The sequence below is a fragment of the Dromiciops gliroides genome, chromosome X (genome assembly GCF_019393635.1).
Source record: "Dromiciops gliroides isolate mDroGli1 chromosome X, mDroGli1.pri, whole genome shotgun sequence".
In the NCBI taxonomy this organism is placed as follows: Eukaryota; Metazoa; Chordata; class Mammalia; order Microbiotheria; family Microbiotheriidae; genus Dromiciops; species Dromiciops gliroides.
The window spans coordinates 80,489,604-80,611,158 of NC_057867.1; the positions used below are offsets into that span (position 1 = coordinate 80,489,604).

The 121,555-nt window shown below is 44.5% G+C and overlaps 6 protein-coding genes, 1 non-coding gene and 1 pseudogene across 11 annotated transcripts; 3 read left to right on the forward strand and 5 right to left on the reverse strand.

The window, feature by feature from the left end:
- Positions 1-33,099: 33,099 nt before the first annotated feature.
- On the reverse strand, positions 33,100-42,863 carry TAFAZZIN (tafazzin, phospholipid-lysophospholipid transacylase). Of its 4 annotated transcripts, none has more exons than XM_043974444.1 (12): positions 42,732-42,863; positions 41,654-41,808; positions 41,115-41,243; positions 37,850-37,895; positions 37,524-37,609; positions 37,069-37,149; positions 36,799-36,840; positions 36,533-36,595; positions 36,266-36,318; positions 34,779-34,856; positions 34,285-34,382; positions 33,100-34,158 (listed from the first exon to the last, which is right to left on the reverse strand). In XM_043974444.1, exons 2-12 carry the CDS (start codon positions 41,760-41,762, stop codon positions 34,053-34,055), a joined length of 891 nt encoding a protein of 296 aa, XP_043830379.1. In that variant the 5' UTR covers positions 41,763-41,808; positions 42,732-42,863; the 3' UTR covers positions 33,100-34,052. The 4 variants fall into 4 exon arrangements, with proteins under 4 accessions (XP_043830379.1, XP_043830380.1, XP_043830381.1 ...); XM_043974445.1 differs by lacking the exon at positions 42,732-42,863 and adding an exon at positions 42,374-42,506; XM_043974446.1 differs by having other exon boundaries at positions 33,100-34,382; positions 42,732-42,862.
- A 12,118-nt stretch (positions 42,864-54,981) lies between these two features.
- Positions 54,982-61,207, forward strand: DNASE1L1 (deoxyribonuclease 1 like 1). Of its 2 annotated transcripts, XM_043974321.1 has the most exons (9): positions 54,982-55,084; positions 57,174-57,323; positions 57,639-57,727; positions 57,819-57,905; positions 59,191-59,291; positions 59,581-59,693; positions 59,779-59,936; positions 60,080-60,170; positions 60,393-61,205. In XM_043974321.1, exons 2-9 carry the CDS (start codon positions 57,183-57,185, stop codon positions 60,519-60,521), a joined length of 909 nt encoding a protein of 302 aa, XP_043830256.1. In that variant the 5' UTR covers positions 54,982-55,084; positions 57,174-57,182; the 3' UTR covers positions 60,522-61,205. The 2 variants fall into 2 exon arrangements, with proteins under 2 accessions (XP_043830256.1, XP_043830257.1); XM_043974322.1 differs by lacking the exon at positions 59,581-59,693 and having other exon boundaries at positions 59,810-59,936; positions 60,393-61,207.
- Positions 61,208-61,548: 341 nt separating this feature from the next.
- On the reverse strand, positions 61,549-64,129 carry LOC122734015 (60S ribosomal protein L34-like). Its single transcript, XM_043974696.1, has 2 exons — positions 63,770-64,129; positions 61,549-61,587 (listed from the first exon to the last, which is right to left on the reverse strand). The coding sequence occupies exons 1-2, from the start codon at positions 64,127-64,129 to the stop codon at positions 61,549-61,551; spliced, it is 399 nt and encodes a 132-aa protein (XP_043830631.1).
- Positions 64,130-85,411: 21,282 nt separating this feature from the next.
- On the reverse strand, positions 85,412-86,167 carry LOC122733787 (dynein light chain 1, cytoplasmic-like). The gene has a single exon (XM_043974488.1). The coding sequence runs from the start codon at positions 86,048-86,050 to the stop codon at positions 85,781-85,783; it is 270 nt and encodes an 89-aa protein (XP_043830423.1). The 5' UTR covers positions 86,051-86,167; the 3' UTR covers positions 85,412-85,780.
- Positions 86,049-103,198, forward strand: LOC122734016 (deoxyribonuclease-1-like). Its single transcript, XM_043974697.1, has 9 exons — positions 86,049-86,195; positions 93,162-93,401; positions 95,530-95,618; positions 96,011-96,097; positions 96,201-96,313; positions 100,275-100,387; positions 100,679-100,836; positions 102,922-103,018; positions 103,124-103,198. The coding sequence occupies exons 1-9, from the start codon at positions 86,049-86,051 to the stop codon at positions 103,196-103,198; spliced, it is 1,119 nt and encodes a 372-aa protein (XP_043830632.1).
- A 300-nt stretch (positions 103,199-103,498) lies between these two features.
- On the reverse strand, positions 103,499-106,040 carry RPL10 (ribosomal protein L10). The gene is made up of 7 exons (XM_043974866.1): positions 106,000-106,040; positions 105,841-105,889; positions 105,157-105,215; positions 104,854-104,961; positions 104,518-104,656; positions 103,921-104,083; positions 103,499-103,712 (listed from the first exon to the last, which is right to left on the reverse strand). The coding sequence occupies exons 2-7, from the start codon at positions 105,861-105,863 to the stop codon at positions 103,560-103,562; spliced, it is 645 nt and encodes a 214-aa protein (XP_043830801.1). The 5' UTR covers positions 105,864-105,889; positions 106,000-106,040; the 3' UTR covers positions 103,499-103,559.
- On the reverse strand, positions 104,173-104,306 carry LOC122734239. The gene has a single exon (XR_006354040.1). It is a non-coding gene; the product is annotated as a small nucleolar RNA SNORA70 (small nucleolar RNA).
- A 4,980-nt stretch (positions 106,041-111,020) lies between the features above and the next one.
- Positions 111,021-111,954, forward strand: LOC122733694 (annotated as a pseudogene).
- Positions 111,955-121,555: the final 9,601 nt, after the last annotated feature.

Below are 121,555 nucleotides of genomic sequence, written 5' to 3' on the forward strand. Positions count from 1 at the left end.
AGGTGTATCGTCGTGTCGTGCACTTTGGCCCATGTGGGTGATGTGTGTGCACGGGCGTCCGCCTGGCTAATAGACACATCTCTAGCATCTCCTCCCTCCCCCTCTCCTCCGAGGGGAACCTTCATTCTTGCTCGAAAGGGAAGTTGGAGGTTTGGGGGGGGGGGGGGAAGGGAGGGAGACACACACACACACACACACACACACACACGCTTCCTCTACCATTATCTTTATCTGCTCCCTTAAATATTGATACTCTAGAGGAAATCAATTTTAGGTTCATACGGCACCCCTGATCACTATTCCCTAATGGCGGAACGCCCCGATGCAGTTCCACGATAAATACACATACAGGTAGCAAATAACCTCATTTATCTAAGGAGATTGCAAAACAGAAATCCGAGAAATTATGCCTATGACTATATACATATGTGTCTGTGTATACGTATATATAAAATTTCTGTTTTGTGTACACACACACAGCAGACAATGCACAGTGAATGAACTTTCCCTTTGGCTGTGAGATAACTAAGCTCAACTGAGAAAGAGTCCCAAATCTCGCCCAAGGGGAAATTTCCCCAAAGCTTCTAGTGTACTTGATAGAGAGTCTTCTCAGAGTCTTTCTCCCTTGATGAACTTCAAAAGAACTTGGAATCGCTTCTTTCTTGAAGAGAGAAACCAGAAGACCCTAGATCTCTCTTCTCTCTAGCCCTCACCAACTCTGCTCTCTTCTCACACAGTCACGGGATATTGAATAATAAATCTCCACCAGTGAGGAGGGAATCCCATACCAATGGACTTTGGAGCTCAGGTAACATTCCTCTCCTGGGCCAACACTCTTTTGTAAAGATAATCAGGTGGGCAAGTCTTAAAACCTGTAAGTGTACAATATAAACACAAACGTGAGAGCTTCAAAACAGCAAAGGTGATTTTCCTGGCGTCCCAGATAACCAACATTTGGTACCATTAGACTTTAAATAAAACAAATGCACATTAACAGTACATGCAATAGATGTGGCACTATGCTGAACATCATCTGGGAGGATACAACAGTGACAACATGCTTAAGCTACATACAGGACATAACGTACTTTTTTCCCCTCAATAGCATTGTATTCCCCCCCCCCCATTACATGTAAATATAGTTTTCACCCTTCATTTTTGTAAGATGTTGAGTTCTGAATTTTTCTCCCTCCTTCCATCTCCTCCTCCCAAGACAGCAAGCAATCTGATACAGATTATACATATAAAATCTTATAACATGTACATTTTGAGAGTCACATGCATATCCATAGGACACAGCAAGAAATCAAAAGTAGCAAGCATGATTAACAAAGTAAAGCTAGCTAGCTGCAATAATAAGACTATCAATAGCTTATAGAGAAAAGCCAACTAAAAGAAGTAACATGTAGCCGAAACAATAAGTAGACATTGTTATAGAGTCAACATAACACAAAACAGTGAAATGAACATAACATCATAGTAAGAAACAAGCATACTCAAATGTGCAGTAATCCACATGGCTAACAATAACTATGCAATTATGTACAAAGCTTGTTTCACATTGTCAATCTCTTGCATTGCCCCCTGGATGTGTGTAACAATATCTTCAGGTTTACCTCTTATGATAGAATTACTCAGCCTAGTGAGTGAGCTAAGAGGCCTAGTTCTCTTCTTACTGAATGATCTGATCTCTCTGCTTCTGAAGCAGCAGTTGGTATGGGCATTATATATAATCAGGGACATTATAGATTGATGTGTCTACACCTGGGCAGGCAGTTAGGTTAGGTTGGCTGTCAGTATTTTGAGCTGGGTGGGTTAAATCTAGACCCTAGGAGTCTCAGGAATAGTAATAGGGAGGAAAAGAGTTGAAAGGGTTCAATTCTCCTACCATGGAATAATATACAGAGTCTCCTTCACTGAATGCATGGCTTTCAGGGCCTGGATCTGGCTCAGAAAATCTTTGTACAACTGGCAGACAGTCTCTTTCTCATCCTCTGTCTAACTGAATGTCTAGCAGTTCTTTCCCCCTGCTCATTAGTTAGTGAACTAGCTCTTCTTTGGGCAATAGGTGGTCAGAAATAATTACAGTACGACCCCCCACCATTCTCTGGGACTGTTTTGGAAACAGGAAAGTTAGCCAGTCTCTAAATAACTTTGTATGGGTTTCCACTGCTCACCTGACTTGTGAGTCCCTTGAATACCAAGGTTTATCAATAGAACTCTGTCCCCTTTTTTCTTCCCCCACCCCTTTTTTAATATGGAAGATGAATCGGTTCCAATCAGTGCCAACATTCTAGTGAATGTTGGAGAGTCTAAACATACCAGGTCCACAGTTTCCACTCACCATTTTATTGATGCCCACAACTTATTTGGGGAAATTTCAAGCTCACCTTCATGTATCTCAGGTATGAATAGTTTTTATTCCTCAAGTGATCACTCAGTCCAAGCCCTATCATAGATTTTTTTGACTTATTTAAAATTTGGGGGGTAAATAATATTTTATTTTTTCCAATTACATGTAAAGGTAGTTTTCAACATTCATTTTTTATAAGATTTTGAGGTATAAATTTGTCTCCCCTTTGCTATACAAAGATAGCAAGCAATCTGATATAGGTTATACATATGCAATCATGTTAAACATATTTCTACATTAGTCATGTTGTGAAAGAAGAATCAAAACAAAAAGGGAAAACCATGAGAAAGAAAATACAAAAAAAGTGAAAATAGTATGGTTCGATCTATATTCAGACTCCATAGTTCTTTCTCCATCATGAGTCTTTTGGAATTGTCTTGGATCATTGTATTGCTGAGAAGAGCTAAGTCATCCATAGTTGATCATCACACAATGTTGCTGTTAACTGTGTACAAATATTCTGGTTCTGCTCACTTCACTCAGCATCAGTTCATGTAAGTCTTTCCAGGTTTTTCTGAAATCTGTCTGCTCAGCATTTTATTGCACAATTGAAATGTATTCCCAAAACTTTTACTCTTTCTTTACTTTCTCTTGAACTTCAAGATTTAGAGGCAATTTCTCATTTTCTGGAGTAAAATGCTTCCAATTTGGTTTCTTATGTAAGAGCTTGCAAATGGATGGTCTATTTTAACTTCTTTAATTTCTATTTTAATTTCAAAGTGACCTCACTTCTAATTTACCTAGGCAATTAAATTCTACCAAAGTTAAAAAATAATTCTACCAAATTATTCACAGGAAACCACAACTGTCCACTTTCAAAATAGTTTATATTTTCAAAATTTGTCTTTGACTTAAAATAAACCTCTACATTAGAGATTTGTTAATGCAAGTGCTAGGCCATTCTCAAACACAAGATAAGGCTTTGAAACTTCAAATGCAAAGCTGCTTTTCCCTTTGGCTTTTGGAATTGCTAGAGGCAATTACTTGGGACTAAATTTAACCAGGAATTATTAGGACAGAACCTGAGGGATCCAAAAAATGATTTCTGAACCCAATTTACCAGCCAGACTCACTAGACTTGAAAAGCCCTCCAAAAAATTACTGTTGACCAGGAAATGTTTCTCAGTACCTAAACCAGACCAGAAAAAAATAATTTGTTGGTGGTCACAACATCTTTTGCCTCTTTTTGTATCCTCAGTGCTTAGCAAATTGTCTGGAATGTAGTAGATGCTTAATAAATGTTTTTTTAATTCAATTGAATTGAAAAGTACAAGCAGACAGACCTGAGAGATCTCCAAAGAAAAATGATATCTGGCCTCTCTCCAATACAGTATTAAGGCTTGTGCCAGATATGTATTCTTGTAATCAAACTAAGCCAGAATGAAATTTGGGATTCCCCGTAATTAGCCACGGACTGCTCAAATCAGAGTTTCATGGCATTCTTTTAACCATACCAGGACCACATGAAGCAGAACCAAAGCAAGGCCACACGAGGACCAAATAAATATTCATCAGAGCCAGACCAGGGCCACACAGTGATAATATAGTGAAAAATGGCCAACAGTTAAGCCTCTTACTTATTTGCCTTGGGGTGAGTGAGGTAAAAGGAAAAAATCCCTATTCCCAGCTGTTCTCAGTCAAACATAGCTTTAGACTCCTCAGGACATCTGGGTGGTTGCCAGACTGAGTACTCCGGAATTCAACAGTTAATGTCAAATTGGTCATTCCAGCTCAAGAGACACACAGACTGTAAAGAACAATACATAGAAGCACAGAGAACACATAGACCCACTTACTCTCAGTTTTTTTCCAGAAGCTTCCCTAGGTAAATTTTCCCTAGTATACACTGCAGGGCTTCTGCATGGAGGACCCAATTTTCCAACCCATCAATGTTTATTGCACATGAGGACAATGAAATGTCCTATTGGATCTGCTTGTGAAGCTTGTGAGCAGTCCACACTTTATTAGGGGATTATGAGACGGACAATAGTGGATTCAGGCAAACAGGTTAAGTGATTTGTCCAGGGTCACACAGCTAGTGAGTGTCTGAGACAGAATTATAACTCCTGCCTTCTTTCATTTCTTTACAAATGTTCTTTTCTCTAGCTTAAAACACTTTCCAGACTTTTCCTTTGGGAAAATGGGAAGAACAATAGCTAGGGCCTTCCTTTTTTTTCTAATTTAATTTTTTTTCAATCTTAATAGTATTTCTTTACAGTTTCCAGTTACATGTAAAGATAATTTTCAATTTTTTTTTTTGTGGGACAATGAGGGTTAAGTGACTTGCCCAGGGTCAAACAGCTGACATCAGTATCTGAGGCTGGATTTGAATTCAGGTCCTCCTGAATCCAGGGCCGGTGCTTTATCTACTGTACCACCTAGCTGCCCCCTCAACATTTGTTTTCATAAGATTTTGAGTTCCAAAATTTTCTCCCTCCCTCTTTTCCCTCCCCCCTCCCCAAGACAGTAAGCAATCTGATAGAGGTTATATATGTACAATCACAATAAACATATTTCTGCATCTAATTTAATTTTTAATTCCAAATTCTCTCTCTCTTTCCATACCCTTTTCCACCCATTGAAGGCCTTTCTTTGAAATGAAATAAAAGTGATAACTGGATAGCTAAGTGGTACAGTGGATAGAGTGCCTGACCTTGAGTCAGGAAGACTCAGCTTCCTGGGCAAGTCACTTCACCCTATTTGCTTCAGTTTCCTCAACTGCCAAATGAGCTGGAGAAGGAAATGGCAGACCACTCCAGTATCTTTGCCAAGAAAACCCCAAACGGGGTCACAGAGAGTTGGTTCTGATTGAACAACAACAAAGGGGTGATAACCAAACTTTGCTTTGGGCTAAATAGGATTATTGCCTTCCCACCTGCCTGAGAGTTATTGGCACCATGACCCATCTGGAGTCACAGGAAGATACTGAGCAGTGAGTGTTCTGGAATGTTAACCCCAAACCACATTTTAAACATATTCTGATTTTTTCCTTTTAAATCTTCTTGGGACAGAGAGTCATGTCAGAGGGTAGTGGGGATTATGTCAGTTTGAATGTCTCTCTCTCAGAACTTGGCTATAAATTAATGTTAAATTCAATAAAATTCGGGCAGCTAGATGGCGCAGTGGATAGAGCACCGGCCCTGGATTCAAAAGTACCTGAGTTCGAATCCGGCCTCAGACACTTAACACTTACTAGCTGTGTGACTCTGGACAAGTCACTTAACCCCAATTGCCTCACAAAAAAACAAAACAAACAAAAACAAAACTAAAGATCAGGAACAATTATACATATAGCTTTCCCAATAAAAAAGAAAATTATTTATAAATTCAATAAAATTCTTTCTGGCAGACAAGCCTAAATCACAGAGTATGATATTAATATTGATTTTTTTTCCTTTTGAAGTTTATTGGCACCATTTTACTTGGATACTAATACCTAATAGAAAGCCAGCATTGGGCATAGGACTGCTTCTCTTTGAAAAAATTCTATGACCAACTAAATATGGAGGGGAGGGACTTTTTAACCTCCCCCATGGGAAGTTTTTTTCAGGGCGAGAGTTGCTCCAGCCTTGCTGACTTGAGATTGGGCTCATGTAACCTGATCGTTTGAGAGGAAAACGAAATGTATTAGACAGTAAGGAGTATTTGTACCTGTCCACATTAATCATAGGGGATTGGAATGCTAAAGTGGGAAATCAAAAGATAATTGCAATAATGGGCAAGTTTGGCCTTGCAGTCTAAAAGGAAGCAGGGCAGACACTAATAGTCAAGATGACTCACTGGTCATAGCAGATTCTCTTTCAACAACCCAAAAGGCCACTCTATGTGTGGACATCACCAGATGGTCAATATTGAAAATGGATCGATTCTATACTTTGCAGTCAAAGGTGGAAAAGCTCTACATAGTCAATTAAAACAAGACCTGGAGCTGACTGGGGCTCAGATCATGAGCTTCTTATTGCAAAATTCAGACAAGTTGAAGAAAGTAGGAAAAACCATCAGACTATATAGGTATAACTTAAATAATATCTCTTATGAATATGAAGTGGAAGTGATGAATAGATTTAAGGGATTAGATCCAGTAGAGGAAGTGCCTGAAGATCTACAGACAGAGGTTCACAATATTGTGCAGGAGGCAGCAACAAAAACATTCCAAAGAAAAAGAAGGGCAAGAAAGCAAAATGGCTTCTGATGAGGCTTTACAAATAGCTGAGGAAAGAAGGAAGGGGGAAGAGGAAAGATAAACCTAAATGAATGCAGAATTCCAGAGAATAGCAAGGAGAGATAAGAAGGTTTTCTTAAATGAGCAATGCAAAGAAGTAGAAGAAAACAAAAGAATGGGAAAGATAAGAGATCTCTTCAAGAAAATCAAAGCTATGAAGGGAAAGTTTCATTCAAAAATGGTAGAGACTTAACAGAAGCCCAAGAGGTGGCAAGAATACACAAAAGAACTATACAAGAAAGATCTTAACATCAATAACCAGGATGGTGTAGTTACTGATCTAGAGCCAGACACCCTGGAAAATTATGTCAAGTGGGCCTAAGGAAGCATTGTTAACAATAAGGTTATTGGAGGTGATAGAATTCCAGCAGAGCTATTTAAAACCCTAAAAGATGATGTTGTTAAAGTGTTGCACTTGATATGCCAGCAAATTTGGAAAACCACAGTGGCCAATGGATTGGAAAAGATTTATGTCCCAATCCTAAAGAAGGGCAATGTCAAGAAATGTTCAGATTACCCATCAGTTGAGTTCATTTCACAAGCCAGCAAAGTTATGCTTAAGATTCTGTAAGAAAAGCTTCAGCAATACGTGAACTGAGAATTCCCAGAAGAGCAGGCTGGTTTTCAAAGAGGCACAGGAACTAGAGACCAAATTGTCAACATTTGCTGGATTATAGAGAAAGCAAGGGAGTTCCAGAAAAAAACATCTACTTCTTCATTGACTACACTAAAGTCTGACTGTGTGGATTACAACAAAATGTGGCAAGTCCTCAAAGAGATGGGAGAACCACATTATCTTGTTTCCTGAGGAAGCTGTAGGTGGGACAAGAAGCAACAGAACTGGATATGGAACTGTCAAACCCTGAAAATAAATGTCCAGAGAATCACAGAGGTTATACAACTGCTGTTAACTCTGAAAAATATCAAAGAGTTCACAGAGGTAATACACTAACTGTTAACTCTGAAAAAGAAAAGAAAAGAAAGCCAAAGAGCTAACAGTGGTTATAAACAAAAAGCTTTATTCCATTGGAGAAGGGAAACTAGACATGCTTGTCAGTGTCTCCTCTAATACCAACGAGACCCACCATTGGTACATGTAGCTGTGGCTAGACACAGTGAGCTGTAGCCATGGCAGTGAGGGGGTAACAGCAACAATGAGGCAAGTTTGATCCATACCAGCGTTTCGTGAGCCGAACATAGTTCCTGCAGGTGCTTGTCTGAACTCAGGGACCATCTGGGGATGGTGTAAAACAATTTAGCTGCAGCAGAGTTCATCCAGAGGGTGAGCCCAAAGGATTGTTGTTATGCCAAGCTTAGGGTGCAGCTCTGGAAAACAGGTGTCTCCTACTAATAAAAAGAGAAAAGTTAAAAGAGAGGGGGTGATCTTGGCATGGGCATCCTAACAGAACAACTGGTTTAAGATTTACAAAGAAGTATGACAAGGCTATATATTGTCACCTTATTTATTTAAGTTATATGCAGAAGTACGTCATGTGAAATGACAGGCTGGAGGAATCAAAAGCTGGAATTAAAGTTGCCAGGAGAAATACCAACAGTCTCAGACATGCAGATGATACCATTCTAATGGTATAAACTGAAGAAGAATTAAGAGGCCTTCTCATGAGGGTGAAAGAAGAGAGTGTAAAAACTGGCTTGAAGCTTAACATCAAAAAACAAAAAAACAAACAAAACCAAAGATCTTGGCAATTAGTCCCATCACTTCCTGACAAATCAAGGGAGAAGAAATGGAAACAGTGTCATTTTATATTCTTGAGCTTAAAGATCACTGCAGATGGCAACTGCAGCCAGGAAATTAGAAGACTCTTGCTCCCTGTCAGGAAAGTTATGGCAAATCTGCACGACATATGAAAAAGCAGAGATCACCTTGCCTGCTGGTTAAAGCTGTGGTTTTCCCAGTAGCAATGTATGGCTGTGAGAGCTGGACTAGAAGGAAAGCTGAGAACCACAGAATTGATGTTTCAGATACTTTAGCCAAATAATGAGAAGACAGGGCTTGTTGGAAAAGACTCTGATGTTGGGAAAGATTAAGGCAAAAGGAAAAGGGGATGGCAGAGGATGAGATGGATGGGTAGTGTCATGGAAACAAGGAACATGAGCTTGAACAGATTTTGAAAGACACTGAAGAATAGAAGGGCTTGGTGTGCTATGTTCCATGGGGTCATGAAGAGTCAGACCTGACTGAAGGACAATATGTTCATGTATGCATTGGTGGTCACCCTACCCGTGTCTTATACATTGTAAACCTTCCATTCTACCAACATAAAGCCTTCCTCAAACAGCTTTCAGTCCCCTACTGCTCTGGGACCAAGCCCTCTGGGTTAGGTATTAGATCTCCTTCACTATCAGATTCAGGGCCTCTAATACCTAACCCAGAGGGCCTGACAGTGACAGGTAAGCTCTCTTTGTCTCCTTCTTGGCAGTGAGCAGCAAAACTGGGCGGCAAATCCCTTGGGACCAGTGGCTCAATCTGTGGGCAGGACCTTCATTCCCCCCCCAGGGGTTCTGGGAAGTCTCTGTCCAGAGGCTCCCAATTGGTGAAAAGAATTAAGTTTGGTATTTTTTTTTACTGTTTTGTGGCTTGTTGTAGGGTCTCTCAGCGTGTTCCAGGTTTAGAAGTATAAAGGCCTCAGGGAGTAACCAATCTTAAAATCCACAGATTCTCTGCATGTCACCCTGAGATCACAAAGATCCCCTCCCCTAGAAGTGCTTGACCTCTTGCTCCAGAGATCCTTCTGGTCATTTTGTACGGCTTGCCCAAAGTTGATTAACAGCCCCAGAGTGGCTGACCTCCAGAGCAGTGGATTCTCAGCATTGGGAAATAGGTGAGATGTCTCTGTGCTCAGGAAAAAGCCTTGTTGTTGCTCAGTCGTTTCAGTCATGTCTGACTCTTTGGAGACCCCTGCCCCCCAAGAGGCTCCAAAGTGTTCTCCCGAGAATGACCTTTTTGTACTTTGATTCTGGACGGCTTCCTTGGAGTAGGCAAGATATTATTTGGGGGGTTTATTATTAGGGAGGAAAACAATTTGGTAGAAGACAATATTATTGGGGGGACACAGCAGTGCTATTCTTGTCAGTATTTTTCCATGACGAAGTTCTTAAGTTTACATAGTCCCTTAGGGGGAACTGTCAAGGTGGCCTGAAAACCGCCAGGTCCAATCTTATAACGATCCACCCCTTGGTCTTTGAGACCACCTATGACTGGTGCACTGACAAAATCTGGTGGAGTGGTCTCCTTCAGTTAGTAGGCCTTACAGAGGCAGTGGTGCATGGGCAGGGAAAGGGAAGGGTCTTAACCCAACTTAGACCAACAGAATGAGCTGTCTGGTGGCCTGGGAAGTCCCCGGTGCACATAGTAAGTACCCTGCTATCTTAACTGGTACCACATGAAATAAAGAGAATCAGAGTCACAAAAGCAGTCCTGGCCCGAGTTCCCCAGTTTCTGGGGTGGGGCCAGGAGAACAGGTCACTTAATGGGCCTGGGGAGATGGAACGAACCAGTTCTGGGGTCGCTCACCTTACCAGTCCTCATCTGGTCCATGACTTTGTGGACCTTATGGGAGGAATCTAGCCACATTCAACAGGAGTTGATGAGGGGTGCAACCTCATCCTTGGTCTGCAAACAGATTATCAGGTTAAAGTTTCCACTCTTCACACCCTTTCCCCTCCTCAATCAGCCTCCAAATGTAGTTTAATCTGTAACCTGACTTAGTTTACTGAACGTTTGTTGGATGAGGTTTGTTCCCTTAGTGCATGCATGAGATTATGACTCTACAAAACCATAACTAAGTTCCAAGTTGTATGACATTGAAGGAAGTATGGGGTTATAGTCCTGTTTTTAACTTTTATGACCTAAGAGGAATGTCTGAGCTTGCAATTTGCAAGTGAATTATTTTTGTTACTCTGACAGAACTTTGCCTTTAGCAAACCTTGTTAGTTCTCTTCCTGATGAGTGTTCAGGCCTGAAACTATTCTTTTTTTTTTGGCGGGGCAATGAGGGTTAAGTGACTTGCCCAGGGTCACACAGCTATTAAGTGTCAAGTGTCTGAGACTGGATTTGAACTCAGGTCCTCCTGAATCCAGGGCCAATGCTTTATCCACTGCGCCACCTAGCTGTCCCCCTGGGCCCATTCTTAAGCATAATAACATAACCTAGTGTTTTACCTCCATAATTTCTGTGTTGTGGTAAATATATACTTGACAGTAATTACCTACCACATAAACTCAGAGAAGAGATATTTCTCCTATAACACTACTATGTGCCAGGCACTATGCACTTTACAAATATTATTTCAGTTGATCCACACAACAACCCCACAAAGTAGGTGTTGTAGCACCTCATTTTACAGCTGAGGAAACTGAGGTAAATAGGTTAAGTGATTTACTCAGGGTTGCAAGCTAGGAAGTGATTGAGGCCAAATTTGAACTCAAGTCTTCCTGACTCCAGGGGCAGCTAGGTGGCACAGCTAGGCTTGGAATCAGGAAGACTCATCTTTAGGAGTTAAAATCTGGCCTCAGACACTTACTAGCTGTGTGACCCTGGGTAAGTCACCTCACCCTGTTTACCTCGGTTTCCTCATCTTTAAAATGGACTGGAGAAAATGGCAAACCACTCCAGTATCCTTGCCAAGAAAACCCCAAATGGGGTCCTGAAAAGTTAGACATGACTGAAAGGACTCCAGAATAACAATTTCCTGACTCCAGGCCCGGCTCTCTATTTGTGGCACCATCAGCTTCCTCAGAGAAATGAAGACAGAGAAATGACATGTTTATATTTTTAGATAATATGATTTGGCTGAAGTTTTTTTTTTAAGGATCCTTGTTTAACCTAAATTAAGAATATGCTTATGGGGGCAGCTAGGTGGCACAGTGGATAGAGAACTGGCCTTGGAGTCAGGAGGACCTGAGTTCAAATCCGACCTCAGACACTTGACACATACTAGCTGTGTGACCTTGGGCAAGTCACTTAACCCCAATTGCCTCACCAAAAAAAAAAAAGAATGTGTTTATGGATTTTTTTTAGTCATATGAACGAATGAATATTGCTAGTGATAGAAATGTTAGTTCTTGTCTTTTCTGTGAGTGTGTGTGTGTATATTTGTTAAATTAAATAGTTCCTTAGTCCATGAACTGAACTGGATGCTATTTAAAGAGTTTTCCTCCAATGACTCAGAAAAAAGTAGTTTCTAGTTTGAAGCTTTAAGGTGCTTAAGAAGTGCCTAGCAAAAAAAGAAAAAAAAAAAGAAAAAAAAAGTGCCTAGCAGGTCATGGTTTTAATTTGCTTCTTTTCAGCAAGGAGGAGTAGAGGGATTGGAGCAAAGGGCCGAATTTGAGATTGGACTGCTGGGAGCTAGCTTCAGGATGCTTTGCCCAATTTAATTGCCTGAGTGAATTAGATGCCAAGTCACCTAGGAGGAATTAGTATAGACCTTGGTCACTCGCAAATTCTTACATAATAAATTCAGTTGGCAATGTTTTACATGGCAAAAAGAGAAACTGGAAACCTGGATGTTTTAACCCTGATAGGCTAAAAACAAAGTTTTACAATGAATTTGAGATGTATAAGAATATTGTGCTAATTCGTAAAACAGAAAATGATTTGAAAACAGAAAGAAAATGAATCCAATATTATAAAGAGAAATGCATTCTCTATTAATCAGTTAAGAATAAAAAAGAATGTAAAAGAAAATTAGAGCTGGTTTACACTGCAATCATGAAGATTGGAAGTTCATTAAAAAGGCTATGAAAAGTGGGTAAGGTGCTTTTAAAGGGATAAATGAAAAAAATTGTGACTGTACTGCCGCTACTCTCAATTGAGAACTCCAGCTAGTGACTTCAACTGAAATGAATGGTTTTTCACTTAAATAGGGACTGATATAGGACTCTGGTTTTTGTCAGCTTTCTTTCTTTCTTTCTTTCTTTCTTTCTTTCTTTCTTTCTTTCTTTCTTTCTTTCTTTCTTTCTTTCTTTCTTTCTTTCCTTCTCTCTCTCTCTCTCTCTCTCTCTCTCTCTCTCTCTCTCTCTCTCTCTCTCTCTCTCTCTTTCTTTCTAGCAAGGGCTACCTTAGGAAAAAAATGGCAGGAAAAAAAAGCAAGGCTCAGTATTTCAGAAAGTGATAGTGCAAGTTTAAGAATTCAGTGAAAGAAGAAGAGTAAAATTCCCAGGTCTACTTTTAAAGCTTGGAAACTCCACTTGGAGAAATGTTTATTTCTTCCCTAGGGAGTTGGAATTATTTTTTTGCTATGATTTCCAAGCTCAATTCACAGAATATGTTTGTGGATATGGAAAAATTAGCTGGAATCACGTAGCAAGCTTTGAAATTGAGTAATTTAAAATTTATATTTCTAGTGGGTCATAAATTAAATTCACTGGGGACAATTCATATCCCCAACAAGTTGGTCTATGCCCAGAAGAGCATCTGCTGGTATTGCCCATACCTTTGTGGCTACCAAAGCAAAAAGGAGAACTTCTCCATCCAAGTTCCTAAAAGGAGCTAATAGAGGAGGCAAAAACTGGGAGAATGGAATGGTTTTTTCCATGCAGAAGATTGAGAAATGCATTCAACTAGATTACTGTTATTTGACTGGCAATGGGTTTGGGACTTATGTTTGAAGTCCGAGATTGTTCAATGGTGGTGCTAAATGTGTAGTGTTTTTATATTGTGATTTGGAAATTATTGTTGAAAAGCACTGTAAGGTTTTGGAATGATATAGTGTTGATTTTCTTTGTGACATTAGGAGATTAGATCATCCTTGATCACAATTTTGTGATTGATTTGTGAATTAGGACCATTACTTATTAGAGATATTTGTCTTTAAAGATTCATGTCCTCTGGTTAATGACTATCTTAAAGTGTTAAAAAAAAGTAGACTTTGATTCATCAAAGAATCAATTTACATTTGGTAAATATTGACACTACTTTCAGAAATCACAGGTGCTTATCAAAGAAATGTTGTTTGTGATTGGGCCTGAGTATAACTCCCATGGGTGGGTGGTTGTTGGTCGACCCTTTCTCAGGAATCTGAGACAACTTTCTTCTACTAAAAAGGAAAAGTGCTGAAGAGGCCCTTTCCTGAGTGAATGGCAACTGGAAAAAGAAAAATAAAGTTAAATGAAAAATTCGGGTCGAGAAGAAATCTAAACTATCGAGTCATGAAAAAAAAAGTTCTGAATCAGAGGGTGTCAAACAGGCTTCCCAAGGGCCACCCGTAATAGTCCTAACTGAGGGGCAGCTAGGTGGCTCAGTGGATAAAGCACCGGCCCTGGAGTCAGGAGGACCTGTGTTCAAATCCGGCCTCAAACACCTGACACTTACTAGCTGTGTGACCCTGGGCAAGACACTTAACCCCCATTGCCCTGCCACCCCCCCCCCATGTAATTAGGAAATATTTAACAAAATCAATAAAAATAGAGGAGAATAGAGATGTTAATATCTGGTTTTCTAAGTCAATATGCAGCTCCAGGGATCCCCTAAGTTTAGTGACCCCATTTCTATTTTACTTTGGCACCACAATTCTAAATCACCAATAATGAGAAAAATGCAAATTAAAACAATTCTGAGATAGGACCATTAAATGCCATAAGATCACAAAAAAGGAAAAAGACCAATACTCGAGGGGATATGGGAAAACAGACTTTGATGTACCATTTGTTGAACTGGTATTACCAGTAATGCAGTCCCATAGCAGATTTCAGAAAAACCTGGAAAGACTTAAGTGGACTCATGCTGAGTGAAGTGAGCAGAACCAGAACATTGTACACAGTAAAAGAAACAATTTTGCGATGATCAACTGTGTAAATTTAACTTTTCTCAGCAATACAATGATTCAAGACAACACTAAAGGACTCATGATAGATGTTTTCATGATGTTTGCTACATCTAGAAAAAAGAACTGTGGATTCTGAATGCAGATTGAACCATACTGTTTCTACTTTTTTTTTTTTGAGGTTTTTCCCTTTTGTTCTGATTCTTCTTTCTCAACATCACTAATGCAGAAATATGTTTAGTGTGATGGTACATATATAATCTATATCAGATTGCTTTCTGTCTTGGGGAGGGAAGAAGGAAGGGAAGGAAAGAGAAAAATTTGGAACTAAAAATCTTATGAAAACAAATGTGGAAAACTATCTTTACATGTAACTGGAAAATAATAAAATACTTTCATGTTAAAAACCTGGAGGGCAGCTAGGTGGTGCAGTGGATAAAATGCCAGCCCTGAATTCAGGAGGACCTGAGTTCAAATTCTACCTCAGACACTTGACACTTACTAGCTGTGTGACCCTGGGCAAGTCACTTAACCCTCATTGCCCTGAAAGAAAAGAAAATGAACCTGGGAAGATTTTGTATTAACTGAGGCAGAGTGAAGTGAGCAGATTCAGGAATAAAATTCATATTATGACAACAATATTGTAAAGATAAACAACTTGAATGACTCCCATCAACACAATAATCCACCACAGTTCCAAAGAATTCATGATGCAACATGCTGCCCACCTTCAGAAAGAAATGATAGGCTCAGGATACGGATTGAGGCATCTTTTTTGTTGTTTTCTTTCTTTCTTTCTTTCTTTCTTTCTTTCTTTCTTTCTTTCTTTCTTTCTTTCTTTCTTTCTTTCTTTCTTTCTTTCTTTCTTTCTTTCTTTCTTTCTTTCTTTCTTTCTTTCTTTCTTTCTTTCTTTCTTTCTTTCTTTCTTTCTTCCTTCCTTCCCAACTTGGCTAATGCAGAACTTTGTTTTGCATGACTCTACATATTTGTAATGAGTTTTGTTTTTCTTACCTTCTCAATTGGTGGGGGAGGAAGAAACAAAATAATTTGTAACTGAAAATAAAATAAAATTTTAAAAATGTCATCATTCCTCCCAGGCCCTATGTTTTGTATGCTGCTCCATGCACAATCCACAGCTGTCCGTGAAATTCCCAGGCAATTATAAAAAAAAAGATTCAGGCTGGTTTGTTGAAGGAGCTGAGTTTTCTCAAATCACATGAGTTTTCTTTTGTAATCTTCAAGCTATAAAACAAATAGAGGGCAGGGAGGTCCCCAAGATGATGTCTCAAAGAGGCCTCACTGCAGAAAAGGAAAGAAATGTAATAGCAGCACCTGTTAAGAATCAACATAACTGGGGCAGCTAGGTGGCACAGTGGATAGAAGACTGGCCCTGGAGTCAGGAGAACCTGAGTTTAAATCCGACCTCAGACACTTAACCTTACTAGCTGTGTGACTCTGGGCAAGTCACTTAACCCCAATTGCCTCACTAAAAAAAAATAAATAAATCAACATAACTGGGGGCAGCTAGATGGCACAGTGGATAAAGCACAGGCCCTGGATTCAGGAGGACCTGAGTTCAAATCTGGTCTTGGACATTTGACACTTACTAACTGTGTGACACTAGGCAAGTCACTTAACCCTCATTGCCCCGCAAAAAAAAAAAAATCAACATAACAAATTTCATTTTGTCCTGTATTTGTTCTTATTTTGTTTTGCTTTTGCTATGTGATGCTCCAGCATATACTGCAGGGACAGCTTAAAACATGCTATGTCATTCAGTACCTAGAACTCCTTTAATAGCTTTGTGACTTCAGAAGGGGACTCTGAGGACTTTGATAGTTCAAGAAGAGTTGGCTCCTCTTCATTTTGTGTGATGAAGGAGCTATTCCTCCCTTTTGATCTAGTGGGAATAGACATGGTAACAAGGACACATTCTTTTCTTTGAAACAAGTGATGAGTATGTTCTCTTGTGGTAATGAGTACCTTTCTTTTTATTTTTTTATTTTTGGCGGGGCAATGGGGCTTAAGTGACTTGCCCAAGGTCACACAGCTAGTAAGTGTCAAGTGTCTGAGGCCAAATTTGAACTCAGGAACTCCTGAATCCAGGGCCGGCGCTTTATCCACTGTGCCATCTAGCCGCCCTGAGTACCTTTCTTATCTAGGAGATCAACTTCTGCCCAGCGGGCTTTGGAAAAAGCACTTCTCTGTTATCTCACATGTTAGTGAACAATAGACTGGTATAAATATCATTAGAGAAATTCTCTCTCTCTCTCTCTCTCTCACACACACACGCACATACACAGTCACCATCTATTGGTGGAGTGTGTTGCATTCTGAATAAACTGTAGTTTTCCCTGGGTCTCTCTCTTGTCCTGGCATATTGGTGATGGCTTATCAGGACCCAAAGAGAATTCAGATGAGGCTCCCTGGCCAAGATCTGTAGCTCCCTTCATCCATTTGGCAGAACTAGTGTGAATTTATTTTCTCTCTCAGCTTCAGACCAGCTTACTTGCAACTAAGGTAATTCTTCTGACTTTGCCCAGTGCTCTGCATAATGCAATTGAGCTGTTGCAAGAATTTTCAGAATCCTTGCTAGCTATTACATGAATAAACTGGCATAGGATATGGACGGATAAACTGAAGGCTATTTGTCCATTAGAGAGTAACACACAGCATCAGCAGTAGATGATGGACATAGTGTCTCAAAATTCTGCAGGTGACATACACATATAAAATATATATATATATATATACACACAAATACATACATTCACACAATATAAACACATCATGAGACACGTGTGTCACAATTCCGCAGATGACATACATATAGAAATATACACATACATACATTTCCACACATATAAATACACATATATTCTCTCCTTCTGAGCTAAATGCCCCAGAGAGTAACAGAGTAACCCTGAAGCAGTTTGGGGTAAGATCAGGTAGGGCATGTCCGCAGGAAAAGATACTTATTAGGAGTTCTCATGGTTACAGTAAGGAAAAAACGTATTCTTTAGTAGAGCAATTTACACTGTAACAAATAAAATGGTTCCTTCTTAATGAGTTAGTTAATCCATATTTGGTAAGCCCCTACTGAACACCTTATTATTACATGGGATAAAGAGAAAGGGCTAAATTCCTGGATCTATTCCAAATCACGTGAGGTAGGGCAGCTAGGTGGTGCAGTGGATAAAGCATCGGCCCTGGATTCAGGAGGACCTGAGTTCAAAGCCAACCTCAGACACTTGACACTTACTAGCTGTGTGACCCTGGGCAAATCACTTAACTCTCATTGCCCCACAAAAACCAAAATCAAATCACATGAGGTTTCTTTTGTAATCTTCAAGCTACACAACAAATAGAGGGCAGGGAGGTCCCCAAGATGATGTCTCAAAGAGGCCTCACTGTAGAAAAGGAGAGAAGTATAATAGCAAATTCGGGACAAAATGGAGTCATTCACATTCTCCCCCAAATCCACTTGCAATAGAGAAAAGTAGGGAGTCAATGTTAATCGGGAATCGCTGGAGTACAACATTTTGTTTTCAAAAGACTGGCTGAAAATTTCTTTTACGGCTAATAATGTCATCAAACTTATACTATTATTTTACCTGATTCATCTGCCAGGCACATGATATTGCAAAACCCAGCTGAGACAAGGAGGCATCTAGGTGGTATGTAGATAGAACATTGGACTTGGAATAAGGATAGACTTGAATTCAAATTCTGCCACAGAATTTGTGTGATCCTGGTCAGGTTACTTAACTGCCATCAGCCTTAGTTTTCTCGTCTGTAAAATGGGGATAATAATAACATCTACTTCATAGGGTTCTTGAAAGAATCAAATGTTTTGGGGTCTGTAAGTGTCTTAGGAATGCTCTTTATTCAATCAGAGAAAGCAGCCTACAGGATGGCTCTTTTGTTAGACAAACATTCTATCCAAATGACTAAACGTAACAACGAACAAGTTAGTTCTTGTTCTAACATGCATGCATGTAGGATGAATTGAAGCTTACCCTCCTGCTGGAGTAGATGCTAAAGCAGTCACAAGGGAGGGTGCTTAAAGGCTTACAAGCAGATTTCCAGGGTGCCACCCAAACAGCAGCTGAAAGCCCGGATGTTTGATACCAAGTTCATCTAGTCACCCATAATGAAATTTTGCTTCAATGGAGCTGTCCTTTTGAGGACAGGGTGACTATGCTAGTCACGGCTCCTCTGGAGAAAAGTGCTTCGGAGCAAAAAGCCTGGATCTTGTGTGAATTTGATGAATTTGGGGAGAATGGAATTGCTTCCATTTTGTGCTGTATTTGCTGTTATCAAATGTTTTCATTTTTTCTGTGTGGTACTGAATGTCCCCTTCAGTACCCCCCTTCTCCCAGTCACTTTACACTTACACTAGAACATTCATAGGACTCCCTCCTCCCCCCCAACCCCAAGCCCTTCCTTTTTTTTTTTTTTGGTGAGGCAATTGGGGTTAAGTGACTTGCCTAGGGTCACACAGCTAGTAAGTGTTAAGTGTCTGAGGCCGGATTTGAACCCAGGTCCTCCTGACTCCAGGGCCAGTGCTCTATCCACTGTGCCACCTAGCTGCCCCAAGCCCTTCCTTTTTAAATTTAATATCTTCTTTTTCCCAATTACATGTCAAAACAATTTTTTTATTTCTTTATTTTTTTTGCACGGCAATGAGGATTAAGTGACTTGCCCAGGGTCATACAACTAGTAAGTGTCAAGTGTCTGAGGCCGGATTTGAACTCAGGTCCTCCTGAAGTCAGGGCCAGTGCTCTATCCACTGTGCCACCCAGCTGCCCCTATCACCTAGCTGCCCCTTCAAAACAATTTTTAACATTTATTTAAATTTTCTTAAAAGTTCTAAATCTTCTCCCTCCCTCCCTTCCCGCTCCTGTCCTTGAGAAGGCAAGTGTTTTGATATGTGTGATACATCTGTAGTATTGTGAAACATATTTCTATTAGTCATGTTGATGTGAGATAGAATTTAGGGTCAAATTGATCGTGAGTTGTCCCAAAAGAATTACAAGACTCAGGGACTCAGTTTCCCAAGTTTTATTGCAATACTGTGGGTGATCACAGGGAGAGAACCAGAAAAGTGGAAAGGTATTTCTTGAATTAGGAAAGAAAAGACAATTATATTTATAGTGTGGATAAATGGATTATCAGTCTCATTCTAATAACCTCCACCTTAGGGAGGTACAGGGTCGGGCTTATCCTAATTTGGAGTTCCTGGGGTCCTAAACCAATCCCCAAGGCTGGGACCTTTTTCCATGGAGGTGTATTTTTGGGGTTTACACTTCATAAGATGAATCTGGGGACAAATTTGGCCTTTTCTGCACATGTCACCTTTTCATTCCTCTGCTTGGTTTCAAAATATTTTCATTTATCAGTTTGAATTTCTATACCCTGTCTGTGTACCAGTGTTACAGTTAAGGTCTCTCTGACCTGCCTCTCTATGTTCTTGTTATGGGTGCTGATTAATGTGGGTAAGAGAACCTAGGCCCTGACATATTAATGAAGACTCAAGTCCTAAGTTATCCATTAACTGGGGTCTAAATCCCTTTTAGAGCTCATATCTGAATTAGAGCTTGGGTCTTAGGTTTTTCTGTTAACCCCTTTTTTTGCCTCCTATATCAATGAGAAAGAAATCCCAAACAACCAAAAGAAAACCCAAAGTAAAATAAAGTAAAAAAAAAAAGGCTGTTTTGATCTGCAGTCAGATTTCATTAGTTCTTTCTTTGGGGGTGGTTAGCATTTTTCATCATTGCCGCCACAAAAAAGAGCTACCAGAAAGATTTTTGTACACATAGGTCCTCCCCCTCCCCCTCCCCCATTTAAAAATCTTTTTGGGATACAGACCTAGTATTGAATTGCTGGGTCAACAGGTGAGCTTGGAAAAACTCAGAGGACTTTGAATAGTTCCAGGAACTCACCTTCTTCTCTTTATCCTATCTAATAAGGCAGGTAGACGGAGCTAATGAACAGACTGAAGAAGATACTGTTTCCTTGGGTCCAGGGTAAATAGTTATGGGGGGGGGCAGTTAGGTTGGTGCAGTGGATGGAGCACTGACCCTGAAGTTGGGAGATCCTCAGTTCAAATCTCACCTCAGATACTAATTAGCTGGGTGACCCTGGGCAAGTTACTTAACACCAATCGCCTTAAACATCCAGAGCCATCTCCAGTCATCCTGATATCTATCTTATCTTGCCACTGGACCCATCTGGCTCTGGAGGAGAGAGTGAGGCTGGTGACTCTGCACAGCTCTCCCTTACTTAAATGCAATTCACTGCAAGTCATGACATCACCTCCTGATGTCCTCTTCAAGAATGAAGTACTGGGGGCAGCTAGGTGGCACAGTGGATAAAGCACCGGCCCAGGATTCAGGAGTACCTGAGTTCAAATTTGGCCTCAGACACTTGACACTTACCAGCTGTGTGACCCTGGGCAAGTCACTTAACCCCCATTGCCCCACCAAAAAAAAAAAAAAAGAATGAAGTACAAACAACAACAAATAGTTATGAAGGACACATTCTTTCTTTTGAAGTAATTGAAGATTCCTCTTTTTTTTTAAATGTACCTTTCCCACACTTTTTCCTGCCTCCAAACCTTCCCCATACTGCTTTGGAAACCCGCCTACATGTCCTATCTGATTTTACCCAAACTCTTTGCATTAAATAGCTCAGGAGGAGAGAGAGACAGAGAGAAACAGAGAGGCAGAGGGACAGACAGAGACAGAGAAACAGAGAGACACAGAGACAGAGACACAAAGACAGAGAAACAGAGAGACACAGAGACAGAGCAGAGAGAGACAGAGACAGATACACACATTCTGTGTATGTGTGAGATTTGTGGAATTGTGAGACACACATATACCCCACCTATGGGTGGGCTATGTCACACTCTTGGTAAATAACCTGCAGTGTGTGTCATGCTGGTGTATTCATGTCATGGCTAGCAAAGACCCTGAAATGTTTTGAATTTCTGGAGACTGATGGGGCTGCGGCTAGCTCAGACTTGCAGATGCTCATCCTCAAGATTGTCCCTGGGATGACGTCACTAATCCGGGAACTTCTCGAGGGGGGGGGCGGAGATTAGATACAGCTGTTGTCCAGCTCGCTCCTTTGTCCTCTAGTCAAGGACTTCTTACACTTTTTCCACTCATGACCCCTTTTCGCCCCAGAAATTTTTACTCGACCCCAGGTATATCAGTATATAAAATAGGTGTGTATAACTTTTTTCTTTTTTAATAAAGTATTTTGTTTTTTCCTGTTACATGTAAAAAGATAGTTCTCAACTTTTGTTTATACAAGCTATCCAATTTCAGATTTTTCTCCCTCCCTCCCCTCCCCTAGACAGAAGGTAATCTGATATAGGTTTTATATATATACACACACACATATACATATATATATAATATATAATAACATTAAACATATTTCTGCATTAGTCATGTTATAAGAGAAAAATCAGAGCAATGACGAAAAACCTCAAAATAGAAAAACAACAGCACCAAAAACAAAAGAAATAGTATGGTTCATTTAGCATCTATATTCCACAGTTTTTTTTTTCCCCTGGATTTGGAGATCCTCTTCTATCATGAGTTTCCTGGAACTCTTCTGTATCATTGCATTGGTGAGAAGAATATAGTCCATCACAGTAGATCAACACACAATGTTGATGATACTGTGTACAATGTTCTTCCGGTTCTTCTCATCTCACTCATCATCAGCCCATGCAAGACCCTCCAGGTTTCTCTGAACTCCTCCTGCTCATCGTTTCTTACAGCACAATAGTATTCCATTACATTCATATGTGCATAACCTTTTACTGCTGCCAAATTTTTCATGACCCCCACATCCAGACCCACAGTTTAAGAAGCTTTGCTCCAAATTGAGAAAATTACAGAGACAGGAAGTCGTTTGTGGTTCCACATGATCTGCCTTATCTCTTATGTCTGCAAAAGCTTTCTACTTCAGAGAGAAAGCCTCTTCTGTTTCGAGGTGAATACCCAGGGAGGACTTGGCCATTTCTGATCCTGGTGCCCCTTCATCTTATTTTCCCCAGGCATATAAACAAGAGATGTGTCTGTCTCATTGCCAGTCTGCTGTTTTCAACTACTGTATTGTCCCTTTTTAATCTTATTTTTAAATAATATTTTATTTTTCCCAATTGCATGTAAAACTGTTTTTATTCTTTTTTAATTTTAAATTTGAGTTCCAAATTCTCTCTCTCTTCCCTCCCCTCTCTCTGGGATGGTAAATAATTTGATCCAGGTTATCCGTGTGCAATCATACAAAACAAATTTCCATATTAGTCATGTTGTGAAAGAAAACGTGGACAAAACAATAACAACAACCCACAAACAAACAAATAACAAACACCATGAGAAAAATAAAATGAAAAAACAAAAGTATGCTTCTATCGCTCTACATTCAGATTCCAGCAGTGGGGAAGATGGCCTTATAGGTCAGAAGACTTGGGGCTCTCCCAATTTCCTCCACAAAACAGAGGACAGAACATTGAGTCAGAGTGAACATAGAGCAGCAGAAATAAACAAAAGTTGTGGTAAAGACGTGGTCCTAAGACAACCTGAGAGGACTCCTGAAAAGGCCAGACTTTTGGGGCTGGAGATTGGGCCTGAGCGAAGAGCAAACACCTCCAGGCCAGCTCTGGAGAATCAACAAACACCAAGCCCTGGGGGCAGCCTCAGCCATACAAACTTTCACCTCAAGGACAGTGTGGGGTCTGATGGCTGAGGAGAAGATTGAAGATTGAAGGACCTTCCTTTGTCCAGGGACCCCAGCTGTGCTGACCTGACTCCATCCTGGGCTGTGGCTGTGGGGGAGAAAGAACTAGCATATGCCCTGGTGAGTGCAGTAGCAGAGGGGTGGGGACCCTGCTGGCTGTTGGCACTTGCAGGAGAGCAGAATCCTTGGTTTTGATCCGGGACAGAGAGGAAGATGGAAGTTTGCAGTCACTGGAGGGACCGCAGGAAGCAAGAGTATTTGCAGGACATTGTGACTGGGGGCCCTGGCTGTGGCTGAGGGGTACAGAGGAGTGCCCTAGGTTGGGCCTCAGGACAGAGCTTAGAAAATTAGAAAATAACCGAAAGAATGACCCGAGGCCTGGGGCATCATTCCCCACACCTTGGGACTAGAATTTGATTGTTATAATAAGCTGCTAAAAATAAAATAAAACAAAATAAAATAAAAATGAGTTAAGCAAAGGAGAAAGAACTTAGCTGGATAGCTACTGTGGAGATAGAAAAGATCTGGGTTCATATTCAGAGGAAGATAGTGGATCTAAAAAAGCCACTCCTTTTTCATTGAGAAATGTCAAATGATCACAAACCCCAAAAGAGTTCTTGGAAGAGTTTTAAAAGGACTTTAAAAATCAATCAGGGGACAGCTAGGTGGTGCAGTGGATAGAGCACCAGCCCTGCATTCAGGAGGACCTAAGTTCAAAGCCAGCCTCAGACACTTGACACTTACTAGCTGTGTGACCCTGGGCAAGTCACTTAACCCTCATTGCCCCTCGCCCCCCCCCAAATCATTAAGGAAAATTTCCCTGAAGTTTTAGAACAAAAAAGTAAAGCAGAAACAGAAAAAGTCTGTTGAACACCACCTGAAAGGGATCCCAGGAGGAAAATTTACAGGAATATCAAAGCCAAGTCTCAAAACTCCCAGGTTAAGGAGAAAATATTGTGAGCAAAAAGAAAAAAAACATGTAAATATTGCGGATTTACAATCAGGAATACATGAGACCTACATTGTAGGACTGTAGGTCTGGGGATACTATATTTTGTAGAGCAAAAGAGCTGGGGTTATGACCACAGATAATTTAGCCAGCAAAATATAATCCTGAATGAAAAAAAATGGACATTTAACAAATTGAAAGACTTTCAGGTATTTGTGACAAAACCAGCAGAACTTAATGGAAAATTTGACATATAAGATCCTGGAGAAATATAAGGTAAACATTAAAGACCAGTTATAAGGGACTCAGTAAGGTCAAACTGTTTACTTATATACAAAAGTGTTATCAATACTATTGTGACTGTCATAATTATTTGGGTAGTTTGAAAGAAAGGCTTGGGCTGAGCTGTGTAAGACAGGGTGATTCTAGAAAATAAAACTGCATAGGGAGAGATAAAAAGGAGTAATTATCTCATGTAAATGTGATGATTAAAATGTTGAGAGACTATTTCTGGGTAATTTAATCATTTTATTAATAAGAGCACAAAAATTCCCACCCAGCTTTCTGCTTTCCTTCCAATCTTGGTTGCATTGGTTTTGTTTATGCAAAAACTTTTAAATTTAATATGATCAAAATTATTCATTTTATATCCCATATTGCTTTCTATCTCATTTGATCATAAATTCTTTCCTTATCCATAGATCCGACAGTTGAACTATTTCATGAGCCCCTAATTTGCTTCATGTCTAAATCATATACCCATTTTGACCTTATCTTGGTATATGATGTAAGATGTTGGTCTATACTGAGTTTCTGCCATACTGTTTTTCCAGTTTTCCTAGCAGTTTTTGTCAAATAGTGAGTTCTTATCACCAAAGTTTGGGTTTTTGGGTTTGTCAAATATTAGACTAGTATGGTCATCTACTATTGTGTATTATGTATCTAATCCTCCACTCTATTTTACCAGATTGTTTTCATGATTATCACTTTATAACAGTTTGAGATGTGGTATGGCTAGGCCACTTTACTTCACTTTTTTCTCCATTATTTCCCTTGATATTCTTTTTTTGTCTTTTAAAAGTAAGCAAATATTTATTGAAGATCTACTCTGTCCAATGCACAAGGACCTAAACAACTGGGAGAGATACATATGTTAATAAGAAAAGCTGACTGCTGCAGAAAGTTGATGTTTTATATGCGATACATACACACTCACCAACAATAACTCTTTTTTTTTTTTTTTTTTTGGTGAGGCAATTGGGGTTAAGTGACTTGCCTGGGGTCACACAGCTAGTAAGTGTTAAGTGTCTGAGGCTGGATTTGAACTCAGGTCCTCCTGACTCCAGAGCCAGTGCTCTATCCACTGCACCACCTAGCTGCCCCATGATATAATTCTTTCTCTATCTTTTTTGTGTTTGTTTTTGGGTTTTTTTGGTTTTTTGGTTTTTTGTTTTTTGCTGGGGCAATGAGGGTTAAGTGACTTGCCCAGGGTCACACAGCTAGTAAGTATCAAGTGGCTGAGGCCAGATTTTGAACTCAGGTCCTCCTGAATCCAGGGCCAATGCTTTATCCACTGCGCCACCTAGCTGCCCCACAAACAATAACTCTTGCCAGGAGTTTATCCTTTGCAGGAGCTCGGTGGAGAGAGATATTATTCTGGTATTGACTGCCTCTCTGATGGGCAAAAATCATAAAATTCTCAGTATTTTATTAGGGAAAATAGGAAAAACAGCTTTGAATAAACAACATTAAAGAACTGATGCTTTTCTTATTATAGAAATCAAAAAAAAAATATGCTGACCACAATTCTTTGAACTCTTAAAGATTCCTGACAGAGGTTCCAAGTATGACAAGTCAAAGGCCATTGGAACCTTTGATGTAAGTTGGTAACTGCTACCACCTCAGTCTTCAAACTTCTTGACCTTTCTGGGTCAAAAGTATTTGATACTATTGACCATACTTTCCTTCTGAATAGTCTTTCCTTTCTGGCCTCTGTATTTTAAAAATTATTTTTGATAGACTGTGTTTTGTAAATTATTTGCTACTTATATATTTATGGCTATTTATATAATAATGGCTATTGCACCCATTTTGTCTGTAATTTATTATTATTATTATTATTATTATTATTTTAGTGAGGCAATTGGGGTTAAGTGACTTGCCCAGGATCACACAGCTAGTAAGTATTAAGTGTCTGAGGTTGGATTTGAACTTAGGTACTCCTGACTCCAGGGCTGGTGCTCTATCAGCTGCCCCTGTAATAATTTATTATTAATTAATATTAAATATCAGTGAAGTGTTGACTGCATGGCAGTTCAGCATAAGCAGGAGAAGGGCCCCAGAAAACTCACAGCATGTGGTCTCAAGCAGAGTTCAGAAGCCCTGCATTACCTACTCTATCCTAAGAAGAGAGCAAACATCAAGAACAGCATTCAGAACCAAGAGCTGAGCCAAGATGATCTCCTTTGATATTCTTGACCTTTTGTTCTTCCAGATGAATTTTGTTATTATTTTTTCTAGCTCTATAAAATAATTGTTTGGTAATTTGATTGGTATTGTGCTGAATAAATAGATTAATTTACATAGAATTGTCATTTATTATACTGGTTTAGCCTACCCATGAGCAATTGACGTTTTTCCAATTGTTTAGATATGACTTTATTTGTGTGAAAAGTGTTTTGTAATTGTTTTCACATATTTCCTCAGTTTGTCTTGGCAAGTAGACTCCCAAGTATTTTATATTGTCTATATTTTCATTATTATTATTATTATTATTATTATTTTATGGGGCAATGAGGGTTAAGTGACTTGCCCAGGGTCACACAGCTAGTGTCAAGTGTCTGACGTCGGATTTGAACTCAGGTCCTCCTGAATCCAGGGCCTGTGCTTTATCCACTGCGTACCCCTCTAGTGTTTTTAATAGGAATGGGTGCTGTATTTTGTCAAAAACCTTTTCTGCATCTATTGAGATAATCATACAATTTCTGTTGATTTCGTTATTGATATGGTCGATTATACAGATAGTTTTTGTCTTATGGAACCAGCCCCGCATTCCTGGTATAAATCCCTCCTGGTCATAGTGTATGATCCTTATGATATATTGCTGTAATCTCCTTGCTAGTCATCAAAATTCATTAGGGAAATTGGTCTATAGTTTTCTTTCTGTTTTGGCTCTTCCTGGTTTAGGTATTAGCACCATATTTGGGCCAACTGTCTTGTCTTCACCACACTTTTTTTTTGCTATTTTCTTCTTTTTTTAAATTATAAAAGTATTTTATTATTTTCCAGTTACATGTAGAGATAGTTTTCAACATTTGTTTTTATAAGATTTCTAGTTTCAAAATTTTCTCCCTCCCTCCCCCTCCCCAAGACAGCAAGTAATCTGATATAGGTTATATATGTACAATCACATTAAACATATTTCTGCATTAGTTTTGCTGTGAAAGAAGAATCAGAGCAAAAAGGAAGAACCTCAAAAAAAGAAAAAACAACAGTACCAAAAACAAAAGAAATAGTATGGTTCGATCTGCATCCATATTCCACAGTTGTTTTTTTTTTCTGGATTTGGAGAGCATTTTCCATGATGAGTCCTTTGGAACTATCTTGTACTGTTGTACTGTTGAGAAGAATCAAGTCTATCACGGTTAATCAACACACAATGTTGTTGATATTGTGTACAATGTTGTCCTGGTTCTGCTCTACTCACTTACCATCAGTTCATGCAAGTCCTTCAAGGTTTCTCTGAAATTCACCTCATCATTTCTTGGAGCACAGTAGAATTCCATTACATTCATATACCATGACTCATTCAGCCATTCCCCAATTGATGGACAACCTCTCAATTTCCAATTCCTTGCCACCACAAAAAGAGCAGCTATAAATATTTTTGTACATGTGGGTCCTTTTCCCTTTTTTATGATCTCTTTGGGAAAAAGACCTAATAGTGTTGACCACACTTCTTGACTAACTTTTCAATTTCTAAGCTAATGTAAAACTTGAGTAGTTAGCAAGGTTCCTATCACTAATGATATAAAGCTGACATAAGCCTTAATTCTGACTTGAGGGGTCAGTGTTCATTATGGGATCCTCTGTATTCCCTTGGTAAATAATGACATAATACTGACATGAGTGCAGTGGTCAGTGGTCATCATGGGATCTACTCAATCTGTCCCTGAATAGATCCCTGTTGAGCTTCTGTTGGATCAAAAAAATCCTAGGAAGGGCTGATCTAAGTCTGTACATTTTGGGTTCTCTCAATATAAAAGTCCGTCAGTAGCAGCCCCTAAATAGGACTATTTACAGATTCTGCAGGACAAAACAGAGTCAACTCTGCTGCTAAATGGTCCTAGTTTAAACACATCCTGGTGTAAAATTCAGTTAAGAAATTCCCCAAATCTTCATATTCTGGAGTTTTATACATAAAATGAATACATGATGAGAAAAACACAACACTGGTCCATATTGACCCCTACAGTAGAAAAAAATCTAGCCAAAAAATAAATAAGAAAGAAGTGAAAGAGGTGAATAGATTACTAGAAAAGTTAGACATGATGGATGTCTGGAGAAAATTGAATGGGGATAGAAAGGAATATGCCTTTTTCTCAGCAGTACATGGCACATTTTCAAAAATTGACCATGTATTAGGGCACAAAAACATCATAGTCAAATGTAGAATGGCAGAAATAGTAAATGCATCCTTCTCAGATCATGATGCAATAAAAATTACATGTAAGAAAGAGCCAGGGAAAAGTAGAATGAAAATCATTTGGAAACTAAATAATTTCATTCTAAAGAATGAATGGGCCAAACAAGAAATCATAGAAACAATCAATAACTTTATCCAAGAGAATGACAATAATGAGACAACATACCAAAATCTATGGGATGCAGCCAAAGCAGTGCTTAGGGGAAAATTTATAGCTCTAAATGCTTACATGAATAAAAAAGAGAAAGAGGAGATTAATGAATTGGGCATGCAACTTAAAAAGCTAGAAAAAGAACAAATTAGAAATCCCCAATTAGACACTAAATTAGAGATCCTGAAAATGAAAGGAGAAATTAATAAGATTGAAAGTAAAGTAGAAAAAAAATCTTTTAAACTTGTGTCTGTTGAAACCAAGTTGGTTAAAAGCTGTCACTTCAATACTTAGTATTTCAGGTGTAACTTCATAATTTGTCTAATCGGTAGTCAGACGATTCCTCATAGAAATTACTTCTGTACTATAGGCGAGCTTCAATCATCCCTACTTTGGCTGTGGTTTTACTGGGGAGGGCGGGGGTTAGTACCTCAACAAGGTAATTCCAAGGGTGGAATTCACAAGAGACTCATACCCCCTTCCAAGTAGCTCCTCCTTCCCTCCCCCTCCGCCCTACTTTTTTTCTCCGTACAGTAGATCTTACCAAGGTAAAAAACTCAGAGGTTGGCAAGGTTTCAAAGACAATGAGACAAGGTAACAAATTAACTCTGGCTGGCCAGAACATACCTGTTTAGATACAAAAGACATTCTTTAACAGGAAAGACTGCAAAAGTCTCCAAAGAGTAACAGTTCAAAATTATAAAATAATAGCATTTCTTGTCCAATAGTTTTCCCAAATTATGATGGGATAAATGATAAGCATAATAGTAACATAAAATAATATAACACAACTTAATTAGGGCCGACAGGAAACATCCTTGTTATTAATAGCTCTTTATTATGATTGCAACATGAAAAAACAACTGTATCCTGCTCCAAAGTGTAAGCAGTGGAACTTGCTGCTTTAGGATTTGATTTGCTCTGAGTTTTGAATTCAGGTATAATTGTTTAACCAGTAAGCCAGTACCCCACCATTCAAGGAAAATACCAAGAGGAGCTCAAAGGTTGTCTTCTGGAAAACCTATCAAATTACATAGTAAACAAATTAGGAAGAGCCACTGGAGGCCCTGGCCATTAGGATGCTCCTGTGTGGCAATCATTGCAGACGCTTGTTTCCCAAACTAGAACTTGAGCAGCCCATGGTAGCTGGTGGACAGTGGGGAGTGGTGGAGACCTGCTGGACCACCGACTCAGAGATGGCTTCTAGCTGGACAGAAAGGGGACCATGTCTTGGGCACCAGTAGAAGATGCTTTATTGGGACCTCTAAGAAGGGACTGAGGTTTATTTTGTTGGAGCATATTAAGTAAAGTTTGGTTGCATGCACTGAGAAGTCTAATTGCCGTTTCCATCCTGCTAGTTAGCATGGAAATCAGCTGTGAGTTTGTACTGGGGGTGTAACATAGTTAGAATTTCCCAGGAACCCTATTCAACCTCACTGGCCTCTATTTGACAGTCTGTTCTCTTCCCTTTTGGGAAAATTGGGCCCCCTTCCTTGCTGTTGTGCTTCTCCTGTTGACAGCACCTTGAAAATATCACACCTACCAATTGTTCTGATCCTTTTCAGCAGCTTGAATTCACCATGGACAAGGGGTCTTAGTAGAGCTCTACTTATCTTCAGTATCAAGCCCTAAACCCTCCTCTCTTTTCTTTGATTCTTCTCTTTCCTCCAGGATAGCTTAGAAATTCCTTGACATCTTCAATTCATTCATTCCATGAATCAATCATTTATCAGAGCTACTTTGCACTTTTCCCTCACTGTTCTGAAGAGGGTCAGCTGGGGGCAGAGAGGTCAGGTGCCTTGCCTAGGGTCACATAGCCAGTGGTTGTTAGAGGCAGGACTTGAACCTAGATCTTGCTGGCTCTGAGCCAGCTCTATCAGACCATGCTGCTTTTTTTTTTTTCTTGCTGTGTCCTCTGTGCCTGTGTGATGGGAACATTCTTTCCTCATTTCTACCATAGAATACCTGTGTCCCTTCAAGGTTCAGTAAAGGGGCCACTCCTCTGATTCCCAACCAAATACTCTTTCCTTCTTCAAATTAACCTGTACTTATCTGCATCATCACCCCCACCCCCACCCCCCATCCCCCAAGCTCCTTGAGAGCAAGGGATGACTTGGTGGTGGGCCTCATGTCCCTAGTGCCTTGTTCCATGTTGGCTGGCCTGGTTAGGCCGTGTGGCCAGTGGAGGGTGCCAGAGAGACAGGGTTTAAATCCTGTCTCTGCCAGTAATGGGGTAACACCAAGGGCCTAGGCCCAGCTGGGCTCTGAGCTTTGGCCTTTCATCCTTCTTTCTACCCCCAAAGTTAGCTCCTTTTGCCCCCTTCTGCAGCCCTGAATGCATGCAGCACTACCCACATAGTAAGGACTGGAATGCTCAGGAAGTCTGTGGTCCCCCAGGAAAGAGGCACGATGCCCATTGTCACAGGGTCTCCTAAGATACCCAGTCAGATCCATCTGCTTAAAATAAATAAATAAAACCAAAAACCAAACCAAAAAAAAAATATCCATCTGCTTGAAAACACTGATTTAGCCTGGTCCCATGAGCACGATCTGACCCCGGCTAACCTGCCTTCCTCCAAAGGCTGGTTGGAGAACTTTGTCTCCCCCAAGAGGAATTGGACTGCAATGCAAGCCTTTTAACAGGCCAGGCCGGGAAAGGTGGAATGAGGAAATGACAACATAGATTACTTTTTTTTTTTTTTGGTGGGGCAATGAAGATTAAGTGATTTGTGCAGGGTCACACAGCTAGTAAGTGTTAAGACTCTGAGACTGGATTTTAACTCAGGTCCTCCTGACTCCAGGACCGGTGCTTTATCCCCTGTACCACCTAGCTGCTCCCATAGCTTACTTTTTTTTTGGGTAGATGGTTCAATCTGCATTCATAATTCCCAGTTCTTTTTTCTGGATGTTAAGAACATTTTCTATTATGAAGTCCTTTGAAATTACTTTGGACCATTGCATTGCTAAAAAGAGCCAAGTCTATCACCATTGTTCATCACACAATGTTGCTGTTACTGTATACAATATTCTCCTGGTTCTGCTCCTCTCATTCAGCATCAGTTCATGTAAGTCCTTCCAGGTTTCTCTGAACTCCTCCTGCTCATCATTACTTTTCACATTGATTTTTTTTTTTAGTGAGGCAATTGGGGTTAAGTGACTTGCCCAGGGTCACACAGCTAGTAAGTGTTAAGTGTCTGAGGCCAGATTTGAACTCAGGTACTCCTGACTCTAAGGCTGGTGCTCTATCCACTGCGCCACCTAGCTGCCCCCACACATTGATTTTTTAAAACTTTTGTGTTCTAAATTTTCTTCCTCCCTCCCTCCTTGACCCTCCCTATGAAATCAAGCAATTCAATATAAGTCATACATGTGCAGTTATGCAAAACATCTCATTGTTCAGGTTGTAAAAGAAAATAGACAAAATAACTTTAGAAAGAGGAGCTAACAAAATTATACTTCAATCTGTATTTATATACCATCCCCATAGCTTACTTTTTTTTTTTTAAGTGAGGCAATTGGGGTTAAGTGACTTGCCCAGGGTCACACAGCTAGTAAGTGTTAAGTGTCTGAGACCGGATTTGAACTCAGGTACTCCTGAATCCAGGGCCGGTGCTCTATCCACTGCTCCACCTAGCTGCCCCCCCCCCATAGCTTACTTTTGATAGAATTTTAGCTACAAAACACTTGCTATGACCTCAGGCAGCAACTCCCTTCTATTCTCTGGGCCTCAGTTTTCCCCTAGATAAAGGAATTGGCCTTATTGACTTGAAGGGCCCAGTCAGCTTTGACCAGGAGGTTAGGATTCCAAGCTCTGCAGAGGACCCCGGAGCCCACACCCACCACCCCCACCACCTCCACACCCCCAGCCCACAACCTCCCACCATCTCCCACCACATTTCTGGGTTTTGTTTTTTTTTTTTAATTTGCAGGGCAATGGGGGTTAAGTGACTTGCCCAGGGTCACACAGCTAGTAAGTGTCAAGTGTCTGAGGCCAGATTTTGAACTCAGGTTCTCCTGAATCCAGGGCTGGTGCTTTATCCACTGTGTCACCTAGCCGCCCTCCCACCACATTTCCAGAATACAAGGAGACGACGGGAGTGACTGACACAGGTGGGTGGAACCATGGCACACACTTTATTGTTAAAAATCTATTAAAAACCATAGAGGTGTAAAAGAGAAGACAGTGGAAATAGAGAGAAAGGTCACCACAACCTTCGGGTGGGAAGGCAGATGAGTCCAGACTACATCAAGTGCCCCCTGGGATGAAGAGAAACACAGCTCAGCTTCCAGCCCCACCATATGCAGCTTGGGTTCCTGCTCTCCCTAGAAGCCAATGGGACTGAGACCCACAGATCATCTCCCTGCCCTTGCCTTGCCTCAACCAAACCTTAACCTCCAGGGAAAGAGGGAAGAGTGAAAGTTTCTTGGGAGCTTCTATATGAGAGAATATATACTTTGCTATTTCAAAATTGTTCCATGATTTGATGTCTAGGCAATCCCCGTAGAGTCAGCATGACTGATAAGGAACCTCCAAATCTTTTGGAGGTCCCTTGACCCCTTGCCTACCTATCCCAGCACTCCCCAGTCTCTACCATTTGCAAAGTTGAGTCTCAGATAAAAAGTAGAAAGGGAATAATTTGACCAGCTTCATCTCATCCAGGCTACATACAGAAATTCCAAAGAGGGTTCCTGGCCTTAAACTCTCCCATAAGCATGAGAATGTTCCAGTTGAAATGAGAACTTTGAGCAGGTTTCTCATCTGCCACCCTCATCAGAGCAAAAGCAAAGCAGCTGCTTCTGAGCCCAGGCATGGGGGGGGGGGGGGGAAGAGGACACTCTCTGCTCCCTGTGCCCCGCCCAATCACAGTGGGCCTCATAATTGACCCACTCCTTCCAGGCCACCATTTCAATGATTTGCACCAGAGACCACAGAAAGAGTTTTGGCACACATGGTAAGAGGGGCTGCTGCTCTACCTAGAAAAACAGAAGGGAGGGAACTCCCATTGGAGTTTGGAGAAGGAAGATCCACGGTGAAACCCATGCTCTAAAAAGCATCAAACCAAAGTCATTACCCACACCTCCTAGCTGATTGTCCTGAGCTGCCACCAGGAGAGTGGGCCTGGGGGAGGAAGGGGCCGGTCTCAGCACTGGAGGCAGGAGCACGGGACCTCCCCCTGGAAGAACATGGAAGGAAGACAAGGAGCAGGCCATCCCAGCAGGCTGGTGTGGAGGGTGAGAGCCTCTGTTGGGGCAGGAGCCTCCCCAGGGAGGAGCTCAGGGCTGGGGGGCCTCCAGGCTACCTCAAGGGTTGGAAGCGGTTGTGGAGTGATTCTGCCTGGGCCTTCAGGCTATGAAACTCATCCTGGATAAAGTCTGTCAGAGCCTTGCGCATCTCCACCTGCAAGAGAGGAGAGACATATGGAGCAGAGACAGGGCCGAGGTGCCCTGGGGCCTGTTCTCCTTTTCTGGGGGCAGATGGAAGAGTACGAAGGGAAGGTACAGAGCAATGTGCAAAGCTGGACAGACATGCCTTTGAGTGTGCAACATTCCATGGATAGTCAGGGTCTCTGGATGTCTGTGGGTTTGGTGGCAACCCTGGCTAGGGGAGGGGGCCTGGAGACCCACACAGCAGGCCTCTTCTCCCCTGGGGCTCACAGCCAGATCTCACACAAGACTAAAAGTATTTCCTGGCTCCTCTCCTTCCAGGTCCATGTCCCTCTCAAGGAATAGCCCAAGGCTCCCCCAGAGCATCTCCAACTCTCTCAAACCCAACTTTACTCCCCAGCCAACTCACTGCTGACTTATTCTCAGCTCGGAGACGTTCAAGAACAGGCAGGGCGCTGAATGGCTTCCCAATGAACACAGTGATTTTCTGGAATGGAGAGAGAGGATGTCACAGGGGTATGAAGAGAACCAAACAATCATCCCAAATCCTGACCCAGAGGGACTGTCCTCCCTGCCCAACTTGGGGCTGGAGAAATGGAGAGAAGGAAGCAGGGAAATTCCAAAGGCCTAGAGGCAAAGCTGGGGAAAGGCTCTAGCTCCAGGTTCTAGTTCTGGCTTTGCCACTAACTCTGTGGGCCCCCTGCCCCAAACTGGGCCTCAGTTTATTCATCTGTAAGATGAAGGAGTTAGACTATAGCTCTTGCAAGCTCTAACATTCAATGTGACAAATGTCCTAACATCCCCATTCCCTGTGCCTAAGGGTCAGCCTTCCCCAACCACAGCCTTCAGGGCCCACGTGCCCCCAAACTGTTACTGCCAGCAAGTCCTTAGGCATGTATGTCCTGGCTCAGCCAAGAGGTAACCAGGCCACAACCTTAAGTCCTCTCTCTGTAACCCTTTGTGTTCCGAGGCCTGGAACACTGCACTGAGCTCACTCGGAGTCAGGAAGTGGTCAGGTGAGATGTTGCCCCAGACAGTCAGCAGCTTAACAACCTGGGCTCTACCAGACAGACAGATCCATGTCAGGGGACGCATGGATGTGCGTAGGGAAAAAGTGACAGTTTTCTTTTCACTAACCTTTGGTTGTCTTTGTAATCTTATGCATTTTATTTAAACACGTTGATTGTGAGGAGTTGTATAGGCTCCACTAGATAATAATAATTATTATTGTTATTGTTATTACAGCTACTGTGGGCCAGGCACTGTGCTAAGCACTCTATAAGTATCTCACAGTGACCCTGGGAGGCAAGTGCTACCATCCATGTTACAGATGAGGGAACCAAGGTAGACAGCAATGAAGTGGCTTGCCCAGGGTCACACAACTAGTTTGCCATTTCAGGCTGGATCTGAACTCAGGTCTTCTTGACTAAGGGCCCAGAACTCTGTGTACTGTGGTACACCCTAGCTCGACTAGAGAACCCTGACCCAGTGTGTGTTTTGCGCCCCACTCACTATGCTGACAACAATTCCACTCAGCCCCTGAGGGTTTCCTTCCTAGTTCTCTGCCCCCAGGGAATTTCCACAGAGAAGATCAGCTTTTTGTGTACATCCTATATTAGTGGAGGAAGTTTCTACACCAAGAATGCCCTAAAGGTCCAGACCAAACAAAGTGGGGATGGAGGTGGAAGAATGATTATAACAAGGAATCTCTTCTAACATCATTGGGCAGAGCCAAAAACAGCTCCAGAAGGGCTTCCAAGACACGGCTGGCAATTCCATCCTGTCCCCTCTCCCTCCAAACCAAGGGGAGAGGAATAGGATTGCCCTGTGGTGGCTGAGGGTGGGGAGGGAGGCAGGGGGCAGAAGAGAACCAGAGATTGGCCAGCTCTTACTCACCTGTCCAAATCTGGGGAAATAGGGCGGAGAATTGGGAAGCACATCATTCATTCCTATACAGTAGGTGTGGCAGCCCATAGAAAACAAGGCAGATGGTCAGACTAAAGGGAAGGGAGGGACCCTAAACACCCCTGCCCCCACTCTCTCCCAGTTCTTCCACCCCAGTATACCAAGGAAGAGCCACCCTACTCTCCCTGCCTCTCATTGCCTTCTGAACACCACAATGCCAGGCAAGTCGCCACCAGCCTCCCACCCCAGAAAGCTCACCAATGTGCCAGAGCGGAAGGATGATGGGGTTGAGGTGACACTCAGCAATCAGGCGCCCTATTCCTGCCAGGAAAGAATGGAGTGGGTAGGGTAAGGGCCCTAGCCCTGAGAGGCCCAACAGAAGGAGCCCACCTTGGAGCCATTCCTATCACCCGCTGAACTGGAAAGGTCTGGGGAAATCAGAAGGGAGAAAGGTGAGGTCGGGGGGGATTGGCTGGGGTTTGCACCCCTAAGGTTGGCAGCAATCTGAGTCACCCCCGACTTACCCCACTTAAAACGAAGAAATTCCTGGCTCATGTTCACTTTTCCTGAAGAAAGAGAAGGAGGTGAGCAGCTCAAGGAGGCCTCCCCCTCATATGAGGCCCAACGAGGCCTGCTGGAGGCAGGGAAGTGGGATGGAGTAGGACAGGGACTTCAATCCTTCTCCCCTACCCCAAGGAAAACTGACCCTGCCAAGCCCTCTTCCTATTGGCTGCTCCATCCCTCCCGCCTCCCCCTACCCTCACCCCACCCCACCCCACCTCACCCCTACCAACCTTCAGGGAAAATGTGGACCCAGTCCCCATTGTTGAGTTTCTCGAGGATAAAGTCCATCCCTTTCTGGTAGACACCATCCCCTAGCAGAGAAAAACCATCCCTGTGTCCAAGCCCCTTAGCATCAGGTTAGATGGGATGGGAAGGTCAGGGGGATGATGGGAAGAAGGGATGTGACCGGGGAAGAGACCCCAGTCTTGCTCTTGGCAACGCAGAGTCTGGAAGAGGCGAATGGCTGCTTCTCCTTCTACTCTCTGCTTCAGGTTAGGGGATTATTGGGGGGCAGGGGGTACTGACCGACATCTTTAACCCACAGGGAGGCTCAGGGAAAGTGGTCCCACTTACAGCAGGTTCTTCTCTATCTTGGCCCCGAGCACCACAGGCTCCTTGAGGGGGCACTGGAGGATGGGGATAGGGGGATGTCAAGGCGGTCCCAGGCTGCTGGGTGGGGGCTCACCTCGGCATACAGGGACACACTTTCCCAAGCTGAAGAAATGAGAATGCAGCTCCTTGGTGAAACAGATATCTGCAGCTGCCGGGGTCCTGAAGGGCAGCAGAAGCCTCTAGACTCCAACTACCTCCCCACACTCTCCCCCACATGCCACGGCCCCCATCCCAATAAAGCTGCTGCTAGGGAAATCTTGGGGGAGAGGTCATACCTCCATCTCCTGCACCCCTAAGAAAGAGCCACCTTCAAGATGTGTTTGGGGTGGGAGATGGGAACTAAGGTTCATCCCCAGTTTGGGGGCCCATCCATTCCTTCTACTAGGAAGCCCGACTTACCACCTCATGAGCCTCAGGTTCCAGATGTGGCGGAGTTTCAGGATCCCTGGGGGGAGACAGAAAAGCTAGCTAGGGTGGTCTGCCTTTACCCTTACCACCATGCCCATGCTTACTGTTCCCCCGTGGGCCCACTGAGACCTCCCAGCAGCCCTAACCCTCCAAACCTTGCCAGCTCAAAGCTATACCGGGCAAGAGATGGTCAGTCTACCCCTCCAACTTGTCATATCCCAAACCCAACTCCAGACCTGCTTTCTTTGATCCTAACCTTTCCATTTCTGTCTGAGGTTCCCTTGTACTTCCAGTCGCCCAACCTGCAAACTGCCCCGTCATCTTTGACTATTTCCAGTCTCCTGGCTCTACACCTCCAAGACAGCTCTTGAATTAGGGTCCCCCCTTCTCCCACCATCTAGTCCAGGAACCTCCCAATTTTCTTGTCGCTAGCTCCTGCCTCTCTAATCTGTTTTTCACGAATAGGACTCTGATTACATGCGTCCACTGCTCAAAAACCCTTAATGGCTCCTGCTCCCCATGGTCTACCAGAGCAAAGCAAAATAACTCAGCCAGGTCTTTAAGATTCTCCACAATCTCTCACCTACTCTTGTAACTTCATCTCCTAGTCCTCCCCTGTATACACCCTCAGCTCCAGGTATCTGGTCTTATAAATGTGCCAGGCCCATTCCTGCTGTTAATGCCTCTGCTCACATATATCCTGGCCCAGAATTCTTTCTTCCTATACTTAGGTAAGTCCTACTCATCCTTCAAGGTTAAAGTTCCACCTCCTTCAAGAAGTCTTCTCTGATCACCTCAATCAATGCCAATGTCTTCCTGGCTGAGATCTATGAAAGAGATTGAGATTTCTGGACCAGGGCTTAATGTGCAGGAATGATGGGCTGTTGACCAGTGAGAATATGCATCTAATGAAGGCCTCTATAAAACATCTGCAGTGAGAATACTTGAAAGTGAAAATGGGCACAGAAGAAAATTTCCCATAGACACCAGAGAATATGATCCTCTCAGAATACTAGAGTATGATACAGGAAGAATAACAGCAGAAAGGCTTAGTAATTCAGAGGCAATACCCAAGGGGATGTCAATGAAGTTCAGCCTCAGACACGCAAACACAGAGTATTAAACCAAAGGATACCCTAACACAAGGCAATGAATTCAACCTTAGGGAGATGCCAGAGACTTTACACATGATGTGACTCATCATGTTTCATGTAAAACTAGGTGAGATGAAGGGGTGAGGGAGTGGATTAGCATTCTATAACAATAAGAAACCTACAAAGTGGAGGGGAGAAACCTGGTGGAAGACACGTGGGTGAGAAGTGATGAAATCTGATTAGCTGATGTCTGTGCTCGGTTCTGGGTGGTCAATTATGGCAGCCATATTTTAAGGAGGTCAACCAAGGATCATGCCATGTGAGGGTTATGTGAAGTCCCTGGAGATATTCATCCTGGAGAAGAAAGACTGGGGGGAGTGGGCAGGGATGTGATGGCTGTCTTCAAGCATGTGAACAGCTGCCCTATGGAAAAGGGAGAAGATCTGCTCTCTTGGTAGAAGCGGGAGCAAGGAGCATAAAGTGCAGGGGGGATTCAGGTCTGGGGTAAGGCCTGTCAGTGTTGTCCAAAGGCAGAATGGGTTGATCCTTCCTCACTGAGGCCTTCAAGGAGGCTGGATGTCCAGTTGTTAGAGATTTAATTCTCAGTCAAGATGTGGGTTTGACTTGGTGGATTCTGGAGTCCCCTCCACCTCTTTGAACTGGTGACTGATATCTAAATCTGGAGCCACACCGAGGCCCCAGGTGCACACTTGTTCCCCAAGCAGAACAAGGATCCTCAGTGGAGGGTTAGCCTAGCTGGCCCCTCACGGCCCTTCCTACTCTGTCTCTATCTCTCATTAGTATCCTGGCACCAAGAGAAGGCAGGGCTAGGCAACCAGCACTGAGCTTCGCTGCCTGATGGTGAGCAAAGAGAGTCTAAGTTTATTAGGTACCTACAAAAGACAAGGCACCAGAGATAAACTTTATGATATTGGGAACATAAAACTTGCTTATTTAGCCAGAAATTAGGGGAAGGGACCAGGGCGCTCTCTGGTTCATCCAAGAGTCTGGAGATAGACAGCATGACCGAGCAAAAGACGACTCATTTCCACAGAATTAAAATGTAACCAAGAGGGGGCAGTGAGGTGGCGCAGTGGATAAAGCACCGGCCTGGATTCAGGAGTACCTGGGTTCAAATCCGGCCTCAGACACTTAACATTTACTAGCTGTGTGACCCTGGGCAAGTCACTTAACCCCAATTGCCTTACCGAAAAAACAAAACAAAACAAAACGAAAAAAATGTAACCAAGAGAACGCTGCAAACCAGACTGAAGGGAATGGCCTCTTTCTCTGGTGAATCCAGGAGAAAGCTTGGAGGGTCTCACAAGATTGTGGAGTCCTCATCCACTGGGACAGGAAAGCCTATGGGGCTCTTTGAGCCTTCAGTGGCAGGGCTATGGGGGAGGGGAATCTGGAGGAATGCTCTGGCACTACCTAAGAGACAGTACTTTCCCATCCTACTCATGTGCACAAGTGATTTCTGACCCTGTACAGATGCCAACATTGATTCACTGAAGCCAGTCCAATAGAATAACAATTCCTTTCATTTACATGGGGCAGGGCCTTTTCTTTGGCCAAGAGCTCTCACCCCGGTCATTATCTCAATAGTGATGGGAGGGAGACTAGGCAGGCCTTAATATCCTTGTGTGACATATGAGTAAACTGAGTCAGTGGTGAAGTTCAGATTAGAGCCTCAATGAAAATCCAGGGGGTGCAAGAAACTACACTGAATAAGCTGTCCTTACCCCAAAATACCAAAAGAGAAGGAACTCACCCAAGGCACTCATTAGTGCCAGTGGAGGGGGGCCCTGAAGGGCAATCACAGTCCACCCCAATGTTTCCAAAGCCTCCTCAACAAACATGCCCTGAACACCTTACTCTGGAAGGCCCTGTGCTCAGCTCTGTTGGGATGAGAGCAAGGCCCTGACTTCTGGGAGCTTAGAGTCTAGTGGAGATACGGAAGAATGGTACAAAGCAATCCAAGGCAGATCCTATGACTGGGACCACCACAGGTGAGTCCAGGTTGGGGACAAGGCCTAAGGCTCTTTTGTTCCCTCAGAGGCTCCTGCCTCACTCCAGAATGCCAAAGTCTTTTGGCCGCATGTTCTGGAGAGCCACACCCCTTTCCTGCCAGTGGAGCCCCAGCTTTCCAAGGCACATACCCCAGAGGTGTGGGTCATCCATGCAGGACTGGTGATTGGAGACAGTGATAAGCGGCGTGTCAGGATCTCGCTTCTCAATCAGCTCGTATAGCACTTCCTTGTTGTACACATTAAGGTGGTTCATGTACTCTATATGGAAAGAGGCCAACAAAGACCCCCAGAGGGCCAGCCAGGTGGTACCGCATTGGATCAGCCCAATATTCCGGCTAATTCTCTCTCTCTGTACTAACATGGCCAACCTCTCCCCCCAACCCCCACCCCTAAAGTTTTCTCTCTTCATTCGGCCCAAGCGTTGCTCCTAGAAATTGCCATGTCCCTAGGGAAGTAGAGATCTCCTTCCCCATTTTATCAGCTCAACCCCCTAGGCAAGATGATGCCTCTTGAACTCAAGAGCTAATCCGGGACGTTTAGGTCAGCCTGTGCTTGGGATGAAACAAAGGCTAGCCAATGACAGTCCCCTCCCAAGGTGTAGGTCGGCCCTTTTCCCTGCTCTATCCCCTTGGAAAGTCCCCCTGGCCTCGGGGCCCCAGCACACTCACTGGTCCAGAAGCAGCTGTAGGTACCCACAAGCCCCATGACCACACTGCTGGCCAGAGTCCAGGATAGGGGTGGTACCGAGGGGAAAGGCCATTTCACATGCAGGGGCATCTTCCCATGTCCAAGGTAGAGTTGGCTCAGCTGCCTGAAGAAGGCTCTGTCAACAGACATCAAGGAAAAATGGGAAAGGCATCGTCTAGCTTGGCCGGAGTCCTCACTGGGCAGACCCTAACTAGGCAGCCAGAGGAATTAGTGATCCGGGCATTTTATCCCGAAGAAACGGTTATTTGCTTGTGGGGCGCTCCGACTCCATCTGTCTTAAAAGTTGGTAGGGGGGCAGCTAGGTGGCAAAGTGGATAGAGCGCTGGCCCTGGATTCAGGAGGACCTGAGTTCAAATGTGGCCTCAGACACTTGACATGTACTAGCTGTGTGACCCTGGGCAAGTCACTTAACCCCAACTGCCTCAAAAAAAAAATTCTAAAAAAAAGTTGGTCGGAGGCCGGGATGGCACCCGAAGACTTCGATAAATGCCCCCTCATCAACCGGTGAGGCCAGCCTGGGAGGGGGAAGGACTGTGGGATCCCCTCCCCTGGAGCCCCCTCCCCACAGGCCCGGAGTTGGAGTCTGGTCGCCCTGGTAGGCGACGAATTCCTAGAGGTCCGGGCCTGTCACTTGAGTCCGGGGGTGGCGGCCCCACGCAGGGCTCGGCGTGGGCACCCACCTGGCCAGCGGGCACGGGCTACTGGGGCGCAGGGGTTTCCTCTGCCATCTTCAGCGCGAGCCTCACGAGCGCCCTGGTGAGGGGGCGGGGGGGGGGGGGGGTCGGCCCGGCCCGGCCCCCCCTTCCCGGACAACTGCCTTTTACTCACTTTGGGAGGCGCGGCTCGGACCGCTGGGCGGGCCCCGACCCCCCGCGGACTCTCCCGCAGGCTCAAGCACTAAGGGGGAAACTGAGGCCCCGGCAGCTGTCACTAAGGCGGTAGCGCCCAAGGTCACGCCACCAGCGGCGGTGGGGAGGACGGCAGCGGAAAAGAGAGCCCGTCCGGGCCGGCGGGGGCCCGTCTCCGTAGGTCACTTACCGTTCCGGCCAACCTCCGGAGCGGGGACAGAGAGAGGCCGAGGCCGAGGAGGCCGCCGCTGCCGCCGTACTCCCCCCGCGCCTCAGGCGGCCCTCGCTCGGCCTGCCGTAAAGCAGCGCGGGGCCCGCCGCAGCCGCACATATGTGTCGTAAACAGAAGCCTAGCCCTACGGGCAGCTGGTGGCTTTATCGCCCAGACCCGGGCCTTTCGGGCTCCGGGGGCGGGGAGGAGCTGGAGGAGGCAGGAGGCGGGGCGGGCTCGTGCTCGTGCTCCCACCCCCGCTCCCGCCCCCGGGGCCTAGCCCCCGCCCCCGGGCCAAGCGCACCCGGTAGAAGGTGGGATTTGAACTGGAACTTGAAAGAGGCCGAGGGGCAGCTAGGTGGCGCAGTGGATAGAGCACCGGCCCTGGAGTCAGGAGGACCTGAGTTCAGATCCGGCCTCAGACACTTAACACTTATTAGCTGTGTGACCCTGGGCAAGTCACTTAACCCCAATTGCTTCACCAAAAAGAAAAAAAAGAGGCCGAAATGGGAAGGAGCGCGGTCCAGGCTGACGGCCGGACAGCCAGAGGGAAGGCTCAACATGTCTCCAAGGAGCAGCCGGGAAGCCGGCGCTACTGAGTCACAGAATGCAGGGTGGTAGATGTGGGGAGGGTTAGGTGCGGGAGAGGTTTCTTCCTAGAAGGGAGGGGGCATTTATCCAAGTCTTCGGCAGCCAAACAGCATATTCCCTCATTCTCAAGATGATAGGGAGCCACGGGAGCTTTTGAGGGAGTAGCTATGCGAGTGTTGAAGTCTCCTCGGATAGGCAGGAGTTGGAGAGGAGAGAACGATTGGGAGCCAGATACTAAAGTCATTGAGGAAGGAAAGGCAAGATCCTGGGGGCTGTAGACCATACTGCAACACTAGTTTGCATCTGCAAGAAAGTATATGACGGATGATAATGGGTTCCAAAGAACAATGGATCTCAGGATTCAGCCCGGGTTGACCTATTCAATGATAGACATTCAATACTAAAGAAGAGCCTGAAACATTGTTAGCAAGAAAACCACAAGTGAAGAGATAGAAATGGGAAGGAGTGAATGGGTGCATTTTGCAACAGTAACAGCGGTACAGCAGAGATGGCAGCAAGAGGCCGCTATCTAAATAGGAGACACAAGGAGACGTGCAGGAGGGAAGATCTGGTGGAGGTAACACTGAAAAGGAGCAAGTAGGGACACAATCTGGAGACACCCTGCCTCCAGGGGAATGCTTCTTTCGTGGCTTTAAACCTCGGGAGTGTACCTAAAGGGGGTGGGGGATAGCAGGCGGCTAGAGAGGAGTGAGTGATAAACCAATCAAGGGCTAGCAATGAGGTGAAGGGGACTCTATGCTCTGCTGCAAAGAAGAGCCGACAGCTGGGGTGCCGTTAAATATATGAGAGACTTGATATCTGGGTAATTGAATCACTTTAATAATAAAGCCGGCGGGTTATCAGTAAAATAAGGTCTATGGCCGTCTCTTTCTGACCAAACACTTTTCTAATGTTGGTCTGATTATATGCCCTTGGAAGAGATGTTCCTGAGGGAATGCCTGATCACCTCTGATTGGTCAACATTATTCGGGGGTAGGCTATATTAAAATGAAGGGTTCATCTCAGACCACTCCCCAACCTAGGGCTCACTATTAATCTTCACCCCAGACCAAATTCTTATTGCACTGACAAGAATTTACAAGGGTCATTCTTGTCTGATCAAGACTTCTTAAAGTTTATAGCCGTGAGCAGGGCTGAGGAGAGTTGACTTTATTTTATCAAGAAGGACTTTGGAATGGAGGGGGGTCAGGGTTATATCTTCAAGATATTAATTACAAAAATTATTTCTCACAGCTGAGTGGGTGAGGAGGAGGGAAAGACTGCAAAGGGGGGGGGAAGGGAAGGAATCCTTTCTTTGGAGGTGGTAGTGCATTTCATTAAAGAATACAGCTATGGGTAAAGATTTTATACTGGATGAGGTTTTGGCGTCTGAAAACTATTTGTCCTGGGGGCTGTTTGTCCCAAGGGCGGAGTTGGAGTCCCTGGGAGTCTTGGGAGGGCTTGGAACCATGAGGGAGATTTTAAAGCAAATGTAGGAAAAAAAAAAGATCCACAAAAGAGAGATCAGTGGGGGGAGGGGGGGGATAGGGCCCTACCATGGGGCGGTGTCCTCTCTGAGGCCTGAAGTGATTGGCATTGTTCTTTTTTGTTTTGTTTTATTTTGTTTCTTTGCGGGGCAATTGTAAGTGTTAAATGTCTGAGGCTGGATTTGAACTCAGGTTCTCCTGAATCCAGGGCCAGTGCTCTATCCACTGCACCACCTAGTTGCCCCTGATTGGCATTGTTCTGAGAGTGAGGCATAAGGGAAAGGGGGAATCCATGGGATATACTCTACGAGGCAGTAGCAGAAAGAACCTAAAGGCCGGAGCCTAGAATGGACACATTGGAAGCTTTGATTGTATGAAGAATCCAGAGAAAAGAGAGAGACCAGATGATTATAGGAGTCAGGAATCAGAGAATGAGGGTCTAGAGAAAACAGAACTAGAAGACTGATAATGAAAGAGTGAAAGAAATCATTCCTGGAAAGGGGCCTAAAAATGAAATTTTAAAAAACTCAACAATGAATGAACACTAGTTGAAGGGGAGGAAAAGAATGGGGAATCTACTTGACTGAGAGGAAAAGAGGGGGAAGAAATATATAGCCAGATTAAAACAGGAAAGAAAGCCAAACTAATAAAACCCCAAAGGAAAGGGTTAATAAATGAGAAGAGTGGAAGTCAGTGGGGACAGGGCCCCCTTAGAAAAATATTAAAGTAACTGAAGGAACATAATAATGTGTTTATAGCAGAAGAAGGGGGGAAAATCATACCTTTCTGGGGAAAACCCTCCTGATTCTGCAGATGAAAGAAAATAGAAACCCTATTCTTATAACTTTAAATGAGAATGGATTAAACAAGCCAATAAAGTGAAAAAAGAATGACAGATTGGATAAGAAAAGAAAATCCTACAATCTGTAGTTTATAAGTAACACATTTAAAAAACAGACATATGCAAAATAAGACGGAGGGGACGAAATTTTTTTTTACTATACCTCAAATAAATCTAAAAAAGCAGGAGTTGTCATCATGCTATCAGATAAATCAGAAATAAACATACAAAAAATAAAAAAGGGATAATCAGAGAAACTATATCATGTTGAAAGGAACTATAGATAATAAACCATTATTAGTAATAAATTTATACTGCTCCAAATGCCATAACACCCAATTTCATAAGGGAAACATCTGACCTTCAAGAAGACACAGAGAGCAACACACTAATGACAGGAGACATCAATATCCCTCTATCAGTTTTGGGTAAGTCTAACAGAAAGATAAACAAAAGGGAAAATATGGAACTGGACAAATATCTGGAGAAACTAGAATTAAAAGACCAAAAAAAAAAAAGACTTATGGCATCATCTAAATTGTGAGGAAGGTGAGCCCCCCCCCCCCTCAGGTTAATGGGAACTGTCTGGGAAGACAGTTCCTAATGTCTAGGAAGTGAATTCAGATTCAACTGGGAGAATAGAAATAGGTAATCCACAAATGGGGGACTAATTAAAACATAGGGCTTTTCAAAGAACTTCCCACAGGAAATTCCCATGAGAAAATCAATGTGGAGGGGCGGGCATTGATTAGCCAGTTCCTGCATGTAGTAACCCTAGAGGGAGGGCCAATCTTAGGGATGGAAAGAAGATAAAAGGCAAGCCTGGGAGGGTACAGGTTGGTTCGGCCCACTAGGGGGTGGCCCATTCTTAGGAGAATGTAAAAGGCTTTTTGGGTTTTTTTTGAGACATCTCCAACACTGGGGTCTCAGAAAATTTTTAAATGGTATTTCTGACAGCAAAAGTATATGCATATTCTTTTTTTTTTAATTCTTTATTATAAGGAACGGCTGTCTGGGAAGACTGAGGAGGAATGTAAAGACAATGTAAAAATGATAAATATCAATATAAAAACTTCAAATATTTTATTCTTTCACATAGGCTATGCATATTCTTTTTATAAAATGTTCCCATTTTACAGATGAGGAAACAGGTTAATAACAATATTAATAAGAACAATAGTATCTGGGGCCATTGTTACATCTTCCAAGGAGTCCTGACTGATCTGTGGGTGTTTTGGTTGATAATGATTAATTGTTGTGATTGTTTTCCTGATATTGAACCATCTTTGCATCCCCAATATAAATCTGACTTAATCATAATGAATGATTTCTTGGATAAATCACTGGTAGGATTTTGTCAACTACATTGTGTATTATTGTGTAGTGGGTTGGAAGCAGTCTGGTGGGGGGCAGTTGTTCTGTCCCCTCCAGGAACTTTGGCAGTAGCCACACCTAATAGGGTTATCTCCTCAAGGGGTGGGGGAGACTAGAATGAAGGGTGGTGATCCTGGAGTTATCTTAGTCCAGATCGGGTGCCGCTTATCTCTTTAGGTGTGTCTGTCTGTCCTTTGGTTTAGTTTCTCAAGGAGAAGGTTCCTTGATTCCCCCCAGAAAACTTCTGAGATACCCCAGACCCATAACACACCTAACACGTTTAAGTGGGTGGAAAGTTAGCCAAGAGAACCCAGAAAAAGACAATAATTCCACAACTACAAGCAAAGCCTCAGAGGGGAAAAAATGGCTTGGCCACAAGCAGTCAATATATTAAGCACCTGCTATGTACCAAGCATTGTACTAAGAACTAGGGATACAAAAAGAGGCAAAAGGCAGTCCCCTCAAGGAACTCATAATCTAATGGGAGAGGCAACAAGCATATAAAAATGTCATGGGGTGCAGAGCACCCCAGAAGTTCTCTGGGGCACATCAAGGAACCTTCTCCTTAAGAAACTAAACCAGAGGACAGATAACGCCTAGAGAGATAAGAGGAACCAAATCGGACTGAGCTAGTTTCGGATTCCTACCCTTCATTCTGGTCTCCCTTACCCTGGGGAGATGAGTTTGGGTGTGGCTGCGGCCTTTGTGTCCTGAAGAGAGATCTGTAGCCACCCCTCACCCAATTCTTCTAGTCACTACTAGTGGGGGATGGTCCTCCACTCCTCACCCAATTCCCCCAGTGGGGGATGGTCCACCCTCACTAAAGGAACTTTCCACAGGCAGATGGTCCACCCCCATCAGGCCTCTATAAAAGTACTTTCCAGGGGCAGCTGGGTGGCGCAGTGGATGGAGTCAGGAGTCAGGAGTGCCTGAGTTCAGGTCCGGCCTCAGACACTTAACACTTGCTAGCTGTGTGACCCTGGGCAAGTCACTTGACCCCAATTGCCTCATTAAAAAAAAAAAAAGTACTTTCCAGTCTCCTGTTCCAGGAGATTTGGTACCTCTGAGCCACGTGCTTTGTGCCTATCTCCCCATGAGAAGTCCAAGGATTTCTTTCATGGTTTCCCTCCCCCCACCCTTCCCTTCCCCTGCTCCTAAATAAACTACCACCTTATTCTAACTACTTTTTGTGTGCAAGAGGGTGTAATTCTTTAAAGAGGAATTCCTAAGAACCCCTACCCCAACCCGTACCCCATTTCCCCCCATATCAAAAACAAGCTATATACAGGATAAATAGGAAAAATTACAGAGGGAAGGCACCTGAACGAAGAGGGATTAGGGAAGGCCTCCTGTAGAATGTGGAATTTTAGTTTGGACTTAAAGGAAGCCAGGAGGCAGAAATGAGGAGGGAAGGACAGCCCAGAGAAAATGCCCACAACTGAAAGATAAAGTGTCTTTTGTGAGAATTGGATGGGAGGGGGGGGAGGGAAGTAAAGAATACTGAGAAATCCAGGATGACACCTGGAACATTTTATAAAAGAATATGCAGGGGCAACTAGGTGGTGAAGTGGATAAAGTATCAGCCCTGGATTCAGGAGGACTTGAGTTCAAATCTGGTCTCAGACACTTGACACTTACTAGCTGTGTGTCCCTGGGCAAGTCACTTAACCCCCATTGCCCCACAAAAAAAATGTAATCTCTTTGATGGCAGGAACTGCCTTTGCTTTTACTCACATTCAACCTTGTCTTCTCTACTGGCTCTTTCCTCACGGCCTACAAAGATGAACAGCCTGGGGGCAGCTAGGTGGCACAGTGGATAAAACATTGGCCCTGGATTCAGGAGGACTTGAATTCAAATTTCGCCTCAGACACTTGACACCCACTAGCAGTGTGACCCTGGGCAAGTCACTTAATCCTCATTGCCTTGCAAAAAAAAAAAAAGATGATCAGCTCTCTTCCACCCTTAAACATAATCCGTTTCACCCTGCCAACCCTTCATTTGGAGCGGGGGGAGGTATTTTTCTCGATTTCTCTTCCAGCCTTTGTCCCAGCAAACAGAACCTGGGTATATGTTGTGGAGGGGAGAGGGGGAAGGGAGAGGAGTGACCCCACAGTGGATGAGAGCTCTGGGCCTGGAATAAGGAAGACCTGAGTTCCAATCTGGCCTTAGACCCTTATGAGCTAAGTAACTTGTGGGGTTTTTTCCTATCCTGCAACTTTGCTAATGTTGTGAATTCTTTCAACTAGTTTTTTACTTGATTCTTTAGTGTTCTCTAAGTATACCATCATATCATCTGCAAAGAGTGATAGTTTTATTTCCTCATTGCCTATTCTAATTCTTTCAATTTTTTTTTTTTTGGTGAGGCAACTGGAGTTAAGTGACTTGCCCAGGGTCACACAGCTAGTAAGTGTTAAGTGTCTGAGGCCGGATTTGAACTCAGGTCCTCCTGACTCCAGGGCTGGTGCTCTATCCACTGCGCCACCTAGCTGCCCCCCATCCCTGATCTTATTGGGAAGGCTTCTATCTTATCCCTATTACAGATAATACTTACTGATGGTTTTACATACATACTACTTATTTTTAGGAAAGTTCCATTTATTCTTATGCTCTCTAGTGTTTTTAGTAGGAATAGGTGCTGTATTTTGTCCAAAGCTTTTTCTGCATCTATTGAGATAACCATGTGATTTCAATTAATTTTGTTATTGATGTGGTCAATTATGCTGATAATTTTCCTCACATTGAACCAGCCCCACGATTCCTGGTATAAATCTTACCTGGTCATCACTATATGATCCTGGTGATATATTGTTGTAATCTCCTTGCTGGTATATTATTTGAATTTTTTTGCATCAATATTCATTAAGGAAATTGGCCTAGTTTTCTCTGTTTTTGCTCTTCCTAGTTTAGGTATCTCCACAATATTTGTGTAGTAAAAGGAATTTGGTAGGATTCTTTCTTTGCCTGTTTTCCCAAATAGTTTATATAATATTGGAATTAATTGTTCCTTAAATGTTTCATAGAATTCAATTATGAATCCAGCTAGCCCTGGGGACTTTTTATTAAGGAGTTCATTGATGGATTGTTCAATTTTGTTTTCTAAAATGGGGTTAAATATTCTTCATTGGTGGTGAATTCACCCTTTTCATTTTTGATACTGGTAATTTCATTTTCTTCTTTTTTTTAATCCAATTAACCAAAGTTTATCTATTTTATCCTTTTTTTTCCTCATAAAACCAAATCCTACTTTTATTATTTCAATGGTTTTCTTACTTTTAATTTTATTAATCTCTCCTTTGATTTTCAAGACTTCCAACTTGGTGTTTGGTTGGGATTTTTTACTTTGTTCTTTTTCTAGCTTTTTTAGTTGCATGCCCAATTCATTCATCTGCTCATTGTCTATTTTATTGATGTAAGCATTTAGAGATATAAATTTTCCCCTCAGTACTTCTTTGGCTGCATCCCATAAATTTTGGTATGTTGTCTCATTGTTGTCATTCTCTGATGAAGTTGATTGTTTCTATGATTTCTTCTTTGACCCACTTATGCTTTAGGATTAGATTAGTTTCCAATTAATTGTTTTTGGTTTTGTTTTTGTTTTTTTGTGGGGCAGTGGGGGTTAAGTGACTTGCTCAGGGTCACACAGCTAGTAAGTGTTAAGTGTCTGAGGCCAAATTTGAACTCAGGTACTCCTGACTCCAGTGCTGGTGCTTTATCCACTGTGCCACCTAGCCGCCCCTCCAATTAATTGTTAATCTCTTTCCATAGCCCCTTATTGCACGTTATTTTTATTGCATCATGATCTGGAAAAGACGAATTTAATATTTCTGCCTTTCTGCATTTGACTATTAGGTTTTTATGCCCTAATGCCCTAATATATGGTCAATTTTTGTGTAGGTGCTATGTACCACTGAGGAAAAAGATATATTCCTTTCTATCTCCATTCAGTTTTCTTCAGAAGTCTATCATATCTAACTTTTTAAAAACTCTATTCACCTCTTAGCTTCCTTCTTGTTTATTATATGGGTAGATTTATCTAGTCCTGAGAGGGGAAAGTTGAGGTCCCCCACTCGTATAGTTTTACTGTCTATTTCATTCTATAACTCAATTAATTTCTCCTTTAGAAATTTGGATGCTGGGCAGCTAGATGAAACAGCAGATAAAGCACGGGCCCTGGATTTAGGAGGACCTGAGTTGAAATCCAGCCTTAAACACTTGACATTTACTAGCTGTGTGACCTTGGGAAAGTCACTTAACCCTCATTGCCCCACCCCCCCCCAAGAAATTTTGATGCTATACCATTTGGTACATATATGTTTAGTATTGATATTTCTAGTTTCATCCTTAATTAGATCTAGTTTTGTTTTTTCTTTGTCTGAGATCCTGATTACTGCCCCTGCTTTTTTTTCTTGCTTCAGCAGAAGCACAATATATTATGCTCCAGCCTTTTAACTTTATTCTGTGTGTATCTCTCTACTTCAAATGTGGTTTTGTAATCAACATATTATAAGATTCTGGTTTTTAATCTACTCCTCTATCTGCTTCTGTGTTATGGCTGTTTATCCCATTCACATTCACAGTTATGAATACTAACTGTGTATTTCCCTCCATCCTAGTTTTCCCCTGTTTATATTTTGCTCTCTCTCTCCTTTCACCCTGTCCCTCCTCACCAGTGTTTTGCTTCTGACCTGTGCTTCTCTCAATCTGCACTCCCTTCTATTGGCTCCACTCTTTTTTTCCCCTCCCCTTCTTTTCTCTATGGTAAAATAGATTTCTATACCCAACTGAGTGCATATGTTACTACCTTTTTGAGCCAAATCTAATTTCAAACAATGCTCTCCTGCACTTTCTTTCCCTCTACTGTAATGTCTTTTGTGCCTCTTCATGTGATATAATTTACTTCATCCTACCTCTTTATCTTCTCCCAGTGCAATCCTCTTTCTCACCCTTTAATTTTTTTTAATATCAGCTCATCAAAGTCCATTTATACCCACACCCTTTGTCTGTATATACTCCTAATAACTGCCCTAATAGAGATACAGTTCTTAAGAGTTACTAGTGTCATCTTCCTGTGTAGGGATGTAAACAGTTTAACCCTATCAAATAACATGTTCTTTCTTTCCTATTTACCTTTTTTGTGTCTTGAATCTTGTATTTTAAAATTGAATTTTCTGTTTAGCTCTGGTCTTTTCATCGGGAATGTTTGAAAGTTCTCTATTTCACTGAATGTCCATTTTTCCCCCCTGAAAGAATATGTTCAGTTTTGCTGGGTAGTTGATTCTTGGTTGTAATCCAAGCTCCTTTGCCTTCCAGAATGTCATATTCCAAGTTCTCCAGTCCTTTAATATAGAATCTGTTAGAGTCTGTATAATCCTGATGGTGGCTCCTTGATATTTGAATTGTTTCTTTCTGGCTTCTTACAGTATTTTCTCCTTCACCTGAGAGTTCTGGAATTTGCTATAATATTCATTGGAATTTTCATTTTGGGATCTCTTTCAGGAGGTGAGCAATAGATTCTTTCAGTGACTATTTTACCCTCTGGTTCTAGGATATCAGGGCAGTTCTCCTTGATAATTTCTTGAAAGATGTTGTCCAGGCTCTTTCTTTCTTTCTTTGATCATGGCTTTCAGGTAATCCAATAATTCTGAAATGATCTCTCCTGGATCTCTTTTCCAGATCAGTTGTTTTTCCATGAGGTATTTTACATTATCTTCCTTTTTTTCATTCTTTTGATTTTGTTTGGTTGATTCTTTTTTTTTTTTTTTTTAGTGAGGCAATTGGGGTTAAGTGACTTGCCCAGGGTCACACAGCTAGTAAGTGTTAAGTGTCTGAAGTCGGATTTGAACTCAGGTGCTCCTGAATACAGGGCCGGTGCTCTATCCACTGAGCCACCTAGCTGCCCCTTGTTTGGTTGATTCTTGATGTCTCATAGAGTCATTAGCTTCCACCTGACCAATTATAATTTTTAAGAAATTATTTTTTTTACAGGGGGCAGCTAGGTGGCACAGTGGATAAGGCACCAGCTCTGGATTCAGGAAGACCTGAGTTCAAATCCGACCTTGGATACTTGACACTTACTAGTTGTGTGACTCTGGTCAAGTCACTTAACCCTCATTGCCCAGCCCCCCCCCCCAAAGTGACTTGCCCAGGCTCACACAGCTAGTAAGTTTCTAAAGCTGGATTTGAACTTGGGTCCACCTGACTCCATGCTCAGCACTCTATCCTCTTTGCTACCTAGCTGTCCCTGAGGTCTGGTAACTTGGTTAAAAAACTTTTTTTTTTAAATTGTATTTCATTTGTCCAGAAAAATGTCTGGAGATGAGAGATGGAATGCCTTTTTCATGGATTACCCAAGAGGCTAGTGTCACTAGACTGAAGAGTGTGGGTCAGGGAGTAAGATTATAAGAAGATTAGAAAGGTAGGAGGAGGCTAGGCTTTGAAAGGCTTTGAATGACAGAGGATTTTCTTTTTCTTTTTTTTTTTTTTTGTTGTTTTGTTTTTGAGGGGCAATGAGGGTTAAGTAAGTGACTTGCCCAGGGTCACACAGCTAGTATCAAGTGTCAAGTGTCTGAGGTCGGATGTGAACTCAAGTCCTCCTGAATCCAGGGCCAGCGCTCTATCCACTGCGCCACCTAGCTGCCTGACACATGATTTTCTATTGGATCCCGGAGGCTATTGGAGGTACTGGAGTTTATTGGGGGAGAAGGGTGATATGGTTGGACCTGAGCTTTAGGAAGATCACTTTGTTGGCTGAATGGAGTATGGATTGGAGTTGGGGAGAAAGCTTCAGCAGGTTATTGTAATAGTTCTGAGGTGCAGTGATGAGGGTCAGAAGAGAGCAAGGGGGTATATTGGAAAAATGTTGCAGAGGTGAAATTGACAGGCCTTGGCAACAGCTTACATATGGGGATGTGTGTGTGATAGAGAGTAGAGTCCAGAATGATTCCTAGGTTGTGAGCCTGAGGGACTGGGAGGATGGTGGTGCCCTCCCTGTAATGGGGGAAAAAGGAGTGGGGGCAGGGTTAGAGGGAAAGAGAATGAGTTCAGTTTTGGACTGGCTGAGTTTCAGATGTCTACTGACCATCCAGTTTGGATGTCTGAAAGGCAGCTGGGATGATTATCTTTCGGGCATAAGATGGTTTCCCTTGGTTTCCTGGAGATGCTGCTGATTCCCTAGTCTGATGGCATCACTGATATGATGCAGTGGAAATTAATGTTGCATTTGGAGGCAGAGGATGGTCGACTTGGGTTAGCTCCCCAGCTCTGCTCCTTTTTACCTCAGTTTCCTTTTCTTTAAACTGAGGGGCTTAGGTCCCTTCTTTTAGCTCCATATTTATGGTGGCAGGGGTGCAGCAGGCACCCACCCAGATTTCCTTGGTGCTCCCTGTCTCAGAGAGCAGGGTTTGGGTGCGGGGTGGGGAACCCACAAGCACATGGCTTAATAAAGAGTGGGTGTACTGAGATCTGTGATACAAAGGCAGACAGCAGGCTCTGTCCTCTGAGTCTGCTCTATTGTTTCCCAAGCAGCACTGATTTCAGGTGACTCCCCTCCCCTTCCGAAGCAGGGGGAAGGGTGATGAGCCCACATTAAGACAGGGAGAGAGGGAGGGAGGAAGGGGAAGGCAATCAGCCCTCCCCTAGAGAAGATCAGTGCTGGATGCTGAGCTCAGGGCCCCTTACCGATATTGTCTCATTTGATTCAAGTGAAGTAAGGGGTTCTGGGGGGCTTGAGGCCACGGCCAGGGGCGTGGGAACGCTGCCAGGCTCTTGCTGACGTCACGGGCCCTTAAGGGGCCTAGGGTCCCCCTCCTACTCCCAAGCCTCATGGGAATCCTGGCCAGACATTCCTGGGGGCTGGCTCTCTGCCCCAGAGGGGGTGGGGACTGGCAGAGGCTTCTGTTCCTTCCTCTCCCCGCCCAGCCTGCAGGGTGGGGTGGGGTGCAGGCAGGAGACTAGCCCGGAAAGGGAGGCGGAACCCAACTGGGTCAGGAGGGGGCCCCCGGGGTTCCGCAGGCGGACGCGGCTAACAGTGGCACTTCAGGTAGATGGGCTGGCCAAAGGGGCAGAGTAGGGAGTTGGGTGGGGAGAGGGGCTTTCCCAGGGCTAGCCTGAACCCTCCATTCCGCTCCAGGCTTGGGCTCTTGGGCTGGACGTGTACTCCTTGGCTGGCCCCTAATGCCTGGAGCAGCGGGCCTGGGGTGGTGGGGGTGGCGTTATGTTACTGCGCCCCCCCCCAACAAAAGGTGCCTCTTTCCTTCACTCGTCCAGTCCAGGGACCCCCACCTCCTGAGACACAGAGAGAAGTGGGCCCTGGGCTTTGAGATCTTGAGTTTTGGGGGGGGGTGGGGAGGCCAGAGTTTTCTTACAGGTACTTTGAAGGAGGGGAAGGGGGGGAGTTAAGGGTCGGGGGCAGGTTCGTTTCCTGCCAGGGGCACTGCTGTGGCTCCAACAGGCAGGTTCCAGGGCAGCACCCACTTCCCATGGAGCATACCCCACCAACTTCCCCCAGCCTACAAGTTACTGGTTTCTAAGTTGGGGGCGGGGGTGAGGAGGACGTCAAACTTCCCTGGACCATGAGCCCCGGTTCTCCCACTTCCACTGACTTGCTCTGTGATCTTGAGCTTAGCCTTTCTGGGCCTTCTCTGCCTCCTGAACAAGGCTGGACAGGCTGCTCTCTGAGGGCCTTGCCAGCTCCCAAACTGTGCACAAACATGTCAACATGTGTGCATGTTTTGGGAAAAGAAAATGGTCACCAAGGTGCGGGGGTGCTTGAGGAGTCTAGCAGGCCTCTGCCTCGTTTTCTTGTCTGTGACATTTGTTGGGGCAGGAGACCACGAAGGCCTCCGGTGGCACAAACAGTACAAGGGAGGAGGATTGGCACCGTGAGTGGCAGGGCCAGGTGGCAGGGCCTCTGACCCCTTTGGGCCCAATTCACCAAGTGGGTGGCTCTTCCTAGCTTCTTGTACCCTGCTGGGTCTGTGTTTCCTTCTCTGCAAAATGGCTTGCAGAGTCAAAGTAGCCAGCCCCTGAGTCAGAAGCCCTGGGTTCAAATTCTGTCATCCTTGGCTGTGTGATCATTCAGTGCCCCAGGCAAGCCTCTTGGTGTCTGAGACTAGAAGCTCCAAACATATTCATGGGAAGGGAGAATTCCACACCAGGAGCTTCTCATACTAAAGAAATCCTAAGTACAGACTTCCCTGCCCTATTCCATTCCCTCCAACCCTTGGGAAATGGAGAGAGTTAGCTTCTGACTTCCCCAGGCCCTAGGGGAGACAACTGGGTGTGAAGCATGGAACAGCTACAGCAGTATTATTCTTATGAGACAGAGAGAGAGAGAGAGAGAGAGAGAGAGAGAGAGAGAGAGAGAGAGAGAGAGAGAGAGAGAGAGAGAGAGAGAGAAAGACACACAGAGACAAGACAGAGGGACATAGGATGCCCAGAAGAGGGTGGAGAGACAGATAATGATAACAGCAACAGTAATAGGACTGCTACTTATCTAGTGTTTATTGCAGAAGGAGTTTTCTCTCCACAGGGCCAGTCCTTAACCTTTAAGGTTAACTAAGCACTTTACAAACAATAGTGAGGTAGCTACTATGGGTAATTTTACAGATAAGGTAACTGAGGCATGGAATGGTTAAGAGCCCAGGTTCACCCAGCTTATTGGCACCCATATCTTCCTATCTCCAAATCTGACACCTTATCTAGTGTGTCACAGGAAGCAGGCTTAAAACTCAAGGTGTGGAGAGGATTGGCTGCCCATCTGGCTTGAGCCCTTCAGGCCAACCTTCCAGTGCCTTGGCCACCTTCCTGTGTGGGGCCCACCTGTAACTCTCCTAGGTCCTTTCCCTTCTCTCTCTCTTTTTTTTGGGATGAGGCAATTGGGGTTAAGTGACTTGCCCAAGGTCACACAGCTAGTAAGTGTTGAGTGTCTGAGGCCGGATTTGAACTCAGGTCCTCCTGAATCCAAGGTCAGTGTTTTATCCACTGTGCCACCTAGCTGCCCCTCCCCTTCTCTCTTGAGCCACATTAGTCCCGATCCTGCCTTCTCTGGAGATGAACAGTTGGGTTGCCCCCTTTGGGAGGCATGTGGAGCCTATCTTATGCTCATGCCCTGTCTCTTCCCTCCTCAGGAGGCAGCCATGCCCAGCCCAGCCCCCATGCTGCTCTTTATCCTGCTCCTGGCAGGGATGACTACTGCCTTCCGGATCTGTGCCTTCAATGCCCAGAGGTTGACAGTTGCCAAGGTGGCGAAGGTCCACATCATGGACACTATGGTCAGGGTGAGCACAACAAAAGAGTCTGAGACCTAGAAAGGTGACTCACTTCTAGTCCCACTTCAGCCCCTATTAGGTAATTTCTCTAGGCCTCAGTTTCTTCTACTGTCAAGTGATGGGATATTTCCTCAGATGCCATTCATGTAGGCATGCATGGCTGGAGAGAAATGCCACCCTGATCCATAGCGGTGTCAGTTTGGAGCGGGCACTCAGAGAGGGACAGACTGGGGCTAAGGCCTGCCTTTGGGGCAGCAGACTGAGGCAGAGGCTGGGGTGGCCTCCTCAGTGCCAATGGGCAGTGACCATCGCTGTTTCCAACAGATCTTGGCTCGGTGTGACATCACGGTGTTGCAGGAGGTGGTGGACACCTCGGGTGATGCCATTCCTTTGCTTCTCAGGGACCTCAACAGGTGTGAAATTACAGTGGCTAGTTCAGGGAGGTTGGGAAGCTGGGGGAAGCCCTTTGGGAATGGGAGCTTTGATCTGGCCCTTCTCCATCAGGTTTGATGACTCTGGCCCCTATAACTCCCTGAGTAGCCCCCTGCTGGGACGCAGCACCTACATGGAGAAGTATGTGTATGTGTACCGGTGAGTTCACGTTCTCTATCTATCTTCACTTTTCCTGGCCCCGGGCACCCCAGGCTCACATGCCCCTGAGGACTTCTTAGGCCAAACAAACTGAGTTGGGGGAGAGGAGGGCCTCAGATCTTTGCACCCAAGGCATATGGTGAGACGGACTTGGGGACTCTCCCTTATGGGGGTGGGAGGAGAGCTAGACCCCAGGCCACTGCTGGAGCAGGCAGCAGGGCCAGTGAGGAACTTACCTGAGGCTCAAGCACTGGGAGGAAGTTGGCTGTTTTAACTGATTATTCTTCCTTAACCTGGTGCTAAGTTCAATTCAGTTATTTCGACCTACAAGCTCAAATGCTGTAAGTAACCTCAAAATGATGTCACCCTGGAGCAGAGCCCCAGTTGCCCAGTTCTAGTTTCAGCTGTGTTCTCTGCTTACTTACCTCCCATCCTCTTTCTCCCACCAGCCTTCTGTCCAATCCCTGGTCTCTCTTGCCCTGAGAAGTACCTCTAAACTCTTTTAGCGGGGCAGTTGGGGTTCATACAGCACACCCTAGGCCTTTTCCTCCCTCCTTAGTCAATTCTGAGCCAATTCTGTGTTGGCTGGGCCATCTCTAAAGCACAGATGGGCTGCTTTCTCAACCAATGGACCAGTGAGAAGCATCCCCCCATTGATTCCCCCTAATTCCCAAGAGGTTACCCCAGTTTAAATCCTGGGGGGCTTTAGTGGCTTCAACCTTTTTACTTAACCTGTCTGTCCACGTGATACACTATTTCAGCTGAGTCTACGTTGGTCCTTAGTGAGTGTGGCTGCCTGCTATGCCTACTTCGGTGGTGAGGGTGGTCTGCCTATTGCTCTCCAAGGTCCTAGAGAAGCGAGGGAGGAGGCTCTGACCTGCCTCTTGCCTTCTCTTGTCTACGTTTCAGGTCCCTTCTTTTCAGCTGTGCCTAATGCTCCAGCTCTCTCTTTCTCTGACCTCTTCATTGGTCTCTCATCTGGTGAGGCCATGGGGTTGCATAGAGCTCCCTCCCTCCCTCTGGGTTTTGGTGCAAGCCAGATTCTTTCCTCTCTTTCTGCCTCTCCTTGCTTTGCTGCTGCTCTTCCTCTCTGCAGAGCCCCTCACCTTCTGGTTTCTCGTTCTGCCCTTCTGCCACCATAGCAGCAGCAGGCTTTGAAGGCTGTTTCCAAAGAAGAGCCCTCCGGGGCGTGGCTGATCCTACTCTGTCAGAAAGGGAAAGTCTGCCGTCAGGGTTATTTATAAATTCTACTTTCTCATATTTTCCCATCCTCTGTCCCCTACAGATCACGCAAGACCCAGGTCCTGGATTCCTATGTCTACAATGATAAGACAGATGTCTTTGCCCGAGAGCCGTTTGTGGCCCAGTTCAGTCTGCCCAGCAAGGGTATGAGTGGAGCACCTGGTAGTGCTGTAGGGACATCTGGAAGAAGGGTTGGGGGAGGCTGGAGGCTGCCCAGACACCAGGGACTGGAACATGTTGTGAAAGTTGGTGCAGATTGTTCAGTGTGACCCAAGGGGGTGGAGAAGTGATGGGGGTAGGGGGTGCAGGAGAAGGAAGGGGGAGGGCCAGAGACAATGGAGTCCAGGATGGATGAGGAAAGCTAAAGATGGGAGGGGCAGAGGGGAGGGTTAGGGGATGGATGGTCCTCACTCTGTCCTTCTCCCCTCCCTAGTGCTCCCCAAGCTGGCCCTGGTGCCATTGCACACAACCCCCAAGGATGTGGGGCCTGAACTGGATGCTCTGTATTTTGTCTTCCTCAATGTCTCCCAGCACTGGCAGAGTGAGGTCCGGGAGGGGGTGAGTGGGTAAGCTTGGAATAAGTATTAGGATGGGCCCCTGGGCCTGACCCCAGCTCTTGGCCTGTCCTCAGGATGTCATACTGCTTGGGGATTTCAATGCAGACTGCTCATCACTGTCCAAGAAGCGTCAAGGGGAGCTGTTGCTGAGAACCAAGCCAGGCTTCCACTGGGCGATCCCTGATGGGGAGGACACGACTGTGAGGGACAGCACTCATTGTACCTATGACCGGTGAGTTGTTGTGCTTGGACCCTGAGGCTGGGCTTCCTGCATTCCTCCTGGGGCAGATGCTTTGGAGTTAGCACTGGGGCAATTGTAACCGCTGATCGCTAACTCTTCCTCTCCTCACCCCCCACCTCCTGTTGCCCTCCCAGAATTGTGGTTCACGGAGAGCACTGCCAAGGTCTAGTGAAATGGGCTGCTGCCTTCAGATTTCCCCAAAGCTTCCAGTTGACTGAGGCTGAGGTAGGAGTGAGGGCCAAGCTTGGGAAAATGGGGTTCTAGAAAACCAAGAGGAGGGTCCTGGGGGACAGGGACCGGGGGAGAGTGACAGCAGGCAAGACTGGTCAGGAAGGAGGACATAAAGAGCCTGCTGCTAGTGGGCCGAGATGGGATGGAAATACTTGCTGAGGACCAAGTTTCGAGGGAGAATGGGGCCTGACCTCCAGACCTCCTTCCTATCCGCAGGCTCTGAACATCAGTGACCACTACCCTGTGGAGGTCGAGCTGAGTGGGTCACCAGCTTGGCCCTTGGCCTACATCCCTCTGAACCTTGCTATGCTGCTGCTGCTCAGCGGACTGGATTTAATACTGTGAGAACTTTGACTTCCTCACCTTGGGGACTGCACCTGTCTGGCCTCTCCAGCACCTTCTCCATAGACCCAACAGCTGGAATCCAACGTGCCTTTTTCTGGACTCCATCAGAGCCAGGACCCAGCCCACTCCTGCCCTTCTTCTCACCTCCTTGGTGGGCACCTTACCTTCTGCTCCCTTCCCTTACCCCTTCTCCCAATATATTTATTCATTTCTGCTCCTGTGACTTGGAGGGCAGGGAGGGAGGTGGCCCTGAGACCAGGTCCCTTCCCTCTCCTGGCCTTTGGGCCATCCACGAGACTGGACTGACTGCATGCAGGGGCAGGCCCATGCCTCCCCGAGCTTTGCCCCAAGAACTCTGCAGGCTGCCAGACCTGCTGGGTCAGGTGTTGACTCGGGAAACCACAGGACCCAACCACAACCCCAGCTCCCAGACCCCCTCTTCAGCTCTGTTCCTTTCGGAGGAGAGGTCCTGGTCTGAGAGTTGCCCACCCCTCCTGGCCTCTGCTTCCCCACTGGGGATTTGGTGGGGCCCCACGATATCCTCTGGGCAACTGAAAGCATTGGGGGGCTCTCAGGGATGCTTCCTGGCTGAAGTCCTCTGGACTGAATAAACAAGGTCATCAGGGCCTCATGAAACTCAATTCCTTTGTCCCTGTTCCCTCAGCTTGCTTAGTTCACTAGGAGTCAGAGGTTGGTGCCTAGCTCTTGCCTTGCCACTCATACCTTTGCCAAACTCCTGCCACCAGGCTCCTCTGATATTACTACTACACAACTGGAAAGAGCTGGAGGAAGTCAGTAGTAAACCATGGGGCCCTATAAAGGGAGGGTTGTTGAAGCCTGCCTCTGCCCTCATTACCCAGTCATTTCATTCTTCCCTCTCTCTGTGTTGCCTTCTGGAGGAATGAGAGTCTTTTCCCTCCTCAAGCCTCCCATTATAGCACTTTCTCCCCACCCCCTTGTAGCAGAGAACTTCGTGTACTTCACTGAGGCCATTTGCCATGAACTCTCTTCTTCCCTTTGCTACATCTCAAACCCTCTTGACATCATCCTTCATCTTCTCTTTCACCTGTCTCATATGAAAAGGAGGCCCTTTGGTTGACTGAGGCAAAGCCCTCTGTTTATACCCTTGACCCCATCTTCTCCTGGATTCTCTAGTAGATTTCCCTCACCCACAATAGTCATCCCCCTCCTTCTAGTCTCTCCCTATCTATGGGTGCTTTCCTTTGGTGTCTACACTGGTTTTGTTTGTACAAAACCTTTTTAATTTAATGTAATCAAAATTATCCATTTTGCATTTCATAATATTCTCTGTCTCTTGTTTGGTCACAAATTTTCCCCCTCTCCATAGATCTGAGAGGTAAATTATTCCTTTCTCTCCAAATTTGCCTATGGTATCATCCTTTATGTCTAAATCGACCTTCGTTGTCTCCAAACAAGCCCAGGTGGAGCCTCTTCTTATTCCTTGACCCTGCCATTCCCATAAGCTAGCATCCTATATCTCTAGGGCCCTTTCCCAGCCAAACCCTTAGAAAAAGCCAACCACACTCATCGCATCCACTTCTGCTCCTTTCACTCATTTGTTTTGGAAGTTTCCAAACTATTTTATAGTCTCCCATTGGAGCCTCCCAACAAGCCTCTGAGGTCAGCGTTCTCTCTAGCCCTGGCTGTCATTTGTCACCATTAAACCTACCAAGAAATAATGATGCAGAGAAGTTAAGTCTCCCAGGCAGGAAGTGGCATAAGTTGTTGGCATAAGTGCTGAAGATCAAAGAGGTCTGCCAAAGATTTTTTTTTTGTAGCATCTCTCAAATATGTCCCATTCTCTCCTCTGACACAGCCCCCACCCTGATACAGGCCTTCATCCCCTCAACCTGGACTATTGCTGTTGGGGGCGGGGGGGGGGGAGGGGGGGCGGGACTATCTCTGCCTGCCTCAAGTCTCTTCTCTCTCAAGTTCATCCTCCCCCCATATCCATCAAAGTGATCTTTCTAACATTCATTCAACAAATTCCAGTGCCTCTTCATCACAAAGATCAAATATAAAACCATCTATTGTCAAGCAAACCCTTCATAGCCTAGCCCTCTCTCACCTTCCCAGTCTTCTTACCCCTTACTCCCCAACATGTACTCTTTGATCCAGTGACACTGACCTCCTGGCTGTTCCTCAAATAATTCTCTTCATCTCTCAGCTCTGGGGATTCTCCCCCATGCCTGGAACTCTCTCCCTTCTCAAATTGGCCTCCTGGCTTCCTTGGAGTCTCAGCTAAACTCTCACTTTCTGCATTGAGCCTTCCCCAGTCCTGCTTAATCTTTTTTTTTTTTTTTTGTGAGGCAATTGGGATTAAGTGACTTGCTTAGGGTCACACAGCTAGTAAGTGTCAAGCGTCTAACCCGAATTTGAACTCAGGTACTCCTGACTCCAAGGTCGGTGCTCTATCCACTGCGCCACCTAGCTGACCCCCTGCTTAATCTTAGTGCCTTCTTTCTGTCCGTATAGTTATTTCGTGTTGTCTCTCCCCATCAGACTGGGAGCTCTCTGAGGGAAGGGCTGGCTCTTTGGCAGAGCTCTTTGATCTTCAGCTCTTAGCAATGTGTGGCACGTGTTGCTGTTGTTCTTCAGTCGTTTCAGATGTGTCTGACTCTTCCTGACCTCATTTGGGGTTTTCCTGGCAGAGATACTGCAGTGCTTTGGGACAGCTAGGTGGCATTGCAGTGGATAGAGCACCAGCCCTGGAGTCAAGAAGACCTGAGCTCAAATCTCACCTCAGATACTTACTAGCTGTACGACCCTGGTCAAGTCACTTAACCCCAATTGCCTTAAATATCCAGGGCCATCTCCAGTTGTCCTGATGTCTATCTAGCCACTGGACCCAGATGGCTCTGGAGGAGAGAGTGAGGTTGGTGACCTTGCACAGCCCTCCTTCACTTTAATCCAATTCACTGCAAGTCATGACATCACCCTGATGTCATGGTCCTCTTCAAGAACGAAGGACAAACAAGAACAACTGCAGTGGTTTGCCATTTCCTTCTCGTTTTATAGATGAGGAAACAGAGGCAAACAGGGTGAAGTGACTTAGCCAGGGTCACACAGCAAGTAAGTGTCTGAGGGTGGATTTGAACTCAGGGAGATGTCTTCCTGATTCCAGGTCTTGTGCTCTGTGCACTATGGTGCCACCTAGCTTTCCTATCTGGCACATAGTAGATGTTTTTTTTCCCTCACATTTTAATTTTCTTTATTATTCAAAAAACATCCTTTTTATTTACTTTTTGACTCTGTGCCTGTGCCTTCAACACCTTCACAACAATTTTCTGCTCCTCAATCAGGAAAGCACGCTTGATCCTGTCATGGACACATTTAGCACACATGGAGCCACCATAAGCCCTGCTGACATGCTTTTTGGTCTTTGATAGCCTCATAAGAATTTTAGGTCTCACTGCATGAACACCTCGAAGTCTTCCTGGGCACACACCACAGGCTGATTTTTGTGCTTTTCCAACTTTCTTAGTATAAAGGTAAACAATTCTGTTATCTGGGGTTCGTGACAGCCGAGTTTTTCTGGAAGCTGTGTTGTAGGACAACCTTTGGCGATATGTCAAACGCTGAACCATTTTAAATTTCTGTCGAGTCCGTCACCCATAGATGCTTAATAAATGCTTATTGACAGGCATTGTGCTAAGTGCTGGGGATACAAAGTAAGGCAAAAAAAGTAGCCTACCCTTGAAGAACTCCCATTCTAGCAGGAGTGGAAAGGAGTAAGGGCCACATGTCGGGACCCTTACTGGGGGTCGGGCACTATACCAAGGGGAAAGGAGGGGAAGTTTGATAGAGAAAGCTGTTTCTTGCTGTCAAGGAGAAAATTATTAAAACAATCAATATAACAGAATTAAGGTCTTTAACCGGGGCAGAGGAGCTATAAATGGGAGTATCACATAACAGATGCTAGGAACACCCAAAGATGGGGATTGGGGACAGGGTTCATATGGGGTCACAAAACACAAAGACCCCCAGATTGCCCTTGGGAAGAGAAAGTTTCTCACGGTTTCCTACTGGTTCATTTGCTCATCAAGCTGAAGATCAGGAAGAAACCTAAGGGCATCTCCGGAAGAAGGGAGTTTTCCGGGAGATTTACAAAACAATTGGGAGCTAGAATTGACAAAGTCCAATCAGCCCCAAGCAATCCATTGGCCTGGGAAAACAACTAGATGGAGTCAGTGAGTACTCAGTCAATCCTGTTTATCACTTCTCTCTCGCCAGCTTCTAGGGTTTGCTATAGCTGCCAGACCCTGGGCTCCGGTGATCTCAACTTGATGATGTGGGATGGAATTAAGGTGATCAGATTGATCTTGAGTCGTCCCAAAGGAATTACAAGACTCAGTGACTCAGTTTCCCAAGTTTTATTGAAAGACTGTTGACCACAGGGAGAGTACCAGAAAAATGGAAAGGTATCTCTCGAATAGGGAAAGAGAAGACAGTTACATTTATAGTGTGGATAAATTGATTGCCAGTCTCATTATAATAATATCCACCTTAGGGAGGTACATGGGGGTTTATATCCTAATTTGGAGTTCCTGGGGTCCTAAGCCAACCCCCGAGGCAGGTACTTTTTTCTGTGGAGGTGTGTTTTGGGGGTTTACACGTCATAAGGTGAATCTGGGGACAAAGTTGGCCTTTTCTGTGCATGTTCATAAAAACATACTTAAACTTGCCATGGTCAGAGTGTCTTTGTGTTTTTGATCTCTTTCTTTCTTTTAGGCCTGATTTCTGGGTATTAACATTTACCAGTTAGTGTCTCTGTGACCTGTCTCTTTGTTTTTATTGTAGTTAGGGTCTCTGTGACCTGTCTCTTTGTGTTTTTGTTGTGGGTGGTTATAAAAGGGGACCAGACCTCCACGTAACAATTAACAAGAACCTAGGATTGATGAGGGTCCAAGTCTTAAGTTATCCATTAATCCCTTTCAGAACTAGGGTCTGCAAGTTATCCATTAGCCCCTCTTGGAGGTCAGATCTGAATTAGAGCTCTGGTCTTAGGTTTGTCTGTTAACCCCTTCTTTACCTTCTCCATCAAACTGTCTGGGTCTCTTGGCACAGTAGATTTGGGGAACCCTAGTCATGTCCTCCAGTAGCAATCCCCAGCAAACAGTCTGCATGTGGCTGTTCCTAGCCCAAGGTCAGCTGTTGGACAGCAAAGGTAATCTGAGACCCCTGCTCTAATGCCAGCTTGCCAAGCACCCACAATCCCATCCGATGAGCAGCACTCCATGAGCCCAAGGGTTTGTGGCTTCCCACTGGCTACCAAGAAGTCTCTCTTAAATGCTATGGAAGAAAAAGGGAAAGCCAGATCTCCAAGCCCATGTCTCATTATTTCCCCATCCTATCCTGGTGGAAGAGATTTGGGGCAGTTTTCTATCCCAATGTCTCACCATTTTGTTTTCTCTTGCAGAAACATCCAGGGCCTCTCTATTCCCCAGAGATGACTAAGCATCACTTCAGAAAGAGATCATGTGTTAGTGTGTATGTGTGTGAATGTGTGTGGATGTGTAAATGTGAGCATGTAAGTGTGCATGTGTATGAATGTGTGAAAGTGTGAGAAAGGGAATAATGTATCACGAGACTATAGTCAGGCTGTGAAAGGCTTTAATGCTAGAGGCAATAGGGAGTCACTGAAATATCCTGAATAGGGGAGAGGCCTAGCTAGGTTTTCTTTCTGTTATAGGGAAAATTGGTGGGGGGTTTGGGGTTGGGGTTTCTTAGGAATTCCTCTTTAAAGAATTACACCCTTGGGGCAGCTAGGTGGCTCAGTGGATAGAGCACGGGCCCTGGAGTCAGGAGTACCTGAGTTCAAATCCAGCCTCAGACACTTAACACTTACTAGCTGTGTGACCCTAGGCAAGTCACTTAACCCCAATTGCCTCACTAAAAATAAATTAATTCATTAAAAAAAAAAGAATTACACCCTCTTGCACACAAATCCAATTAAAAATAAAATTACATTTTATTTAGGTACTAGGGAAAGGAAACCAAGAGAGAAGTCCTTGGACTGGTCATGGGAAAAAGGCATGGCTCTCTGAGATACTTATCTCCTTGAGCAGGAGATAGGCAAATCCTTTTTTTTTTCCTCTCTCTTTTTTTAAATTAATAAAGTATTTTATTTTTTTCCGTTACGTGTAAAGATAGTTCTCAACTTTTGTTTATTCAAGCTTTACAATTTCAGATTTTTCTCCCTCCCTCCCCTCCCTCCCCCCCCCAGACTACAGCAGGTAATCTGATATAGGTTTTATATATATATATATATACACATAATAACATTAATCCTATTTCTGCATTAGTCATGTTATAAGAGAAAAAAATCAGAGCAACGATGAAAAACCTCAAAATAGAAAAAAAACAACAGCATCAAAAACAAAAGAAATAGTAAGGTTCATTCAGCATCTATACTCCACAGTTTTTTTTTTTCCTGGATTTGGAGATCCTCTTCTATCACGAGTTCCCTGGAACTCTGTGCCAGGCAAATCCTTTTATAGAGGACCGATGGTGGAGGTGATCATCTGACTGTGGAAAGTTCCCTTATTGGGGGTGATCACCTGAAGCAGGAGCGTCCCCCGCTGGTGGTGGCTGGGGGAAGTTGAGCGAGAGGCTGCTCTGAATTTGAGGCATCTCTGTCCCTGGCGCCATGCAGGCAGCAGCCACGCCTAGGTTTATCTCCTCCAGGGGTGGGGGAGACTGGAATGAAGGGTGGTGGTCCTAGAGTTAGCTCAGTCCAGGTCGGAATCTGTTTATCTCTTTAGGTGTGTCTGTCCTTTGGTTTAGTTTCTCAAGAAGGTTCCCTGAGTTCCCCCAGGCCTATAACACTTTCTTTTTTTTTTTAATAAACATTTTAATTTAGTTTGGAGTTCCAAATTCCATCTGTTGAAGGGAACTAGGTGGGGGGTCCTTAGGTATTCCTTTTTTAAAAAAAATTCATTTATTTATTTTTTTGGGGGGGAGGCGATTGGGGTTAAGTGACTTGCTCAGGGTCACACAGCTAGTAAGTGTCTGAGGCCAGATTTGAACTCAAGTACTCCTGAATCCAGGGCCGGTGTTCTATCCACTGCGCCATCTAACTGCCCCAGGTATTGCTCTTTAAAGATTTACACCTCTATGCACACAATCCAATTAGATTAAAAGAGTATTTTATTTGGGAGCCAGAGAAAGTGAGCAGGAGAAAGTGAGCAAGAGAAAGTCAAAGACTTCCCTCAAGGGAAGGAGATATCTTAGAGACATCTTGCTCCTCCCACAGAAGAAAGGCAAAAGCTTGTATAGATTCTTAGGGAGGGGTGAGGAGGGAGGGAGGGAGAAAATTTGGAAAACAAAGTTTTAAAAAAATCAATGTGAAAAAATTTGGTTTTTTTACAGGTAACTTGGGGAAAATTCTAAATAAATTTAAAATTTAAAATAAAAGCTTTTATAGAGGATGGATGGTGAGGGGGATGGATGTGGTGACCACCTGACAATGGAAAGTTCCCTTTGGGGGTGGGGGAAAGATTCCTGAAAGTCAGGGGGATTTTTCTTTTGGAATGATAGTACTGAGCTCTGGAGTACCTACCTCAGGTAGTAGCCACGCCTGACTGACTTTCCTGCTGAAGAATTTAATCTCCCCTTATTTCTTTGGTGTGTCTGTCCTGATAACTAGTTGGCCAGCATATACTTTAATAGTCCCAACCCCCATGTCATTGTCATTTCTTATATCACAATAATATTCCATCACCATCATATACCACAGATTGTTTAGCCATTCCCCAACTGATGGTCATCCCTTTGATTTCCAATTCTTAGCCAGCACAAAAAGAGCTGCTAGAAATATTTTTGTACAAATTGGTCTTTCTCTTTTTGGGATGTCTTTGGGAGATAAACCTAGCAGTATATATTGCAATAAGCATTTATTAAGCGCTTACTATGTGGGAGGCATTGTACTAAGGGCTGGGGATGCAAAGAGAGGCAAATGACAAGCTTTATTCCCTTCAAGGAGCTTACAGAGTAATGGGAGGCACAACATGCAAATACCTATAAGCAAACCAGATTAATACAGGACAAATTGGAGGCAAGCAGTGGAGGGAAGGTGCTAACATTAAAGAGGATTAGGAAAAGCTTACTGTAAAGGGGGTGGTGGTGGTTAGCTGAGGCTTGAAGGAAGCCAGAGAAGCCAGGAAGGAAATAAGAGTTTACTGAGCAGGGAAGAGACATTGCTAGATGGAGATGAGAAGGGAGAGCATTCCAGGCATGGGGAACAGCTAGGGAAAATGGCCAGAGTTGGGAGAAAGAACCAAGAGGCAAGTGTCCCTAGATCACATAGTATGTGGTAAAGGGTGGGGGTAGGGTGAGAAGATGTAAAATGTAGGAACACTGAGTTCAAGAAGGTTGAGGATTGAAATAAGGACAAAAGATTTGGCAATTGAGAGATCATTTGTAACTTTGGAGAGAGTAGTTTCAGTGGAATGATGGGATCAGGAGTCAAGATTATAGAGAATTAAGAAGGGAGTAGATTGGAGCAGCTAGGTGGTGCAGTGGATAGAGCACCGGCCCTGGAGTCAGGAGTACCTGAGTTCAAATCCAGCCTCAGACACTTAACACTTACTAGCTGTGTGACCCTGGGCAAGTCACTTAACCCTAATTGCCTCACTTAAAAAAAAAAGGGAGTAGATGGAAAGGAAGTAGAGGGATAGATTATAGATGGTCTTCTCAAGGAGTTTAGCCACAAAATGGAGAGCTATGAGATGATAACTATCAGATGGATGGATCAATTGAGGGGGTTTTGAGGATGGAGGAGGCACAAGAATGTTTGTAGGTAGTAGTAGACAGGGAGGGATTGAAGATGACAGAAGGGGTGATCTGTTGGAGGAAATGGGATGGAATGAGATCAGGGAAGGTAGAGAGGGTTTTGCCTTGGTAAGGAGTGAGATGGATGAAGGAGAGGATAGTGACAGAAGGTGTGTGAGTGACAGGGGATGAGGAAAAGGGGAAAAGAAGGAGCTAATGGTGAATGGCCTCAGTTCTTCAGTGAAATGTGAAGGAAGGGAATAAGCACTTATATAGCACCTACTATGTGCTAGGCACCGTGCTAAGTGTTTTAAAATATTATTTCATTTGAGGTGAGGTTCTCAGCTGAGGACTGGGGAGGTAGAACCATGGAGGTTTGAGGGGCTATGCAAAGGTTTGGAGGAACTACTGTTGGGAATAGGAAAGTGAATTAAGTAGGAAGGTATGCCTAGCAGCAGTGAGGGCCCACTTGAGGTTATGTCACATAAATTTGCAGCAGACACCATCAGCACCATTTTGTGATTTTCTTCAATTCTGTTCAACAGCACATTAGTAGGAGCTAAGGCAAGAGATGCTGGGAATAATCCAAGATTGGCATTTAGCAAGGAATAATTAGAGTTAGGATAATGGGGAAGGGACTTAAGAGAAGAGGACAGTGTGGAGTTGAACTGATTCACCAAGAGGTCAAGATGGGGAAGGGAGGGAAAAAAAAGATGGGGAAGATAGGAGAGTGTAGCCAGAGCTGGAGTAATCAGGAGGACTAGCACCTCTGGTGTGAAGGCTGCTCATCCACCTTTGGTGTCCAACTCTTACTTGTGGCTCCTAGAAATTGTAGTGTGTGCAGTAGACACACCCCAGTGAGTGACAGGCTCCAAACCTGTAAGTGAGTTAGGGAGATGTCTGCTCCCAGCATGTGAAGACTTTGCCCAGTAGAACGGGCAGATGAGAATGATTTGTTCCAATCAGACATGAAGCCAGCAGAAGTAGGAATTGTAGAGTACTTAGAGCTTGCTTAGACGTTGAAGATCTCACGGTCATCTATTGCACTGCATCCTAAGCCATTGCCAGTTTTGACTTTTGTCCTGCCACTGGACTTCAAAGACTCAGGAGGAGTGAGCCCGACGACTTTGTGTGACTCTGCCTCACGTCAATCCAACTGACATGTGAGTCAAGACATCACTCTGAACTAATTGTAAGAAACAAATGTCTTACCAAGAACTCCAGAGGCCAGTGCTGAAGCAAAGAATATTTATTAAAACGTTCTTGCAAGAGTGGGTGACCTGAATAGGCACTCCTATTAGGATTCCTACGCAGCTTTTTATCTCCTACTCCCAGTCTGCAGCTCCCTCCGGTTTCCCCATTGGCTGGGTATTGCCAGGTTTACAGTCTACTCTAAGCACCTAAGTGACCCATGTGAGTCTCTGCCCCTGTTTATATCTCCCATTCCTCACATTTTAGAGCCCCTTTCCTCTTATTTTCTTTATATCTTATTTGGCCTTAGTTTCCCTCTGCATGCTGATGTGTCAAGCTACAAGATCAGTTTCAACTGGTTTTAGCTGGGTTTAACCTTAGAAATAGATTCTAAGCAGAACTTCCCCTATTACCATGGGAATGAGCTATTATGTAGATACAGCATTTATTTATGGCAGTTTTCCACACTGACCCAGCCATTTTGGAGAGTAATTTGGAACCATGGCCAAAGGGCTATAGAACTGTGCATACCCTTTGATCCAGCAATACCAGTGCTAGATTTCTATCCTAAAGACATCCCCAAAAGAGAAGACCTATTTGTACAAAATATTTATAGCAGCTCTTTTTTCGTGGTGGCAAAGAATTGGAAATCAAAAGAATGCCCATCAATTGGGGAATAGCTAAACAAACTGTGGTATATGATGGTGATGGAATATTATTGTGCTATAAGAAATGACAAGCAGGATGATTTCAAAAAGGCCTGGAAAGATTTGTATGAACTGATGTATAGTGAAGTGAGCAGAACCAGGAGAACATGGTGCACAGAGACAGCAATATTGTTTGATGAAGAACTGTGACTGACATAACTATTCTCAGTAATACAATGATCCTAGACAATCCGAAAGGACTAATAATGAAACGTACTATCCACCTCCAAAGAAAGAACTGATATTGATGGAACACAGACTGAAGCATGCTATTTTTCACTTTATTTCTTTCATTTTCCCTTTTATTTGAGTTTTCTTGTACAAAATGACTAATATGGTAATGTTGTACATAACTGCACATGTATAACCTATATCTGCTTACTGCCTAAGGAAGGGGGAGGGAAGGGGGGGAAGGAGGGGTAAAAGGAGGAAGGGAGGAAGGGATAGAATTTGGAACTCAAAACTTTAAATAAAAATGTTTATTGAAGTAAAAAAATATGTCACCAGGCAGCTAGGTGGCACAGTGGATAAAGCACCAGTTTTGGATTCAGGAGAACCTGAGTTCAAATCCGGTCTCAGACACTTGACACGGACTAGCTGTGTGACCCTGGGCAAGTCACTTAACCCTCATTGCCCTAAAAAAAAAGTCACCAACAAAAAAGACATCACTCCATGACATCATTGTTTCTCTTTGAAAGCAAAGAATGAATAGCAACAGCAACAACACCTTTGAGGTAATATTCCTTTGTAAAAACTAATCTATTAAGTGATTAAATGAAACTGGGGTTCAGGATGCCCCCTAAAATTGCAGAAACAAAATTGGAGAGTGCTTAAGCAGAGTGTAGATACCCCCAAGCTCCCTTAGGGTACCAGAGAACCCTGGGGAAGGGTGAAATATAACATTACAGGCTGGGTATTTCCAAACATGGCCACGGAGGATCTGAACTGCTCAGCCCCAAGAAGCAGCCATGGCTGCCATCTAGTGTCCCATGAGGATACTGCAGTCTATAGGAAGGCTGTAGCACATGTGCAAGCTAGTTTTTCCTTTGTTCTCAAAGAGGACCATGACATCGGGGTGATGTCATAACTTGCAGTGAATTGGACTTAAGTAAAGGAGGGCTGTGACAACCTCACTCTCTCCTCCAGAGTCATCTGGGTCCAGTGGCAAGATGTACATCAGGACAACTGGAGATGGCCCCCAGATGTTTAAGGTGATAGAGGTTAAGTGACTTGCCCAGGGTCACACAAGTAGTAAGTGTCTGGGGTGAGATTCGAACTCAGGTCCTCACAACTTCAGGGCTGGCACTCTATCCATTGTGCCACTTGTGCAACACAGAAGAGCTGAAGTAGCTGGTGCTCTGGCAGCTTGAGCAGTACCACCTGGTAGAGAGCTCAGATTCTGTATGTATGCCCTCCCTGCTTAATTGATACTAGTCACGGCATGCCAGCCTGCCTTTCATAAAGTTAAGGAAGCACATGGAGAGCTTCCACTGAGAAGCACTGCACTCTGCAGTGCCCCGAGTAATCCAGGAGGGGGACCCAGCTGATACAAATCCATTTCACCCCTGCAGAAATCCGAACCAGAGGAAGCGTACACTGAGGGGGAAGGGAGGGGAACAAGCATTTCTGTAGTGCCTGACCCTGTGCTAAGCGCTTTAACAAAAGCCACATCATTGACTCCTCACAACAGCCCTGGGAGGCAGCTGCTAAGGAGATTGTTAGTCCCCAACTCAGTTGCCAAAAATCTTGCCACTCCTCCTAACCTCTTCCAAACAAACACTGATCAGGCCTTGTGGGGGGCTGGGATTGTGTTGGGATAACAACAACAACAATTAACATTTAGCACTTTACATTTTTGAACCCTTTTGAACTTCCCAATAACTCTGTGAAGTTAGTGTTATTATTATCCCCATTTTGCAGATAAGGAAACTAGAAGAGGCTAAGTGACTGGCTGAGGGTCACAGCTAGTAAGTGTCTAGCACTGCATTTGAATCCAGGCCTTCTTGCCTCCAAGTCCAACACTCTATCTTCTTCACCACCCACAGAAAGCGAATTAAGGAAAGATTACAGGAAAGATTCAGGAATCTGAACATCATGGCCCAGGGGTTGTGGGGGTTGAGTGAGGTGCCAGGAATACAGAAGGGAGAAAACCTTTTGATAAAGCCCCGTTCTACAGGACCTTATATTCTGATCATGCCAATGTAGTGATGGCCACCTGAGGGTGGAGAGAGCTGGAGACCTCTTTGAAGGAGGAGGCTGTGGGAAAGGAGCCGTGGACAAACATGGAAGAAGCCTAGGATGGCCGGTCAAGTTCCAGAAGACTGGCTGGAAAGTAGTAGGCACCTAACCCCCAAGCCTGCCCTCAGGCTGAGCCCTAAATCCAGTTCTAGAGGGAATCTCCTGCCCTTCCCTAGATTGTGCCCTAACCCTAGGCTCAGGCTCAACTCCAAACACGGCTCCAGATGGAGCTGATGCCAGCCCTGGATTCACACCAAAGATGAAGCCCAGACTGAGCTGACCCTGTCTTGCTGAGTCACCAAACTGAGACAGAAAATCGAGGATGGGAGCTAGTGACAAGAGCCTAGGACCATACATTCTCTGAGCCACTACAGTTCCACGTTGGCTGCTTCTCCTAGAGCAGGAGGTCGGCCCTGCCCAGGCCAGGAGACCCAGCCTTTTGAGTAGCCCTCTCGGCACCCTTTCCATCCTGCTGCTGTCTCACCTCCTGCCCACATGGTTTCAGCCCCAACCTCTCCTTCACCCTCCTCCTTTCAGCTGCTGCCTGAACCCTGGGACAACTCCACCTGAAGCAGACTCGATGATTCCCTCCTTGGAATCTCCAGGTCATGACAAGGCCCAGCCTCACCATTCACTCCTCACTGGGAGCCGAGCCTGCCACACATCCACACATCCACACCTTCTGGCTGGCCCTTTAGGGCCAAGGAGGCTGCGAGCACTTACGTTAGACTGTGGGCTTCTGTCTTTTACCTTTCCTTGTATGCCCAACACTTAGCACAGGTCCTGGAACATAGTAGGTGCTTACTAAATGTTTCTGGATGGGTGGACTGATGAATCATAACCTGTCTGAACTCAGTCCTCAATGATTACCACCCCCTCCTGGGCATTCTGAGCCCCTGTCTATTTCCCATCCCTGGTAACCCATCCCTCATAATGACCCACTCCAGATCTACCTAGCCCTTCCACTGTGCCCTCTGGAATGCCTGCTCCATTGCTAATGATAAATTGCATTTTGGCTTAAACCTTGTCCTTTCTCACTCCCTCCATCTTCTGGCTCTCACTGACACCTGGCCCCCCTTTCCAGCACTGGTTGCCTTACCCCTCATACCCCTTCCCCCATCCCCTGGCTGTAGTGGGGGTCTTGGAATACACCTTGATCTCCACGGCCACTTCTTCCAGACTCTCTCTTTTTTTTGTTGTTGGTTTTTTTTTTTTTTTTTTGGTGGGGCAATGGGGGTTAAGTGACTTGCCCAGGGTCACACAGCTAGTAAGTATCAAGTGTCTGAGGCCGGATTTGAACTCAGGTACTCCTGAATCCAGGGCCGGTGCTTTATCCACTGCGCCACCTAGCCACCCCCTCAGACTCTCTCTTTACCACTATCACTGGGTCACTTCTCCTTTGGGGTCCATACAAGCTATATTTAGCATCCAATTAAGAAACTGCTTCCTGTTATCTACTGACTTCATTAGCTCCCATGGAGTCCCTTATCATGATAAGGTCAGATGCTTCTTGGATTTGTTTCTTCAATCCTAACTACTCTCCTGGCCTTCACTCTCTCATTTCCATCTGCCTATTGGATATATCCAACTGGATAACTCACAGAGATGCGAAACTTAATATATCCCAGACTGAGCTTATTATCTTACTCGTAAACTCCTCCCTCTTTCTAACTTCCTGATTTTCCAATCAACTAGTCAAATGACTAAACTCCTCATTCTAGCGTCAATCATATGCTTAATGACTAACTACCAGGCCCACAGTATTGGTTCACATTGTTCAGTGTCTTCTGTTTAACTCAGATCTCCAACTTGAGTTCACAACAGTTTTTCTGCATGGAATATACTATGCTCCCTTTTGCCCACTTGAATGGGGGTGATCAGGTCAAGTCAACAAAAATATATTAAGAGCCTAGCATGGGAAAGCTTGAAGATGGTTAAGTCAGAAGAAGCATTTTTGTCTACCCCACCCAGCTCATCTCCTTCACAAAGACCTAGAAAACATCCCAGACTGAATTCTGCTGAAGAAGACCAAGAAAGAGTCACAGATGATGAGCTTTCCCAGTGATGAATTTGCTGGAGGCCTGGTAGAGAACTCAAAGAAATCTAAAATGAGTGCAGCTGGGTGGGAAATAAGGCGATGCCGGAGGAGATATCTCCAAAGTATATAGGTTGAGGAGTTCACGGCTCTACCCTCCAATTAGAGGTTCTGAGGAGGTCAGAGGATAAGGCTGATTGGATCTTGTAAGATGATGAGATTTCTGCATGATGAGTTTCCTGGGGGCATGGTGGATAGTTCTTTCTTTTTTTTTTTAAGTGAGGCAATTGGGGTTAAGTGACTTGCCCAAGGTCACACAGCTAGTAAGTGTTAAGTGTCTGAGGCCGAATTTGAACTCAGGTACTCCTGACTCCAGGGTCGGTGCTTTATCCACCTAGCTGCCCCGGATAGTTCTACTTGTAAAAAAGTGTTTTATAAGAAACACACTTGAAACAGAAAGACACACAGTCAAATAAGTGTCTGGAAAAGAACTGATTATGCTTCATCTGAAGTAGGAAAGGCAGGGGCTAGCCATCGTGAGCTTAGAAAAAAGCAAAAGCAAAAATAGACCTAATTAAAAGAGAGATAATCAAAGAACCGACATTTTGTTAAAAAAAAAGTACCATAGATAATGAATTAATTTACTTGCATCAACCCTCACACGTAGAAAACAGCTGAACAGGCTGAAAATTCTTGAGGGGAAATCATAACAGACCCATGTAGAAAGGCCACTGGGGACAGTGGGCTATCACTTACAATGCCTCCAGGAAGAAGGACTTTCTAGTTATAATTGAGAAACTTTTTTTAAGGTCCATAAGCCTCTTCTGCTGCTCACCTGGGCTGAGCTCCTGGTCCTTAGAAAAATAGAGTGGGGGAGAGGGAGTAACCTACAGAGGGAGGGGGAGGGAATCCAACACAAAAGCAGCACTTCCCAGACAAAAAGTTACAAGAGAAGAAAGAACAAAAAAAAATGCAAAAACCCCCACCCAAACCCCCAAACTACCAACCCCAACCCAAAAAACTGAACCCTTCTTTTATTTATTCTTTGAAAGATATGTATTTATCTAATTGCTGAGTACATAGATATCACTATCACTCCTTTCTTTCCCATGGCAGGAAGTAAAGTGTCCTTTCTTCCAGCATATCTCCTTCTCTTTCTGTCTTCATGGCCTGGAAAACATTTGTTTCTTCTTCACGGAAGCAAGTTATTGAGTGAGCAGGACAAAAGGTAATTTATAATGCAGAATCTTCTTCCAGGACTTTTCACCTTTCTGCAGAACTGGAAGGTGAGGAAGCCCAAGGGGACATATTATAGACTGTTTCAGATAACTTTAGGTCTACAGATTATAGGTTTACCTTGCTGTTTTCTGTATGTAGTTTTTAATAATGGATAAAGTATGGTTCTAGAATGATCATGTGGAAGTGCCCCTGGGATTAACATATCTGTTACATATTACCTTACCAGGCAGATGCACTGGACACAGTAAGCCTGTTTGCTAGAAGGAGCCTATCAGGAGTCTGCAGTGAGCCAAAGTCTTGCTCACTCCCAGACTCCTTTGCTGGTGTTCTCTGGCTGACCTTGTTGAGCTATGCTCCCCCCCACCCAAAAAAAACCCAAAACAGCCCAAACCAGTCTTGTGGTCAACTGTTCCTGCAAAATAATCCTCCTTCTATGTCCACCTATTCCTGGAAAAGATTGTCCATTCTTTTCTCCAACCCCTCTCTGAACCTGCTCTGGGCTCCTTTGTTCCTTGTACTACCGAGCTTAGCACTAGTGCCTGATTTTCCTCCTAATAAAACTTTTCTGCTTCCAACCCAGCTTGGACTCTTCAGCATTTTAAGGGGTGGACTTTACCTGGTTGACAATCATTTCCTAAAATATGTCTTCATACTAAGAAGTATAAAGCTGTGATCAATCAGATGGCAGTTACCTCTTTCAAAAGGTCTTCAGAAAATTTCAACCACCACCTCTGTCAGGTCTCTCCTCTAGTCCTTCACATTGTACCTATTATATTCACCAGGAACTAATTCCATAGATTCAGCCAGTAATGTGCTGGTAAATGTTTAACAAATAGTTTTTTGGGGAAAAAATATAGGCATGAAACATTTTAAAGTTTAATTTGCACCATTAACATTTTCTTTTCTTTTTTTTTTCAGGGCAATGAGGGTTAAGTGACTTGCCCAGGGTCACACAGCTAGTGAGTGTCAAGTGTCTGAGGCTGGATTTGAACTCAGGTACTCCTGAATCCAGGGCTGGTGCTTTATCCACTGCACCACCTAGCTGCCCCCATTAACATTTTCAATGTCAAAACATTTTTTTTTGAAAGGACCATGACATCAGGAGGTGATGTCATGACTTGAATTGAATTGGATTTAAATGAGGGAGTGCTTGATCAGGATGACTGGAGGTGGCCCCAGATGTTTAAAGCAATGGAGTTAAGTGACTTGCCCAGGGTCACACAGCTAAGTGTCAAGTGTCTGAGGCCAGATTTGAAATCAGGTCCTCCTAAATCCAGGGCTGGTGCTTTATCCACTGCAGCACCTAGCTGCCCCCATGTCATAACTTTTTAACAATCCAAGTTGAGCAGGCTGCTGAACCATCATCATAGCAGCCTAACCACACTGATTAGAACTAGAGTAAGGCCTTACTTATCAGACTCTATATTGACCCTTAACCACAACCTCACACTGAACTCTAAGCCTAGTCTTGGATTGAACCTTGATTTTACTTCCACAATACACTTTAAAGATTGTTCCAGGTAGAGCCTAGACCCCAGCCCTTGATTTCAGTAAACTTGGCCGCAGAGAAGAACCTAATTCCAGCTTTAAATGGACATACAAGTAGCCACAACCTGAAAAATAACACTAGACTAAGTTTGAACCCTGAAGTTGCCCCCAAATAAGTCCCAGGCTTCCATTAAGCCTAGCCACAAACTGAAATAGAATCCAAAAACCTGATTTAATCATGTTTTAAACTTAAAAAGAGGAAATACTTAATATTAAATGGTCCCAGAGCATTTGCTATTTTTAAATAAAGGATGAGAAAATGGCAGAGTAATAGGGAGCAGTATAGTAAACTCCTATCTACAAACTTCTCCAAACAGACCTAGGAAATGCACCAGACCAAATCCAGACCCTGAGGAAATGCAAGAAAAAGGTACAGTGAGTCTTTTGTCTAGCCTAGCTTGGTATAGGAAGATAGGGAGGTCTGTGTACAGTGGGGACAGGGAGGGGCAGGAGAGCTCCTCACACTGAGCACTTCAGAGTCCAACAGGCTGTGTACTTATGCAAGTGGAAGCCCCAGATCCAGCTGGGGGGGGTACTTTGATGAGATAGGTGTGAACTAGTTTGTCATCCACTACCCAGTTCTGGGTCACAGATCCAGACTCTTCCTGAGTTCAAATCCAGCCTCAGACATTACTAGCTGTGTGACCCTGGGCAAGTAACTTCACCCTGTTTGCCTCAATTTCCTTCTCTGTAAAATGAGCTTGAGAAAGAAATGGCAAACCACTCCAGTATCTCTGCCAAGAAAACTCCAAATGGGGTCATGGAGAGTTGGACATGACTAAAAAAAATGACTGAACAAGAAGAAGATATGATCTTATCTATGAAAATGACACTAAAGAAGAGGTGTGATCATCTGTTTTGATGCTATACCTGAAGGCCCCTGGGATCCTTCTAGTTTCTCTCTGACAATTGTATATCCTGGTTCCCTCTAGAGCAGGCACTGGCTCACTCTTCTATTGGCACAAAAAGCAGTTGTCCCAGCCCAGTGCTTCCAACATAAGAAGTGCTTCATTCATTCATTCCATTTATGTACGTGCACGGTAGAAGAAAAACTTTCCAACAAGGAGACAATTCCATCTGGTACCTGAGGCCCACTCAATGATTACCAGGTCCCTGCTTGGCACTTCTATGTCATGAGAAGACCTAGTTTCGGTGCTCACTCCCCATGTTGGCCATCAGACCTGGACCCTGCAGCCCTTCTCTTACCCCCTTTCCTGTTCCCTGTTCCCTGATTCAAGCATCAATTCCTCAATTCCTTAAGAGCTGGGACTTGACTCTTTTCTTGTTCTTGCATCTCTACCACCAGGGCAGCTAGGTGAAGTTGGGAGGACCTGAGTTCAAATTTCACCTCAGACATTAACTAGCTGTGTGACCCTGGACAAATCACTTAACTCCATTGCCTTAAACATCTGGGGCCACCTCCAGTCATCCTGATCAAGTCCTCCCTCACTTAAATCCAATTCAATTCAAGTCATGACATCACCTCCTGATGTCATGGTCCTCTTCAAGAATGAAGAACGAACAACAATAATCCCTACTACTTATTACAGGGCCTGGCACAGAGGAAGGGCTGAATAAATACTCTTTCTCTTCTTTCTTTCTCTTTCTTTTTCCCTTCCTTCCTTCCTTCCTTCCTTGCTTCTTTTGTTAAGTATCAGTTTTTCGATAACATTCAACAAAGAATTTAGATGGGGCAGCTAGGTGGGCAGTGGATAGAGTACCGGCCCTGGATTCAGAAGGACCTGAGTTCAAATCAGGCCTCAGACACTTAACACTTACTAGCTGTGTGACCCTGGGCAAGTCACTTAACCCCAATTGCCTCACCAAAAAAACAAAAAAACCAAAGAATTTAGGAAGTAGTACCAGCTACAGGCCAAGCACTGAAATCCTAACCCTAACCATCACTGATTTGTTGGTTTGTTTTCCATTTGTGCAGTGCTTTCCCACCACATTTCCACATGTCAATCTCACCACCACCCAGTGACCTAGACAGGATAAATATTTTTACCCTCACTTTACAGATAAGGGAACCAAATTTCTGAAAAGTGAAAGGCCTAGCTGAATCTTGAATCCAGTCCAAGTAGATGCCTTCCACCCAGTCCATTTGAGGCTATATCCTAGTCCCCCACCAAACCCTAAACCTGGACCCAGACCTGACTCTGGCTCCCAGCTAGTGACTGACTCGAGTTACAATCCAAACCCACTTCAGCACAAATTGATCTTCTGTCCTAGGCACCAGCCCAGAGTGAGTCCCAGCCATGTTCCTGGATCCAGATCAAGCCCCGTGCCCTTGCACTGACTGTACCTCATGTCTGGAATGCCCTCCCTTCTCACCTCTTCCTGGCCTTTTATAAGACTCAGCTCAAGTGCCACCTTCTGCAGGACACCTTTCCTTGCACTTCTATCCACTGGGCGTATTTCTCGTATGTACCTAGTTATTTATGTGTTTGTTTCCCATGAAAATGAAAGCATCTTGAGGGCAGAGACTTTTGGCCTTTCCTTGTATTCCCAGCTCTTGGCACAGTGCCTAATACTTAATAGATGTGCTTATGGAGTAGATGACTCATTTTAGTTCTTGGCATTTAACCTTGACTATATACTAAAACCTAACATTAACCTTATCTGAGCTCACCCAAACAACATACTGAACCCTAAATTTGACCTTAGACAGAGCCCTGAACCAAGCCTCCATTGAAAGGTAAAACAACTTTACCTGCACTATTCCAAGAATGAAATGTGACCCTTGACCCCAAAAGAGCCCTGAATAGGCCACAGCCTGACCTTTGACCCCAGCCCCACAGAGAGGCTGAAACTTGGACCAAGACAGAGAACTGATTCTGACCTTGTGCTGGCATCTAACCCTGGCCACAAATGAAGACCAAATAGTATCTCCAGACTTAGCCCAAATCTCAGCTATGAGCTCTGGCTCCCTTTAGAAAGCAAAAATCATATTATTGGCTTGTGAATTGGCTAGAGAGGCCTAAGATCTAGGTTGATTCTTCCTTTCCTTGCACACACACACACACACACACACACACACACACAATACAGTTGGAAGAGCAGGGAATTTAGAATCCGAGGATGATCTTGGCTACTTCCTACCTGTATGGCCTTGGGCAAATCACATGCCTCTCTATGCCTCAGTTTCTCCTTCTAGAAAATGAAGGGGTTGAACTTGATGACCCCTCCATGGTCTCTTCTAAATATATAAGCTTGGCAACTTTTAAAGTTTGGATTTGATGTTTAAGTTTCTGTTTCTGCCTCTTCTTTTTGAAGATATTTTGTCCAAGGACACCTAAGGGAGGGTTTCATCTTGAAACAATGATAGAGGGTTGTAGGTTCATCTGTCCTCCCTCATCCTGAAGGAACTACCCTCAGTGAAAAAGAAAACAAAATGAAAACAAAACAAACAAACAACAACAACAGCAGCAGCAAAAACCAAAACCCAATGTTGTCTAGGACCTTGTGACCTGATAGAATGGTATAAAAACCTCCTTCTTTCAGGTAACTCACAAATCGGGCTGTCCCCATCCATTTCCAAGCAGACAGGATTCTCCATTTAATCCAGGATCAAGAAGCTGGAGCCCAGGATAGATAATACAACTCTTAGGCCAGAGCCTCCCTATCTAAGGAGCAGCTGATTTCTAACTTCCTCTACCTGCAACATACCTCCCTTCAGTCTTCCATAGTCATTTTCTGCACCCTGGGATTTGATCTGAATTGGTGATCAGCTGGTCTGGTCAGGCTAACACAAATTGGTAGAAGGACTGGGTTTCAGAAAGCAACCTTGTGAAGTAGGAGGATGGCAGGTAAAGTATGGTATGATGGGGGAATGTGGGGTAATTGGGAAGAGGTGGGAAACAAAAAAGGGGGGAGTAATGGGAGGAAAGAAGGTGACAGGAAAGGAAGGGGTGATGGCAAAGAGTGGGATATCAGGGAAGAAGAGTACTATAAGAAAGAAGGGAGAGATTTGGAAAAGGAGGGTGACAGAGAAGAAGTAGGTGATGAGGAAGAGGAAGGCCAAGGAGGTGATGGGGAAGAGGGGAGTGACAGCAAAAAGGAGAGCAAAGGGAAAGAGGATAGGAATAGAGAAGAGGGGGGAGGCAATAGGGAAAATGGAGGTGATGGAGAAGAGAAAGGTGACAAGAAAGAGGAGGATTATGGGGAAAAGGGGGGTAGCAGGAAAGAAGACAGCAAGGAAGAATTCCTTCTGCTAGGCCGTGAGATAAAAACCTATGATAATAAACTTTGTGACTTGCGCTGGTTTCTTTTGAGTCTATTGAATAAAGTAAAGCTTGATAAGAAAAGGCTTCAGAGCCTCTGTGAGAAACTATTCTGTGGGGAAATTGGTACCATTCAAGTATGGAAAAGGAGACTGGTAAGTGAAGGTGGAGTCAAGGAGATACCCCAGCATAACAGGTGGAAAGGAGAATAAAAGAGCTAAGTAGCCTTCTACCTCTCCTATCTAAGAAAACTTGGGGGGAAGAAAGGTTGAAGATAAGTGAAATCAAATGAACATTGATCAGGAAAAAATGGCTGTTTTAATTACTCACAAGCAAATGCTGACTTTGAAAGCTGGATTTATGGTTGTGTTCAATAGAATTCATGTGTTTCTGTCTGATCATAAGGCATAATATATGTCTGAGCTTTTAGTTGAAATGCTCACTGGTATTTTAAGAGTTAATTGGGCGGGGCAGCTAGGTGGTGCAGTGGATAAAGTACCAGCCCTGGATTCAGGAGGACCTGAGTTCAAATTCAGCCTCAGACACTCGGCACTCACTAGCTCACTAGCTACGTGACCTCGGGCAAGTCACTTAATCCCTATTGCCCCACAAAAATAAACCAAAAAAAAAAAAAAACCCAAACCCAATTTATCATTTCTTTCTTTCTTTTTTTTTTCTTTTGGTGAGGCAATTAGGGTTAAGTGACTTGCGAGTCACACAGCTAGTAAGTGCCAAGTGTCTGAGGCTGGATTTGAACTCAAGTACTTCTGAATTCAGGGCTGGTGCTCTATCCACTGCACCACCTAGCTGCCCCTCTCATTTCAGTTTTGATAAGGCTGCCAAGGACAAAATACCTGAGGGGATGGGGGTGGGAAATCAACAGACTTCTGGCATTGACTTCCAAGGTGCAGGAGATGGATAGACTCTGGGAGTCGACAGCTCAGTGAGAAGAAATTCCAGACAATTTGTGAGGTCAGAGGTTCTTTGATTTGGGTACAAATAAGCTTAAAAATATCGGCCTCAAAAAGTAACACTTTATTTCCATACATATGGCTCACACGTGGGGAAAAATAATAAGGGTAATTGTGACTAGACTTTGTGCATTTGTCTAGACTAGAAGAGTTTCTGTGTGTAGCACATGAATACTGCTTTCTGGTAAAAGGTTATTTTTTAAAAAATCTTAATAGTATTTTATTTTCCCCCAGTTATATGTAAAGATACTTGTCAACATTTGTTTCTGTAAGATTTTGTGTTTCAAATTGCTCTCTCTGGGGGCGGGTAGGTGGCACAGCGGATAAAGCACCGGCCCTGGATTTGGGAGTACCTGAGTTCAAATCCGGCCTCAGACACTTGACACTTACTAGCTGTGTGACCCTGGGCAAGTCACTTAACCACCATTGCCCCCCCCAAAACCAAAAAACCCCAAAAAACCCCAAACCAAAACAAATTGCTCTCCCTTCCTTCCTCCCCTCCCCTTCCCCAAACCAGCAAGCAATATGCTCTAGGTTATGCATTACACTGTTAAACATATTTCCACATTAGTCACATTGTGAAAGAATCAGAACAAAAGGGAAAAAATCACAAGAAAGAAAAAAACCCAAAGGAAATGAAAATTGTATTTTCCAAACTGCATTCTGAATCCACAATTCTTTTTTTTCTGGATGTGGAGAGCATTTTCCATCATGAATCTTTTGGAATTGTTTTGGATCATTGTATTTCTGAGGAGAGCTAACTCTATCACAGTTGTTCATAGAACAATGTTGCTGTTACTGTGTTCAATGTTCTGGTTCTGCTCACTTCAGTCAGCATCAGTCCACTCAAGTCTTTCCAGGTTTCTCTGAACTCCTCCTGCTCATCGTTTCTTAGAGCACAATAGTATTCCATGACATTCATATACCACAACTTGTCCAGCCATTCCCCAATTGATGGGCATTCCCTCCACTTCCAATTCGGTAAAAGGATAATTTGGCAGAAAGAATTACTGTCACAATTTTCTATACTATGGCTTTGGTGCAAAATCTAATGGAAGGAAAATTGGGCTTGTTCTGATTCTAATTGGAGTTGGTTTATATTTTGAATGTAAAAGACTCTTATCAATATTGCCTGAACAAATTCACGGTTTTTCTCCTCTGTCTCTAGATGCATCAACTATAGACTGTTAAACTGGGGACACAAACATTGAATACTTTGGGCACTTGCATGCAGAATGCATTTGTAAGTCCTGCTCCCTAGAAGCAAGTGGGGATGGTTTTGACTTTTTTGTTTTCTCCTTCCAGCTACTTCTTCCTGTCTTAGAAAAAGGTGCTCCTCTCTTTCTTTTTTCCTTCTCCTTTGCCTGCTGGCTTTGAGATAAGCTCAGGGGATGCTTCTACCCTTTGCCTCTCGATTTCTTGACTCTCTTCCCCTTTTGGTGAGAGCTGACAGTAGGGTACAGCCAAAGTCTTAGAAATTTTACCGCATTGAGTACAAATCTTTCTCTTTAAAAAAGAAAATAAAATGTTATTTATTTATTTTAAAGATTCTTTTCTTTTTAAATTTTGAGTTCCAAATTCTCTCCCTCTCTCCCACCCCCCTGCCCCACCCACTGAGAAGGCAAGCAATATATCGATTATACATGTTAAATCATGCAAAACATATTTCCATATTTTAAAAAAACAAGAGGGGCAGCTAGGTGGCGCAGTGGATAGAGCACTGGCCCTGGAGTCAGGAGTACCTGAGTTCAAATCCGACCTCAGACACTTGACACTTACTAGCTGTGTGACCCTGGGCAAGTCACTTAACTCCCATTGCCCCGCAAAAAAACCCAAAACAAACAAACAAACAAAAAAAAAACCAAGAAAAACGAAGTGAGAAAATGATACTTTGATTTGCACTCAGAGTTCATCTGTTCTCTCTCTGGAGGTAGTCAGCATTTTTTCATTATGAGTCCTTTGGAATTGTCTTGAATCATCGTCTTGATGAAAGAATCCAAGGCTTTCACAGTTGTTCATCATCACAGTATTACTGTTTTTGTTTTTTTAAAGGAGCTGTATTTTTCCTGGAGGGGCCTGAGAAGAGCAGAGTATGGAATAGAAAATAAATACCAAGGGAAGCGCTGTTTTGCTAATTGTTTTATAACCACAACAAACTAGTACATAGGATGCCTTGTACAACAACACGGTAAAGGCTTAAAGCTGGAGGTGTTCCCATGGCGATGCTGAAGCTAGTTCAGTCTCTGGTATTTGGAATTTAGGCTGCAGTCCTTGTGATTTGGATGGCTCTGGGGCAGGAGGCCCAGGCCTTGCTCTAACCAGACTTGAAAAGGAGAATGGCAGCCTGGCCCAGGTAGAAGTAGATAAAGTGCTCCGTCTCATGCCTCACGTAGCTGCCCAAGTTCCTCCCCACGATGCAGTGCCTGGTGGGGTTATACTTCTTGTCAAACTCCTTCTTGATATGGGCTGCTATGTCCTTCTCTATGTTATACTTCTCCAGGGCCTGGGTGGCACACTCCACGGAGTCCTGCTGCATCTCCTCCGACATGTCCGCATTTTTGATTACGGCCTTGCGGTCACACATGGTTACCTCGGGTCGGGGGCGCTGGCGGCTGCAACGGGTCCCGGCGGGAGGGGGCGGCAGCGGCGGCGCGGCTCAGGCACTCCGTCCGACCTGGCAGGTGCTTTCACTGCCTAAGCCGTTGCGCATCTACAGTATTACTGTTAATGTGCACAATGATCTCTTGGTTCTTCTCACTTCACTTTGCATCAGTTCATATTGGTCTTGTCATGTTTTTCTGAATCCACCATTAATTTCCTCCCCCCATTAATCAGACTCAGTAAGGACTAGAAAAATTATGGAAGAAAAAGGGGGGTATTTGGTAATTATGGTGTGAGAAAAGGTACAAAGAAAAGACCATGTAGAATTCCCTTTATCTGTTAACTGAAACTATCTGTATGGGTAAGGTCATCAACTTGGGAAAACAGCTTGTGATGGATTATGGAGTTCCAAAACAATGAAATTGGCTTATTGAGACTTTGTTTATAACATAGAAGTGATTTATAACGATTGATGTTTACACCACGGTGAGTCTAAGCTGGAGAAGAAGAAAAGAAAAACAAGTGAAGGATGTTATGTAACATCTCTTATGTGTGTGAGTCCTGGTAAGATTTTATTGCTTACTGAAACTCCATGAGAGTAAAAAGAACTGTATCTAGCCCTAGGCTGTGGTTATTAAAACTTGCTATTTGAGGTAAAATCTCTTGGGACTGTAACTGATATTGTTTGAGTTCTGAATTCAGGTATAGTTGTCTGATGGATCATTAAATCAGTAACCCACCATTCCAGAGAAATGCCACAAGCTACTCAGAGGGAATGTGATCCTGAACTGTCACAGGTGGAGGTCTGTGTCTGGGAACAAGCCGAGAGGATGACCTTGGCATAGTCTAAGGTAGGCTCCTCCTGACTCAATTTCCCCATGGTGTTCCTTGCTTTTGAAATAGAGTGTTTCCCACCTGAATATTCCCGAGCCTGGTTATGAGACAGAATTGCTACTCTGTAATTGGTTGTCAACTTGGCCTCTTACCTAAAGTCAAACACTAAGGATACTTTATCCGACCATAAATGTATCGAGTCATTCTGTGCCTTTAGGCCTAGGCCTGGAGGACCAGTTTTGATGCTGTTATAATCCTGTCCCTGCTTTTTCTATAATCAGAGCAAGTGGTCAGTAGAAAATATGAGCACAGTGAAGTATGTCAGATCTTACTGTTTTCAGTCTAAATGTGTAGTCATCCCATATCCCAATCAACTTAATAACTTACTACTTGGGTTTGTCATCTGCCTGCTAATATCTACAAAGCCTTATAGGAGAATAAATCCCCCAAATAACTCATTCTTTTTTGTGTGTGAGGCAATTGGTGTTAAGTGACTTGCCCAGGGTCACACAGCTAGTAAGTGTTAAGTGTCTGAGGCTGCATTTGAACTTAGGTCCTCCTGACTCCAGGGCCAGTGCTCTATCCACTGCGCCACCTAGCTGCCCCTCAAATCACTCATTTTTTCAGAATGGTATGGGAATAATTGGAGAAAGGTAAAAAAGCTTGTGACACAAAAATATGAACCTATTGATTTGTGAGGTGAAAGTCAGAATCCTCTTCTCTTTTATGGAATAGAATTTCCATACCATCAGTCATCTTAGAGAAAAATACTGTTTGTGTAATATCTACTGCATTGTAATATGGTTAACAGCTGAACATGTTCTACTCAGTTCATAGACACTATTTTTTGAATATGATTGGGAATTAATTACTTAAGTATATCCTCCCAAGTCTTTTTTTTTCCAGGGCAATGGGGGTTAAGTGACTTGCCCAGGGTCACACAGCTAGTAAGTGTCAAGTGTCTGAGGCCGTATTTGAACTCAGGTACTCCTAAATCCAGGGCTGGTGCTCTATCCACTGCGCCACCTAGCTGCTCCCCACCCCCAAGTCTTTTATTAGAACTGGAGCGAAGTCAGTCTCTTCTAAGTAAATTCATTTGAATAATCATTGAATCTGGGAGTAGAATGCCTCTACCTGCAAGAGTATTGCTACTTATGTTTTATGTATAGGATTGAATCCTCAATAACATCTGATCCTCCTAAAGGAATTGGAATTAATTAGAATGGAAAGATTTGAGAAAGCAATAAAATGAGACAATCCTGTATGTCAAATGTCAATGATTCTATTGAGGCATATGAAGATAAATTCTCTGAAGTTTCAAGTGAACTATGGGTCCCTAATGTGATGTTCCCCTCATAGCTCTATTATTATTATTTGCAGGGCAATGGGGGTTAAGTGACTTGCCCAGGGTCACACAGCTAGTAAGTGTCAAGTGTCTGAGGTCAAATTTGAACTCAGGGTCTCCTGAATCCAGGACCAGTGCTCTATCCACTGTGCCACCTAGCTGCCCCCTTATAGCTCTATTATCCTATAAGGTTTGTGCCTGTTTCTAACACGTGAACTAGTTATTGGAAAAGTAAACTTTGAGAGGCTGTGCCAACTTGTATTGAGATCTGTTTGGGAAGAGATTTTAGCAGGAAAATCTGAGGAGTCTCTACAAGTCACTTGGAAGCAGAAAAGCAAATCTACTGAAGAAGTGACCCAAAGACAAGGTGTTTTCCAGAATGTCCAAGAAAAGATGTTCCAGAGACCAGACAACTACGTGGGACATTGGAACTCCAAGCTGAAATTAAAGCTGCTTAAATGGACTTGAAATTAGCTAATGTGGTTAGTCCTATGGTCATCATTGGACTAATTTGACTTTCAGCTTCACTGGATCTGTATACTGAGCTCTCTGTTATCTTGGTGTCACATAACTTTAGACACTTTTACTATGGCTTATCCTGTGATTGGTCAATCTCGTTGCCCTTACGTTAAATTGTCAGGGAAAATTCAGCAAGTCTCCCACTGACAAAAGGGAGAAATTGAGAAAATCAGATTGTTCTGATCCCATTTTGTAATTGATTCTATTCTGTATCACCCCCAATATGTTTCTTTGTCTCTAAACTTAGTTCAGAAATGCAGCTGGCCTGTACTGAGTTAAGTTCAGGAATTCAGTTCTCCCACTAATGTCACTGGCTCTTCTTTTACCTTTCTAGGGGTGGGATGGAAGAAAATTGTAACAACTGCGCTCATTTTCTTATTGGGCCTGTGGTTTCCCCACTTGTGCTTATATTGTTGCTGTGGTTTGTGCCTCTAATGTAACTCATTGGAAGGCTGCTGTTTCCTCCACATTAACAAAATTCCTCATGTATCACTCAGGGAACCTTGCGGAAGATATTATCGGAAAGATTGTATGAGTAGGTCATGAAGGATGGAGTGTATGGAGGTAGGACAACTGGCCTCTTGTGAGTAAACTCCCTTAAACAACTCAATTAACTCAATTAACCATAATGAAATCTATTAGTAACCAAGCTGGTTTGAACCCCTCTTTCTTCGGTATCTCAGTATTTTCTTGGAGGGTGTGCCACCCTACAGTTGGCATAATCAGGGAAGAACAGATCTGCCCCTTTATAAATTCTTCTTTTCTTTGTTTGCTCATTTTTCTAGCCTATTTTTTTTTTTTACTTGGAACTTTATGTTAAAGTCAAGTTTTGCTCACCTTGGGGTGGGGAGGCACTGTTCCAAGATTTAGGCTTTTTCATGCTGCTATTTTCAGAGCTAGTTCTAGGGGTCTCCAAGTTTTTGGTGCTTCCTAAGTGGTGAGATCCCAGGACAGGTATGGTCACTGCTCTCCTGGTCTGTGATCTGGTCTGTACTCAGAAAGGGCTCTTGGTCCCTGCAGCCATAAACTGTTGTTGTTGTTTGTCCTTTGTTTTTGAAGAGGACCATGACATCAGGAGGTGATATCAAGACTTGGACTGAATTGGATTTAAGTGAGGGAGGGCTGTGCAAGGTCACCAACTTCACTCTCTCCTCCAGAACCACCTGGAGAACCATCAAGTGGCAAGATCCATATCAGGACAACTGGAGATGGCCCCAGATGTTTAAGGCAATTGTGTTTAAGTGACTTGCCCAGGGTCACACAGCTAGTAAGTGTCTGAGGTGAGATTTTTTTTTGTGAGGCAATTGGGGAGGGGGGAGGGGATGGCACCCTCTGCCATCTGGACACCCAGTAGTGACTTTATGTGAGAACTGAATTTGAAGTCTATGAACATGAAGAGTTTTGTACTCCTGGGAGCTCTGGAGACTTGGGAGTCTGATACTGTTGCTCTTGTTACTGTTTTAGCTGGGATTGTATTTCCCTTGCTTAACAAACTATCCCTGTCTTTGTCACTCTGTTACAAACCCAGGAGCCATATGTGTAAGCCATGGGGAGCCTCCAGTCGAGGTTGCTCCAAGACAAGGAAAGGCTGGTCAGGGGGTCAGGCAGAGAGCAGATTATTCTTTAGAGAAGGTCTCTGCCCCATGTCTGTGAAGAGGATCCCAGGTAGGAGGAAGAAACAGAGGGCCCCTCCTGGCAACCACAAGACACGACCACAAAAATGGGAGCCATCACAAAGACTGGGACAGTGGGGAAGGCAATGCCAAGGCAAAAGCTAGACGGATCTGCAGTGTGGTGGGGCAGGGAGGGGGAGGACTTGGCAGTTGCCTGCCATCTTGAGGATCTTTCTCTCCAGGAGCAGCTGCTGGCACTATATGTGTCTTTCAATTCCCATTCAGTCATGCTGAACTCCTTGACTTCCTTCCCAGAAACCCTTAGGCCCAGGGGTGAGGAGTGGGGATGCCCTTGGTTGTTTTAGGAGTTAAAATTTGTCTGAAGCTCTTCTAACTCCTTTGTATTGCCTGGAATACCCTAGAATTTTATGGCTTTAACCTGTGCTGATATGAATTGGTCCCATGACGGTGGGGTTGTTTGGGAATGGGATCTGATGAATATATAATATGGTATGTCCCCTCCATAGGAGATGTAGGGCTGGTAGCATGGGGAGATGGGAGAGGAGGGAAGGGGAGATAGGAAGGGAGGGAGGGATTGATAAGTATGGAAGGAGAGAGGGCTCGAGGGATGGATGGGGAAGGAGGGAGAAAAGGAAGAATTGATGGAGAGGGAGGGAGGAAGGGAGGGAGGGATGGATGGGGAGGGATGGAGGAATGGATGGATGGATGGGGAGGGATGGATAGATGGAGGAATGGATGGATGGATGGATGGATGGATGGGGAAAGATGGATGGGGAGAGAGGAAGGGACAGATGGAGAGATGGATGGGGATGGTTGGATGGACTGGAGGGATGGATGGGAAGGGAGGAATGGATGGGGAGGGAGGAAGGGAGGGAGGGATGGAGATAGAGATGGAGGGAGGGAGGGAGGTTGGATGGGGAGGGAGGGATGGAGATGGAGAGGGAGATGAAGGGAGGGAGGTTGAATGGGGAGGGAGGGAGATGGGAAGGGGAGGAGGGATGTGGAGGGAGGGATGGATGGGGATGGAGGGATGGAGGGATGCTTAACTGCACCATAGATAAGCCATCAAGTAAACAACCATTTATTAAGAACTTACTATTTGATCATCACAGTGCTATGCATTGGGAATGCAAATTCAAGCCGAAAGAAAAGCCCTCTTCTCAAATTGCTTACCTTCTAATAGATAAAAATTGTACAACACATAAAAAAAGAAGCTGAAAAGGCAGTGGGAAAGAAGGTACCACCATGTGTACAGGACAAGGAAAGTCCAGAGTATCTGAAAGGAGCCCTGAGAGGAATGAAGAAATAACTGGCCTGAACATTTTCCTTCAAATGGGAGTTCTGGTAAGAACCAACCAGCCCAAGGGAAAGACTACAGAGCCAGAGTGTATTTGAAGTGTAAGACCTCCAGGGCTAAACTGAACTTCCAGGGTAAGTTGGTTGCTATGGCTTAGCAGTGAAAGTCCAGAGAGTCTAGAATAGAGCCCAGAGCTAGATAAAAACAATCTCAATCCTATATATGAAATATTACTATTTTACAGATATAGGTATACACACACTGGACTACATGGAATTGAAGTATTTCAAAGAAAAGTGCATCCAGTTACCAGGAGAAAAAGACCTCCACATTTTCATTCTAGAACTAGGAAAACCTAACAAAATGAAGAGAGACAAAATATTAAGGAACTGAATACAGTTTTAGAAAAGTTGACCATAATAGATCTCTTTTAATGACTGAATGGGAATTGAAAGACACACATATATTGCTCACATTTGTGCTCTGGGTAATGGCCAAGGTGGTGGCTAGCTTTGGGGAACATTGAAGACCTGGGTTTGTGCCTGTTTTCCGTGGTGGGCCTCAGTGCACATTCTGGTTTAGGGGCTCAGTCAATGGTCTGGGTTTTGGCTCAGGGGGTCCTGAGCAGTGAAGGCCAGGGTTTGGGGCTCAGTGCGTGTTCTGGGTGGCAGATGAGAGAAGGTAGCTGGGAAGGATCCCTGGAACCTGCTGTGGAGCATTGGAGGGGTCATGTCTGGAGGGGACATGTTTGATGTGATCCATCCCGTGGAAGTTGCCTTTAGGGTTCATGGAGGGAACATGACTAGGGAGGACCCTGGATGCTGTTGTGGGGCAGGGGACATTTTTGGGGAGACCCCATGGATGGTGCCTTTGCACATGGCTAGGTTGGCCCTTTGGTTGCAGATGAGTACAAAGAGATGTTGAGGCCTCCTGGATGTTGCTGTGGGGCAGAAGACGGGAGGACATGGCTCAGCAGGCCCCCTCAATGCTGCTTTCACATTTAGAGGTGCACACATGCCTGGTAGAGCTCTCTATTACACATTACTTCTCCTGGCAAGGGAAATTTGGGCCAGTCTAATAGAATCTTCTCTTCCTTAAAATAGATCAGATTTTCCTGGCTCACTTTAAAATGGTTCTGCCCAGTGCCTCTCTCCTCTCTGCTCTGCCCCAAAGTACTCCTCTTCCCTTGCTCAGCACTTTGTCAATGGGAGGCCCAGGCTAGGGGCCCAGGGTAGCACAAAGGTGGACCTTCCAATTGTGGCCAACTCAGCACACTGACTCAGGCAGCTCTGGGCATGGGTGCTGCCACCCAGTGAGGTCTGCATCTGCCTCCCTTTGCTGGGGCTCTTGGAGTCTCCATCTGGCCCTCTTGAACTATCCTATCAGCACCTGGCTAGCTTAAAGAGCCATGCCACTGATTCTGAGCTGGCATCAGTTCTTGGCAATCCTTGGGTGTGGCTTGAAGGGTGGAGGGGGAAGCACTCGGCACATCTGGACACTGATGCCGTTGAAGACTTCTCTTATCCCTGGCTCAAGGTATCTTCTGTGGGCACCATGTAGCTGGGTACCTCTCTTCTTGCTTCTCCTGCTGAGCGGGCAACTCCACCTGGTGTCATGTGCTACCCTGAGGATCTGTGCCTTTAATATCCAGAGTTTTGGGGAGGCTAAGGCCAAGCAACCGGAGGTCATGAGTGTGCTGGTCAAGGTGAGAAACGGGAGTCTTGTCTTGACCCCACCCCCACCCTGTTTCCTCAGATCAAGGGTTCCCAGAGGGAAGCCATACTTAGGCTGGGGTCACTAGGGCTCTGCCCCAGGGAGCCAAAATTTAAAGGAAGTTAAAAGAACTTCAGCAGTGCAGAAACAATTGCATGAAACATATAATAAGCAAGAAGACTTCATTCAAATAAGAAGCTAGGAGATCCTGTGTGCAGGTAAGTTCCTTCCCACAACAGCAGAGTGGACTTGCTGTGTCCCAGGGCCTGTTTCCCTCCCCCAACCCTCCAATTAAATTTGTCTTTAAAAGCTGATCTGAAGGAACCATTTTGGGCCGTTTGCAGCAGACACACAAAGAGACGGTCCTCTGCCCAGTGGAAGGCCTCAGCTTCCCAGGGGATCATCCCCAAGGCTGACCCCAGGACCTAGTGAATGAAACCTAGATGAGCTGGATACCACTTCCAGACCCTGAGGCATGGGCTGCCTGGGTCCCAGAAGGTTCAGGGCTCCTGGGAATTCAGCTAGCCCCTCCTTTTGCTGCTGCTACTTGGGGGCCTGATTGGTGATCCCTCTCCCTTTCCCTCCCTGTCTGGTCCCTTCTTTTGAGGTTTAATCTCCAAAGGGAAGATGGCTATTCACCAACAGGGTCCTTAGCCTGGGGTCCCTGCTGAGTGTATTTAGATCTAATTGGTTTCCTTGGTAATCCTCTGGATTTTATTTATTTATTTATTTATGTTTAGAATTTTATTTTCCAAATTGCATGTAAAAGCAAATTTTGACATCAATTTTTTTTTTAAACTTTGTGTTCCAACTTCTCTTCCTCCCTCCCTTCCCACCCCCACCCCAAGAACTCAAGCAAGTCAATATAAATTATACATGAGTAGTCATGGAAAACGACTCTACATTAGCTAGGTTGTGAGAGAATACAGATAAAAACAAAACTTCAGATTAAGGAATTGTCAAAAAAAGAAATGTGTTTCAGTCTGTTTTTAGATACTATCAGTTCTTTCTCTGTAGATGTACTGCAATTTTCATAAATTCTTCAATTATATTGGATCATTGCCTTGCTGAAAATAACCACTTGCTTCCCAGATCATCTTACACTAATGCTGTTATTTTGTATACTGTATATTTCTCTCTGCTTCGGTTCATGTGGGTCTTTCCATGTTTTTCTGATAGCATCCTGTTCATCATAACTTTTATATAGTACCTTAAACTTGACAAAGAATTTTCTTCACAATAGCCCAGCAATGGATTTTATTTTATGCATTTAAAGACATGCTTTTGAGCAGAAGCCCAAAGGCTTTCCCAGGCTGACTGCCCCAGGGACCAATGACCCAGACAAGGCTTAGGGATAAAGCATCAGAATGTAAAATGGAGGTCCCCCTGCACATGGCTTCTGACACACCCGGATCAAAATGTGCTTGGGATATATTTAACAAAATGAATGTAAGCCAACGTCCAAAGCCCATTGGTCCTGGACTCTCCTTATTGGTGGAGATCTATATTCCTCGCAGGTGGGAGTGTTACAGAAATAAAAAGACAATAAAATGCAGGTTTTTAACCTGTCAATATACAGTCCCAGGGGGCCTTCTGTACACCCGCCACCTGTGTAGTAGATAGAGTCTCAGGAAGATCTGCATTCAAGATTGGCCTCTGACACTTACCAGCTGTGTGACCCTGGGCAAGTCACTTTATCTGAGCCTCAGACAACTCTCCCAAGATCCCACCTTCCAGCCAAGTAGTGACTCCCATAGTGGAAGGAGTTTTGGACCTAGCTCAGTACAAGGGTGGGCAACCTCCTTAACAAGCCAGCCCTGCCCTCCACTCCATTCCTTCACATGATGCCCCTTCCCTAGGCTCCCTTCTCAGCCCATGTACTCTAAGTCACCCCTACACACACACACACACACACACACACACACACACACACACACACACACACACACACTCACAGCCATTCTTTGGAGCATCCCCTGCATTCCTGAAAGGGGAGCCCCTTCTCATCATGGCTAGTATTACTGGTTTCCCCCTTAAATGGGGGGCTCCCTGAGGGCATAGCCCTGTTGTTGCTACCTCTAGGAGTTCCCCACAACCTGTCTGCCTTTCGCCGACCACAGGTTCTTGCCAGATGTGACATCTGTGTGGTGCAGGAGGTCCGTGACAGCAAAGGCAAAGCCATGTCCCTTCTCCTCCGGGAACTCAACAGGTGCACAGGGCTATGGGGTGGTGGAATGAAGACATGGGACCTGGATTTGAATCCTGCCTCTGTGTGACCTCTAGCTAGTCTCTTCCTCTCCCTGGGCCTCAGCGTCCTCCAATGTCACATGAGATGGCTGGACCGGGCCACCCCTGAGGTCACTACTAGCTCTAGCATCCCCTTGTTTGCCCTGAGGTTGACCTGAAGCTCATGAAGGAGGTCAAGGAGGAGCCTAGCAGATGGGGAAGGGGCAGGGACCAAAGCTGAACAATATCCTAGGGATCAAGCCCTGGGGCAGGGGTGGGTGGGGTGGGGCCCAGGAGCAGAGGGGAGGTCTGGAAGGAAGGGTACTATGCCCAGGGATGGGGATGCTTGGTCAAAATCCCGATGTCCCAGAACAGGGCTGACCCTGGCCACCAATATGAGGCCCTAGAAAGCCGGCGCCTGGGCCTGGGAAGCTACAAGGAGCAGAATGTCTTTGTCTACAGGTACTAGACACCCACTCCTGGGCTGGGAGATGGGGGGGTGGTGCAACACTGGAAGGGGTCCCTGAGCTTGGAGCCTCCTCTCCCAAGTTTCCTTTTCCTTCAGAGCAGATGTGGTTTCCATCATGGACTCATACCAAGTCCCAGAGGCCGAGCCAGGGCAGGCAGAATCCTTCCTTCGGGGACCCTTTGTTGCCCGTTTCAGCTGGCCAAATTCAGGTACCCACTCTTCCTCCTGTCTGACCCCCACCCCGTCCCACCCGTTTATATAACCCATTATCTAGGGTTCTGGCATGGTGGGCGGGCAGAGGAATTCACCAGGGGGCAGACTTGGAGACCATTTAGTCCAGAGGTTCTTACACTTTTTCCCCTTTTCATCTGAGAAATTTTTATGTGACCCTGGGCCATGGTTTCCTCCTCTGGAAGGTGCTGGGGTTGAATTAGATGGCATCTAAGGTCCCTTCTAGAGAGGTATTTATGAACCAGAAAGCTGCAAGTCAGCTGCAAATTGTCAGCAAGCATGGGTGGAGGCCATCGTCACATCAGAAGTCATCTACAGGGGCGGCTAGGTGGCGCAGTGGCTAGAGCACCGGCCCTGGATTCAGGAGGACCTGAGCTCAAATCCGGCCTCAGACACTTGACACTTACTAGCTGTGTGACCCTGGGCAAGTCACTTAACCCCAGTTGCCTCACCAAAAAAAAAAGTCATCTACATGGCTGAAATCATGGGTTCATACCAAAAATAAAGATTGCCTAGAAAAGGCCTAAAAGAGAGGGCTAGGGGATGGAGGAAGGAATGTTGCCAAGGGAGAGGGGACTCAGGGAAGGCATCTTGGAGCAAGTGGCATCTACACCAGGACTTGAAGAGAGGTGGAAGGAGGTCATTGGAGGCATGGGGCAGTTGGTACTGTAGCTCAGGTGGGCTGAGATAAATAATCAGGGTAGGCAGCCACAGGCAGAACCTTGAGGCCTACAACCGAAACCCTGGGCAGGGAGGGAGGATTGTGTTTTCTTCTGCAGTGATGCTCTGAACAGGGCGGTGATGTAATCACATCTGCATATCAGGTGACTGATTGGGGACTAGATGGGTTGGAACAGGGGAGAAGCTAGAGGAAGGAAGGGAACCCAGGCAGGAGGCCCTTTGGGTGAAAGGTTGGGGGCTAATAATTCAGGGTGTGGCCAGTGCCATCTCCAGGTAGACAGGCTCTGGAAGCAGCAGGTGATTCTGAACAGGGGCAGATTGGAACTTGCCCATTGAAATCCTGTGAAGAGATGAGATCACCAAGAGAAATAATGGAGAGGGAGGGAGGGAGAAAGAGAAAGAGAGAGAGAGAGAGAGAGAGAGAGAGAGAGAGAGAGAGAGAGAGAGAGAGAGAGAAACACAGACAAAGAGAGGAGGGCTCCTGGCCAGAGCCTTAAGGGCCATCCTCCTTTAGGACCTAGCTTCTTTGTTGTTTTTGTTTTTTGGTTGGGCAATGAGGGTTAAGTGACTTGCCCAAGGTCACACACACAGCTTGTAAGTGTCAAGTGTCTGAGGCTGGATTTGAACCTTTTTTTAAAAAATAATTTTATTTATTATTTTTTTTTGGTTGGGCAATGAGGGTTAAGTGACTTCCCAAGGTCACACAGCTAGTAAGTGTTAAGTGTCTGAGGCTGCATTTGAACTCAGGTCCTCCTGACTCCAGGGCCGGTGCTCTATCCACTGTACCACCTAGCTGCCCCAGGACCTAGCTTCTTAAACTGGGGGCGTCTCAACCCCATATGGGGTCACATAACTGAATGTGGGGGTCCTGAAATATTTGGCAGCAGTAAAAGGTTATGTATAGCTATTTTATATACCTAGATACCAGGGGTCTTATAAAAAGTTCTTGGGTGAAAAGGGGTCAGGAGTGGAAAAAGTTGAAGAAGCCCTGCTCTAGGGCATGGGAGGAGCCAGAAACTAAGGAAGGGAAGACAGGGGACCCCATAGGCTCAGTAACCCCAAAGGCTCCAGAAAGGGAAAGAGGTTGAGGACTGAGAAGAAAATGTAGCAACTAAGAGGTTAGTTATGCCAGCCCTGACCTGCCTAGGTGGGGAGTTCACCTGTGAGGCCTCTTCAGCTTTCCATGAATTATGGTGCTGTCTGTGCTTGTGACCTGGGCCTGACTTCTCTCAAGTTTACTGGTCAACAGTGCTTCCTCCAGAAGAACCACCCATTGAGGGGACATGGACTAAATGAGGATTCACCCCATTCTACAGATGATATTGAGGCTCATGGAGAAAGGGAGTGACTTCTACTGACCTTTTTATCCATTAACCTTCACCTGCACAGAAGAGCCTCTGGACTGGAGCTCTAGCAAGGCCACATCTTCAGGCAGGAAAGAAACCCTGGCTAAGCTGAATTCAGCATGGAGTTAGGGTGGATCTTCTGCAACGTTTGTTGTGGAATGGATCCCTTTGGCAATCAGTCTGGTGAAGCTACTGGCTCTCAGAATCACTTATAAAACACCTACTATGTGCCAGTCACTGGGCCAAGCACTGGAGATACAAAAGGAGGCAGGCAAAAGACAGTCTTTGCCCTCAAAGAGCTTCCAGTCTAATGGCAGAGATGATAAGCAAACAACTGTGGACAAATGAGTTATGTACTAGATGATTAAGAGGGAAGGCACTGGGGGCAGCTAGGTGGCACAGAGGATATAGCACCGACCCTGGAGTCAGGAGGACCTGAGTTCAAATCAGGCCTCAGACACTTAACACTTACCAGCTGTGTGACCCTAGGCAAGTCACTTAACCCCAAATGCCCCCCCCCCCCACGAAGGCAGGCACTGGAATTAAGAGGGGGTGGGGAAAACTTCCTGTACAAGGTGGGATTTTAGCTGGGAATTAGAGGCAAGAGCTGGAACGTCATGTTCATAGACCAGCCAGGAGGCCCAGTGTCACTGGACCAAAGAGGACAGACAAGTCAGGGAGTGAGGTATAAGAAGCCTGGACAGATAGGAAGGACAGGATAATGAAAGACTCTGAATGGCAAACAGGATTTCTGGAGGAAAGAGGTGACTGAATAGGGGAGGAAGAACTGGAGGAGGCTTGAGGCAGGCAGACCCCCCCTCCCCAGCAGCTATTTACAATAGGATGAGACCCCATAGTAAAGTAGTGTAGGAGAAGGCCCAGGCCAGAGCCCTGAAGGACACCCACAGTCAGAGGGTGTGATCTGGAGGAAGATCCAGCAAAGGAGGTAGAGAGGGAGGGGTGTCCCCAAGACCTAAAAGTATCGACAGTGATTTTCTCCATCTTGGTTCAGCTGCACTTGTGTTAAGAGTGAAAGTGACAAATGGTGGGAGTGATTCAGGGGCAAGGCTGAGGCTCAGCTGGGCTTGATGGGGGATATTATACAAGGGCAAGGGACTCAATAGAAGACACTGGTGTAGTATAGTTGAATTGGTTCACCCAGGGGTCATTTTTTTCCTGTCCAAGTTCACAGACCCCTTGAAATCTCTCTAATGATCTCTGGGGTCCCTGGTAGAGAAGCCCTGAAGGGGTAATCTGATATGAAATGTGGCTCAAGGTGATTCAAATAAGAACACTTCTAGGACTTTGTTAATCTGAATTTCCTGTTTTCTATTGATATATCAATCAGACTTAGCAGAAAAAAATGGTGTCAGAAACCAGACTCTTAAGGGAGTGGAACAGGAGTTGGTACTTGGCAGCTGTGTCACCACTGTCTCAAGTAACAACTTCAGGAGATGTCAGAATCTATCAAAGAGACATTGAAAATGTAAATGAATGGAAGAGATGGGAGGAGATGGGACCAAGGAACTCCCTGAAGTGTGTGTGATCTTTTCTCTATGGCCACCCAGCCTTAATGGCAATAGGAAGAGAAAGGGATTCCAGGTTTCAGGCAGAGGAAAGGCAAGGCAGAGTGGATGTCTGTGGAAGGGGAGCTCATGGGAAACAGCAAGTGTTCCTCAGGGTCTTGGGGTGGCAGAGCCTGCCAGGGGAAGGAGGCCCCAGTGGCTGGGGCCCTTTGGTAGGAATGGGAGAACTGGAAAAGATAGATGTGCAAAAGGAGGCTAGGCAGAATCGGGAACAGAGGAGGCTGCTTGTGCTGTTGGCTAGGGTGGTAGAGGGGGGCCACCCAGGAGGCAGCTTGTTTGAATCGAGGCAGGGCAGCCCCTGTCCTACCTTTGGCTCTTCCTCCCAGACCTCTGCAATTTGGTGCTAATATCTCACCATGCCTGCCCCCGAAATGCGGCCGGAGAGATTGATCAACTCTACAGAGTTGTCCAGGATGTGAAACAGCATTGGAATGTGGAGGTAATAGGGCAGGGGGTTCAGGCAGGGATCCCACCTCCCCAGCACTCCCCTTCCATCCCTTGCCAGGCCTGCTCTTTTGGGAACTCCCCCACCACACTCCAGTCACCTCCTGGCTTGCACGCAGGCATGCACGTGCCCTCCAGGTTCCTCCATCACCAATTTTGGAGCCTCTTCTTTGCACAGCAAGCATTAGGCCTAGTTTAGAGATGTCAGAAAACTTCCCAAACGGGAGTTGGCGGAGCCAGGTCTCTCTACTCCACTGCCATCCTTCCCGCTCACTCTCCCCACCAGGATGTCATGCTGCTTGGTGACCTCAATGCAGGCTGCACATTTGTTCCTCCGGAGGCCTGGCTGGGCATCCGCCTGTGGCGTCACCCAGCCTTCCACTGGCTTATTGGGGACCAGGTGGACACCACAGTCAGCACAAAGACCCACTGCGCCTATGACAGGTGGGAAAACCCCATCGAAGGGCCTGCAGAGCACTGGTATCAGGATGGCCTGCACCCAAGGTCCCACTGCAAGTGTGTCTTAGCTCTCTAGCTGTTGTAGGGAGGTGGCCCGCCCCTCTTGCCCCCACATTAGGGGCCTCACCATAGAATGGGCTTGGAGAAGAAACTTAGTGGGGCTCCCTTAACTCTCTGTCCTACTTGACTTGGGCAATCTCCTCAGCCAAGGATTTAATGACCATCTCTGTGCTGCTGATTCTCCCATCTACCTTTCCTGCCTCATTCTCTCTGCTGACAGATCTTCCATCTCCAGTTGCCTCTCAGACATGTGCAACTCAACATGCCCAAAACTGAACCCATAATCTTTCCCACTTCCCTATTATTGTGGGTGGGTACCACTCCCTCATCCCTCAGCTCAACCTAGCTACGAGGCATCCTGGATTTCTCACTCCCAGATACAACATGGTGCCTAAACTATGCCCCTCCTCTGACACTGCCACCCCTCCTTCGTGTAGGCCCCAGCCCCTGACTATTGCAGTGGCTGCTGGGGGCCCTGCCTGCCTGGTTTCTCCCTACTCCAATCCATCCTCTAGTTGACCACCAAAGCGATTTTCCTAAAGCACAGGTTCTCTTCTGATGTCACTCCCCACTCAAACTCCAGCAACTCCCTTATCCCCATCCCCTCCAGGATCAAATACAAAACGCTGTTTGGAATTCACAGCTCTTATAACCTGGCTCCCTCCTCCCCTTGGTCTTTTTACACCCTACTCCCTTATACTCGGATCCACTGACACTGGGGTCCTAGCTGTTTCTTAAACATTTCCTCTTTTGGACAATTTTCCCCTGGCTCTTCCCCAATCCAACTAACTGACCTCCCTGGATTCCTTTAAGTCTCACCTTCCCCCCCCCCCACCCCCCTGTTCACTCATGCCTGACTCATCATGACCCCATTTGGGATTTTCTTGGCAAAGATACTTGGAGTGGTTTGCCATTTTCTTCTCCAGCTCATTTTACAGATGAGGAAAATGAGACAAACAGGGTTAAGTGACTTACCCAGGGTCACACAGCTAGTGTCTGGCACTCTATGCACTGTGGTACTCCCTAGAGCTGTCCTGGGGAAGGTCATCTTCAAGCAAAAGTGGGATGGCCACTTGTCAGGTAAGTTTTAAGTACTCTTTCCCAGGTATGGGCCACACTAGCTTGTCTGAGGTCCTTGCCATCTCTCAAATTCTATCCTCCACATCCCCTACATTTGTGAACATGCTCCTCTAAGTTTTAGGCAAAGGCTTCCCAAGTCCAACCCCTTCATTTCACAGGTAAGGAAACTGGGGGCCCAAGAGGCTGAGCTGAGAAATTTGCTTTTACTCCAAATTCAGGGCTTTTCCCAGTGCCCTCTGCTGCCTCCTTGGCCATAAAAAACCACAACTATCCTTAGCATTGCTCAACTGTGCACTGAATTGGGCCTTGTTTGCTGCAGGCAGTGTTGGGCTCAGCCAATGGTCTAGCCCAGTGGTGGCAAACATTAAGGGAGGCAGGGGAGGGATATTAAACCATACATAGGGAGCTCTATGCCAGCTACCTGTTGACTGTCACCTTAGCTTTGTTACATGCTATTTGAATTTATTTGGTTAAACATCCCCCAATGATATCTGAATGTCTTATTAGGAATGCTTTAGAGGACATATTGGCATAGCTTGCCTAGAAAGTTCCTGCCAGCCTGGGTTGTCATCCTGTGATATGGGTACAGAAGGGCTAGAGATGAGCTCCAAGTAGACCTAAAACGGGGGGGGGGGGGGGCAGGGGGCAGGCAGGGAGCTTTCCCCCCTCCAATAGGTTGCAAATCACACAGGAAGTTTCAGCTGAGGCCCAACTCTGGGTTGTTCACCCTGTCCCAGTACTCGGGCAGCCAAATACCCTGGTGGGTCTTTTGGAAACTTATGGTGTGTGTCAGAGTTGGAATGGAAGCCACTCTCTTCTGGAGAATCAAATTTGAGCTCACCTTGGGACCTGCAGAGAGAGAGCTATCTACTCAGACTTTTCCTCAGGCCTAGGACCTTAACATGCCTCCCTATCCTTTGCTGTTTGCAGGATCATAGTGCATGGGAAGGCTCTGCTCCAGGCTGTTGTACCTGGTTCAGCCAAAACATTCAACTTCCAGCAGGAGCTGGGCATGTCTGAGGAGCAGGTGAGCTGAGACAAATGGGGGAGAGGTACCAAAAGCTCCTGGGGCAGTACCCTAAACCAAGCCTCCAGCCTGGGCCCAGCTAGTACCCCCAATTGCTTGTCCTAGGCCCTGCAAGTCAGTGACCACTACCCTGTTGAGGTGTGCCTGCAGTCAACTCCTCAGAAACACCAAGAGCTTTGAGAGGCCCACACTGCATTTCTGCTGGCGACTTTGACCAGAATTCTCTATCCTGAAGCCCAAATGCGGACAAGCTTCATTACCTGCAACCCAAGGCCCTGAGAGGGCCTTGTTTTTTCATTTAATAATGCATAAATTCAAGTGACCTACACTGCAGACCTGGCCTCTTCATTCAGGTTACCTTGCCACTGCAGCAGCCTCTATCCCAAGATCACAGCCAGAGGTTTTAACCCATTTCCAAGATGAGACCTTAAAGTTGGGAAGAGCTAATCCTGTGAGAAGGTAACACACAGGCAACCAAGAAGCAGTTATCTAGTTTATTTAGGCATAAGCCTTCGAAAAGTCGATGCCACAGCACAACACTTCACGAGTGGAGTGCTCGCCACTTGTCCAAGGGGCCCCGGCTGGGAATGTACTTAACCCCACAGCCATCAGGAATGAGACGCTTCTCAGCTATCATATCCTCAAACTGATCAGCATTGAACTTGGTGAAACCCCACTTCTTGGAGATGTGGATCTATGAAAGGGGAAAGAAAGTCAGTCTTGGCCCACCCCTCAGGATGAAAGCATTGCTCTCATAATAGAGGAAGGGAAAATCTGCTAGTCAGGGTCAATTTAAGACAATTCAAGCCAGGTACAGACACCTTTCCTTCTACTTGGGATTATCTCCTCCCAGCCTGGGAAGTTAAGGGAAAAGGTTCTCCATAGGACAGAGAAAGGGGTACCTTCTGGCGGCCAGGGAACTTGAACTTGGCTCTCCGCAAAGCTTCAATCACATGTTCTTTATTCTGGACCTTGGTTCGAATTGACATGATAACTTGACCAATGTGTACACGGGCTACAGTGCCCTGGGGCTTCCCAAAAGCGCCCCGCATGCCAGTCTGGAGCCTAAGAAGGGAGGAAACACAGGAGAGGATGAAGCAATCTCACATTTCCAATGCTATGACTTTAGGTGCTTGCTTATTCTTAGCCAAGACAAATGTCTCCGAGGTCCCTTAGAATACCCTGTATTAAAGACAAGGTACACACACAACCAGGGAAATTGCTGTCTGCAACCATTGCACACCAGCCCCACACAGAGAATTGGGTTGGTCGGCTTAATTGGTTGCGAAGAAGGGTAGGGTGGTAAAACTCCCACCTCCCCTAGACACAGTATGTGCCCAAAGGAAGGCCACCTAACTCTAGAATCAGTATTTGCTCTATGTGAACTGCCTGATCAGCCACAGTAGCAGCTCATGGGCTCCCCAAATGGAGGGAGATGAATGATGCAGACTCAAATCACAAGAATACAGCTTAATCTTCTCTAGGAAGACTCTTCTTACCTATCAGCCCCAGCACATGATAACATCTTATTGATGCGGATGACATGAAAAGGATGCAGGCGCACACGGATATGAAAGCCATCCTTGCCACAACTCTTCACCATGTACTTGTTGGCACAGATCCGAGCGGCCTCCAGGGCTGAGGGAGCAGGGCGACATATTGTAAATTAAACGTTTATTTTGACCAAGTCACAAAAAAGAAAGTTGCTTGTGCTAAGGTGAGTTTTGGAAGGGATAGCTGCCCTCAGGTATCCCCTTTTGGAGTCTACCTCAGGAAGCTGCGCCCCCCCCCCCATCCTGGGGGTGGAGCTACTGAAACCCAGAATATTCTCTTACCTTCTGATGACAGCTGCTCATATTCATCTGACACCATATGGCCACACAGTGGAAATTCATCCACTTTGGCTTTCTTTCTACCAAGATCAAAGATTCGGATCTTGGCATCTGTATAAGAGCAAAAGACACAGTCAAAGAGCTGCACACCATAGGCCCCTGGTAGCACGAAAGTAGCTGGTTAAGCTACTCAAAATGGTAATCACAATGAGAATGGGTGGCGTTGAATTAAGGAAAACAAACTTAGGCTACCCTTAATCACCCCCCTTCCTTTCCCTTGGGGAGAAAGAAGTGCCAAACACTTACCAGGAACTCCCCTGCAGAAACGGGACTTTGGGTACGGCTTATTTTTACAGTACCTATAACTAAAAAGATAGAAAACAACTCACATTCTGGTCTCTCCCACTCAGATCCCCACATTTATTAACATCCCATGTTATCTTCACAACCCGTGGGAGGTAGATGCTGTTACGTCCCCCATTTTATAGGGGACGAAACACAGTTAAAGTGACTGGCTCAGGGTCACATCATTAGTGTTTTGAGGCAGGATTTTAACTCGGGTCTTGAGTACAAATTCAACGCTCTCCACTATGTCACCTAGCTGCAGGCAGCTCATCACTGGGAATTAAGAGTCTTCATCTGTGGGGAGATATTTGCTCAAGGTGCACCTGATAAAACGGAAGCTCAAAACCCATTTCTCCTACTTGCTGGCAGGAAGACTAAGGAATAGTCAAGCCCGCCTTGCGTTAAGGGCCCAGGCCCGGGAAGGAGAGGCTGCCAGCTGGGATGGGCGGCCGAGAGCAATCGGCGACTCCCCGGCCTTCCCCCAGGTCCCCGCGTTGGCCCTTGGGGGCCGAGGCCCGGATTGCCCGCCGCCCACCCCCGCGGGGCCCAGGAAACCGCCCAGCCAGGCCTAGGAGGCTGCCGCGGCCTCCCCCGGCGTGGCGCAGAAACTTATGCACACGTGGGCCCGACTCCCTGGCCACTTACCAGCGGGCGGGACGGCGGCCCATGGCGCCGGCGCCAGCAGGGACTGGGTCTGCAAGGAGAGAAGGGAAATAAGGGCGTCGGTCGGGGCCGGGGCCGGAGCGCGGGGCTAGGCCAGGGCCGAAGCAATGAGACGGGGGTAGCAGTACCAGGCGCACTCACCTCGCCGCAGGGAAAGGGACGCCGCACCCGCTGCGTACGCCTTTTATAGGCCGCCCGTCTCCACCCCAGCTGACCATAGAGTTCGCGGTCCGGGCGTGCCGACGCTCTGGAATTTCCGTCTGACCATAGAGAAGTCAGGCCACTGAGCCTGCGCACTCGGCCTGGGGGCGCGGGTGTCAGCGCAGAGCTATGTCGGGCGCATGCGCTTCCGTAAGGCGAGCCGCCTGAAGGGCCCAGCTCCGCCCCTTCATGCATAGTCAATCACCTCCCTGGGTAGCCTAGCCTTACGTGTCGGCGAGGCAAAGAGGAATTGGGAGAAGGCAGATTTCCGGATCAAATCGCAGGTCAGAGACGTCCCCCCTCCGCCCCCCGCCCTGCTTCCGGGCGGGGGGGGGGGGGGAGGCGGGCTGCCCGGCGTGCGCTTGCGCACGTCGAACCCCGTCGCCCTTGACCCTGGGGCGGGGGTGGGGGTGGCAATCTGTTAATTCACATTCTCTTGGTGGACTTCTTCTGGGAGAGAGGCCTTGGCCTTGGCTCGGCCGCGCCAATGAAACGGCCCGGTTATTTTAGGCTGAAATCGCAGGCGCTTTAGCTCCCCTTAGCCCTTGCTCTCCATTTCTTTCCAAATAAGTTTTGGAGAATCTTTCTCAGATGTTTGCTGCGCTTATTTTGTTGTTCTACACGACACTTTCTTTGCGTCAGTTTTTTTCTGAGTAATTGTGGAGGCAATCTGGAAAAGCAAAGGGTGGGATGGGATCAAGGCTACTGCAGACAGCTAGGCCTTGGTACCAAGGGCCGCCTTTTACTTTTCATCTGACACGATTAAAGGAGAGGATGATGGGTGGCAGCTGGGGTGAGAATGGGGGGAGGGGGCGGCGAGGAGGCTGCGTGAATAGTCTCAGTTCAAATGTAGCCTCGGATACTCACTAGCTGTGTGATCCTGAGCAAGTCACTTCACCTCTGACCGACTCAGTTTCCTCAGCTGTATGGGGGGGGGGGAATAATAGCTCCTCCCTCCCATGATTGTTATGGGGATCAAATGAGATAATATTTGTAAAGTGCTTAACAAAATGCTTGGCACAGGGGCAGCTAGGTGGTGCAGTGGATAGAGCACCGGCCCTGGAGTCAGGAGTACCTGAGTTCAAATCCGGCCTCAGACACTTAACATTTACTAGCTGTGTGACCCTGGGCAAGTCACTTAACCCCAATTGCCTTACTAAAAAAAAAAAATGCCTGGCACATCGTGGGCGTTTAATTAATAAGAACTTGTTGCCTTCCCCTTCCTGATTTCCCCTGGTTGACAGAAATGTAGACAACAATGTGGATGTCTCTCATTGCTGGCTAACTTTGCTAAAGTCATTCATTGCAGTGGTCCTAGAGAACAGAAAATGAAACACCACAAAAATGACAGCAATAGCATTTCCCTAGTATTTTACAAAGCAATTTACAAACGTTATCCCCATTTTACAGATGAGGAAACTGAGGTAGACAGGTAGTGCCAAGAGTCCAATGTTTTGCTGGAACAAGGAATTATCCTGCAGAAGCTGACTTAATTTACAGAGGAAAGAGGGGTTTGATTTTATACACATTTACCAACTTTGAAAAGGAATTTGCTCATAGGAACAGATAATACAGTAAGAACAACTAGGCTAGATTCAGTATCTGGCACAGGGACATAGTTTGGAAAAGTTTAAATTAATGTAAGCTGAGTCGAGGAATACAGAATTCTCAGACCAAATCCAGTGTCTTGGGAAAGTGGTCTACCCCTGCAGTAGACTGTTTCTTTTTCCAGGTTACTGGGAGACCCATTTGGGGATTGGAGCTCCTCTTCAGATGAGAAATGTATTCAATTGTCAACTTCATTTTTTGCTGCAGAGGGATTGGTCAACAGGACTTGCTTGGCTCCTTTCCGCCTGGGCTGCAGGGAATCCTTGCATAGGTGCCTTTTCCAATAGAAGTTACAATTGCAAGGTGGACTCATGACTGAGTCCCTAGAAAATGACAGAAACAAGGCACTTAAGGTCTCAAAAGTTTTGAGTGAGTCCCAGCAGTAGGAAGGACAGAAGGGAGATCTTGGGGGTGAGGGAGTCAGTTGCTGGGGCGGGGGAGAAAGAAGGGGCATAGGACAGCTGGTGACAATTTCAAAGGGTGAAAGAATATTTACCAAAAGGGTTGCCTTAAGGTTCAGAAGAACCAGGGGAAGGGCTTTGGGCTCTGGCAGACCCAATTCATCCATAAATTTGGCAAGTTCTGCTGGGGTCAATGTTCATTTGAGGTGGAACCAGCAGATGTAAAGGTAGACAGACCAAAAGGGATTAGGGGACTTCTGAGCATCCTGCTTGGCATGCAGGTCAGCAAGGGAATTACCTCCGGCATGGGGAGAATCTCCATGGGAGTGTCCCAGAATTTTTGGACTTTAATCCCATTTTTTTCAGCATAATTCCTTATTTTCAAAACAAACATTTTGTTCAAAAAATTATATACAATGAAATATTAAAACAAATAAACAAAGGACAAGGATAAGGAGTCACAAGGTAAAGGAGAATGAAATCTAAGTAACATTCCAAGAGGTAGGTAATGAGGTATTAATAGTTATGAATCATTTTGTTAAATTAATGCATCTCATATAAAAATGAGCATAATACTTCTTTCTTTTATTAAGTCTGGCAATTTCCACAATATTTCACAATATTTTTAACATGTAAGAAAACCAAGTGCAAAATAGTAGTGGATTATTGTTATTTTACATAATTAGGAACAGCAAGTTCACATTTAAGATTCTGTAAAGCTGGGCATCTAGGTAGCATAGTGGATAAAGCACCGGCCCTGGATGCAGGAGGACTTGAGTTCAAATCTGACCTTAGACACAACGCTAGCTGTGTGACCCTGGGCAAGTCACTTAACCCTCATTGCCCTGCCAAAAAACCAAAACAAACAAAAAACCACAACAACAAAAGATTCTGTACAGCTAGCAAAAAGTAAAACTGACTAACTTTTAAACATATGTATCATGAAAACCAAAGCAAAAACTCAATCTAATTTATTCATTTTTATTTACAAAATTCCAGCCAAGCGGTATAAAAAGGATGTTAATAATGAAGATTTTATATATATATACATATATATATATGTACACACACACACACACACACACACACACACACACACACACACATATATATATATATATACACTGTTGATATTGACTTGTTGCATTTCCTGCCCTGAAACACCCTAGGTCAAGATTTAAGCCTAGTGAATGGAGGCTCATCACTCAGGCTTAAAACAAAGGACTTGGAAACTTCCTTCTTATATTTAACATATTCAATGAAAAGGCTCCCTACTAATTCATGATGATGGACTCCACTACTCATTTAAAGAGTTCTCTTTGCTGGCAGTATAAAATTTTTGTCCAATATCAAAATTCTGGTGAAACACAAAATCGAAGCCATTTTCTAGTGTATGCATACATTACTCACAGGGGTGCTGAGGAGGTATGGCTGGAATAGCTTAGATTTCACACTAAGTTTCTGCTGAGCTTTGGTCCAAGCAAATAGCTCAACTGTAAGGCAAGTGAAAGTCACCCCCACAGCACTCTGGTGAGTTTCTACTTGGCCGTCTTTACTGGGTAAATCTCAAGAATATAACCTTAAGTAAAAACTCTCAAAATCATTTTACACATTTATAGAGGGAACATGGGCTGAAATGATATATAAACATGACCTAACAATGGAACTTTCAGTAGTTCAGAATCCTCTCAAACAATACCAAATGGCTTTGGGAGGGAATCACCATGAGTTCTTTTTTTGTGTTTGTTTGTTTTTATTTGTTTTTCCCACTATAAATTCTTAATTTCAATGTTAATGTTTATCAAAACATCTCTTTTTTGTGCTATTCTAACAACTACAATCAGCATAAAGAACATTGTATTTACTCATGGTAGAAACTAGGCATAGACCAACATCTTAAACCTTATACTAAAATAAGGTCAAAATGGGTACATGATTTAGATATAAAAGGTGATACCGTAGGTAAATTAGGAGAAGAAGGAATAGTTTACCTCTCAGATTTTTGGAAAGGAGAACAGTTTATGACCAAACAAGAGATAGAGAATGTCATGAACAGGCAGTTTTCTGATGAAGAAATCAAAGCTATCTATTCCCATATGAAAAAATGCTCTAAATCCCTATTGATTAGAGAAATGCAAATTAAAACAACTCTGAGGTACCACCTCACACCTATCAGATTGGCTAGTATGACAAAAAAGGAAAATAATAAATGTTGGAGAAGCTGTGGAAAAATTGGAACACTAATGCATTGTTGGTGGAGCTGTGAACTGATCCAACCATTCTGGAGAGCAATTTGGAACTATGCCCAAAGGGCTATAAAGCTGTGCATACCCTTTGACCCAGCAATACCACTATTAGGTCTTTTCCCCAAAAAGATAATAAAAAAGGGAAAAGGACCCACATGTACAAAAATATTTATAGCTGCTCTTTTTTTGTGGTGGCAAGGAATTGGAAATTGAGGGGATACCCATCAATTGGCTAATGGCTGAACAAGTTGTGGTATATGAATGTAATGGAATACTATTGTGCTCTAAGAAATGATGAGCAGGTGGATTTCAGAGAAACCTGGAAGAACTTACATGAACTGATGCTGAGTGAGTAGAGCAGAACCAGGAGAACATTGTACTCAGTATCAACAACATTGTGTGTTGATCAACTGTGATAGACTTGACTCTTCTCAGCAATACAATGGTCCAAGATAGTTCCAAAGGACTCATGATGGAAAATGCTCTCCAAATCCAGAAAAAAAGAACTATGGAATATGGATGCAGATTGAACCATACTATTTCTATTTTTTGTTGTTGTTTTTCTTTTTTGAGGTTTTTCCTTTTTGCTCTGATTCTTTCACAGCAAGACTAATGCAGAAATATGTTTAATGTGATTGTACATATATAACCTATATCAGATTGCTTGCTGTCTTGGGGAGGAGGAAGGGAGGGGAGGGAATCCATACGGCGTTGTACTCGGTTTCCGTCGTAACTTTAAAGGGAAACTTCCACAATGTCCGGAGCCCTGGATGTCTTGCAGATGAAGGAAGAGGATGTCCTCAAATTCCTCGCGGCAGGAACCTGTTTGGGTGGCACTAATTTGGACTTCCAGATGGAGCAGTACATCTACAAAAGGAAGAGTGATGGCATCTACATCATTAATTTGAAGAGAACTTGGGAAAAGCTTCTGCTCGCTGCTCGCGCCATTGTTGCCATTGAAAACCCTGCTGATGTGTGTCATCTCATCCAGGAACACTGGCCAGCGAGCTGTTCTGAAATTTGCTGCTGTCACTGGCGCTACACCTATTGCTGGACGTTTCACCCCGGGCACCTTTACTAACCAGATTCAGGCAGCTTTCCGGGAACCTCGCCTCTTGGTGGTCACTGATCCTCCGGCAGATCACCAGCCTCTGACTGAAGCATCATATGTTAACCTCCCAACCATTGCATTGTGCAACACAGATTCTTCACTTCGCTATGTGGACATTGCCATTCCATGCAACAACAAGGGAGCTCACTCTGTGGGTCTGATGTGGTGGATGCTGGCCCGTGAAGTCCTACGTATGCGTGGTACCATCTCCCGTGAACACCCGTGGGAAGTGATGCCTGATCTTTACTTCTACAGGGATCCAGAGGAGATTGAGAAGGAAGAGCAGGCAGCAGCTGAGAAGGCAGTGACAAAGGAGGAATTTCAGGGTGAATGGACTGCCCCTGCCCCAGAATTCACTGCTGCTCAACCAGAGGTGGCTGATTGGTTTGAGGGAGCGCAGGTGCCATCGGTGCCCATTCAGCAGTTCCCTACTGAAGACTGGAGTGCTCAGCCTGCTACCGAGGACTGGTCTGCGGCTCCTACTGCTCAGGCCACTGAGTGGGTAGGGACTACCAAAGAGTGGTCCTAAATTTTATCCCAGGTGCTCTAATAGAGAAGGAAAAGATTCTTGAAGGAAAAGAAATCTTGATTTCTTATAAAAAACAAACAAAACCCCCCAAATGTTGAAAACTAAAACAACAGCAACAAAAAAGAACATTGTATTTACTCAAATGGTTAAATTGTCAATTTTTGTGTATACCAGGTAGCAACTTAAGTCTCCATTATGTACTTGTGCTTCTGTTCTGGGGTGCTTGATTGAAGAGGAATTCATTTCTCCAGGATTACATCTTGCTGAAGCATTCTTTAGGATTGGTCCACACTCAAATTCCCTTTTTGCAATCGTAATCTGCAGAACTACAAAGTTTATGAGAGCCTCCTTTAAATTATGGTTCTTTTGCTCTTTGTTTCATTCACTGTCTCCTTCCAGTTATTTTCCTGTGTTAAAAAATTGAAGATTTTGTCTTCAGAAAGGACAGAATGTGAAGCCAGTCCTTTTTTATTTTATTAAAAAAGATTTTTTTGAAACCAGTCTTAAAAGACAGTTTTCCAAATCAATTCTTCTTTCCACACAATCAGGATCCATATTGTCCGCAGAGAGGTTATGCCAAACAAATTCTGCCCTCTTTTCAGGCAGAGGTGGGACAACAATATGTGGATGGTAAACTAACAAATAGTTTATCAAGAATTCAAATTTGTTATACTGGCTCGAAAGAGAGTCTGTAAGAACACTTTGGCCATCACTCGTTCAACTGCTCTTGTCTCAATGATGTAAGCTGTGTAAGTTTCTTGTATGGTCATGGCATTTCTTCCAGTCCTTTTTTTCTGCTTCTGAAACAGTCATTTCAATTTTCTTCAACCAAAAACTACCTTCTGTCATTGTGCCGTCCCTGGAACCTGAGAGCCGGCCTGAGGGCCCCGCTTCCGATCCTGGCCCTTTCCTCATTCCTAGCTGCCAGCGAGTCGGAGTCCAGGCCCCCCAGGGGCTTGGCCAGAAGCTCCAACGGTAGCTTGGGTGCTCCCTGCTCCATGGTGATGTGCTCCTTGTACCCCATTATTATGGGAGTGCCAGAGGAGGTCGGGAACCTTCGACATTTTCCATAACATCCCGAAATCATGTACCACCCCAAAAGCTTACCTGCTGTCCGTGTAAATGTTCCCTTGTTTTCATTTTGCTAATTCACAAGCTCAGGTCAGGGCTTCATATTCGGCCTGTTGTGCTGACCTAAATTGTGACCTCCTCATTGTGGTGATAGCATAGCAGGCAGTTATATTACCAGAATCATTTCAGAGGCAGGAACCATCACTGTCCCAGGAATAATCTGGGTTTTCTATCCCAGTTTCTTGGAGATCTTCTTGGGGGATTAAAATGAAGTCAACAATTTTAATACAATCATGATCCCGGGTGTGGTGGGGGTTGAGAGCTCTACATCTGGACATAGTTACATTAGGTTTGGATAGTAGAGAGATCTCTAATCCTGCAAGACAGAGACTGCTGGCTGATCTCGGATGTCCTAACAACTTAAACCTGAGAACAAGATACTTTATGGCCTTCTTGAGGAAGGAGGGGAGAAAAATGGAATCAGTTTTTTGAAGACTGGAGATCCAGGAGCAAAGGAGTAAATCATCTACATACTGGAGAGGGTGGAGGCTAAAGGAAACTTAAGGTCAGCAAGCTCTGCTTTCAAAATTTGTAAGAAGTGTTGGCCCTCATAGGTAAAAGGAAAAAGAAACTGGCAATTTACATCAAGGTGCACACTAAAAAAAGGCACTACACAAATCAATGGTGAAAACTGTGGAATCATGGGGAAATGAGATTCTGGAGAGTGTAGGGATTAGGGACCATAGGTGTTTGGAAGAGCTCACAAACAGGAAATTGATCAGAGAATTACAAAGTCTAGTGCAGGGAACTAAAAGACCTGAGGCTAGGCAGTGCTTAATCAGAGACCTAATGCTCTTAATTGCCAGGGGTGAAGAGCAGATAAAGACAGGGGCTGTCAGGGTATAGGGGAAAGTAGGGAGCTTTTCAGAAAGAATGGGTGAGCTGGATGCCATTTTGGAGAGAGAACTCAGTTTTAGCTCTGTTTATCTGGAGAAGGTCACAGCCTAGAAGGTGGGGAGGTGCATTTTTTTTTTTACATTTCCTTAGAAATTAATTGTAACAGTAATTATACCTCTCAGAGAGTTAAGAAAAAAGAAACAAGATACCTCATTAAGGTTGGCTCTGATAAGTCGCACTTGGTATGAAAATACAGTTTGCCTGAAAACACCACAATAGTAACATAGGACGACACTGAAAAAGTAGATGAATGCTATGCAAGTTTGTAAGTCTGGAAATGAAACAAAAGGGAAAAGGTTAAAGCGGCATAAATATGTGGTTTTCTTTAGTGTGTTTTTTATTTATTTTGTCAAACATTTCCCATTACGTTTTAATTTGGAGCAAACGCCTCCACTTTGACAGTTCTGCACTATCCCATACTGCCTCAGGAATGGTATGGTACTTTTGTTGTTTAAGGTTCCATGCTTCTCCGTACATTGTCCAACTGGCTCTTTAATCCAAAGATGGAACAGAATGAGTTTAAACAAACAAAAGCAGTTACATACTAGTTTTCTGCTCTTGCCAGACTCAGGGGGGTGGATTTGAAGTGTTTGGCAAAGATGCACCTTGTCTTTTCATGGAAACAAAAACCAGAAAGAGGAAAACATCTTCATAACCAATCCCAGCTCTACTGATGGAAGACCCCCCAGCTTTCTAGTAATGGGCAGAAGGGAGCACTGGGACCCACAGTGAGGACAGAGGCTCTCTGCCCATGGTAGGTGTCCAGTAAATGGTTGTAGGGATCACTGTATGACCAGCTCCTTGCACATAAATGTGTTTTAACAAAAACACCAGATAGTAATAAAACAAATTCCAGTTGAATATCCTATTATGAAATAAAACTTACTCAAGCATCTATCAATGAAAAGGTATCAAACATACAAAACCATCATCATATTTGAGTGCTAGGAGAATTAAAACTTGAAATACCTCTGAAGCTTACAAAAAAGACAACAGTAATACTTCAATAGTATGTAATTGATTTGACTTTAAGAAACTGCTTAACAGTTATTGAGAAAAACTGTCAATCAAACACAGCACCATGGAACAAGTTTCCTTGGCTTATTAGGGAAACCTTCAGTGTTCAGATTTTTAACCCTTTTTTTTTTAATTTACACCAAGGAGCCAAATGATTTTTTCCAGGCTCCCACGTTCATTATGCTGAGGGAGGATACTTGAATCCAGGTGTTCCTGACTTTGAGATCATTTCTTTGGGAATTCACAATAAAAACATTATAACTATCTGGAACTAGAAATCTTATAAAAACAAATGTTGAAAACTATCTGTACATGTAACTAGAAAATAATAAAATACTTTTATGATTAAAAAAATTATAACTATTATTTTTTTTTTTTGCAGAGCAATGAGGGTTAAGTGACTTACCCAGGGTCACACAGCTAGTAAGTGTCAAAGGTCTGAGGCCAGATTTGAACTCAAATCCTCCTGAATTCAGGGCCACTACTTTATCCACTTCACCACCTAGCTGGCCCTATCTATTACATTTCTAAACAAGCAGTTTCTAATACTTGATATCAGTTTTTTTAACAGTTGAATTGATAACAATTTTTTAAAAAATAAAAGTATTTTATTATTTTCCAGTTACATGTAGAAATAGTTTTCAACATTTGTTTATATAAGATTTCCAATTTCAAATTTTTCTCCCTCCCTCCCCCTCCTCCCCTAGACAGCAGGCAATCTGATATGGGTTATATATACATAATAACAGTAAACATATTTCTGCATTAGTCATGTTATACGAGAAGAATCAGAGAACAAAGGAAAAACCTCAAATCAGAAAACCAACAGTACCAAAAACACAAGAAATAGTATGGTCCAATCAGCATCCATATTCCACAGTTCCTTTTTTTCCCTGGATTTGGAGAGCCTTTTCCATCATGAGTCCTTTGGAACTTTCTTGTTCCGTTGGATTGGTGAGAAGAATCTAGTCTATCACAGTTGATCAACATATAATATTGATGATACTGTGTATAATGTTCTTTTGGTTCTGCTCATCTCACTCATCATCAGTTCATGTAAGTCCTTCCAGGTTTCTCTGAATTCCACCTGCTCATTGTTTCTTACAGCACAATAGAATTCCATTACATTCATATACCACAACTTGTTCAGCCATTCCCCAATTGATGGGCAGCCCCATAATTTCCAATTCCTTGCCACCACAAAAAGAGCAGCTATAAATATTTTTGTACATGTGGGTCCTTTTCCCTTTTTTATGATCTCTTTGGGAAAAAGACCCAAGAGTGGTATTGATTTTAAACACTACATTTTAATGCAAATATCACAATAAATCCTGATTTAAAAAAACCACATCCTATTAGAAGACATATTTCACTTTAAGACTAGAATAAAGGGGCAGCTAGGTAGCGCAGTAGATAGAGCACCGGCCCTGGAGTCAGGAGTACCTGAGTTCAAATCTGGCCTCAGACACTTAACACTTACTAGCTGTGTGACCCTGGGTAAGTCACTTAAGCCCAATTGCCTCACCAAAACAAAACCAAAAACAAAACAACAAAAAAAGACTAGAATAAATTCACTTACAAATGATCTATATTTCCAAGTGGTATAATTCTCAATTTATCTAAGGCTCATCTACTTATTAGCATTTCAATATGATACCATTATTATAAATAAATTCATTTATGTGGCAATAAAAACTCTGGTGACTGAGAAACCAGGCAGTTGCCCAGATTTAAAATGAACTTGATCTATCAACCTGGATTTAAAATTTCTAACATTGGAGATCAATTCACAATTAAGATTTTAACAAATTTCTTAAAAACAGGTTAAAAAATAAAATCAAACTGTAGTTACCCTCTGACTGCTTCTCTATTTAAATTATCTTTCTGACAATTCTGCTTTGAGTGGGCAGAGAGGATTGCTAACAGTGCAAGATAAGGGACTTGGCTTGAACACACACACACACACACACATATGGAACATTTAGCACAAATAGCACTCTACAAGGACAGACACAAAAACAGTAAACAGTAATGGTAAAGATTCTTAAGATAATTTCGAATGCACAAATTGAGTCCTCCTCTAATCCTCAAAACCCCGCTAACGTGAGCCAGATCAATTGGTCTCTTTTTGTTTTGTTTTGTTCTTAATTTAGAGACCTTTTTCTGAGGGACAAAAATCTTTATTTTCCTCTTTTTTTTGACTCTATATTTTCTGGAAAGTAGGAGAGTTTACATTCAGATTCCCACTTAGTTGATTCAAAATGCTGTCGAAGAAAAAAAAAATAAGTCCCACTTAGGACTCATTTAGTTGGTCTTGGTGATGTAGGAGGCAAAAAAGCGTTAATAGAAAAACCTAAGACCCAAGTTCTAATTCAGATATCAGCTCCAAAAGGGAGTCAGACCCCAGTTAATGGATAACATACGAGTCAAAATGCTAGGATCTTGTACCCACAGAAATCAGTACCCATAACGGGAACAGAGGGAGCTAGGCCGCGGAGACTTGACAAGACTATATAAATTCTAAAGAAAAATGATTATATTTTGAAACTAGCCATGGGAATCAGAAAGAGACATGCGCAGAAAAGGCCAAATTTGTCCCCAGATTCACCTTATGACATGTAACCCCCCCCCCAACACACCTCCACTGAAAAAGGTACCTGCCTTGGGGTTGGTTTAGGACCCCAGGAACTCCAAATTAGGATAAGCCCTCCCCTGAAACACCCCTAGGTGGAGAATATTATAATGAGAAGGACAGGCCCTCCCCTGTACCTCCCCAAGGTGGAGATTATTATAATGAGACTGATAATCAATTTATCCATTCTATAAATATAACTGTCTTTCCTTTCCTTATTCGAGAGAAACCTTTCCAATATTCTGGTTCTCTCCCTGTGGTCACCCACAGTATTGCAATAAAACTTGGGAAACTGAGTCACTGAGTCTTGTAATTCTTTTGGGACGACTCACTATTAATTTAACCCCAAATTTAATCCCACATCATTGGGACCAGCTAAACCAAGATTAAGCCACAAAAAACAATCAGTTTTATGGCAGTCAGAGGAGCCCCACTTTGGACCAACAATTTTGGGGAAAACATATAACCAGCAGCAGTTCATTCTGGTGGGCATGCCAAAGTAGACCACAGATTACCCATGGGTTTTGACAGACCCCTGATCAAAGAGCATTAGGAACTCAATCGAAAAGGACTCGAGTTCTGAATTTGAGAGACCCCCATCCAGGCCCAGCCTCCGAGTTTGAGTCCAGACTGGAACACAAAAGATTCCTGCTGGTGCCAAGCGGCCAAAGCAAAAAATGGTGACTGGCTGGGTACAGAGTCTTCAAATCCTGGATGAGTCCCCAATACGGCAACCTGAAAATTAATGAAACAATTACTATAACAGAATTAAGGTCTTTAATCTGGGTAGAGGATCTATAATTCAGAGTATTACAAAGCAGATATCTAGGAATACCCAAAGACTGGGGACAGGATTTATATGGGGTCACAGAACAGAAACAGCTAAGAGGCTGCCCTTGGGAAGAGGAAGTTTCTCCCAGTTTTGTAAGGTAAGTTGTTTTACATAGCCGGCAAAAGGGCATAAAGAAAGCTTGGGAATCTCTTGAGGGGAGAGTCTGGGAGATCTACAAATAATCAGAAGGTAGAATTGACAGTCTGGTCAGCCCCAGGCAACTCATTGGCCTGGGAATGGATAATAGGTGAGGATCAGTCAGTTCTTAGTAAATTGTGTTTGTCACTAGTGTCTGAGCTTGGATTTGAACTCAAATCTTCCTGACTTCAGGCCCAGCCACTGTACCACCCAGTCATCAACTACCCATTCTCTCTCTCTTTTAATCCAGTGTCTAACGAGGGAGGAGGTAGCCTTTTTCACCAGAGACAACCCCTCAACCTATCTGCATGGCTTGGCACTGTTGTTCACCCTCTCCTCTTGGATATTCTCTCCTCTCTTGGTTTTCATGATACTGCTCTCTCCTGGTTCTCCTCCTATCAATTTTGCTGTTTTTTTTTTCTCAGTCTCCATTGCTTGATGATCATTTGTGTCTGACCTGCTAAGTGAAGGTGTCCCTCAAGACTCTCTCCTGAGCCCTCTTCTTACTTCACCCTCTCTTGGTGACCTCATCAGCTCCCAAGGGCACAATTGTTATCTTTATTCACATGGCTCTCATATCTATGGATGCAAATCTACTCTCTCTCCTAAGCTCCAGTCCATAATCAATGTTCCCATTGCACATTTCCAACTTTGCCAAACAGTCACTTCATTTTGTAAATTTATTTTTATTTTATTTTATTATTTTATTTTTTTTGCGGGGCAATGGGGGTTAAGTGACTTGCCCAGGGTAACACAGCTAGTAAGTGTCAAGTGTCTGAGGCTGGATTTGAACTCAGGTACTCCTGAATCCAAGGCCGATGCTTTATCCACTGCACCACCTAGCTGCCCTGTAAATTTATTTTTAATTAATTAATTTTTAATGATTCATCCTTTTACTTTTTAAATGTATATGTGTTATTTTCTCCACAATTACATGTTTAAACAATTTTTAACATTAAAAAAAGTTTTGAGTTCCAAATTCAACACCTCCTCCCAACCCCATTCCTTCTCTGAGATAGTAAGCAATCAGATATAGGTTATATATGGGCAATCAAGTAAAATGTCCATATTACTCATTTTGTACAAGAAGAATTGAATAAAAGAAAAAGAATGAATGAAAGAGTGAAATACAGCATGTTTCAGCCTGTGTTCAATCAACATCAGTTCTTTCTCTGGAGGTAGATAGTGTGCTTCATCATTAGTCCTTTGGGATAGTCTTGGATTTTCATCGAACAACATTGCTCTTACTGTGTATAATGTTTTCCTGGTTCTGTTCACTTCACTTTCTGTCAGTTCATGCACAAAGACAGGCATTTCAAAAGCAACATGCCCTAATAAGAACTCATTCTTTTTCCTCACCAAAGCAATTCCTTTCCCAAAACTTTCCCACTTCTGACCAAGCCAAGACCATCTTTCTAGTTACCTAAGCCAAGACTATCCAGTTTGCTTGCTGGGCCTTAGCTCTGGAAAGAAGGGGATTTCCTAATAGTGAAAAGAGGGGTAAAAAGAGAGGGGGGAGTCTTAGCATGGGGATCTCGACAAACAGAACAAAAGGAGAAAACTATGAAAAAAATAAAGTGAAAGTAGTATGCTTGGATCTTGCATTCAGACTTCATGGTTCTTTTTCTGGATGTGGAAAGCATTTTCCATCAAGAGTCTTTGGGAATTGTCTTGGATCATTGTATTGTTGAGAAGAGTTAAGTCTATAGCAGTTGATCATCACACAATGTTGTTGATATTGTGTACAATGTTCTTCTGGTTCTGCTCACTTCACTCAGCATCAGTTCCTGTAAGTGCTTCCAGGTTTTTCTGAAATCTGCCTGCTCATCATTTTTTTTTTTAAGTGAGGCAATTGGGGTTAAGTGACTTGCCCAGGGTCACACAGCTAGTAAGTGTCAAGTGTCTGAGGCCGGATTTGAACTCAGGTACTCCTGACTCCAGGGCCGGTGCTCTATCCACTGCGCCACCTAGCTGCCCCTGCTGACCATTTCTTACAACACAATAGTATTCCATCACAATCATATACCACAACCTGTTCAGCCATTCTCCGATTGACGGACATCCCCTCAAGTGACTTATTCAAGTCCACACAGCTCAGAAGGGTATTGTTTAGAATCTCTAGGGCTCCCAGCTGCTTCTAGGATAATATATATATATATATATATATATATATATATATATATATATAAAGTCACAAGACTGCAGATTAAGATTTAGAAGGAATTTTAGAAGAAATCTAATCCAAGCCTCTAGTTCCACCTCCTTAGGTAGAAGCAGAGGGCAAAGGACTTTGCCAAGGGCAAAAATCATCCAGGAGACAGTCACATGGAGGCAGGACATGGACACAGGCAGGTGAGGACAAGCAACACATGGACTGAGGAAAGACGAATAGTACCCAAGTGTGAATGGACGGAAGACAGATACATGGATGCCAGACATGCAGATAAATGGGCAGGGCAGCCAAAAGTCTCATCTCTGGTCGATGGAGATCTCAAGCCAAGCCCTGATCCTGAGCCTGTGGAGGTGGAAGGGATGACTCTGCACGTCCAAAGCTCCTTTCTTTCCTGCTTCCCACCTCTCCATCAATACCGTTTAGATTCTTCACCTCATTTAAAAATGTTCATTGATGTTTTCTGTTTCTTACATCATGGTCTCCTACGTATCCTTCCCTCTTTCTCTCCTCCTCCATGCCATGTGACAAATGGTGTTTTTTTGTTTTAGGAAGGAAAAAAGGCAACACGAGTATATAGTACACAGAGAAGATACTTGTAGCAGGAGACACTGTCTGAAAATATTCCAGCTACTACAGGCTTGCTCTCTGGTGAAGCACATCTACACTCAGAACATGAAGAGGAGTGTCTTTCATTGCCATTTTGCCTAATGAGGATAGCTTGAGGACCACTCAAATTGGCACGAGGAGCCCAATTGGGCAGGAATTTCCCAATCTCTACCCT

What these genes read in the sequence shown, in the direction of transcription:
- TAFAZZIN (XM_043974444.1), bottom strand. Translation starts at nt 41,762, where the DNA reads ATGCCCCTGCATGTGAAATGGCCTTTCCCCTCGGTACCACCCCTATCC. An exon ending in GTGTGTCCCTGTATGCCGAG is followed by an intron (nt 37,150 to 37,523) that starts GTGAGCCCCCAC and finishes TTTCTCTGCTAG; the next exon opens with GGGATGGTGTCTACCAGAAA. An exon ending in ATTTCCCCAGATTTGGACAG is followed by an intron (nt 34,857 to 36,265) that starts GTGAGTAAGAGC and finishes TCTCCATTCCAG; the next exon opens with AAAATCACTGTGTTCATTGG.
- DNASE1L1 (XM_043974321.1), top strand. Translation starts at nt 57,183, where the DNA reads ATGCCCAGCCCAGCCCCCATGCTGCTCTTTATCCTGCTCCTGGCAGGG. An exon ending in CTTCTCAGGGACCTCAACAG is followed by an intron (nt 57,728 to 57,818) that starts GTGTGAAATTAC and finishes CTTCTCCATCAG; the next exon opens with GTTTGATGACTCTGGCCCCT. An exon ending in GTTCAGTCTGCCCAGCAAGG is followed by an intron (nt 59,292 to 59,580) that starts GTATGAGTGGAG and finishes TCCCCTCCCTAG; the next exon opens with TGCTCCCCAAGCTGGCCCTG.
- LOC122734015 (XM_043974696.1), bottom strand. Translation starts at nt 64,129, where the DNA reads ATGGTTCAGCGTTTGACATATCGCCAAAGGTTGTCCTACAACACAGCT. An exon ending in AAAAAGTAAATAAAAAGGAT is followed by an intron (nt 61,588 to 63,769) that starts GTTTTTTGAATA and finishes CATATGAGACAG; the next exon opens with GTGAAAGAGAAGATGAAGGA.
- LOC122734016 (XM_043974697.1), top strand. Translation starts at nt 86,049, where the DNA reads ATGGTTACCTCGGGTCGGGGGCGCTGGCGGCTGCAACGGGTCCCGGCG. An exon ending in CTCCTCCGGGAACTCAACAG is followed by an intron (nt 95,619 to 96,010) that starts GTGCACAGGGCT and finishes GTCCCAGAACAG; the next exon opens with GGCTGACCCTGGCCACCAAT. An exon ending in AACAGCATTGGAATGTGGAG is followed by an intron (nt 100,388 to 100,678) that starts GTAATAGGGCAG and finishes TCTCCCCACCAG; the next exon opens with GATGTCATGCTGCTTGGTGA.
- LOC122733787 (XM_043974488.1), bottom strand. Translation starts at nt 86,050, where the DNA reads ATGTGTGACCGCAAGGCCGTAATCAAAAATGCGGACATGTCGGAGGAG.
- RPL10 (XM_043974866.1), bottom strand. Translation starts at nt 105,863, where the DNA reads ATGGGCCGCCGTCCCGCCCGCTG. An exon ending in TGAGCAGCTGTCATCAGAAG is followed by an intron (nt 104,657 to 104,853) that starts GTAAGAGAATAT and finishes CTGCTCCCTCAG; the next exon opens with CCCTGGAGGCCGCTCGGATC. An exon ending in AGTTCCCTGGCCGCCAGAAG is followed by an intron (nt 103,713 to 103,920) that starts GTACCCCTTTCT and finishes CCCCTTTCATAG; the next exon opens with ATCCACATCTCCAAGAAGTG.